General features: G+C 41.3%; 4 protein-coding genes across 5 annotated transcripts; 2 read left to right on the top strand and 2 right to left on the bottom strand.

The window, feature by feature from the left end:
- Positions 1–3,467: 3,467 nt before the first annotated feature.
- LOC308104817 (mitoregulin-like) lies at positions 3,468–8,214 on the bottom strand. The gene is made up of 2 exons (XM_080455346.1): positions 8,031–8,214; positions 3,468–4,010 (listed from the first exon to the last, which is right to left on the bottom strand). The coding sequence occupies exon 1, from the start codon at positions 8,202–8,204 to the stop codon at positions 8,034–8,036; it is 171 nt and encodes a 56-aa protein (XP_080311472.1). The 5' UTR covers positions 8,205–8,214; the 3' UTR covers positions 3,468–4,010; positions 8,031–8,033.
- A 6,824-nt stretch (positions 8,215–15,038) lies between these two features.
- nrap (nebulin-related anchoring protein) lies at positions 15,039–72,181 on the bottom strand. Of its 2 annotated transcripts, XM_080455337.1 has the most exons (43): positions 71,908–72,181; positions 69,746–69,840; positions 69,145–69,232; positions 63,963–64,067; positions 61,865–61,972; positions 60,239–60,346; positions 58,767–58,871; positions 57,085–57,192; positions 56,386–56,493; positions 54,930–55,037; positions 53,892–54,008; positions 50,701–50,796; positions 50,434–50,538; positions 50,100–50,213; positions 49,836–49,934; positions 49,548–49,649; positions 48,016–48,123; positions 47,533–47,640; positions 46,963–47,160; positions 46,739–46,843; positions 46,173–46,271; positions 44,418–44,522; positions 42,564–42,677; positions 41,475–41,632; positions 40,656–40,809; positions 40,221–40,325; positions 37,043–37,141; positions 36,230–36,334; positions 35,294–35,401; positions 33,917–34,030; positions 33,440–33,637; positions 24,856–24,960; positions 24,127–24,225; positions 23,864–23,971; positions 21,934–22,041; positions 20,623–20,934; positions 19,707–19,811; positions 18,669–18,767; positions 18,242–18,346; positions 17,556–17,663; positions 16,931–17,245; positions 16,494–16,649; positions 15,039–15,506 (listed from the first exon to the last, which is right to left on the bottom strand). In XM_080455337.1, exons 1-43 carry the CDS (start codon positions 71,971–71,973, stop codon positions 15,138–15,140), a joined length of 5,499 nt encoding a protein of 1,832 aa, XP_080311463.1. In that variant the 5' UTR covers positions 71,974–72,181; the 3' UTR covers positions 15,039–15,137. The 2 variants fall into 2 exon arrangements, with proteins under 2 accessions (XP_080311463.1, XP_080311464.1); XM_080455338.1 differs by lacking the exon at positions 63,963–64,067 and having other exon boundaries at positions 15,040–15,506.
- LOC308104325 (transcription activator BRG1-like) lies at positions 26,279–30,673 on the top strand (the record flags this gene model as incomplete). Its single annotated transcript, XM_080454734.1, has 1 exon — positions 26,279–30,673. The coding sequence occupies one exon, from the start codon at positions 26,279–26,281 to the stop codon at positions 30,671–30,673; it is 4,395 nt and encodes a 1,464-aa protein (XP_080310860.1).
- Positions 72,182–81,667: 9,486 nt separating the features above from the next.
- On the top strand, positions 81,668–99,179 carry LOC308104812 (kelch-like protein 21). Its single transcript, XM_080455341.1, has 11 exons — positions 81,668–81,774; positions 81,979–82,173; positions 82,300–82,434; positions 82,522–82,713; positions 83,953–84,096; positions 86,437–86,596; positions 87,184–87,318; positions 88,321–88,452; positions 90,609–90,797; positions 94,358–94,498; positions 98,627–99,179. The coding sequence occupies exons 1-10, from the start codon at positions 81,703–81,705 to the stop codon at positions 94,393–94,395; spliced, it is 1,392 nt and encodes a 463-aa protein (XP_080311467.1). The 5' UTR covers positions 81,668–81,702; the 3' UTR covers positions 94,396–94,498; positions 98,627–99,179.
- Positions 99,180–101,430: the final 2,251 nt, after the last annotated feature.

Here is a 101,430-nt window from a genome sequence, read left to right as displayed (position 1 = left end):
GCAGTTATAGCTAAAAACGTGAATCGGCCTGTTATAGCGCCACCATGAGGCTGATTTGAAAGTTTTCAAGTGGCATTTCTTCCTGGGCCAAGTGGTAATCTACGTGAAAAACAAACACGGAAAGCGCATGCTGCGTTCATGATTCGAGGCATTTTGTTGAAAATGAACCAATCCTGCAAAATTTGGAAGCCAATCTTAGCCAATCAGGATTTAATATGGAAAATCGGACAGATCCGTGTTGATCACATGACTATAGACATATTGTGTACCGATTTGCATGTTGTTTGGACAAAATCTGTAGGAGTAATATCAAAAAAATTGTTTTGCAAAAGTCGGCCTCATGGTGGCGCTATGACAGGCTGATCTAAAAAATGTGGGGCAGAGGTTCTGCTGTGGCATCCAGGGAGTGTGTGTGCGCAGTTTCACAGCGACCGGGCCAACGGTGGCGTAGATTAGCTGCTCGCAGACAGAAGGACGGACACACACGGACGGACAGTGGGCAAAACATACTCTCTCGCCATGCCTTTCGGCCTGGTGGAGACAATTATCAATATAATTTAACATCAGTCAGTTTCACAGCTGTTTGAATTTGAATTGATGAGAGAAACTATACATATAGTTTAATGTGTCTTAGCTGACCAGGTCAAAGCAATTAAGTTTGGCCAATCATGTTACTGATGGGGTGAGAGGGACTGCAAGCCAATCAAGGCCTGTGTGGTTTATACAGCCATGTGACATTAGCAAGGGAATATGCTGGCTGACTTCGAAGAGTGAAGATGTTATCTGTTGTCCACAAATGTTTTCTTCTTACTCCTTCAGATTCTGTCCAAAAAACACGCAAATCGGTACAAAGTATCTCTATAGTCATGTGATCAAGATGGATGTGTCCGATATTTCATATTCCATCCTACTTGCCTAACATTGCCTTACTAAGTTTGCAGGATAGGTCCGTTTTGAACACAATTCCTCAAATCATGAACGCAGAGTGCGATTTCCGTGAAATTTTGTACGCACATTCCCACTAGGCTGAGGAAGAAATACCCCCCTTTTCACATTGGCCTGTTGTAGCGCCACCAGCAGGTCTAATTTAGCAAACCACATTTTTGGAACAAAATCATGAATGCAGTGTCCGATTGCTGTGAAAAGCCTAAGAAGAAATGGAACCCTTTTCACATTGGCCTATTATAGCGCCACCAGGAGGCCACAATAACCTACCTGACCTGGCAGAGACTTGTGCTCCGAGGAGCACTTTTTCTAGTTTTGAATCAGTTCTAACCAAAACTTATATTCCCTCAAGTTTTCCTCGTGACATAATGTACACATATACGTACCCCCAGAACATATGCTTTCAACACGTACAATTTAATGTTGTGGTCACCATCATCATCGGTGTAAAGAAGAGTGTGTGTGTGTGTGTGTGTGTGTGTGTGTGTGTGTGTGTGTGTGTGGTGGGGGGAGACAGGTCTCACGGCCCAGAATGCCATACCAGGAAAAAAGGAGGGTAAGACTATATATTAAGGTCGGGTCTATAATGCATTATAATCACATTTATATTGCATAATAATGCACTTATAAGGCCTTATACCACTTTTCATAATCATGCATAACAACTTATAACAAAGTTTATGAAGTCTTATAACTTATAATAATATATCTATATATAGTCTTATACCTTTATACCTTTGGGGGATACCTTGGGGAGCCCGAGGGAACATAGGGTCTAATTTGGGATGAGGGAACATAGGGCTGAGGGAACATAGGGTCTAATTTGGGATGAGGGAACATAGGGTTGAGGGAACATAGGGCTGAGGGAACATAGGGACTAATTTGGATAAAATAAAATTGTTAGGGATTGAGGGAACATAGGGCTGAGGGAACATAGGGCTGAGGGAACATAGGCATGACCCCAATGAAACCTCTGCAGACTCTACTAGAAAAGTGTGCTCCTCACGTGAACAGATTTGTGTGAGTTTTGGACCATATCTAGTAGCAAAAAGTGTGTTTTGGGCCCAGATCGTTGGCTTTGCGGTCCGGGCACCTAGTCTGACAGCGTGTCGCGGGTTCGAATCCCGATCCCGACGACATTTGCTGCACTGTCACTCCCCATCTCCTGTCAGTCTACCATCAATGAAAGCAGGAAAAGCCAAACAAGATATCTTTAAAAGTGCGTTGAAGACAACACAATATAATCTGCAAAGAAATCTACTCTGGCACAAATGGCCGGGGCTTAAAGTAGTATTGGAAGTTTCGTCACGAAAGAACAGGAGAACTGTTGCGCCTTTTTTTGTCCTTTTGGTGAAGATTAACTGCAGGTGCGGTGGTCCTCCAGGACCTTATAGCACTGACGAAGGTCCTGGGAGGACTGAAACGTTTGCTTTTTAATCCACTGAGCACCGAGCACATTATGGGCATCTAAAAATAACATTTTTTTTTTTCTTTAAGTCTTGTCTAAGGAGTTTTTCCTTAACCTCCATGCAGTGAGCGAGTCTCCGTCTGTCAGTTTACCCTTAAGTTTCGTCACGAACCATGATCGCAGACATGAAAAATAAATTAAGACTTAGATTGTACGACCTACGGTTCAAGAGTTATAGGCCAAAACGTGAAACCCTAACCCGATTTGAAAGATTCGGGGCAGAGGTTATAATTAATTATACTGTTTGATAAACACCAGTGGTGGGAAAAAGTAAAAGTCCGGGTAATTAAAATATACTTGAGTAAAAGTACAAAAGTATTGGTATCAAATTGTACTTAAAGTATTTCTGTTCTGCAGAAAGTCCCATTTCAGGTTTGAAAATGTATAAAAATCTTTTGAAAATGGCAGATCTACAAGCTCACAACGCATCACACTGCGACGCATTGTGAGCTTGTAGATCTGCCATTTTCAAATGGCCGAAATTATATAGGGCTGAAGTGGTTAATGTATGTTCTCTACAGAGAAACTAGTAACTAAAGTCAAATAATTGTAGTGGAGTAAAAGTACAATATTTGCCTCTGAGATGTAGTGGAGTAAAAGTATAAAAGTATTGAAAATTGGAAATACTCCAATGAAGTAAAAATTCCTCAAAAGTGTACAAGTACAGTACTTAAAAGTAAAGTAAATGTACTTAGTTACTTTACAACACTGATAAACACAAATTCAATCAGACATACATACTGCATACATATTATTGGAGTGGTTCTCAAAGTGAGGTCCAGGGACCCTCTGGCTCTGGGTTACTTGAGGGGGGTTAGGGTTAGGCCTACAGTTCTGTAACTCTGAGAGTGTTGTACACTCTCAGAGTTATGGTGGATCTGGTTGGATCTGGTTCCTCCGGTTTCGGATCCCAACCCTAAATATTACTGTCTCCAAAATCCCAGACAAATATCTATTCCCATATCACACTATTGATATGTCAATATACGTCCTACATGAAATGTAGTTTTAATGATATTAAAGTAGATGCAACATTTGAAGAAAAACAAAAGCATGAAAACAAATCATTTATTTCTTTAGAAATATTCTGACATAGAAGAGTTGTACCAGTGAATAATATCCAACATGTTTGCCACCATTCCTTTGGATCTTGATGGAGAAATTCGGGCCATGAAAAAAATATATAAAACTTTTGTCCCTAAAAGCAAAGTCCCACCAGTTTCAACTTTATAGAGTTCAGAGGCAGGGGAGATGTTCACTTTGGCCTTGTGCCCTTTCCATTTCAGAAGATAGACATTAGACCCTTTTCCATTTCAGAAGATAGACGTTATACCCTTTTCCATTTCAGAAGATAAATACAAGACCTTTTCCATTCAGAAGGTAGGTATAGAAAGTATGGTAGGTAGGTAGGCAGGCACTAGGTAGGTAGGTAGGTAGGTGTCAGAACTAATGGACGGATTGCAGAAACAGTGAAACCCTCAGTCCACTGTGGGAAGAAGGGCAGAAGCAGGAACACCACAGAAAGCTAGGCTGCAACACCTCCAACGGCCAGCAGAAGGCAGCACCTCCTCATTCCACTGACATCCTGCACTCATTCCTGGATATGGGAGATACAAAGAAATCATGATGGAGTCAAACCAATAATAATAACAACAACACTAGTAATGTATTATTAAATATCATGCTGACGTTCTAAATATCATGTATACAATCCGTTTTCACATATGCTATCTGTATATGCTATATGCTATTGTGAATTTGTACTTCCATGTACTGTTATTCTCATGTCTTACTAAATAAAGTACATCAATCAATCAATCAATATATATGTACTGTCTATATCTTTATTTGTTCTATTTAACCTGTCCCCCCCCCCCCCCCCCCCCCCCCCATCTCTTTCGCTTTGCTCTCACGCCACCTCTATGCTCGCTGTTCACACAGAATACTACAAAATGATGAATTTCTCGCACCTCTGCCTTACACATGTAAACCTCTGATGTGACAAATGTAGCACTTGACCCTAGCCTTGACGACCATGCAGTCTTATGCAAAGAAGGTTAAAATAAAGTTGCATGTTATTTAGACCAGTGGTTCTCAACCTTTTCAGGCCGCGAACCCCCAAAATAAATCACCCCACCCTGACAAGCACTTGGAATTGTAGGAGTTGAGGCATTACATTTAGTTTGACTCGGTTCCACAGATAAATATTGGGAAAATAGCCGAACTGTAGATCGGCTATTTTCGAAATTGTTACCTCTTTCTTAAATTATTTGACAATTTGGCCAATGTTTGAACAGTTATAGTATAGTTTGTTGATTACTTTTGATGCAGTAATAGTATTTTTCCATTTTCTTCCCTAGATGCTAGGTTTTTGTTTACCTGACATCCTATAGTTTATATAATTTCAATATACAGATTATTTATTTTTTATATTATATTGTTTAGACTGATACTAGCCGGTTCTTGGTTTACCTATGATCCTAGATTACTGAGGCACTACACGGTCTCTCTGCATTTGATGTATGTGTTTACCTTGCTTACTGTAAGTTGCTCTGGATAAAGAGCATCTGCTAAATGCCTAAATTGTAAATTAAACTGATTCAAATTAATATTAATATTCTTTAACAACAGATGTGTGATTAATTCAACTGTGAGCACTGGGATTCAGAATGATATACATGTTTAACGTTAAGGATAAGGATAATTCCTTTTAACAGGTCGTTCATGAAAGTCCTTGCGGTCTTGTTTCCAATGAGAACCTGTGAGCAATTGGGGTTAAGAGTCTTGCTCAGGGACAAATTTCATATCATCGGCACATATGCTGGGATAGCCTGGAATCGAACCTGGGGCAACCAGGGCCAGCTGGTTCCCTAGGCGGGCTCACTAACCACTCAGCTATGGCCGCCCCTATTTGGGACTATCACAGTACATTGTGTACAATATGTTATCAAAGTGGCAGGTTATACATTGCATAGGCTGTGTGGGTTAGGGCGGGGTTACAGTCTGTTATGAAATCAGCCACCACCACCCCCCGTCTGTCTGTCTCTCTCTCTCTCTCAAAACAATAACAAAAATGTAACAATAAAAACATCACGTCCCCAAGTGTGATATAAAGGTGCAGCCAAGTTCATTAATTCAATGTTGAAAGTGTTATGTGACGTTATTTGATTTGACTGACTGTCCCCATATGCAATGTAATAATTACTGCTAATTATGTTACTGTTAATGTCCAGTAGACAGACAGAGACTAACTATCTAATTTATATTATAGAGGACAGACAGACAGATAGATATCACACACACACACACACACACACACACACACACACACACACACACACACACACACACACACACACACACACACACACACACACACACACACACACACACACACACACACACACACACACACACACACACACACACACACTTATTAGGGGAAGGATTACTTCTGAAATCTGAAATAAGTTTTGTGTTTTAGTAGGCAATGACTATAAACCATGTAATGTTACCCAATGTAACATTAACACATCTTTCACAAGCTACAGGCTCAACTCCAGTTGGTTACAGTCTACAGATAATTATAGCAATTAGTTGAGTTGCAGCTTCCATATTGTGTTTGCTATTGTTTAGTAGTAATGTATGTCTGTTTCACAACACATTGGTACTCAGTCACACACACAATAATAGGCCTCAAGCTGTGTTTCACCCTTTTGACAGATTGATATGTATGTCACATGCATTTTTTTGAGAAAATGTTAATCAAATCCACACACACACACACACACACACACACACACACACACACACACACACACACACACACACACACACACACACACACACACACACACACACACACACACACACACACACACACACACACACACACACACACACACACACACACACACGACTAGTTGAATTATACTTTGGTTGCGAGCCTGTCCAGCCTGGTAACAGGATAGGTGGACACTATAGGGACATCTGGGCACCTCGATGTAAAATTGGCTATTTTGTCCAAAATTTTTAAAAAAATAGAATATTTGAAAAATGGTCTTAACTCTTAAGTAAAGTAAATTATACATGAGCAGAACATGCTTAAACATTCAACAAAGGTCTAATATGTCTGCAATTGCTACAAATTGCTACAAAACCTGTCATCATTACACATGTGCCCAGATATCCCTATATAGTCCATGAGCCAGACAAGATTTCATTATCAAAAGAGTGGGCAAAACCAAACCTATATTAGATTGTTCATAGGGTCAATACGAGTAAATAAATATATGATAACCTCTCCACAGGAGTAGCTTTTTCATGGTTATCACACATTTTGTTATTTTCCCCATACGTACATGACAGGTGAAAAAATAACATTTAAAAAAGAGTTATCATAATGAAACTTCCTGAGTTGATTACTTACATGAAGACAATGATTTATCGTATAACAAGTTTTCTGAAATTGTATATTTAAATATGCAAATTAGGAAAATATGCCTGAATTTGCATAACTTTCCAGAATCAACTTTGGAACATTGGACAAAGTCAGAGGTCAACATTCTTATTTCATTTTGTTAAGATGTTGGAGTCAAAGGTTTTTAACAAGGGAATATTCAATATCTGGCTCAATTTTGGGGCTCTGGCTCATGAACTAAATGCCTAATTTGCATATCTAAATATACAATGTCAGAAAACTTGTAATACGATAAATCATTGTCTTCTTGTAAGTAATCAACTGGGGAAGTTTCATTATGATAACTCTTTTTTAAATGTTGTCATTTTTTCACCTGTCATGTACGTATGGGGAAAATTACAAAATGTGTGATAACCATGAAAAAGCTACTCCTGTGGAGAGGTTATCATATATGTATTTACTCGTATTGACCCTATGAACAATTTAGGTTTGGTTTTTCCCACTCTTTCGATAATCATTGCTCAATTTTGGGGCTCTGGCTCATGGACTAATAGCGCCTATTCTGATTCCACGAGCCTGACCTTGTCGCGCGGCCAAAAACAAAAGTAGCCGATCCGCTATTTTTTTGGCCGCTTCAAACTCTTCAAACTCTCTTGTAAGCGTGTGAATGGCGCAACTACTATAACAGCTATGGCTCACACGACGCTCGTCCCTCACGAGCGTCATGGCTGAACTTCAACCTGGTGTTTGCATTTCTCCATTTACAGTCCGTACTACAGAAACGTTCAGATTTCAAATACAAAGTGCTTACCCCATGGCCACGGGTTCTCAGAAGTATCGTATTGTTCAATAAAAAGCATTTTAATCCGACCGGTGGACATTTCTTTGAATTCTCTCCATCTGCTTTCAAATACGCGGCCCTATCGGTTGGGAGGTGTATTGCTTTCTGATACATTATGAGAAAATGGCCGCCAATCGGATTAAAATGTTCTTTATTGAACAACAACGGAAGATACGGGTACATACACCTACCCGAAGTGAATTGTAACATCCGTGGCCATGGGGTAAGCACTTTATATTTAAGATCTGAACGTTTATGTAGATGTACGGGCTGTAAATGAAGAAAGTGCAAAAAAACAGGTTGAAGTTTCGTCATGACTGTCATCATATGACAGTCATATTTCAGGGCTACTATACCATTCAAGCCAGGTCCAGTTTCTTTTGCGTCTCTGCCAGCTTGTCCTGCAGCCTCTTCTTCCTCCAGTCTAAGAACTGTCTCCTCATGCGGTTGGCCTGCCAGCCGGACAAGAACCCCACACCGAACGTTAAAAGCACCGCCACTGTCAGTGTCCTCTCCGAGACGTCCGCCATGTTCACCTCTCTCTCTCTCAGCTGTGTTCCGTGAGCAACGATAACGGAGCAACAATAAGACTTCCGGTGGACGATCTCTTCAGAATAAGAGTACCCTCTAGAGCAAAAAGGAGCCATTGAAAAAACGGTTAATTTGCACATTAAAACTATAAATTAAGCATTTAAACGACATATTATGTTTCTATACAACACATATAATGTTTCTGTGTAACAAAAACGGTTTTTAAAACATTAATAATTTATCTAAATGGATAAATGGTCAGAAAAGGTCAGAAAAGTGCAGTTTTCAGACAACAGTGGACACTGGACAGGCGCCGGCGGACACTGCCAACACTTCTGACATACGCACGCGTGCGGGGACACCTCCCCTACAACGCCACACTCTCGGATAAGCCCGAGAGGTGTAAAAAAAAGTGTGGCGGACCGTCCAGTGAGGTCAGAGGTCAGAAAAGTGCCGTTTTCAGACAACAGTGGACACTGGACAGGCGCCGGCGGACACTGCCGACACTTCTGACATACGCACGCGTGCGGGGACACCTCCCCTACAACGCCAAACTCTCGGATAAGCCCGAGAGGTGTAAAAAAAAGTGTGGCGGACCGTCCAGTGAGGTCAGAGGTCAGAAAAGTGCCGTTTTCAGACAACAGTGGACACTGGACAGGCGCCGGCGGACACTGCCGACACTTCTGACATACGCACGCGTGCGGGGACACCTCCCCTACAACGCCACACTCTCGGATGAGCCCGAGAGGTGTAAAAAAAAGTGTGGCGGACCGTCCAGTGAGGTTGACCAGTTATTGATGGATATGTGTTGATACTTCCACACAACAGACATGGCTATGGACAAGCCTTGCTTCTATTTCAGTTTCCCAGTTTGACATCAGTATACATTTTCAAGACCATTAATAAAGGCTCACACCAACATCTCGTTCTGTGTCTCTCTCCGTTCCTGAGATAAGACTGATGTAACATTGACTGTGACGATGATTGTGCCATTTATCTAGGGCCACTCTCTTCTGGAGTTATTTTCTACTCAACAGACTTGCACACAGGAGTATTATTTTGTGTTATTGTGCTTGTCATAATTAGAAACAATTGCTGGCTGTAGGCTATTAAACGCTGACTCAAGTAACAGTCTCGCTCACTAAGAGTCAAATAAAGTCAAAGGACGGAGATAGGTATTAGGCCTACTATATAAACTAATGCGAGAACTGCAGCATATTTGACACAAACCCAGTTTGACTCCAGTAAACAACACTATCATTTACGTTGAAATAGTGTATACGTTTTGTAAGTGACTATAGCAGAACCCCACAATTTTTAACATTCACAATTATAAAGAATGAAAATAAACTTTTAAGTGCATACTTTTAGTGGCATGTCTATTACATCATGTGTACCTACATTACATTACATTACATTACAGTCATTTAGCAGACGCTTTTATCCAAAGCGACTTACAATAAGTGTATTCAACATAGGTAGGGAACGAAAACTACTAATCACCAGAAGTCTTTAGTGCATTTTCTGCAAAAACAAGCAACCAAGAGTATACCTAGCGCTAAGGTAAAAGTGCAATATATCAGCTACCTATTTCCTTAAACAGATGAGACAAAATAGCTAAATCAAATGAGCATGAGCTAAAACAAATAAGTGTATCGACTAAACAAGATCCAATAAATAATCCAATAAACAATACAGCAATAGAAAACAAGCGTTCGTACAACTAGTTAACAACAAGTAGGTCAGGCAGAGAGGAAGGGTAGTGTTTCCTGAAGAGGTGAGTTTTCAGCCTGCGGCGAAATATGGGCAGTGACTCTGCTGTCCTAACATCAGTGGGAAGTTCATTCCACCACTGTGGGGCCAGAACAGAAAAGAGTCGTGACCGTGTCGTGACCTACCAGCTTAATATCAATCAGGCAATGGATGTGGAGCCATTTCAAAATGTGTGACATTTTCAAAGAGAACTCTGGAACTAATCTGAACAAGAATCAAGAGGGATTTATTTGTCACTTACTCAATACAGGTACAAGCAGTGAAAAGTTGAGACCTGTTTCTACAGAGACTGTGCTAACACAACCAAACAAAATATGTCAGTAACAAGTAACAATACTGATGTAATGAAGTAGAAAAAAAATCCGAGAGTGTGGCGTTGTCCAGTGTCCACTGTTGTCTGAAAACGGCACTTTTCTGACCTCTGACCTCACTGGACGGTCCGCCACACTTTTTTTTACACCTCTCGGGCTTATCCGAGAGTGTGGCGTTGTAGGGGAGATGTCCCCGCACGCGTGCGTATGTCAGAAGTGTCGGCAGTGTCCGCCGGCGCCTGTCCAGTGTCCACTGTTGTCTGAAAACGGCACTTTTCTGACCTCTGACCTCACTGGACGGTCCGCCACACTTTTTTTTACACCTCTCGGGCTTATCCGAGAGTGTGGCGTTGTAGGGGAGGTGTCCCCGCACGCGTGCGTATGTCAGAAGTGTCGGCAGTGTCCGCCGGCGCCTGTCCAGTGTCCACTGTTGTCTGAAAACGGCACTTTTCTGACCTCTGACCTCACTGGACGGTCTGCCACTTTTTTTTATTTTTATTTTTTACAAATTATCTCTCAATGTTCACCAACATTCTGTACTACTGGTCTGTATCAATTTTCTATCAAGTTCAGGGGCGCTCAGTTATGGAACAGTTCTCACACACACACACACACACACACACACACACACACACACACACACACACACACACACACACACACACACACACACATTTTTTGTAAATGTTTCTGAATACATTCTTATTTGTATTGTATTTTAGTTTTTCAATAGGTGAGATCAACTTTATAACCCCCCCCCATGATAATTTTCCAAGAGTGACCTGGCCTAGAGGCAGCATCATTACAATAATGGACAAACAATACAAAAACAATACATATGTAACAAACACAAATGAATATCCAGTTAAAGTGCAAAACAGGATCAGAAACTGTGATAAGTGCACATTTAATGGGGATCAATAGCCAGTTTAAATCAGGAACAACCTAGCACTTGGAAGTGATCTAGTATAAGCCATTTAAAAAGACATACATCATAAATATATTTTTAAAAATACATTTGTGTCTTTAAAAAGAAAATTGGCACTTAGAAGTGTTCTAGTATGTGCCATTTAAAAGACATACATCATAAATGTATTTTTAAAATAGATTTGTGTCTTTTAAAAAACATTACAAATTCGTTATCTTATTTTGAAGGCAACCGGAAACCGTATTGTTGCTAGCTCAAAAACCGGATGTCTTATCGTTGCTCCCGGAACGGAGCTCTCTCTCTCTCAAGGATCTGGAAGAGAACTACAGGAAGCTATCCTCCGCTACCATAGAACTACAGGAAGAGAACTACAACAGGAAGCTATCCTCCTCTACGATAGAACTACAGGAAGAGAACTAGAGGAAGCAGTGTTGCCAGGTTTTGCGAGAGAAACAAGCAACCAGGTCTATGAAAACAAGTTACAAGGAGTCCCCTGGCCTAATTAATCAATGTGCTGCAGTTGGCACCTGGCACCTGTCTCCCCCACATGCAGATGGCATCTAGATCCTTCCACAATGCACATTAATGTGGTTTTATTTAGTTTTACTTATTATTTTCTGCTCCCACATCATTTATTGATTGATTGATTGGTTGCAGACAAGAAAAAACACACATCTATAACATGTAGCCTAGAATGGACCGAAGTGGATTGAGATGCACTCAGCGTTGATCTGAAATCACATTAATCTGCAAAAAAAAATAACTTTTAGAGTTGGGGAAATATGCATAAAAGAAGTGAATTTGAGGTTAAATGTAAACACTAGGGCAAGGGTCTTCAACCTTTTCAGGCCAAAGACCCCCTAGCTGAGAGATGAAGCAGGGACCCCCGCCACATATTGTATAAAATTGTGTTGCAGATTAAGCCTTTTCATAGATTTCATCAGTGTTGTGTGAACTAATGTTTTTTGTTTATTTCACTTAAACCCTCAATACTTGGTAATCTTGATCGTTGGCTCTGTACTTGGCTCTGTGCTCTTTATTCCCTCAACACCAACTCGCTTTGCCGAACATAGCTGATCTACAAGCTCACAACGCCTGTTGTGCCCTGTTGAAGACCCCTGCACAAGGGGGTGCCAATAGCCATTCCCATTCACATAGACCCCAAATGACGCTCCTGAGTGAGTCCTCTGTAGAAAATAATACCAACCCAGATTGTGTGTTTGTGTCTGTGCAGGGGGATTCAGGCGGTCCCCTGGTGTGTGAAGAGAATGGAACCTACTTTGTCACTGGAGTGGTGAGCTGGGGGGAAGGCTGTGGACAACCCAACAAGCCTGGTGTCTACGTCAATGTCTACAGGTTTATCGACTGGATCAATGGCTGGATTAAAAGGTAGGGTAAGTGATATTTTTGGTTAAAACAAAACGTTTTTTTTTTGTTAAAAGGTTAAAGCACTATATTCTGATCATAGTAATCATTGCTATAGAGTGTTTCTTCAGTAATCGGAGTCTCCCTGTCTCTCCAGCTCTTTATTAAACAGATAATACATTTTCAGGTAGGTGACAAAATGTCTTTGTGCCATCACTTCCAATTTCACTGGTTTAATCTGTATCCTGACTGAGTTCTCTATCCTGATTGGATAAAATTGGTATCCTGACCTGAAAATGCATTTTCTGTTTAATAAAGAGCTGGACAGACATGGTTACTGAACAAACATTCTATAGCAACGAGTAAAATCTAAATATAGAGCTATTTAACACGTATTTAAACTAAAGAAAATCACGTACCCTACCTTTCACTGAAAACATTCCCCTGCCTCTTGTGTGTGCCTGTACTTATGTCTGCAAGCCAATACCGGTGTTGTTTTATATATTTTGATTTATTTAAATCTTAATTGAACAGACATAAATGCAATCAAATACAGATACACAATATAAAGTGTGTGTGTGTGTGTGTGTGTGTGTGTGTGTGTGTGTGTGTGTGTGTGTGTGTGTGTGTGTGTGTGTGCGTGAGTGTGGTTTGAAAAGAAAAACAACTTAAAGGATGTGGTTTACTTTGACAAAACCATTTATTGTTATTTTTCATCCAATATTTTATTCAAACATGTACTCCCAGTCCAGCCTTGAGTTCTTACTAGAGCCACCATTGCATTTCTTATAAAACTGAACCTGCCAGACATACGTACATCACAGATCAAACTAAGTTCTTACTCAGATAAACATCACTTTTTACCACATAACAAAAACAGCCGTCGTAATGCAATGCTGAGTGGTATGGCTAAAGTTACTCACTTTAGCTTGCAGCATTTTATTCACTTATAAAGATATAAAACAAATGATTAATAAATACTTTGGTTATTGCAGCAAGAGCTTGGGAGACATTACCGGTGCAGCCCTTTTTCCCCCCTCCTTTCTCATCAACACACCAAACACATAACAGCAAAACGCTCAACTTTCTTTAAACTCTCTACATGACCTATGCTCTCTCTGACGTGGAAAGCCCTGTGACTGCATCATGACTTTATATGGTTCATGAAACCCATTCATTTTATGCACAAAACTCCACCCATCAAACTTTCTACAAACATGGCAAAAGTCCATCTCTCCATTGACATGCGTAAAACTGCAATCTGTAACTCTTATGTCCGACCTGGGATTTGAATCTGAGGTCTCCTGCATGAGACCACATTTCTACCGCTCATCGTTTTATGAGCTTCAGGCAGTAATAAGTGTCAATATTATAACTAATACTCGTTATATTGTATTAACATACTACAGAATGCTTAAAATGATGTTTCACTCATTGAAAAAGTTCCGGATTGCAGCTTTAGTTCCCTTCAAAGTCTCTCATGTCGCACCTGGTTTACTGTCCAGAAACGAGCAACCAAGCAAAGTACAGTACCTGCCATAATGCTGCCTGTAAACTGCAAATTAAAGCTCTACTCAACAATCTAGAAGGCTCATTTATGCTTCGCCGCTCGCCACTTTTCGCTCAACAAAAAGTGACGTATTTTAAACGGACAAAAGTGGGCGTGTGATGAAGTATATATGAGCCTAAAATACCCGTTCTCAACGCCAGGTCCGGGGACAACCAAGGGGTTCAAATGGACCCTTAAGGGTCTGTAACTCTGAGAGTGTACAAATGGAACCAAATGGACCCTTAAGGGTCTGTAACTCTGAGAGTGTACAAATGGAACCAAATGGACCCTTAAGGGTCTGTAACTCTGAGAGTGTACAAATGGAACCTTACAGGTCTGTAACTCTGAGAGTGTACTAATGGAACCAAATGGACCCTTACAGGTCTGTAACTCTGAGAGTACGAATGGAACCTACAGGTCTGTAACTCTGAGAGTGTACGAATGGAACCAAATGGACCCTTACGGGTCTGTAACTCTGAGAGTGCACAAATGGAACCAAATGGACCCTTACAGGTCTGTAACTCTGAGAGTGTACACTCTCAGAGTTAAATGAGCACTGAGGATTTTACAGTGTAGATTGGGGTTCTAGTATGGTTTAGTGTTCAGTGATTCTCTTAATTTCAAGGGACCCCCAGGTTGATATGCATTTAACTCATTTTGGGTGGGAACCCCTATTTGTAACTATACCTTTCAGGACGGGAACCCCTTTTGGGGTTGTTGTTGCTATGTACAGTATATAACAACATAATTATTTTTTCATTTTTGAGTTACGGGTAAGTTTTTCTGAAAACTTATGTCAGGATTTAGAAGGCGTTTTTAGGATCGGCCTAAATGAGTCAACAGACCACAAACCACCATTTGATTCACATTTTCTATCTCTGAGATAAAAGAAAACCTCAATTTGTGCACTCTCTGAGTTACAGATCCCAAAAAGGGCCAATTTGGACCTCTTGGTGGTTCCCCGGAAACCGACTTTTAGAACCAGGCGCACTAAAAAGGTTTTCATCTACGCCTCCTCGATGGCCGCCATGTTCCTGGACGAGGACGTCTTGACGGAGTCCTCCAAGGCAGAGGACGAGGACATGGAGGACGAGGCGGCCATGGAGGAGGTCTGTTTGGAGGAGGAGGACGAGACGCTCTTCTTCTCCATGGACCTGAAAGAGGAGGAGGAGGTGGAGGTGGAGGTGGAGGAGGAGGTGGTCTTCTTCTGCTGCTGCACCGTCTGGATGGTCTTCTTCCTCTTGACGTGGAGGACCTCCATGGCGTCCATGTTGACGCCGGGCTGCATCATCTCCCCCGTGGTGGTCTCCTCCGTCTGCTCTGAGGAGCACTGGTCCTCCTGCTGCTGCTGCTCCATCATCTGCTGGTGCTGGAGCTGCATGGAGGGATGAGTGGGTGAGTGGATGGATGGGTGGGTGAGTGAGTGAGTGAGTGAGTGAGTGAGTGAATGGATGAATGAATGAATGAATGATTGAATGAGTGAGTGAGTGAGTGAGTGAGTGAGTGAGTGAGTGAGTGAGTGAGTGAGTGAGTGAGTGAATGTCGTCATCATGTTTTGGTACTGTGATCATAGAACTACAGTTAAAGGGATAGTTCACCCAAAAACATATATTTTTTTCTATCGATTAGCCAATAATTTGATGACCGGCAGCGGTCATCTCCTTTGGCTATTGGCTTAGGAATGCGACAAAAAAAAAAAATATCGATGAATTCAAGTCTCCATGGGGTGACTAATCGATAGAAACATTTTTATTTTTGGGGGTGAACTATGCCTTTAAAGGTCTGAATCCACAGAAAGTGTTTTCTGAGCGGAGGAGCGCTCTGGATATCATGTCCAGAGTGTATTGGCGCCTGCAGCAGCGTTCGACCCTATGAACCGTTGCATGTGCTCGAAAGTCGTGTCATCTGCGTTACTGGCACAAATGGCCTCGCTGAAACAACAGTAAACATGGACTTCTCAGGGTTGTGGTAACCATTCGAAGTCAACTGGTAAATGACCAGGTTGTCCGACACAGCCAAGAGGATTAAACATGGCATTGATGAGCAGCGCAACTATGTTCTGCTTGAAGCACCCAGGGCGTTCCGCCAAAGAACACCGGATGGTGCATGAGAGCAATGAAACTCGAAGCTCGGGCGCTCCAGCGCGTCTTAACCATAGAAATGCATGGCAGAAAGGCCCTGGCAGCCAAAAAAAAAAACGTTCTGTGGATCCGGCGACTTACAGAGCATAACTAATCTGTTCCCTCACCATCATCATATGTTGGCATTGTGATCATAGAACTAGAGTTGTGTCATTCTCACCATCATTATATGTTGGTACTGTGATCATAAAACAGTTACAGTATATAACTATCATTCTCACCATCATTAAATGTTGGTACTGTGCAATGGCCTCATCGGTGGTCACTCCCTCAGCCAGGCCCAGCTCTGCGGCCCGGCGGGCCAGCTCAGCCTTGTGGGAACCAGGAGGGGTCCAGCCCGCTCCCCTGATCCAGTTCAAGTCCGCCTTGTAGTTCACCTGCAACAGGTAGGATTTAATTTTTTACAACAATCACAGCATGTGCTATATGTCTTCACAACATCATATTTATTCAGGGTTAGTATATATATGTATATAAGGGGAACCGCTCAGTAGGAGTGTAGGCTGCCATGGGGAGAGGTTGACAGTGACACTTTGCCTCTCCATCAACTTCAGTTGTTTGAAGTGTCTGTGGCCTCATGCATATGAAACTGGGGGGGGGGGGTCCTTGAAATGAAAAATAAAAAAGTTGTCCTATATAAACCAAGCCCCACACTCACGTCGCTCTGCAGCTTGTAGGCCTGCTTGGCGTGCTTCACGTCGAGCTGCTGGGCGTCACAGGTGTAGCTGTGGAGCCTCTGGCGGTAGGTCAGGTCGCTGGCCTGCGCCTGGCTCTTCTTGGCCTGCAGGAACTCGGGCCGGTCGCTGCTGACGTTCTGGTAGTGCGAGCGCTCCTCCTTGGACTGCCGCTTGTACTCCAGGCTGCTCTGCAGCTTGCTGGCGGCCATGTTGTGCACCATCTTGGGGTCGTCCTGCACGCACTGCAGCCCCACCTGCTGGCCCTTGTCCTTCACGTGGGACTCTTTGTAGCGGAACTGTTTTGATTGAATTGATTGAATACTTTAGTAACAGTGGTGGAAAAAGTACTCAATTTTTTTTTAAACAAGTCCGGAATTAAAAATGTACTTGAGTAAAAGTACAAAAGTATTGGTATCAAAATGTACAACGCGTCGCATCGCGAAGCGTTGTGAGCTTGGTAGATCTGCTATTTTCAAATAGCCTAAGTATATGTAGGGCTGAAGTGGTTAATATATGTTTTATAATAATAATCAATAGCTAAAGAACTACAGTACATTAGAATTTAGTCAGTATACATGTACTGTCAGCGGTTGTGCTTAAACTCACATCACTGGCGATTTCTCTGGACGCCTTGGCGGTCTGGAAGGGAATGGCGTCCAACCTCAGGTCAAAGCCTGCTGATCGACCCTGATCCGCCGAAGCCTTGTAAACTTTCTACATAACATAAGATAACAAAAGTTAAAGCTGCACTTTGTAACTTTCCTCTTCTAACCCAGATTTGAACCCGGTGCTGAACTTTTTACCATTGAGCTAATAGAGCCATGCTTGCTTGCTCAGGGGATAAATTGAATCTTGACCATCAGGTCAACATTCGTGTCAGATGATGATCCTGTGTCAGGTGAGACATGACCTTTGACACAATCTAAATGTCTCAATAAAAGAGCAGGGAGACAAAATACAACCACCCCAATTGTATATGTTATATTGTATTAACATACTCCACCATACAGATTGGACAAAATGACATTTCATTCATAAAACAAAAGTTACTATACTAAGTTAATATATATATTAAAATGTTTGCACAAAATTTGTGCAAACATTTTAACATTTTAATGTTCAAGATTGTTTTTTAAATAGCAGATCTACAAGCTCATAGCACGGCACTCGTTGCCGCGCTATGAGCTTGTATATCTGCTATTTTTGAACAGCCAATGAAATCTTAAAATGACACAGATTCTTTCCCGGTCTAAATGGGTTAAGAGAAACTAACATTTCCCGAAATGTCTTACATTGCTGATTTGCTGGGCGTTGAGCTTTGCTCGGAGGAAGTCTGGGTCATCAAAGTGCAAGGTGTACTTATGCATATCCTCGTTCTTCCCAGATTTGTACAGCCTCTGTGAGATGGAGACATGAAAACGAGTGTTAACATTACTTGAATGTTCCATCCCGTACATTTCTGGCGGCAACATTATTTTGGTGTACTTTTTTTTGTTGCTTAATAGTGTTTAGAGAACTAGTCAAAAACACATTTTATGTGGAGAGGTTATTGTGAAAAATATACCAGTGAACAACATACTTCTTAATTTTAAAAGTCAAACAGTATGACTTTAACATTATTATGGTTTTAAATTAGCCAATGGTGTTAAACAGCTGACAGGATGTTTGACAAAGGTTTTCACGGGTCTCCTTGCAACACCAGGATGTTGAGCAGCTTACCTCGCTGTTCTGCTGGTAGCTGTGTTTAGCATGAACCATGTCAGGAGAGTCTGCTACGGCCGTGAACTTCAGACTGTCTGGAAGCTGACGATACTTCTTCTGTAGAGAGTACGCGCACACGCACACGCACACGCACACACGCACACGCACACGCACACACACACGTTAATATCTCTGTTTACATACGGCACTTTGGCTACATTTATATGTATTCCTGTTAATAGCTCAACACACAATTCCAGTCTAAGTACAGAGGAACAAGCAAGAGTTCTGTAGTATACTTTAATCTGGATGCCTGAATGGATGTCTGACCGCACTTTGTAGCACAGTCTCGCTATTGAAGTCACTGTGTCTGTGTGTGCGTGCGTGGGATTCTAACAGCAATAGCTCCTACAGTTCTGATCCGAGTCAACAGTCAACCAAGGAGGACCACTATTCTGAAATATTTTTTTCAAATGGGATCAACAAGCATTTCATTTGTGTTCATTTCCATCCATCTCTAATGAAAGCAGTGTGGATGGTGTAGACGTTACAACTTTTGGACACAAGAGGGCGATATAAGACAAATACATGTAGCCACACAGCAGGGAATGCAGGCTTTCCCTACTGGGACTCCCTCTTTCTTTGGTGTTTCGCCTTGATTGCGTCTAAACCCTAACATTTAACATCACTAAAACTATGCCTAAACCTAACCCTGACCCTAACCCTAACCTCACAAACACTATGCCTAAGCCTAACCTTAACCCTAACTCTCACAGAAATGATGCCTAAACCTAACCTCAAAACCCTGTCCGTCTAGGCGAAACACCAAAGAAAGAGACTCTCCCTTTCCCTGCTCATGCACATGTTAATGGAGGTATCTCAGCAAGTTATTGGCTACATTTAAAAATAAATGGTTTACTTTAGATCATGTATATCTTTATTATCTTATTGACCATTCACATGGTGGACATTTGGCTCTTACTTCATATACTCTTGTATTAAAGTGTACTCACATTACTCATCATACAGTATACTCTTGTATTAAAGTGTACTCACATTACTGATCAGCTCCCCGGCCTTCTTGGCTGATTCCATCTGAGGAGCTCCAACACCGTCCCAGGCCACACCCTTCATGAAGTTCAAGTCGGACTTGTAGAGTTTCTAGCAAAGCAAAACAAAACAACATGCAGCAACACAACAGTGTGTTATAACAGCATCACAGCATGGAGAGAACAAACAAGTGATAGTACAGCACTATCTCCTAGGTTCGGTGTTTATAGTGCACCGCCCCATCCATTTATTACACTGGCCTGGGGCGCAGCCCCAGGAAAGAGAAAAAGAAAACATCGGAGAAAACAAAGAAAGCTGCAGTAATGGTGTATCTACCTCGCTCTGCAGTAATGGTGTTGGTGGAAAAAGTACTCCCATTTTTGACTTGTGTAAAAGTATCAATACTGCAATGTAGAAATACTCTGTTACAAGTAAAAGTCTGTAATTAAAAATGTACTTGAGTAAAAGTACAAAAGTATTGGTATCAAAATGTACTTAAAGTTCCAAAAGTACAAAGTACTCATTATGCAGAGGGTCCCATTTCACAAGTTTTCAAATGTATCAAATATTTTGAAAATAGCAGATCTACAAGCTCACAATGCGTCGCATCGGGACGCGTTGTGAGCTTATAGATCGGCTATTTTCAAATCCCCGAATTGCATAGGGCTGAAGTGGTTAATGTATGCTTTGTAATAATAATCAAAATCTACACACTAAAGTTTTCAAATAATTGTAGTGGAGTAAAAGTATAGTATATGCCTCTGATATGTAGTGGAGTAGAGGTGAAAGTACAGAAAATTGGAAATACTCCAGCAAAGTAAAAAATACCTCAAAATTGTACTTAAGTACAGTAGTTGAGTAAATGTACTTAGTTACTTTCCACCACTGTCTAGCTCACTCTGCAGTAACGGTGTATATCTACCTCGCTCTGCAGGTTGTAGGCCTTCTTGGCCCACTGGACCTTCATGTCGTCGGGCAGCACGGTGTAGGCGTGCAGCCTGGTCTTGTAGTCCTGGTCGCTGGCCAGCGCCTGGGCGTTCTTGGCCATCACCAGGCCCATCATGTCCTTATTGAGGTGGTACTGGCCGCTGGTGCTCAGCGCGTCCTTGCGGTAGCCCTGGTCGCTGCACAGGCGGCCGGCCTGGAGGCAGTGGAGGAGACGCGGGTCGTCCAGCACGCTCTTGGAGCCGATGTGCTTGCCCTTGTTCAGCACGTGGGTGTGTTTGTACTGGTACTGTAGGGAGGGAGGAGAGTACACCGTTACACACTTTGAAAAGCAGTGTTTCTCAAACCTTTCAAATGAATGTGTATTTGGCCACGGAACCCCCATTTTTCTCAAACGTTCCACATTTTACAAACGTTTTCAAGATTCTTTTGAAAATAGCAAATCTACAAGCTCATGCGACGCGTCGCTATTTTCAAATAACCAATGTATATAGGGTTAAAGTGGTTAAACAGATTTTAGCTGGGGACCCCGTGGAACCACCTCAAGGACCCCTGGGGGTCCCCGGACCCCACTATCCGATCCGGTTGTCCAGAGCCACAGATCCGGCCACTATGCACATATATATGGTCGTGTGCATATGTGGGACCAACTTCAAACTCGGCTAGGACTCGATGGAGTGCGCTGCTTGCCCCCGAGCAGTGGTGTAATGGTGATTTTATTCCGGCGGTATGGTACGGCGTTACTGCGGTGGCGTGCACCGTACCGTGCCGTACATGCATGTGTGAGTGAAAAAAATACTGGCCACACGCCACACGCCACTCTTTTACTTCTACTCCACTACATCTCAGAGGCAAATATTGTACTTTTACTCCACTACAATTATTTGGAAACCTTAGTTACTAGTTACTTTGCAGATATAAATGATTATATTATAAAACATACATTAACCACTTCAGCCCTATTTTATACATAGGCTATTTGAAAATAGCCGATCTACAAGCTCACAACACGTCGCATCGTGACGCGTTGTGAGCTTGTAGATCTGCTATTTTCAAACATTTTAGTACTCTTACTTTTGATTCTTTAAGTATATTTTGATGCCAATACTTTTGTACTTTTACTCAAGTAATATTTTGAACACAGGCCTTTCACTTGTAACAGAGTGTTTTTATATTGTGGTATTGCTACTTTTACTTAAGTCAAATATCTGAGTACTTCCACCACTCACGGCTGTATCACATGATTGTGTGAGCTCAATTACATGTCACCAGCAGCAGGGTCACTTACGTCACTAGCGATACCCGTGGAGGTCTTGGCAGCCTGGAAGGGGATGTCCTGCATGCAGAGCTTGTAGCCCTGGGCCCTCAGAGTGTGCCAGGACTCTTTGTACTTGATCTGCAATGTACAGCGTTAGCACAACATCACACATGAATTAAAAAAATATATAATATATACGGTGAGGTCCCTGGCTTAAAAACAAAACTAAAAACATTAGAGCACTAGAGCTTGCATTGCAAATGTGTGTCTCTTCAAATTTAGAGGTCAAGGGGTGAAGTGTTCTTTTATGTACATAAACCCAATGGAACAGCCTGGAAACTTCAGTCAAATTGACTTCTAATATGAGGTCTTTTAAGCACCTTAAAGGTAGGGTAAGTGATATTTTGGGGTATTTTTTTGTTTTTTGTTAAAGTAGGTGACAACATTTAAGCCAGTCAGGAGAGAGCACTGAAAATGCATTTTCTGTTCGTATGACTGTGTCACCCTGTGATCGGACATGTTTTTGTTAAGTGTAAGAGGACCACAATGAAAATAAGACTCAGACTTTATCTCATCCTCGGATTATTATTATAATTGTAATGTTTTGCTTTTAAAATAAAATAAACTAAAATAAACTAAAATGAAATGGTGGTCATAGGAGTGAATCCTAGCCTGGTATCCAGCCGGCTTCGCTACGTTCGGCGGACTTTTTTTTCTCTCTTCGCTTCTCAGTCTGGAGAGCACCCTATTGACTCGTTTTGCAGAACTACACTGGAACTACATGTTACGTTGGGCAACGTCGTTGCTGATTGGATGTTGTTCAAACGAATGACGAATCACAACGATCACACTGTTTTTTTTTGTCCCGCCCCGCACCACAGACCAATCAGAAGCCACGGTAGGTTTCGAAGCTTTTGGCATGTCCCGCCTCCTTTGGAGATAGGAGGATTTCCAGACTGAGAAGCGAAGAGAGAAAAAAAAGTCCGCCGAACGTAGCGAAGCAGGCTGGATACCAGGCTAAGTGAATCCCACTGTACCACAACTGTTTGAATCTGCTGTCTCCCTCTCACCTTTCTAAGAAATCCATCTTAATAATTAACCGTAATTAACTCTATTTTATAGTACTATATGTCATACTTTTCAGAAAGAAATAGTGAAATCATCCTAACTACAAGCTAGCAACAGATCTTATAATTGCCCTATTTTTCCCAAACAGTATGTTTTTCAAGTATCAAGAAAAACTATTATTGTTTTCCGGAAACCATATGGTGTGAGCTTATAGATCTGAACTTTTTTGAAAAATTCTGAAAATATTCACCCATAATTACATGCTCATAATAGAGATGCCAGCTTGAAAGTGTTAAGAAAATACTTAATACAGCCGACTGTCCACTCTCCTTTCAAGGAGAAAGGAGAGTGGTCAGGAGTGTTGCCATGTCTGCTCATTATAAGCAACTTGTTTTTCTGTAAAGTCGCTTGTATTGGTAGTTGCGGGTTGCAGGTTTTTTGGGCTTCTTTCTAAAGTGTATATTTGACCTTGCTTTCTAATAGTGTTTAAACCAGTGATTCTTTTTTTTCATGTCAAGGACCCCCCAAATTAATATGTATTTGGCCGTGGACCCCCATCTGAAAATATTTTGTGCAGGTACCTCCCACACAACATTTGAGTTGTTAAAATGTTCCACAAATATTCAAAATATTTAAAAAAAGATTTTTAGAAAATCGCCGATCTACAAGCTCACAACGCGTCGATAGCCCATGTATATAGTCATAAAGTGTAGTTGCTGGGGACCCCCTATAGTGGTGTGATCATGTGGCCTAGTCACTTCATTTGGGCTTGTTTTCACAGACCTGGCCGCTTGTTTCTCTTGCAAAATCTGGAAACGCTGGTGTTCAGTCTATCGATTAGATCAAATATACATATTGTTGTAGGAGATAATAATAAATGTTGTTTACTTACGTCACTGAAGTTGGCAGCGTTTATCTTGGATTGTGTGAACTCAGGCAGTCCCTGGGCAGTAAGCGTGTAGTTGTGTCTGTCACTCGCTCCTTTCTCCTTGTACAAACGCTAGAAGAAAGACAGGAGGAAAGACGACAAAAAACACTTTAAACATTTAACTGCAAAATAAGAAAATCAATGACACTATTATTTCTTTTTACAAGCTATGAGGTTTCAACATGACAGAGTCATTATTTGAAACTCAAACATGTGAAGAGTCTTACGTCACTGTTTAGCTGTCCACTCATCTTGGCGTGGACGATGTCCGGAGAATCAGCCACGGATGTATGCTTGAAGCTGTACGGCTGCTGGCGATACTTTTTCTGTTCATAGTACAGGAACGTTCAAAATCAGGGCAAACATATAACTTTTGTCACACAACCGTGGAGCTCAACTTAAAGGGATAGGGGGGGACTAAAAAATTAAATGAAAAATGAATTCAAGTCTTCATGGGGTGACTTATCGATAGAGAAAAAGTATTTTTTGGGGTGAACTATCCCTTTAAATAACATACTATAACATTTGACTATAATTTTGATTAATAAATCAATAACATTTCGGACAAAATATTTGCATTTTTTGTCCGGTCAAAATAAATGGGTGAAATTAAGGCACTGTCCTTTTTTTAACACATTGATTGCCAAGAACGAGTTAACTAGTTTTTACTCGTTTTTAAAATCCATCACTTGATTGCCAATATCGAGTTAACTCGTTTTTTTATTTTTTTTATTTGACCCAAAGACCAAGGAGATATGATTAGTCGAAGATCTAGACTCCTATCCACTTCCTTGTTAACTTAAAACTTTAAAACTTTGTATCTCAGCTCCTGAGTACTTTTTTTTTTTTTCAATGAAAAATCTCTGGCAATAAACTGCAAAAAATCTGAAATAACTCTGGCAATCAATGTGTTAAGTGGGTGAGTGTGACTTTTTTTTATAGAAAGTAACAATCACATCACTGATGAGGTCGGAGGCCTTCTTGGAGCCTTCGATCTGCAGAGCTCCAGTGCCGATCCAGGCAGCTCCTCTGAGATAGTTCAGGTCTGAACGATACACTTTCTATGGAGTGAACAGACACGCACACATATGCACGCACACACACGCACACGCACACGCACACGCACACGGAGCAAAAGAAAACAACACCAGATCATTAACCACTTGGGCCCTATTTCATACTTCAGCTATTACGAAATAATAACAGCACGTATAATTGCCCATAATAGGGATGCCAGCATGTGTTAAGAAAATACTTATAACAGACTGTCCGCTCTCCTTTCCAGGAGAAAGGAGAGCTTATCATAATGTTCATTTGATTGAAACTCCAGATGTCTGTTTAGTGTTTTTGTATAACTAGAAGTTCGGGCCGATCCGACCGATACGCCCATATATGGAGATTGTACCCATCTGTCTGTGCCCCTTTTATGCCCAATTGCCCATATATGGAGATCTCTGTATTTGTCAGTCCTTGTCCCTTTTATGCCCATATATGGAGATCCCTCATGTCATCAGTGTATGCTCATATATGGGCAATTGTCCCCTTTTGTGCCCATATATGGAGCTGACTGATTCGTCAACACACTCCATATTTGGGCATAGCTGCATTGGGAACTCCTTATGGTTATGGCTGTGACATGAGCGTGACGTCCCTAAGCCAATTTTAACATAGGATATGGAAATCCCTGATGTCATCAGTATATGCCCATATATGGGCATGTGATAGGGTTATGTCTGAGTCATAGTAACGGGCAATAAATGTCTGTGTGTGTCCCCTCCATACATCTATAAATGTCTGTGTGTGTCCCCTCCATACATCTATAAATGTCTGTGTGTGTCCCCTCCATACATCTATAAATGTCTGTGTCCTCCATATATCTCGAGACCCGTTCAACCGATCAATTTCAATCTTTCCGTACGTATCGCCGAGGACCCGAGGGAGTGCAATGCCAAGTGGGAAGTCGGTCGGTTCACCGGTTGTCCAGAAATATATCTATAAATCCACACATTCATGTCTGCCTGTCTGTGTCCCTTTTATGCCCATATTTGGAGATCCCTGACGTCATCAATGTGACATCACAGAGCATTCCTCTATGCACCACAGCCATCATCAATGTGCATGCGGGAACAGAGACACACTGAAGACTGTAGCCGAGAGGAGAGGTGGATGCAAAAACCAGGATAGGTCGCTCTTTGTTGCTGGGTAGAAGGAATACCAAGAGACACGCCATACTTGCTGCTGTCGCACATTCCCGGACTCCGCTGAGAGATGTCCATCCCAGACCCCCCGATGGTGGGGACACCTTGGCCAGAGCCTTCCTCTCCAGGAGCTATGATGGGCCCAAACTCTGGTCCTTCTCCGGGATATGCACACAATATGATGGAAGGCAGCGGGGACCCTGGCTTGGGCATGGGCCAGCAGAACCACAATTCTCCCCAGGGTTCAGGTGGGCCTGGCGGTACGGGATGGGGACCAGCTGGGTCAGGCGGACCCCCTCCTTTCAACCAGAACCAACTGCCCCAACTCCGGGCCCAGACTGCCCCAACTCCATGGCTGGCACGCTTTCAGCCTCTACCGGAGCACCTGCAGATGGCTGTGCAAGGCAAGATGCCCATGCCAAGCATGCAGCATCAACCCATATTCTTCATGCCAGCTTCCACTGGGTATGGAGCTGTGCCCGGGGCTGGTCCAGGACCAGCTCAAGCCAACTTTGCTCAACCCGTTTATCTTATACCATATGGCATGGTAGGTCCCAATATGCCTATTGGACCTACATGTGTTCCTCCAGGCATGCAAGGACCCCTCAAACCATGGCCAAATTGGCCCATGGAGAATGCCGCTGCCCGATCCAGTGCCCCCCACAGGCTGATTCTTCCTCATCCCACCGGAGGACCCTCTCTGGCTCCCTTCTTGGTGCTTCCCGCTGCCTCCACATTCATGCCTCCTCCTCAGACACAGTCTACAGGGCCTGGCCAGCCTCTGCCAATGATGAACCGGATCACCTCCATCCAGAAACCCCGCGGGCTGGACCCGGTAGAGATCCTCCAGGAGAGAGAGTACAGGCTTCAGGCTTGTATTGCGCAGCGCATCAAAGAGCTGGAGCATCTTCCAGGCTCCCTGGCCGATGACCTACGTACAAAGGCCAACAGCGAGCTCAAGGCCCTAAGGCTGCATAACTTCCAGAGACAACTGGGCCAGGAGGTGGTGGCATGCATGCATCGTGACACAGTTCTGCAAACTGCTCTCAATGCTGAGGCCTACATGCACAGCAAGCCACAGTCACTACATGAAAATCGCAAACTGGAGAAACTGGAGAAACAGAAGATGATCGAACAGGATCTAAAAATTCGCCAGAAACACCGGGAATACCTCAACAGCATCTTGCAGCACGCCAAGCAGTTCAAGGAGTACCATCGCTCCATCAAAGCAAAGATCCACAAGGCCACCAAAGCCATCGTCACATATCACGCCAACCTTGAGCGTGAGCAGAAGAAAGAGAATGAGCGCATTGAAAAGGAGAGAATGCGGAGGCTGATGGCTGAGGATGAGGAAGGCTACCGCAGACTCATTGACCAGAAGAAAGACAAGCGTCTAGCCTACCTCCTACAGCAGACAGACGAGTTTGTGGCCAACCTCACTGAGCTGGTGCGGACGCACAAGGCCACACATGCTCTCAAAGAGAACAAAACGAAGAAGTCAGAAAATGCAGAGGGTGGGTCTTCTGCAATGGGCCCCGATGAAGAGTCGTTGGATGAAACCAGTCACATGAGTGACCTGCCGGTAAAGGTCATCCACATTGACACCGGGAACATCCTGAGCGGGATGGACGCACCCAGGGCCAGTCAGCTGGATGCCTGGCTTGAAATGAATCCTGAGTACAAAGTAGCTCCACGTTCAGACGGTGAAGACAGCCGTTCAGAAGAGGAGGAAGAGGGGGAGGAGCTGGCCCAGTCGTCCACAGCCATAGTAGATGAAACAAATATCAAGATTACAGACCCTGACAGCAAGGACGTGTCTGAAGTGGACGTCAAGCACATCATTGAACATGCCAAACAGGATGTGGATGACGAGTACAGCACTGCAGCCTTCGCAACAGGCCTGCAGTCCTACTATGCTGTGGCTCATGCTGTCACTGAGAAGGTGGAGAAACAGCCGTCACTGCTGGTCAACGGGCAGCTCAAACATTACCAGATCAAAGGTCTGGAGTGGCTGGTCTCTCTGTACAATAATAACCTAAATGGCATTTTGGCCGATGAAATGGGCCTAGGGAAAACCATCCAAACCATCAGCCTCATCACATACCTCATGGAGTACAAACGCATCAACGGACCCTTCCTCGTCATTGTGCCGCTCTCAACTCTGTCCAACTGGGTGTACGAGTTTGATAAGTGGGCGCCATCTGTAGTCAAACTCTCCTACAAGGGCTCCCCAGCGGCTCGTCGTGCATTTCTCCCCATCATCCGCAGTGGTAAGTTCAACGTGCTGCTCACCACATACGAGTACGTCATCAAGGACAAGCAAGTGCTGGCCAAGCTCCGTTGGGAGTACATGATCATGGACGAGGGCCATCGCATGAAGAACCACCACTGTAAACTGACCCAGGTCTTGAACACACACTACCTGGCGCGACAACGTGTCCTGCTGACGGGCACGCCACTGCAGAACAAACTGCCAGAGCTGTGGGCGCTGCTCAACTTCCTCCTGCCCACCATCTTCAAGAGCTGCAACACCTTTGAACAGTGGTTCAACGCCCCCTTTGCCATGACCGGAGAGAAGGTGGACCTAAATGAAGAAGAGACCATCCTGATCATCCGTCGCTTACACAAAGTACTCCGCCCTTTCCTGCTGCGTCGACTCAAGAAGGAAGTCGAGTCACAGCTGCCCGAGAAGGTGGAGTATGTGATCAAATGTGACATGTCAGCCTTACAAAGGGTGTTGTACAGACACATGCAGGCCAAGGGCGTGCTGCTCACCGACGGCTCAGAGAAAGACAAGAAGGGTAAAGGTGGCACGAAGACACTGATGAACACTATAATGCAACTGAGAAAGATCTGCAACCACCCGTACATGTTCCAACACATCGAGGAGTCTTTCTCGGAGCACCTTGGTTATTCTGGTGGAATAGTGTCAGGCCCTGATCTGTACCGCTCCTCTGGGAAGTTTGAGCTGCTGGATCGTATTCTGCCCAAGCTGAGAGCCACCAACCACAAGGTGCTTATCTTCTGTCAGATGACATCGCTCATGACTATCATGGAGGACTACTTTGCCTACTGCAACTTCAAGTACCTGCGTCTGGACGGAACCACCAAGGCGGAGGACCGTGGCATGATGTTGAAGGCGTTCAACGACCCGGCCTCCGACTACTTTGCGTTCCTGCTCAGCACCAGGGCCGGAGGCTTGGGCCTCAACCTGCAGTCTGCCGACACCGTCATCATCTTCGACAGTGACTGGAACCCTCACCAGGACCTGCAGGCCCAGGACCGAGCCCATCGCATCGGCCAGAAGAATGAGGTGCGCGTGCTACGTCTCTGCACCGTCAACAGCGTGGAGGAGAAGATCCTGGCCGCGGCCAAGTACAAGCTGAATGTAGACCAGAAGGTCATCCAGGCCGGCATGTTCGACCAGAAGTCGTCAGGCTGCGAGCGCCAGGCCTTCCTGCAGGCCATCCTGGAACACGAGGAACAGGACGAGGAGGAAGAAGAGGTGCCTGACGATGAGTCTGTAAACCAGATGATCGCCAGGAGCGAAGAAGAGTTTGAGCAGTTCACGCGCATGGATCTGGACAGACAACGCGAGGAAGCCAGCAATTCCGAGAGGAAGCCTCGTTTGATGGAGGAGAAAGACATGCCGGCATGGATCCTGAAGGACGACGCAGAGGTAGAGAGGCTGAAGGAGAAGATGTTCGGCCAAGGCCCCCGGCAGCGCAAGAAGGTGGACTACAGTATTGACTTGCTCACCGAGAAACAATGGCTCATGGCCATTGAGGGGGGCAACCTGGAGAAGATAAAGGAGGAAGGGTGTCACAAAAATACAACCAGGAAGCGGAAAAGAGACTGCGAACGCGATGGAGGCCCCTCCACTGTCGTCTTGAGCCGTGGCCAGGAGAAGGATGAAGAGGTGAAGAAAGCAAAGAAGCACAAGCGTCCGGCCACCGAGAAACTCTCCCCCAACCTCGCTTCCCTCACCAAGAAGATGATGAAGATCGTCGACGCCGTCATCAAGCACAAGGACGGTAAGGGGCGAGAGCTGAGCGAAATCTTCATCCAGCTACCGTCTCGCGAGGAGATGCCAGAATACTATGAAGTCATCCACAAACCTGTGGACTTCAGGAAGGTCAAGGAAAGGATCCACAGCCACAAGTACTGCAGTCTGAATGACCTGGAGAAAGACATCACGCTGCTCTGTCAGAACGCCCAGACCTTCAACATGGAGGGCTCTCTGATCTACGAGGACTCCATCGTACTGCAGTCGGTCTTCGCCGGCGCAAGGCAGAAGATCGAGAAGAAGGAGAATGAGGGAGAGGAAAATGAGGAAGAGGAGGAGGAAGGCGACAAAGGCTGCAAGTCTGAATCTCGTTCAGTGAAGGTGAAGGTCAAGTTGAGTCGGAAAGAGAAGGGTGAGCGGGGGCGGGAAGGCCAGCGTCACAGCTCCCGGGCCAAACCTATGGTGAGTAATGACGGCGACAACGTAGAGGAACAGGGAGAGGAGTGCTCGGCCAGCGGGCAGAAGAGGCATAAAGACAAAACACTCAAGACACCACCAACGGCCTACTGAAATCCCTCGACTTGAACCCATACATTTGACTTTAGATAACACAGTATGCAGACAGAGAAGCCAGAGAAGGAGCACTAGTTTTACCTGAACTGAATGTCTGGTGGAACAAAGGTGTTTTCATTAAAGTTAAACAATTAATTAAAAACTAAATGGGGGAAAAGTTAGAGGAAAGTTAAAGGTGAGGTGAATGATGTGTTTTTGTTCAAATAAGTGTTACATATCTCTATATTCGATTAGAATCATTGCTATAGAGTGTTCAGTAACAAGGGTTTCCCTGTCTCTCCAGCTCTTTAGTAAACAGAACATACATTTTCAGGTCAGGACACCAATTTTATCCAATCAGGAGAGAGAACTCATAAATCATACAGGTTAACAAGAGAAAATGGAAGTGATGACACAAATAAATGAGAAGACATATTTTTTTTTACTGGAACGCTATCCACAAGTTTCCAGTGTTCCATGAGGCCTAGTGTGATTATGGGCATCACTTCCTGTTGTCAGTCATTCAATTCATTTGAGTGATCCGTGTAATAACAACGTGGGAACACAACCCAACCGACAGGAATAAAAAAGGGTCACATTATTCTGCCTACATTACCCTACAAGATCTCCCTCCACACAGCAGATACAAATTAATGAGCAATGGCTATTGACACTTGCTCTACTAGTAGCCTAACTCCATGTCCTGTGTTTCATTCTTACTGGCTGCTGTTGTGGCTGTGACACCTGAATCTCTGCATGGGTATTAAAGAGGTGGTGCCATGGTTTTGCACTTTTTCTGTTTTTCATGTGTCTATGAGGTTGATAGAACTTCATTAAGCCCCCTGGTGGTGTTTTTATGGTGTTTTATGTCTTCTCTGACTGTTTTGAGTTTCTTCCTGGAGGCTGAAACCTTGAGGGTCAAACTTGAGAACCAGGTATACTGGAGGCGTGTCCACATAAAAACATGATTTTAATTCTCTACACTTTTTTGATTTTAGGGGGGGGAAATCACTGAAAATCACAGCACCCCGTCTTTAAATAGTGCTTGGTAAGTGACTTCAGCGTTTGATAATAAGTATTGATCATTAATTTGAATCAGCTGTGTGGAGGGAGATCTTGAAGGGTAAGTAGGCAGACTAATGTGACCCTTTCTGATTTCTGTAAGGTTGTGTTCCTACATTAATGTTGACTGATTTGATTCCTCAAATGAATTGAATTGAGCTCCCTAGCAAATTTTTTGATACAATTTCAGCTGATAAATGGCTACTCCCTCCTAATTGGCTGAAATTCCAACGCACTTGAAAATGTATTTTCTGTTAACTCTTTGACTGCGGACGACGCGATAACGCGTCAAGTGCTACTTTGTCCAGTTGGCCGTCGACGCGCTCGACGCGCTGGACGCGCGTTCATTGTTTAATCTCTGATTGCGCTATGCTGCTTAATATTCAATGTTATTCTCGAGTTCCACTTACTTCACGGACATCTGCATCCGGTTTCATGACCTGGATTCCGTTTCCGGTTTTTGATTCTTTTCCCCAGTCATTTTCGTCCAAAATAGGTAAATAAACGGTCTTTCACACGGTATGACGGACAAACGGACAGTTTCTCTTCTATAATCTATGGTCTGGGTGACGATCAGTCATCGCCGTCGTATATCACAACGTAATTTTCGCCGATCAAAACAATGGGGGGGACGTCACATCCGTTTTCATGTTTTTCCTTGTCTAATCTATGAAGAAGGGTGAGAGAGACCCAACGACATGATCAAAGCTGTCATGTGCTGCGCTCTAGTGGCGGAATTGTGCTGGGTCTTTACATTATGTGTCCTTAAATTATTTTCATGAGAAAAATTCAAAATATAAAAATAAAAAAACACGAAAATTGCTGGCACTGGGGGAGTACTTTATGAAAATACTCTGGCAGTCAAAGAGTTAATTAAAGAACTGGAGAGACAGGCGAGCCCTGTTACTGAACAAACACTCTATAGCAATGATTTCTATCAGAATATAGAGCTTTAGCTTTGTAAGAAAACATATTTTTGTTTTAACCAGACAATATCACTTACTCTACCTTTAAACAAACAAACAAAAAACAGTTAAACAATGGAGGCTTTACACACCAAGTACAAGTTTGAATACAGGACAAGTATTGGTACTGCTACTTTACTTAACCCATTCAATCTGGGAACACATCTCTGTCATCTTAAATTTCTTTGGCTATTCAAAAATAGCAGATCTACAAGCTCATAGTGCGGCACCGAGTGCCAGAATCTATGAGCTTGTAGATCTGCTATTTTTGGATTTAAAAAAAATCTTTGAATATACTGTATACTGTTTATATACACATTTTTAACTCAAATCTTTGCTCCCTGGAACAAAATATTTTGAGTTGGGGGAGTCCGCGGACAAATACATATCATTTTTGGGGTCCTTGACATGAAAAAAGTTTGAGAACCACTGATATTATAGCAACTTAAGTTGCTATAAGAAAAGAAGAAAAACATTTGCAGAATCCCCAGAAGCAAAGATTTGAGTTAAAAATGTAAAAAAAAAAAAATATATTCAAAGATTTACAAAAATGTTCACAATTAAAAAAAAATCTACAAGCTCGTAGCTAGATCTGCTATTTTTGAACTGCCAAAAGTATAAAATAATAGTTATAGCTCAAATCTAAAATGACACAGACGCTGTCGTAATGTCTTGTCTTAATGGGTTAAACAATGGAGGCTTTACAAACCAAGTACAAGTTTGAAGTCCGCCACTAACTCCTATCTCTGGGTCTCACCTCGCTCTGCAGCGCGTAGGCCTTCTTGGCGGCCTGCACCTTCATGTCGTCATACAGCGAGGTGTACTGGTGCAGGGTGTGCCTGTAGTCCTGCTCGCTCGCCAGGGCCTGGGCCTTCTTAGCCTGGGTCACCTCCAGCATGTCCATGGGCAGATGGTGGTGGGCCATGTCCATGGCTGATTTCTTCTTGTATTTGATCTGGGAAGGAGATGTGCACATTATAGCCACTTTTCTCAATGCACTTTACTGTACTTCTATTCTCTGTCTATCTTTTAACTGCGTTGATGGGCCTGCACAATTAAGAAGAGAGAGAGAGAGAGAGAGAGAGAGAGAGAGAGAGAGAGAGAGAGAGAGAGAGAGAGAGAGAGAGAGAGAGAGAGAGAGAGAGAGAGAGAGAGAGAGAGAGAGAGAGAGAGAGAGAGAGAGAGAGAGAGAGAGAGAGAGAATAGTATTTAATTTGGAGTTAAAGCCACTCACATTGCTCTGCAGCTTGCTGGCGTTGACGGAGTGAGACATGTTCAGATCATCCTGCAGTCCCTTCAGACAGATCATCTTCCCTTTGCTCCTCTCAAACTCCCCTTTGTACTTTTGCTGCACAGAGAAAACATTCACTATTAGTCAAAGAATCACATAGCAGTTACAATCGGCCAAAACAATCGGAAGGTTCCGGGTTCGATCCCCAGCTCGCCCTTAGTGTCGAGGTGTCCTTGAGCAAGACACTGAACTCCTTATTTCGGGGTCATCCCTATGTTCCCCAGGTTCTATGTTCCCCCACTAAGGTTAGGGTTAGGGTTAGGTTTAGGTTGGAGAATACACAAAAAAAATGCACCATTTGCCAAAGCTGGTTGTTGGCAAGGTGTTGCTATTGAGAAAAGCCATTATAAGATAAAACATTATTTCAATGGCTATTTCGTTGTAGAAATGTCCAAAACAATGCATTTTTAACATTTCTACAATGAAATAGCCATTCAAATAAATGCTTTTTACCTTTCTAGTCAGAAACGTGCTTTTGATGAACCTTTGGGTTCTCTACCCCAAAGATTTTTTATTTCATTTATTTAATTGCTTTCAGCAATCATACAAAGAGAGTTAAAAAGACAATGGAGGATAATAAAACACCAGGCTGTAAAGTCATCGACTTGTTTCCACTGTGGTCCCCTTACACAACTCAACAGATACTGACAAACGTGAATCACACAGAATACTATCAATACAAAGAACACCTTCAACATTTTGGACTTTTGGACTGGACGTCTTTTTCAGACCACTCTGATAATACAGTTACATGCAATGGTGGAAAAAGTATTCAAATGTTTTAGTTAAGTAAAAGTATCAATACTGCAATGTGGAAATGCTCTGTTACAAGTAAAATAATTCAAAATGTACTTGAGTAAAAGTACAAAAGTATTGGTATCAAAATGTACTTATAGTACCAAAAGTAAAAGTATGCACATTGTCCCATTTCACAAGTTTTCAAATGTGTAAAATGTATAAAAAATCTTTTGAAAATAGCAGATCTACAAGCTCACAATGCGTCGCATCGCGACGCATTGTGAGCTTGTAGATCTGCTATTTTCAAATGGCCAAAATGTATATAGGGCTGAAGTGGTAAATGTACGTTTTATAATAATAATCAAAATCTACAAAGTAACTAGTACCTCATGTTTTCAAATAATTGTAGTGGAGTAAAAGTATAATATTTGCCTCTGAAATGTAGTGAAGTAGAAGTAAAAGTATTGAAAATTGGAAATACTCCAGTATTTTTTTTAACTTAAGTACAGTACTTGCGTAAATGTACTTAGTTACTTTACACCACTGGTTACATGTTTGGTAGTGAGATAAGAGATGACTTACATCACTGAGGATATCTGCAGACGCTTTGGCCGACTGGAACGGAATGGCGTCCAGACGCAGCTTGTATCCGCCGTCACGAATCTTAGACCAAGACTCCTTGTAGCGGCTCTACAAACACACAGCAACACGTGCATAGACTCAGGTCAACTTTAAAGGCTGCTGTACTACCATTCAGAGAATAGTGTTGTGATGGCTTCACAACACACACATACACATACAGTACACATACACATACAAACACACACACACACACACACACACACACACACACACACACACACACACACACACACACACACACACACGCACGCACGCACACACGCACACGCACACACACACAGATGCAGGTATACTGTATGACTGTGGTCAAAGTTAAAATCTCAAGGCACGCCTGTATTCATATAGGTGCAAAAAATTGAGGAAAAAGCTTAAGTCCTATTTCATACTTTCACAAATCTTAAAAAAAAATAATAGCAAGACAATGTACAATGCACAATGCATCACATCCACTGTTCTGGGTACGCAAATATGCTTTACAAAACTCAGTCAAAATAATTAAAAGTACTACTGTTTTGTAGTCCCTGTTTTGTAGGGACTACAAAACAGAATTAAAACAGTGAAAAAATAGAGAGGTGAAAAGGGATATTATGCATGGAAGGCAAGTCTGAGGCCACGGGGCAGACCAAGGACCAGAAGGGGGGATTATATCTCCACGCTGGCCTTGGAACGCCTCTGGATCCCCCTGTTAGAGTTAGCTAATCTGGCTCGGGAAAGGGAAGTCTGGGATTTCTCTGCTGGAAGTGCTACCTCCGCGACCCGTCCGGTTAAGCAGTATAAAATGGATGAATGGAGAAAGTGAGTGCTGCTTTGCTGATGTTTGGGAGTGAGTTCCAGTGTATGAATGTGAAGGTGTGTGTGGAGGTGAGTCCTCCTCACCTCGCTCAGGTTCATGGCGTTGAGCTTGGCCTGGACGTGTTCTGGCAGGTCAACACCCAGGGTGTACTTGTGTTTCATGGACTGTCCCTTCTCCTTGTACAGCCTCTGTCAGGAACAACACACACCACCACAAACGTTCTGTTATGACACAGAGACACACCGAGACCTGACTTCTCTCTTCTGCTGAAAAAACACCTAACCTTTGTTGACCGGAGTCCCCCAGGGGTTTATAAGAGACCCCCCTTCCTTTTCCGCTGTACACTAAATCCCTACACCAAAACTATCCAATCTGTAAGCTCACTACGCGTTGTGTGGTTAAACTTTGAGACTTTTGATTTTGGCGTAGTCAATTGTAGCAATCAAATCCTCACATCAATCCTCAATATTGATTCATTCAAGCAACTTAAAAACTGTCTGGGGTGCACACAAAAGCCAAAGTAGATGTTCAAATGACGTTCAAGTAAAATACCCCTTTAAAGCGGTTGTTTTATCGGCCATTGACATATACAGTGCGTATACAGTGCGATAGAAATCTAGGGTTCTACAGCTCCTACAGCTAGAGGTAGTAGAGGTGGTACAGAAAGCAATATTATGGACATTAAAGTGTTTCTGTGTTCACAACTTAGCGAGATTATGTTTCCTTTAGTCTGTCTTTTCTATTTGATTAATTTACATTATAAAATTACGGTAAAAATCATCACAATTCATCTGACCCCCCCCGCCCAAAAAAATGGAATCCTCACGGGTCCATTTGATTCCATTTGCTTCACTCTCAGAGTTAAATTAACACTCAGGATTTCATAACGAACTTACATCAAGGATCAGTTTGTTGCTGAGCTTGGCCTGCACCATCTCAGGAGTGTTCTCCACACTGGTGAACTTCAGACCGCTCACATTCTGTCTGTATTTTTTCTAGAAAAAAGAAAATACAATATCAGCACCAAATTGGTTAAGTTACAATACCCGCTGCACATGCATCTAACTGACTGTAGAGGGCACAACAACATCACAGACCACTAGAGTAGCAGTGAACACAAGAAATCATTTAGTTAGAATATACAGTAAGACAATAAAGACTAAAGAGTAAAGACTAGTTATATTATGGAAGCTTCCATATTATATTGCCAAAAACAACAATTTAAGTTTGTAGCCTTTTCATATAAACAACTGACAGAAAGTTTTAGATATTGACAGACTGGAACAGTTTAATATCAACCATTGTTTTGCTGTCCTATGGCTGAGTAGGAGAAACCAAAGCCACAGCATAATGTAGATTAGACTTCAAATCCATCTACAGTTAGGGGGGTGTGCGCGCCGCATTACCCTTAATATGCCTATTTTTTTTTGCCATTTGTACTATTTTAAAAAATACATAAACATGAAATGGTGAAAATAGCCTATCAACGCGTTGTGATCTTGTATATCGTCTATTTGAACGATTTCATGATGTTTTTCAAAATAGTGAAACATGCCTAAAAAGTGTATGGATAAGGGGTAAGGCTTATCCATACAGATAGGGCCCACAGTCTCTCCACCGCCTACACTCCTGCAGTGCCTCCCTGTGGCCACACACTGTAGTGTAAATTTTGTTACAAGGGCAGTACTTTTGTTGTAGGGGCTTTAGAAGCAGCAGTGAGCCCCAGAGACAAGGCGCGCAGGCCCACCGGTGTACTGTGGACATGCCCTGGCACCTGTCAACCCCTGTCCCAGCTAAGTGTGTAGCATGTTCAGATGAGGCTCAACCCATCTAGGAGAAGCTCACTGGCCCTCACTGGATTTAGAACAGTGGTTCTCAAAAATAGCAGCTAATAAACTATTTTTCAATTCTTTTGAAAAATCTTGCGAGCTTGTATCAGGTTTTTCTGAACGTTTTTTTGTATTTCTAATTTTGTAACATACTTCTCTTCTGGGGGTCCTTGGCACAAAACCTTTTCAGATGGGGGTCCGTGGCCAGATATATATATCATTTTGGGTGTCCTTGGCATGAAAACTTTTGAGAACTACTGATTTAGATGGCATTTGTAGAATCGGCCTCAGGTCTTAATGAGTTAAGTTAATCATGACCCACTTTTGGGTCATAACCCGCTGGCTGAGAGAGCTTGAAAAAGGGGTTTACGACGAGCTTCACATAAACTCAACATATCTTGAGCAACATACAGTATCTTGAGCAGTGGTGTAAAGTAACTAAGTACATTTACTCAAGTACTGTACTTAAGTACAATTTTGAGGTACCTTTACTTTGCCGGAGTATTTTGTCTATACTTTTACTCCAAATGGTGCATTTATATAGCGCTTTTATCTAAAGCGCTTTACATAGATTGTGCATTACATTCACCCATTCACACATACATTCATACACAACCTGTTGCAATTAGGGGTTCAGCGTCTTGCTCAAGGACACTTCAACACTAACTCTGGGGGAGCCCCCCAGCCCGGGATCGAACTGGGAACCATACGGTTTCCAGTTCACTCTACCCGGCTACTCTACCCCTGAGCCACTGCCGCCCCACTCCAATACATCTCAGAGGCAAATATTGTACTTTTACTCCACTACAATTATTTGAACACTTCAGTTACTAGTTAGTTTGCAGATATAATATTACATAATAAAACATACATTAACCACTTTTGCCCTATTTTATACCTAGGCTATTTGAAAATAGCCAATCTACAAGCTCACAACGCGTTGCATCGCGACGCATTGTGAGCTTGTAGATCTGCTATTTTCAAACATTTTAGTACTTTTACTTTTGGAATTGGTATTTTAAGTACATTTTGATACCCATACTTTTGTACTTTTACTCAAGTACATTTTGAATTCCGGACTTTTACTCTGTAACAGAGTACTCAGTATTGATACTTTTACTTAAGTAAAACATTTGAGTACTTTTTCCACCACTGATCTTGAGTTGCTATAAGCGGCCTGGATCGTGGTAGCTTCTAGTAGCCAGGACTCAGTCCACGACGTGCCTAAAATACTTTGGTGAGGATAGGAATAGCACATAGCTCCTTAAATACCATCTGAGCTAAGCTGTAAACCTAGATATGAACATAGGCCTACAGGCACACACGTTACGTGATCTCACCCGTATCGTTCCCACTCATGTCCCTTTGTAGGACAAGTTCACAGGGGCTGGCTAGCTAGATTCCTAGAAGATTATGTATATATTTAAATGACTAAATAAATGTTCTTATGCGGTGCATATACTGTAGGCTATCTGGGTCTAAAAAAAAAGTAATCAAAAAACGAATCCATCAGGTTACATTATTTTGATGAAATGAAAATATTACTTTTCTTTCAATTGTAAAGAGAGAAATCAGGGGTACAACATTTCAAAATGGATTTACATTGGCGTGTGAACTACAGTATACCTTTATAGGCTTAATGTATCTGTATGTTTAAGTGTGTATGTGTGCATTTAAATATTGGTTAATGTGTTCATTTCACTTCACATTTGTGGTGTGCTACTGTATCTGTATGTAATGTTACTCACAGATAAATATTCATAAAGTGGCTGATGTCAACATGACCAACCCGATCTCACACAACACGGTGAAATAGCACGGACATTCCGTACATAGACGACTAGAAAACCTGAAAAGCCGTGCATATGAGCCGCGAATCCTCTCCATTGACTTTGTTACGTTTTGGACCATGTCGGAGGCGCGCAGTCTCAAGCGAACTGGAGCCACGGGAGGGACCACCGAGCGAGCTGAAGCGAGCGAGTTGCCGTCCCGAACGTTGCGGTGCTCGCTTGAGCCTATTCAGCGCCGTCCGAGTTATGTACCGATAGGCACAGAATCGTAAATCATGTTGTGGGGACTGCTCTGCTTCCGGGTTGCAACCCATGTTATTTCACTGTGGGATTCGCGGCTCATATCCACGGCTTTTCAGGTTTTGTAGTCGTCTATTTACGGAATCGTCAATCCGTGCTATTTCACCGTGTTCCTTGAGATCAGGCGGACAGGACGGAGGGATCATGCACGTTACCTCACTGAGCATATCTCCTGCTTTCTTGGCCTGCTGGACATCCAGAGAACCCGAGGCCTCCCAGCCGACGCCCTTCATCCACATCAGATCTGAACGGTACTGTTTCTATAGATGGAAACACACATGCAGGTGGGTAATAATACAGTAATACATGTGTATGTCGTATGTTATGTAAAATCAATTCACTCAGTCAACTGAAGTCTGCTACTCAAGTCACTCATAAAAAAAAGAAAAATAAATGATAGTAAATGCTCATCAGAGGTTATGCTATTTTCACAATTCTTGACAATTTGCCAGCATTTTATCCTATAACGCCCAAAATAGGGATTCCAGGTTGAAAGCACCTAAATAGCCTAAATTAAAAAATATATACATTATTGTCATTATTACACCTCATTACATTACTTAGTTACTTTACACCACTGAAGTACTCACATCGCTCTGCAGGCCGTATGCCTTCTTCGCCCAGCTGACGCTCATGTCAGTGGGCAGGGTGGTGTAGTCATGAAGCATTGTTCTGTAGTTGGTCTCTGTCGCCAGGTCCTGAGCCTTCTTAGCATGACTGATGTTCAACATGTCCAGAGAAGTCCTACAGGGCAACAATTACATGAGTGATGATCAGGTTGATACTACAAATGTCTTCTAAATCCCAACAGTTTTCTGAAAAACGTTTTCCATATCAAGGACCCCCAAAATGATATATATTTGGGCACGGACACCTAGCTCAAAATATTTGACAAACAAGCAAAGATTCGAGTTACACATTTTTGCTTAAAAAATATATTATATTCAAAGATTTGCACCCATTTTAAAGATTTAAAAAACATCTTATAGTGCCGCGCGCTATGAGCTTGTAGATCTGCTATTTTAGAAAAATCGTGACATTTGTAACTCAAATCTTTGCTTCTGGGGGGGTCCCTGGATTACAATGTTTTGAGATGGGGGTCCGCGACCAAATACATATAATTTTGGGTGGTCCTTGACATGAAAAAGTCTGAGAACCACTGATGTAGCCACATACTTTGGATTTAGAAGACATTTTGTAGAATCCCCAGAAGCAAAGATTTGAGTTACAAATGTTCGTTTTAAAAATATATATATTCAAAGATTTGCGCAAATGTTCAAGATTTTTCAAAAATAGCAGATCTACAAGCTCATAGCGCGGCATGAGTGCCGCGCTATAGCCAAAGAAATCTTAAAATGACACAGATGCTTTCCTGGTCTTGGATGGATTAATGAGCTGCTGCAACTCACTTGTATTTACACTTGTTGTCCTCGTAGTCTTTCCTGTAGTTGCGGTCACTCTGCAGCTTGGTGGCCAGAGAGGAGTGATTCATCTGGGAGTCGCCAGTGGACGTTTTCACACCGATCATCTTGCCTTTGGTTTTCTCATACTCCTCCTTGTATTTCACCTGGACAAGAGGACAACACATCATCATTAAAACATCACTTATTATAATGAAGCCTGACAGCGCATCGCGGGTTTGACTTGAGTCCCGTTCCCGACGATCTTTGCTGCATGTCTCTCCCCATCTCTCTCTCCCTGTTTCCTGTCCATCTTCACAACACATTATACAAAAATAAAGGCAGAAAGGCCCAAAAACATATCTTAAGAGAAAACATATTGCATTAAAACTACACTGCAGAAGTACTGTGATGTATGTGTTTACCTTGCTTATTGTAAGTCGCTCTGGATAAGAGTGTTTGCTAAATGCCTAAATTGTAAATTGTATATTGTACTGTACTAGCTTGGTTCTCTTCCCAACTTAAAGCCGTGTTCTCAAAAAATTTTACGCCTAGGACCCCTTTGGGCCAAGGACCCCCGTAAGAAAAGATTTGGCAAGATTTAGAAAATAGCCGCACTACAACTCACAACGCGTCACAATTATACTAAACTAGAGGTTCAGTTATTGTGGTCTTCCAGCCGGCAGACCACGACCAGTGGTAGTGATTGTTCTAGAGCTCCACCATATATGGAGCTGACTGATTTGTTTGCACCTGATGCCATGACGACTCCATATTTGCACCTAGCTTCATTGGGAACTCATTATGGTTATGGCTGAGTCATAGTGACATGACGTGGTCCGCCAGCCGGAGCTCCCATTAGTTAATTTTAATATAAGGATATAAAACTCACAAGAGTACTTAAGTAAATGTAAAAATGTGTAAATATACTTGTTGACTCTTAATCCCAGTTCAAAGGAGACAGGGACATTTCAAGCGGGACACAGGGACATTTCACAGGGGTCAGGGACATTTCAAAGAACACAGGAACATTTCAACGAGGACACAGGGACAGTTCAAAGGACAAAAGGACAGTACAGCGTCATCAGATTGACATACATTGCTGGCCAGGTCTCTCTTGGCCTTGGCAGTGAGGATGGCCAGTGAATCCATGGTGAGCTCAAAGCCTTTGTCTCTCTGTTGTTCGTGTTCCCAGCTGCTCTTGTACACTTTCTGCAACGGACAGACAGTCATATACAATCACATTACAGTCTTTATTCCAGGGAGGCACCGATATCGGCCAATATTTGCCTCGTTGACCGCCATCGGCATAGCGGCAAATAATTTGACATTCACCGATGGCAGTAGCCGATATTTATCTATAAAGAAAGCATACATATTGTGCCGTCTATGTAGCCTGGGACCTGACAAATCTGCCAGTGCAAAAAAAAATTGCCCTCTGCGATTTGGGTCTGGCCCGCTCCGTTGTGAATCCATTTCCTGCTCCCGAAGTCTCGGGTGACCAATCAGGGCCCAGTATTCAAATGGGAGACTGTAATTGGTAGTTGGTTGTAGGTCTAACCAATTGCGTCCAGAGCCATTGCTTTTGGAAAAGACTCAGATCCACGCGGTGATATAGTCTGGCAACGCGAGGCTACCGGCTATGATGCCGGATATCTGCAGCCTACTTAGCTGCAGATTTGGAACAGTTATGTTTTAGAATGAAGACTTATTTGTTTCCCTGGCACAAAAAGGGGGAAGTAATAACAATAAACAAATATCAGTATCGGCTATCGGCCAAATTGTTATTTTAAACATGGGTATCTGTATCGGCCCAGCATCCCTACTTCATTCAAAACATCAGATCATCAAAATCACATCATTTACAGCAGCAGTTCTCAAAGTGGGGTCCAGGGACCCCCAAGGAGTCCTTGAGGGGAGTCCTTGAGGGGTCCCCAGCCAAATTAGTTATATATAGCTTATTACACGGCTTGGTTGAATGCTCGATTCTGATTGGTCAGTCATCGGTCATTATTTCTTGATAATGACCGATGAGCTCTATAACGGACCGCTCTGTAATCAGAGACTCAGAACACCTGCCTGTGCCAACCTGCGGTGCTTGGTTTTATGCTTTATCCAACATGACAGCCATGTAAACAAACAACCAATGTCATTTACAACTAAACGTTGCTCTCAAGAATGTTTTTGAAAACATTTGAAGTGAGAAATAGACGATGCAATAACCGAAAAGTGATTCTATTTGATCCACTGCACTTCCTTGTTTATCGTGGCGCATCGACGGGGGAATACCAAAACGCTCGCCCCAAAACACAGTCGCCCCGGGGCAAATCCGGCGGTATTACAGGCAAATCGGCAGTATATAGAATGGGGGGCGAGTGTGTTTTGGGGCGAGTCTTTTTTTTTTTTTTTTTTTCGAGGTGAACTTGTCCGCCCAGCCCAATACTTATGGAATACTTTCATTGCCGTAAGCAAGGAAATACTTCGTTTTGTTGTTACTTTTGAGTCCATTTATTTATTTATGTATTTAAGTAGCCGTGTAATAAGCGGGATAATGCATGGGGAGGTAGTCATTATTGAAATTTAAAGCCCTTCAGGGTGATAATGCACCTCGGCTCCGCCTCGGTGCATTATCACCCTGTCGGGCTTTACATTTCAATAATGACTACCTCCCCATGCATTATCCCTTGCATAACCACTTTAACCCTATTTTATGCTAATGCTATTCGAAAATAGCCAATACAAGCTCTTCTATTTTCAAAGTTTTTTGACAAATCTTCAAAGATTGATTCAATTTAAATATTGAACCAATGAAAAGTATTAAAAAGAGCTCGTAACTAAATAATAACTACATTGGATCCATTGGAACACATGGTTCTTTTTTCCATTACCTAAAAATAAACCGTTTTGGACATAAAAGGTTTCAGACGAACAGTGGTGATATCAGGTTCTTACCATGCTGAGCAGGTCAGCGTTGGCCTTGGCCTGTTTGAACATGGGCTCCTCATTGGACATGGTGTACTGGTGCATGGTCTGCTCCGTGTCCGCCTTGTATGCCAGCTGAAAGCACAAGCACACAACCACCACAACCAAGGGTTAACCTGACAGTGTTCATTTCGTCGACTGAAACTATGACGGAAAAAAATTGACGACTACCTTTTTTCACTGACGAAAACTAAATAAAAACAAATCTAAGCTATGATGACTAAAACTAAGACTAAATATCCTGTCAATTTCGTCAACAAGTAAAAACTAAAATGTTAGTGAAGGACGAGTGGAGAGGAGCTCACAACGTGTCGCGCAGCTTATAGATCGGCTATTTTCAGCATCCAACCAGGTGTAAAATCAGCCATTACGGCGTCAAAATTGACAAAATCAACTGTAGATTTAGTCGACGAAAATCTTATGATATTTAGTCGACTAAAACTAAAACATTTCAGATGACTAAAATGTGACTAAAATTAAACTGAATGAAATTTTATTCAAAAGACTATGACTAAAACTAAATACATTTTTTTAAACTGGCTAACAACGTAACCCTGTATCAGCCATTCTCAACCTGTGGGGAGAAAAGTTTGGGCACACTGCACTACTTAGTTTACTGGAGACTCCCAGGGCTCTATTATAGGCCTGCTGCTTTTTTCCCTCTGCACAAAGCTGTCGTCAACGTGTCTCAGACTCACGTTGAGAGATCTGAGACGACATAGCTTGGAAGTATTCCACAGGTTTGTCTTTTAAGTGACTATTATATGAGTTGTCATGCTGCAGCTTTGATAGCTACTGATTTGACAGCACTATCAGCATTGTTGTGTAAATTTCATTTTTATATTATTTTACTTGTTTGTTTGTTTACAAATTACTCTAGCTAATAATATGGTGTCATGTTAATGTTGTATTATCAGTCGTTTGTATTGCTTGGGAGAAAGATAAAGAAAACAAAGTTTTTTTTCCTATCACAAAAACCTGGCAGCCCTCCTGTAGTAACTCTGAGGAACCCCTGTTCAAAACCCATCCGCTACGGCAAATCTCTACGCCGGGAAATAGCTGATTTTCAACGTGTCGCAACGCGTCACAAGCTTGTAGATCAGCTATTTTTGCCGAGTCTTCAACCCAGACTATAGGGACGCTAGGTTCCATAGGCTACAGAGGGTCTAAAATATGGAATTCTCATTCTCAATACATCTATGGGAGTTGTCTTCTCAGCAATTCAAGAAAGTTCTGAAATTGCTTGCTCTTAACCACCAAATACTTTCCATGTGGTCTGCCTAATTAACCTGGGTCCATTCAATATTTTCCCCAGGTTTACTTTTTGTGACTTTTATTGTTGCAATATGCTTCTGTTGTTTCTTTTCTTTGTTATTATTGTCCATATTGTTTTTGGTTTTGTTTTGTTCATCTGTAGGACATGTCTATTAATGTCTTATTTGTAATAAAAAATGTGTATATTCCACATTTAATTGATGTAATTTTATCCTACAAATAATGTACAAACATTCCTGGAGAATGCCACTTCTCAAGCCCCTGGAGGGTTTTTAGGCATTCTCCTTCACATTTTTACTGATTCTTTGTGTATCATCTTTAAATTCTCTTGTAAGTGAAAATAAACAAACAAACAAACAAACAAACAAACAAACAAACATGTAGTTAACAGCCAATAGGATGAAGACAGGAAGTGATTACGGCCAATCACGGAGGTGAGTGAGTCCTTACGTTGCTCTGCAGTTCCTGGCTCTTCTTGGCGTGTTTGATGGAGAGGTCGTCGGCCACTTGGGTGAACTTCACGCTGTCGGCCTTCTGACGGTACTTTGTCTGTGAGGCAAACGTACATGAGCATGAGTTCATTCATGCTGCTGGGCATGTCAGCGTTGTTATCGTTAAAGGGAGGGTAAGTGATATTTCTATGGCTAAAATAAGACAGTGTTAAATAGCTCTATATTCTGATAGTAATCATTGCTGTATATTGAGTGTTTGTTCAGTAACAACAGGAGTCTCCATGTGACAACAATGCTCTACAAATAATTATGAATAACTGAAACGGTGGGTTTGCAAAACTAAAACAAAAGTCATAGAGAAAATATCCTTAGTTTTGTTCTTTGTCAATTTATTTCATACAGAAGCCTAATATTTTGGGTGGATATTTTGTTTGCTATGCCAATTTAAACTATTATGTCTTTTTTTGTATCTCATCCCTAACTAAGCCTTTTCAACAAAACAAAAAATAAATAATACTATTAACCTGCTTAAAACTAAACAGAAATTAAAAAAAAAACACTGACATCACTGAGCATATCTCCAGCCTTCTTGGCCTGGGTGATGTTCATACAGCCCTCAGCCTCCCAGCCGACGCCCTTCATCCAGTTCAGGTCTGAGCGGTACTGGTTCTGAAACATGGAACACACAGGTAGGCAGGTGAACGTCACACGATCCCACCTTTACATTTAAGTGGTTAAAGGTCTGAAGTCTATGAGGATGAATAAAATAACTTTCCAGTCCCTCTCACCTCGCTCTGCTGGGCGTACGCTTTCTTGGCGTGCAGGACCTTGATGTCGTCGTTGTCGACGGTGTAGTCGTGGAGTTTCTTGCGGTAGTCCAGGTCGCTGGCCAGAGCCTGGGCCTTCTTGGCGTGGCTCAGATTGACCATGTCCAGAGGCAGACTGAACTGGGCCTGGCCCTCCTTAGAACCCTTCTTGTATTCAATCTGAAGAGGTGAGGGGAGGGAGGTCATGTTCTGTTTTTCGGTGTTTAAATCTCACTTTCTATGAGTTTGAGGGAACGTTTTCAGTTCAGGGTGGAATTGAGGTCAGGTCAAGGTTAGTGTACTGCACTGGTGGGAGTTAATTACTTAAGATCGTTTTAAAATAATACTGTAAAACATTCTATAAAGCTACAAATATAATATTTTTAAAAACATTTTTTTAAAATAAAATGAAAAGCCAATAAGCTTACAACTTGTTGACTCATATTGTAATGTATTGAACAATATTGTTGTAATGTATTGACTCATATTGTAATGTATTGAATCATATTGTAGCAATGTATTGACTCATATTGTAATGAAGTGAATCCTTACATCGCTGCTCATCTTGTGCAGTGCCAGACAGTGCAGTGTCTTGGAGTCGCTCACGTTGGCGCACACAGCAGAAGCTTTGTCCTTCCTGAACGACTCTTTGTACTTAATCTGAAACACACACCAGAAATCACATGACATTGTACGAGACTTTACCTCATAGATCTGAAATAAAAATCGGTCCGAGAAACACAAATGGGTCCCGAGCCACTGTTTGGGAAACAGTAAGTTAGGCTTACTATGTGAATAACATGATTTTAAATATGACAATGTTTCCCTGTTTATTGTGCTGCTTTCTGCAAGCGACAAAAAAAAGTCGCTCTTGACTAAATGAAAAAGCTGTCTCGGTGCGTCAGTGATCCTTTTCAAAACGGGTAAAACATAGCAAACACAGTCAATTGTGTTGGATCTGCAGGAATGTTACCCCTGCACCACCCGAGTGCCACCAAGCACCCTTATAATAAGAGGTTGTAAAGGGCAGCTTACGTCACTGGCGAGGTCTCGAGATGCTTTGGCTGCCTTGACTGTGAGCGTGTCCGCACCGATGTCACACGCCCTGGACTTGGTCTTCTCCCATTCCTCCTTGTATTTGATCTGCAGAGAACGACACCACAGACCTGTGACGCTCAACACCACTCTATGTACTGTACTGTACTGTGTAGCAGTGGTTCTCAACCTTTTCAGGCAGAGACCCCCAAAATAATCTTATTTGAACTGGGGACCCCCCAAAATAGTAATCATATTTGAACCTGGGACCCCCCAAAATAATCATATTTGAACTGGGGAACCCCCACAATAATCATATTTAAGAACTTAGGAGTTGAGGCATTACATTTAGTTTTGTTCCACAGATAAATATCGTGAAAATTTAGAGGATCTACAAGTTCACAACGCCTTGCATTGCGAGGCGTTGTGAGCTTGTGGATCAGCAATTTGTTTTGCCTCTTTCTTATATTATTTGACAATTTGGCAAATGTTTGACCAGTTTTAATAGTATAGTTTGTTGATTATAATTGATGCAGTAATGGTCTTATTTCTTTTCTTTCTTTTCTTTCTTTTAAAAGGTATTAAATGGTCTTAAAAGTCCTTAAAATGGTCATTTGTGGACCCCCCCAAAATCATGTGGGGGTCCCGACCCACAGGTTGAGAACAACTGCTGTATAGTGCTGTACAGTCCTGTACTGAAATAGTGTCGCTGTTGGATAGAAACCTTGTCCAAAACCGTTACTTTTCAGGTAATGGAAAAAAGAGCCTGTGTTCCAATGGATCCAGTGTAATTATTTAGACACAAGCTCTTGTTACTACTTTGAATTTTGTTAAATATTTACAAAACCCACGGACAGATCACTATCGAAAACATCGAAAACAGCTGATGCAAAGCGTTGTAAGCTTGTAGATCGGCTATATCCGTTACTGTTGTGCGACAAAGTAGGGCATTCATTTACGAAAAAAAAACATTAAAATGAAGATATCTAGATACAAGGTTTTTGCATGACAGCGTCGATATACTGTACTGTATGGTGCTGTATGTACTGTAGGTGTTTTTTTTTTTGTTTTTTTTTACCCATTAAGACCTGAGATATGATTCTACAAATGTCTTCTAAATACAGTTTTCTGAAACACTTATGTTGCTTTAATATCAGTGGTGCTCAAACTTTTTCATGTCAAGGAACACCCAAAATTGTATGTATTTGGCCGCGGACCCCCATCTCAAAATATTTTGTTCCAGAGACCCCCAGAAGGAAAGATTTGAGTAAAAAATGTTTTCTTTAAAATATATATATTCAAAGATATTTTCAAGATTTTTCCAAAATAGCAGATCTACAAGCTCATAGCCGCGCTTTGAGCTTGTATATCTGCTATTTTTTAACAGCCAAAGAATAAAATAATGGCTTAAGTGGCTACACAGATGCGTTCCTGTTTATAATTTTTTCCCCCGGTTTCAATGGGTTAATAAACGTGCATAAAAACTTGAAACACGACCATGCATGTGTGTGTGTGGTCGTGCGCGGACTTACATCGCTGCACAGAGCGGCGTTGGCCTTGGCATTTTTTATCTGGGACCGGTCCTGAAAGGTGTACTGATGTTTGGTCTTCTCATAGTCTGCTTTGTAATTTAGCTGAGGGGGAAAACACAACTACATCAGTCCCTTGCTCTTTAAATTTCACTGAGGACTCGAGGGAGTGTGGTACCCAGCGAGAAGTCGACGGTTCTGGACAACCACTTCACGCGATCAGCTACCATCCTATTTAAAATGTGTTGTATTGTACTGTACTGTACTTACAATGGGTTGTAGTGTACTTACATTGCTGACCAGGGCAGCGTTCTTCTTGGCCTGGATGATATCAGGTGTATCTGTAACTACGTTGTACTTGACCTGGTCAACGTGTTGTCTGTAGTTCTTCTGCAGTGACAAAACACAACGAAAGAATCAACGATTTAGGAGACATCAATAACACTGATAGACACCACAAGGGCTCATCTGACAGCGAGTCCCCGGTTCGAATCCCAGCTGGACGTTTTTTTTTTAAGAAATCAAAAAAGGTTGAACTGATGGGTGAAGACTTACGTCTTTCAGCTGGTCCAGTTTCCTCTGGCTCTTGTAGCCTTGGGTCATGGTTGCTGGGTAGCTGTATTCACTGTGCTCCGTCTTCTCCTGCTCGTAGCCCTGCTTGTAAGAAATCTGAAAAAGCCACACGGCATGAGCGCAAAGTTGATTTACGGAATTAGTGTCTTAGTGTCACAATGATCGTGAAGGATAATCAATACAAAATGTCACTGTATGCTTTTAAGAAGAATGCTGAGAGTTTTGGGAAGCCCATTGCTCAGCTGTTGGATGGGTAGTTGTTCAAATACAAATTCCGTATTTCTTTAATATCACGCTATTTGGAGGTGTGGCTTACATCACTTGCAAGCTTCCTAACTTTCATGGCGTGCACCGTCTTCTTGTCCAGGCCTGAGTCTTCATAGTGGGTTTTCATCTGGTTCGCCTTCTCCTTGTACTTGTTCTATAACAATGAATTAATATACAATACAGAATTGATGAGAATTACTAGAACTAGTGTGTGTGTGTGTGTGTGTGTGTGTGTGTGTGTGTGTGTGTGTGTGTGTGTGTGTGTGTGTGTGTGTGTGTGTGTGTGTGTGTGTGTGTGCACACGTGCATTTCTCACATCACTGGTGAACTTCTTAGAGTTCATGAACTGAGGCGTCTCACAGAAATTGATGCTGTGACCCTTAGTGTTCTCCATGTCCTTCTTATACTCCACCTGATGAAAAAAAAAACACAACATACATTCAAGGAAATCAGTTTTAAACTGCCAAAAATGTTACTTTTTTTGTTGTTGTACCAAGAGGCTGAATAGATGTGATATGATCCACCATTTTTGGTTTTTGGTTGAGGACATAAATTGGTTAGACATTTACAAAAGTTGATAAGAAAGCTATTTTATGTGTAAAAAAGTAGGAAGTGTTATTCGTGTTTTTTACTTGTATTATTTTCCAGTATATGCAGGATGTTTCGGCACATATAACTATATTATGACAATGCAGTGGCTCTAATAACGTGTTATACCATAATCAGTGGTGTAAAGCAGTGGTTCCCAAATCATTTTGGGGGGTCCCCAGATGATTAGCTTAATGTGCAGAAAAATTTGCCAAACTGTCAAATATTACATAAGAAAGAAGCAAAAAAAATAAAAATAGACGATCCACAAGCTTCGCACAGTGCGAGGCTCACAGCCTGAAAAGTTTGGGAACCCTTGGTGTAAAGTAGTAACTAAGCACATTTACTGGTATAATAACAAGCTAATAAGAATGCACAGTTTTAGAACCTTACTGGAAACGTGTATAGCAATATTGGTCAATTTGACCATGCAAATAACGTTGATCGGATATCAGACAAAATGTCAATATCGTGCATCCCTAAATGAAAAGGTAATGCTTTCAACACAGTGGTTGCTCGGATGAGACCTTCATGGTCATATGATGCAAGAGAGAGCAGAGGGTTCAAGGCTGGATGGAGGCCAAGGTGAAGGTCTAAATATGACCGTCCTGTCTGGAGCTCCTGGCTGTATCACTTACAGTACATCATCCATGATGATGTTGACTCAAACTAGAGTATGTGCAAACACACTTAAAAATGTCACAAACGCATCTGTGGGCTTAAAGCTTAATCTATACTCCATCGCACAATAGCGTTGCTTTGCTGACAAGATCACGTCGTAGATCACTTCGTACATCGGGTGGTGAATAAATGTTCTAAGTTTTTTTCCCTGTGCGATTGAATCAAAATATATATTTTTTCAAATTGCTCTTTGTGCCATGACTTGAGTACATCCACACAGAACGTAGTAATAAAGCGACACAACAGTTTTCAGAACGAGGTCGATTTTTTCACCCCGAATAAAACCATAAACCTTGTATGAGGCATCAACTGATACGATAACATTCAACTTTTATCTTGGTGATGCCTCACTCATACAGGTTGATGCTTTTATCGTTTCGGAGAAATAATTAAGTCGGTTAATCACCTTTTAAATTATAAGTGCATGTTGTGTGCATATTCTCATAACAAAAACAGCAGTTTAAATGTGAATTAACCGCAGGGAATAAACTCTCCTGATGTGTACGGACTTTCTTTAACCCTGACTTCCTTTGGGTGGATTTTGTCTTCTTTCAGTCTCTCTGCCTTTGTAAAGCATCACACACAGGGAGACGTGCGTCACCCTTTGAACAATGAGGAGCATTAACAACAACAAGAATTATTTTCAGCGTGACTTCTAGTCTGAGAAACGACTAAAATATACATGTTTACATCTCGGTAATTGAGCTCCTTATGCTGCAGAGTTGACTCATTGCCTTGCTCAAGGACACACAGACACAGGCTCTGATGATGGATGCACACAGTGGCTCTTGAGAGGATTGAACCCATGACCTTTCTGTCATGTAACAGGCAGACGGTGCGTCTGTGTGTTTCAGAATAGATGCTGAAGAGTGTGTGCATTGTATTACTCTGTGTCACTTTTCTTTCCTGAAGTGACACCTCTAGAGGCGTCACTTCAGAAAAAAATAAATGTTTGAGGGTGGAGAAAAATTTACCACCCTATTTCAAAAATAGCAAAAGTAGCCGATCTGCAAGCCCACGACACATCGCTTTGTGAGTTTGTAGATAGGCTATTTTAGCTGTTTTTGAAATTGTTTGCCTATAATGACATGCCCATGTGGCTAATAATGGTTGCAGACTAGAAAACACATCTGTGTCACATGTCACACGTAGATGAACGGGCGTGGATTAAGTTGCACTCAAAGCCAATCTAAAATCAGATTAATCTGCATAAGGGATAAAGAAGAAATTGTTAAGAGGTGGAGAAAATAACCGAATTTGAGGTTAAATGCAACTGCCCCAAATGACGCCCCTGTCTGTGGTCGCATGACGTTAGCATGATGGGATGTCCTGTGACCTTAAGTGAAGCTCCACACTCACCACACAGGCATGTCATACATGCAGCCTGTCTGAAAACCATACCACATCTCTGTGTTTCTTACAGTTAATCACCAAGACACACACACACACACACACACACACACACACACACACACACACACACACACACACACACACACACACACACACACACACACACACACACACACACACACACACACACACACACACACACACACACACACACACACACACACACACGCACGCACATAGGCACACACACGCAACGCATGCACATATTTTGGGACAGGGTCATGGAAGTGCTGTTGTTTTTTTAACGTAATGTATATATATATATAGCGCATGACAAATGTGAAATGACTCAGAACGGTGACATGAAGGATGACAAAGGTGTCTATTTGTCTATTTCAGAGTACAGTTGTTCTGCTTTGTGTTTTAAATCCTTGGAATTGAATGTGTCTTTGAGTATAATTAAAAGCACTAAAATGTAATATTATTATTATTATTATTATTATTATTGTTATGTAGCACACAAGGCACAATCACGTCATTTAGGAGGATGTTTGCTTTGGGTCAGGCGGCCCCTGTTTAAATAAGGTTGGAATGGAAAAAATAAATACTACTAAAAAAAACATACTACATAGCCTACTCTGCCTTTATCTTATGCTATTGTATTTTTACTTTATACGTTTTTGGAGTACACACCTGTACTATGTTGTTTTGATATATATATATTTTTTTTTTCTTTACTGTTATTGTTATCGATGTCACTGCGATTCGTGGGCAGCCGGAACGGAAAAGATAACGTGCGTTCTTATGGCCAATGGCTCGTGGCCTTGACACCCCCCCCCCCCCCCCTGTCACAGTGTCCTGGAATGATGCCCGCACATCACTCACCCCGCTGACCATCTTGTTGACTTTGCGGGCGTTCATCAGGGCCAGGTTGTCCTCCGCGGTCATGCTGTGGAAGTGTGACGTCCCCTTCATCTTCGTCAGGTCCTTTTTATATGTCAGCTGGTAGTAGGGGTTAAGGGGTCAGGAAAGAAAGAGGTCTGAGACAAAGGTTCATGTCGAGTGGGGAGTGCAAGGCTTCCAAAATGACCATACACAATAGAACAGTAACAAAGACCGAAAGATACTAAAATCATTACAATTTATTATGTGCCTATATGTAGGCGCTTCCTTGCAAAAAAAACAACACCACAAAGAGACTCCTTATAAGGCATAGCCGTGGCGGCCATTTTCTGGTTCCATTGTTCCAGACCCCATTCATTTTTCCCATAGAGTTTTCCAAAAATATTTCTATCAATTATTTTAAGCCTAGAATCAAGCCATCCACGATCCTGGTGATTCATGACTATAAAACATTTGATTCTATGAAAAAACTATTGAAACCGCAAAACAATCGGTATGTATTAGTATATCATATAATTAAATATTCAAACGTTTTTTTTTCACAGAATTAAATGTTTTATGGTTATGATTCACCAGGATCCTGGATGGCTTGATTCTAGGCTTAAATTAATTGATAGAAATATTTTTGGAAATCTCTATGGGACTTATCCACATGTATGTAGGTTACTTGATCACAAAAGTACGTACATTAACTAACTTGTTAAGTAACTTTTTTCTTGTTTGGGCTATATGAGGCAATGCAATGTTATATGTTGTTGATATGTATGCAAGAAATGCAACTGTCAAAATCCAATAAACAAATGATTAAAACTATTTATAAAACATTACGTACATTATGTAGATGCTGTCTGTTTGTCCTTAGATTACGTTATTTAGATAGTATCTTAGTTAGAAGTAGTACGTTTGATGTCTACCTATGCGCCAATAAATTCTGATCATTTGCATCTTGGTTCTTCCAATCTCTTTTATTGTCAGAAACAAAGTGTTTGACAAAAGGTCAAAAGTCATGCTGATACTCACACCACTGGCGTGGGCCTGGGCCTTCTTGGCCAGCAGGTATCCAGGGGTGATCATGGCAGGGAAACTGCCCTTGCCTCTCTGCTGCTCGTACCCTTCTGTGTAGGCGATCTGTAAAACACCAGGACACTTTCAACTAATATAATAACACATTGTCACCTTGCTAAACTAATGGCTAAGTAATTGATATTTTTGCCTAAGTCAGCTCCTCATGACATGGCCACCTCTGGTAAAATCGCCTATCTCCTATTTGAAAAGGATCATGCTGTTCCCTCCCCTTTTAGTATAATGGCCTATCTCCCTCCCTAGTGTGACTTAGGCCAAAGTAGGCTTTTTTTGGGGCCTAAGTCAGGTTTAATCCTATTTAAACCTATTTAAATCTCTTATGTTACATAACTGACAGACAGTGTTATTTTTATTTTAATAGTCATAATTTGTTATAAACGTTTTGAGTGAAATGATTAAGAAATATCATATAGTTTTGTTTTGGATCAGTTTTTAAATTTTCCTGAAAAACTTTTAAAAATTTACTAAAACCATTAGTTTAGGAAGGTGATGACATTTAACCACATTAGTCTTCTTCGGTTTTAGTTGTAGGGTGAGCTTGCACTTCCAACATCTCCGTCATTTAACCCATTAAGAGCGGGAATGCATCTGTGTGTCATTTTTAGATTTCTTTGGCTATTATAAAACCAGTTTGAGAACCACTGATATTAAAAACTGTTAGGATTTAGAAGACATTTGTAGAATCCCCCAGAATCCCCCAGAATCCCCCAAATCTAAAATGACGCAGATGCGTTCCTTGTCTTAATGGGTTAATATGTGGTGTATTTTTAACCCTAGCGTCCCTATTCTCGGGGGCAAACATTCAGCGAAAATTGCAGATCTACAAGCTCACAACACGTTGTGAGCTTGTAGATTTACTACTTTTGTCAGAGAGATTAGAGGGAAAAAAGGAGAGGACCAATTATAGAGCTCTGGGGGGCCCCCGTTACAAGGGGTTTAAGTGGTTCTGTAGGCCTATTCTATTTCAGTGGAAGATTAAAGGAGCATATATACCGGACAGACAACAATCATACCAACCATATCACGTCATCCATAGAGGGTTAGTAGTATACAGCTGTAATATATTGATTTTCTTAACAGATCGGTACTCAGTAGTGACCAACACACAAATTCAAGAATCGGGAGGGAAAACAATACAATCGGAACATCTGTACTGGCAGTCTGGCGTGTTTAGTCCATTGATTATGAATCATGGTATACCGTACTTGACATTACCGCTGACCTTTATCCAAAAGCACGATTGTTTTATATTTTAAGAAGCAATTACACAAAAATCAAGAATCAAATCTCTGGTTTCACAGTGGTTGAAAAATAGGCTGAGCTGACAATGAGCTTCAAGTGCTTCATGGTTTATCAAACAGATACTGTATGCTCTCTGGGTTTAACAGCTTACCTGGCTGTACAGCTCTGCATTCCCTTTGGCCTGAGCTGCCTCGGCCACACCCGCCTCAGCACAGACCTTTCCCTTCATCTCCTGTTCATACATCTGGCGGTACTTCACCTGATGGGATGAGAAACAAAGTACTCAATCCCAGTACTCCTGGTCAAAATATGTGAAAGTTATATATTCAGCTATACTGTACGTGAAAGTTGCTTTTTATTTCTACTTGCTTTTAAAAGATAGTTAGGTATTAAAAAGTAAAATTACAAAGTACATTTTATTTTGAATATCAATGCATCGATGTACTGAAATAAAAACAATTCCACACACACAAAAATCGAACCATTTTCAGAAAATGTCTAAATAGTTCTAAAATAGTGAAAATAGCTGATCTGCAAGCTCAAAACACACTACGATGCGACACACATGCGTGTGAGTGTTTGAGTATGTGTGTGTGTGTGTGTGTGTGTGTGTGTGTGTGTGTGTGTGTGTGTGTGTGTGTGTGTGTGTGTGTGTCTGTACTCATATCACTAGCCAGCACGGTGGCCTAGTGATGATGCCTTCATTCATTGTGTGTGTGTGTGTGTGTGTGTGTGTGTGTGTGTGTGTGTGTGTGTGTGTGTGTGTGTGTGTGTGTGTGTCTGTCTGCGTGTATGTGCGTGTGCACAAGCACAAGCGCAAGAGCGTGCGTGCGTACGTGCGTGCACTCACATCACTAGCCAGCTCGGTGGCCTTCTTGTTCACTTTGTATCCAGGTGTGATATGAGCAGGGAAGCTTCCTTTGCCTCTGTGCTGCTCGTACTCCTCTGTGTACGCATACTGGGAAGAAAAGGAAGGGGTTAAATACTATGACACAGACATATTTTTTGTGATTCTTCTTATACATATATTTATATATGTACTAATGCATTATGCATTGATTACTTCAACTGTGCATTAAATACTGTATTCCTCAAAGTTCTGAGTGTAACAGGGACTGTACTGTCTAAACACTATTCCAGTGTTTCTCAACAAAAACTATTCTCTAAACCCTAACCCTGTAAATCAGTTTTTTAAAATCAACTTTTCAGGCTGCGACCCCCAAAAATAATCATATTTGAACTGGGGACCCCCCAACATAATCATATTTGAACTGGGGACCCCCCACCCAGACAAGCACTTGGAATTGTAGGCGTTGAGGCATTACATTTAGTTTGACTTATGTTCCACAGATAAATATTGTGAAAATAGCTGATCTACAAGATCAGCTATTTTCACAATGTTTGCCTCTTTCTGGTCTTTTTCTTTTTTTTAGGTACGCTTTTTTTTTTTTTTTTACTTACACTGTCATCTGGGGACCCCCCCAAAATCATGTGGCGACCCCCCTGGGGGTCCCGACCCACAGGTTGAGAACCACTGCTGTAAATAACGTATTCATCCACAGTACCCCTGAATTAAATTGTTATTACTTTATAGCACCTTACATTTATGTCATATTACGGAAGTTCATATGAAAATCTTAAAATGTCCCCCTATAAGATACAGCATGTGACAAGGAAAACTTGAGAGAACATCGGTTTCCATTAGGACAGATTGAAGATAACGTTATGTTTAAGCACTTGAACCCCAGGATCACTATTCTGGGCGAACATTTGCCAAAAATAGCCATTCTACAAGCTCACAACACATCGCAAAGATTGTAGATCAACTAGTTTTGGCAAGGAGATTTGGTGTACTGTAGATCGAAAAAGAACGCACAAAGTACAGTGCAACTCAGGTCCGTTTTACTAAGTATAGAAGGTTTAAGTGGTTAAACTGAAGTGATATTGATAAATTCCAAATATTATATCTAAGTATTCTGCGGCACCCCTGGACTTTGAGAAACCCTGGTCTATTCCATAACACACTGAATTACTCTAGGGCTTTGATGATGCATGAACCTTTTTTCTTAGCATGAACATGAGAACTACATACTATATATAGATTTACGTGTGAGAAAGGCTAAAATAGGATTGTGATAGCTCAACGCAAGTTACTGACTGACTCATTTGAAAAAAGGTTGCTGCTTAAAGGGATAGTTCACCCCCAAAACTTTTCTTCTCTTGATTAGTCACCCCATGGAGACTTGAATATGTGGATATCTTTTAGTTTATCTTTCGCATTCCTAAGCCAATAATTTGATGACCAGTGGACCGGTAGGCAGCTGTTCCGGTAGGAGACACATAGAGTCTCCTTTGTGCCTCCTACCGGAACCGCTGCCGGTCATCAAATTATTAGCTTAGGAAAGTCTCCATGGGGTGACTAATCCATAGAAAATCATTTTGGGGCTGAACTATCCCTTTAATCTTCAATACAATCTTTATATTAATATGTCAGCGTCATCTGGGATGGTGTGAGTAAAAAAACAAACTTACGTCACTGCTGATCTGTGCTTGGTTTCTTGCCTGGATCACCTCCGGTGGGTCTGCCACCACGGTGTACGTAGACACACGCTCGTCATGGCCCTTCTTATACTCCAACTACCATGAGAGACCAAAGAGAGAAACATGTTAGCCCATTAAGCCCGGGAAAGCATCTGTGTCATTTTAGATTTGAGCTAAAAAGCTATATTTTATACTTTGGCTATAAAAAAATTGCAAATATACAAGCTCATAGCACGTCACTTCGTGCCGCGCTACGAGCTCGTACATCTGCAATTTTTTGAAAATCGTGAACATTTTAGCAAATCTTTGAATATATATTATTTTAAAGCGAACATTTTTAACTCAAATCTTTGCTTCTGGGGGTCCCTGGAACAAAATATTTTGAGATGGGGGTCGGCTGCCAAATACATATCATTTTGGGGGTCCTTGACATGAAGAAGTTTGAGCACCACTGATATAATAACATAGGTTTTTCAGGAAACTGATTTAGAAGACATTTGTAAGAATCGTACATGAAGATAGGTTGACAATGGGTGAGGTTGTCCTATAAGTAAACAGAAGGTGATACACATGCTGTTTATCTCTACTGGAATTTCTCCCCCAAGGATCCATGCACATTTCTAGACAGCCCAAAGTCTAATAACAGCATGGTTCCCTGTGCAGCAGTCAATACGTGGAGCCATGTGGAACCACATATTTGGGATGTCTGACCTCTTCGGTGCCACACCGTAAAAAGAGAATAGGGGGGAGGGGGATGTCCCTGCACTGCAGTACTGCTAACAATCTATGACGTCATCTATATTATGACGTCATCAATGTTACGTATCGACGTCCACAAAAAGAGTTCCACACGACTCCGTATTTGGGCAAGACTGATCAGTGGTTTGGCGCATGTGTGCGTGCGTGTGTTATTGTGTAGGCAGTCGCTCTATTTGGAGGAGAAGGTGCTTTCCTGTATCCATAATTTTCCTGGGGTTAATACGGCAGATGGAAGTGTATGACCTATGTTGACCGTGAATATGTTTTACATTCTGTAAACTTGTTTGGAGCCACACACTGACACACATTTTGAGTACGTACTGTATGTATGGCATCGGAAGCAAATGAAGAATATTTCATAAATGTAAAAAAAAAAAAAAAAAAAAAAAAGTGTGTGTGTTCGTGTGTGTGTGTGTGTGTGTGTGTGTGTGTGTGTGTGTGTGTGTGTGTGTGTGTGTGTGTGTGTGTGTGTGTGTGTGTGTGGGTGTGTGTGTGTGTGTGTGTGTGTGTGTGTGTGTGTGTGCATGTCGTCTGTCTGTCTGTCTGTCTGTCTGTCTGTCTGTCTGTCTGTCTGTCTGTCTGTCTGTCTGTCTGTGTGTGTGTGTGCGTGTGCGTGTGTGTGTGTGTGTGTGTGTGTTTGTGTGTTTGTGTGTGTGTTAAACTATTGTCAAATTAACTGAATTAATAATAATGTTTCCACTTACATTACTGGCCAGGGTGTTTGCGTTCTTAGCAGACTGGTATCCTGGTGTGATCATTGCAGGAAAGCTTCCTTTCCCTTTGCTCTCTTCATACTGTTCTGTGTACTTGACCTGTTATTAAAGTACAACATAATATTCACCGGTCATTCAAGCACAAATGCATCTTCAACTGAAAAAAGGCGTTACCTGAGATTCTGTGACAAAAAACGTTAAAAAAGTTAAGACTTGAGCCTAATTTATACTCCATAGTACAACGGTGTCGCCTGCAGACGAGAACAGATGTTCAAGCTAACAGCGCCTTGCACACCAACACTTTAGAATGTATTTACTTGTATATAGATTTTATCTATCCTGTCACACTAAGACACACATGCAATACCTTGCAGGCTTAAAAGGGCTAAAATGTAACTTAGATAGCATGTAGACAGATGCCAGGTCATTGTTGACCTGGCATCCTAGAGTATAGTGTGTATAGTTTCAATGTAGGCTGATGATAGGTTCTTGGTTTACGTATGTATTATTAGATTATTGGTTTTCTTATGTATTACTTTATTATTAGATTACTATGTCTATGCATTTGATGTATTATTGATGTATTATCTTGCGTCCTTGCTTACTGTAAATTGCTCTGGATTAAGAGTGTCTGGTAAATGCCTAAATTGTAATTGTAATTGTAATACTGGTTGGACAACAACATCAGTTCTGCTAGCTTTTGCCCATAGCACCTATAATTAGAGTGATGCCTTGCTATTATTCAGTAATTCGTAAATCTTCAGTTGCTGCAACCCATGGTTGCAGAGACCAGTGACTCCTGCAGAGAAAGAGCCTTCTGGCTCTTGTGACTGAAGTATTTCAGGTTGAATAAAAACGTTGACAGTGCTGAGACTCCGCTGTGACCCTTTGCTGTATATGGAGGGGCTGCTCCTGTAACAGGGAAATAACTGTAACTGGGCTATATGTACTGTAACTGTGCTAGATGTTTTGACGTGTGCTAAGAATAAACATATCCATGTCTTCCACTGAATTTATTATTTAAAATGTCTATTTAGTTTAAACTCTCCAAAGTTCGCTCCACACTTCACTGCATCCACGCCCTAATAATGTACTGTAATACTCCACCCGGTGCTATGAGTTTAACCCATTAAAAAATAGCACATATACAAGCTCATAGCGCGGCACAGAGTGCCGCGCTATGAGCTTGTAGATCTGCTATTTTTGAAAAATCGTGAAAATCTGTTAACATTTTTAACTAAAATCTTTGCTTCTGGGGGGTCGCTGGAACAACATACTTTGAGATGGGGGTCCACGGCCAAATACATATCATTTTGGGGGTCCTTGACATGAAAAGAGTTTGAGAACCACTGATATAGCAACATGTGTTTTTTCAAAAAACTGTTAGGATTTAGAAGACATTTGCAGAATCCCCAGAAGCAAAGATGTGACTTAAAATGTAAAATAAAATATATAATCAAAGATTTGCAAAAATGCACTATGAGCTTGCCATTTTTTAATAGCCAAAGAAATCTTAAAATGACACAGATATGTTCCCGGTCTTAATGGGTTAAGTGCACACAAACAATCAATAAGCAAGAGGATGTCTCCAGGAAGCACCTGGTTCTTCATACTCACATCACTGAAGTTGTGCTGAGCCTGGGACACCCTCACCATCTCCTGGCTGCTCACCGTGCCCGAGTACCACGTCTGCTGCTCCGAATATTGCGTCTGAGACTGGTACGCCTGTTGGAACGGGTCACACAAATCAGCGGATCCCCTCACATTCTCTGAACAGAAAACATACATAATAGTTCCGTACTCGTTGAGTAATCTGATTCCTTCTGCTGTCTCTCTGGGTTACTTCACTCCGAGGGCAAAAGTAAACCCCCTTTCATACAGGAATGAAAGTGTTTTTTGTTTTTTTTACACTTTCAAACATTTCCTTAATTGAACAGAAGAGAGAAGGTAAGGTTTGGTGAACAAAATGATGTTCAAGGTGGAGTTTCCCACCCAGCCTATTGCCTTTTTAAGGGCCGCTATTTTCACTATCTTTGCATGACACCATTGTGCGACAAAGTATAACATAATGCTATGTATGATAAATAAAAAACGTAAGAAAATATATTCATTTTAAACCATGCTTCTCGATTATTTGATTAATCGGAAATGTAATCGACAGAATAATCGCTAGGAAAATAACCGATACTTTCAGCCCTATTTATGTTCCCAAACAAACCAACGCTTGTCCTAAACCTGTTGCACCCGGTTCCCATCTAACACACAATGGACTAATTCCAGGATGTTTAGTTCTGTTATCATCACAAGCGAAGAGGTAGTTTGAATAACTCAGTTATTACTTCTCGCAAGGAAGACGTCTAATTAGTTCTGTTATCATCACAAGTGAAGAGGTAGGTAGTTTAAATGAATCAGCTATTACTTTCTTCACGAAGGATGTTTAGTTCTGTTATCATCACAACAAGTGAAGAGGTATATTTAGGTAGTTTTAATAAATCGGTTATTACTTCCTGCACGGATGCAGATCGTTGTGACGGCTGTTCGGCCGAAGTGCAGCTGGAAGTCAACTTCCACTGGAAATGTCCACCATAACGTGGTAGTAGGACAAGAGAAGTACGGGTACGTACGTGGGGGTGAGTAGATTTTAAAGAGAGAGGGAGGGCTCAGGGTGTTGGCTCAGAGCAAGGCGCAGCTCAGGGAGGGGAGCTCGAAGCCTGATGCTGCGTTCACACTAGCGGTGACAAAGCTACAAAACGTCCAAGCATGGTCAGCTACATTGTTGCCGATTTGACGTTGAAGAGTTGCTCAAGCTACACTGTAAATATGGAACAGAGCAGGAATTATGGAAAGAGAGAAGGGGAGTGGATTGTTTGATGCGCTGAAAAACATTTAGGCCGGATCAACTGTGAGCGTGTCGCGCCCGTCACCCAGCGTCAGTTTCATGTCACTGGCTTCCAGTGAAAATGACATGTAGCCTGTTCCTTTGACGTCACTAGTGTGGAACACAGCATTAGGAGGAGCTGAGACAAGAGTCTATAGCCGGATTTGGACCACATGCTTAGAAAGGAGAGGAAATGACAACATGGACAGCCAGCACATTCACATACAGAACCAGCAAGCGTTACATCGCAATGAAACACATTATCACACAGATCGCACAATGCTGCTTCAAAGAATTTCCTCCCAGATGACACAAGAGCCTCCTGTGTCCTGAATGGCCACCCCACCCCAAAATTCATATTTAATGCATTTATAAATATTACAATAATAATAATAATTAAGAGTATAAATATTTAACATTAATGATCTTAAAGTAAGACTCATACTTAGTTGAGAGACGGTGTTCCGCACCAATAGCCGATCTACAAGCTCCCAATGCATCACACTGTGATGCATTGGGAGCTTGTAGATCTGCTATTTTTGCCGCACGACAAATATAAAGCCCTTACCAGTCATTACTTTATTTCAAGCTTTTATCCCGCAGTACGCCTATTAGTTCAAAGCATTTCTTACATTTGATGATGATAATGATTATGAAATATAATTTAAACATTATTTATTATTTACTTTATTTACAATATATTTTAAAACATTTAAAAACATTTTCCCATGGACCACCTCCTGTAATCAGTGGTCCGTGGACCGCTGGTTGAGAGACAGTGTTTATGACCAATGGCTTTCCTTGCCTCAAGTCTCTAAAGGGCTCTATGGAGCTCACCTGGCTAGCCATCAGCTTGGCTAGGCGAGCCTTCTCCAGCTCCATGGACCTCATGTCAACGTGGAAGGTAGACATGAAGCGCTCGCCATCCTCGCGGTACTTCAGCTACACGGGTGCACATATAGATGACAAGACATTAAGCAGTAAGCCAAAAAAGCCAGCGCACGTATACTGTAGCGCTCGTATACAGCTGCACAGGTACAGTATCATACACAAATGATGCATACATGCACACTCGCACATAAACATAAACACATGAATGACACTCACAAAAAAAACATCCATTTTGCGTTGACATGGACAGAAAGTGTTGCATTGCACATACAGCCAACTCTGCTAGCTTGATTTTGAAAATACATAGATCAATTTCACAGCCCAAATACCAAATAGCACTATAATTCCTGCAATGGAGGAGTTGGTCGCACCTTCCCAGAAATAAACTATTTTGTGGTGCTGAACCCAAAACACATGAACTTAAAAAGACTCAACATCCAAGGATGTAATATTTTAGCACTCATTCACGCTTTTGTTTGTTTAGCTTTTTAACCCCTTTTTCTCCCCAATATATGTTGTTATGCAAATTGATTCCTCCAGACACACATTTGTATGTTGTCACTGCTGTTGTATCCTACTGGCTTACCTGCCAGTGAGGAGCCCCCACCGAAGAGGAGAGCCTTTGTCCGACTCCTACTCCTCCTGCACAACACACTGACAGGTCGCAACTATAACTATAAGGACAGGGACAGTGCCTCAAATTCACCAGTTTAATTTGGCCAGACACAAATATTAACATTTCGGCCTTTATCAGAGCATCAGGCCGACTAGACAGAAATGTTTTTTGTCTACCCAAAATGTATTTTTGAAATTGAGAAACTGTCCTTGTCCTTTTTTTTTTGTTTTAAGTTGATGAGTGCTACGTACAATACATCCTTGGATGTTGAGTCTTTTTTTGTTCTTTCTCTATGATCAATGAACCAGACAACCTGAACAGATGACAGAGATTAGAGGCTAACATGTTGAGCACAGATATTAATATCTTTGCATAGCCAGAGATTTCCCCATCCAGTCAACCTGCACGGAGCAGTGGCAGAGCGGAGCGGAAAGCCATGATACGGAACTGAACCACAAGATCTAAATGTGTTCAAACCTAATATTAGTAGAGTGGCATTAGAAGAAATGGCCGACTATCGTGGTACATGAGTTCTGTGCGAGAGAGAGAGAGAGAGAGAGAGAGAGGGGGGGGGGGGGGGGGTAACAGCTACTTCTTCAGCTACTGGGTCCATGGTGACTGCAGGGTCTCGGAACGAAGTGTGTCTTAGCTTATTTCATATCGATTCATGTATAGTTTTTTTAAATAAAATAATCAATGTTCAAAAATAATAGCAAAGATAGTGTTCTATTTGTTTTGCAACGATTTTAATCTCACCAGATATTTTGCTCCCGTCTTCCCTACACTCTGTCCCACTCAGTGTTCCCACCATGGGTATTTGTTTCATCATCAGTGTGTCCTAAACTCATACAATCCAAGACCAAAAAGTGTAGCCACTTTCAACCTGTTGTCCCTGTTATGGGCGGGTCATTATAGGCACACTTTTTAATCATTTAAAGGTAGTGTAAGTGATATTTTTTGGTAATCTTTTGTGAAAAAGGTTAAAGTACTATATTCTGATAGTAATCATTGCTACAGAGTGTTTGTTCGGTCACAGGGGTCTCTCCAGCTCTTTAGTAAACAGAATATAGTACATTTTCAGGTAGGTGACACATTTTAGGCCAATCAGGAGAGAGCACTGAAAATGCATATTCTGTTTATTAAAGAGCTGGAGAGACATGGGAGACTCCTTTTACTGAACAAACACTCTACAGCAATGAGTACTATCAGAATATAGAGCTATTTAACACCATTTAACCAAAGTAAATCACTTACCCTACCTTTAAGAAAAGTTCACATGTTTTCAACATTTTCTAGTTCTACATTTGAGCTAGTAGATTGCCTATTTTCACAATTTGACGCACAGTTACAGGGATAGTATTTTTTTCTATCGATTAGTCACCCCATGGAGACTTGAATTCATGGATATTTTTGTCACATTCCTAAGCCAATAATTTGATGACCGGCAGCTGTTCCGGTAGGACACACAAAGAGTCTCCTTTGTGTCTCCTACAGGAACCGCTGCCTACCAGTGCGCTGGTCATCAAATATTTGGCTTAGGAATGCGATAAAAACAAACAAGAAATCCATTAATTCAAGTCTCCATGGGGTGACTAATCGATAGAAAAAAAGTCATTTTGGGGGTGAACTATCCCTTTAAGTATATGGGGCTTAAGTGGATTTGTGAAACATGGTCTTGTTGCAGGACCCAGTGGAACCAACCATAGTAGGTTAGTAGTAGGTCCTCTTTTTATGGGTGATCTATATTAGATACACATGGTTCACACACTGTAACAGCCAGGCTGGCAGGGTGGCAGAGTCCCATACCATGCTCAGTTCAGTGTAATATTACACCGCTTCCCCAGTCCTTTTGACTGTATGTTCTGTCTAGTAAAGCAGTGTAAACACCAGTGGTGGAAAAAGTACTCAAATGTTTTACTAAATACTCTGTAAAAGTCTGGAATTAAAAATGTACTTGAGTAAAAGTACAAAAGTATTGGCATCAAAATGTACTTAAAGTACCAAAAGTAGAAAGTATACTCATTATGCAGAATGTCCCGTTTTCCAAGTTTTCAAATGTATCAAAATCTTTTGAAAATAGCAGATCTACAAGCTGACAATGTGACACATTGTGAGCTTGATCGGCTATTTTCAAATGGCCGAAATGCTAAGTACAGTACAAGTAAATCTACTTAGTTACTTTACACCACTGGTAAACACTAAAACACCATAAGAAAATAAGACTTTCAAATCTATGTGCCCATTAATCACTCACTTGCTACACTTACATAGGACTAATGACATCAACTTGCAACGGGCATTGCCCCATTGAGTGAAAGATGAACTATTTCTAAAATAAATAAAATATTTAAGGTGTTTTTCATTTTTTCATTTTAGTTATAGAGGACAATTATAACGTATTAAGGCATATTTGGCTTATTAGCCATGGATCCTTTTAAAAACACGCAGCCATCCGTTTGAGGTATGGGAACAATGTCACTTGTAAACACAGCTCCTTGCAAGCTGCTTTGACTGGTGACACGCGGCAAAATGCTCCAAAACACTTAGAACACAATGAACTCGATAAAAGCGCATTATTGGTGAGCTTCATATACAGAGTCAGATACAGAGTCTATTACTCTGGTATCTCTGGCCTGTTCTCCTGTATATCTCAAGGCTCTGAATCATTCCGGGTTTTCTGTCCCTCATGGCGCCCCTGACCACGTGGCTGGACTCAGAAATACACGCACGCACGCGCGCACGCACACACGCACACACACACACACACACACACACACACACACACACACACACACACACACACACACACACACTCTCAGACACAGACAGAGAGACAGACAGAGAGACAGACAGGAACAGGTGGGAGGGCAGGGGAGAGGAAGGGGTATCATTTTAACCCACAGGAGCATATAAAGTGTGGGGGGGGGGTGTCACGCCACTGTCAGGCACTGAAATAAACTAAGACCCTCTCCATTCCAAAGCCCTGCAGTCACCATTGACCCAGTAGCTGTAGGAGCTGCCTGTACCTCTCTCTCTCTCTCTGTCTCCTCTCTCTCTCCTCTCTCTCTCTCTCTCTCTCTCTCTCTCTCTCTCTCTCTCTCTCTCTCTCTCTCTCTCTCTCTCTCTCTCTCTCTCTCTCTCTCTCTCTCTCTCTCTCTCTCTCTCTCTCTCTCTCTCTCTCTCTCTCTCTCTCTCTCTCTCTCTCTCTCTCTCTCTCTCTCTCTCTCTCTCTCTCTGTCTCCTCTCTCTTTCTTCCTCCCTCCCGCCCTCTTTTTCTGTGTGTGTGTGTGTGTGTGTGTGTGTGTGTGTGTGTGTGTGTGTGTGTGTGTGTGTGTGTGTGTGTGTGTGTGTGTGTGTGTGTGTGTGTGTGTGTGTGTGTGTGTGTGTACCATGCTGTAGGTCAACTAAATTTTAGAATGACCCCAACTGATCCTAAATGATGAACTGAAAGACATTAATAAACAACTTAAAGCTGCTAATCGTACACCAACACATCAGTTACAAGTACAACATACGACAGGTCAAAGGTCATGTCTACGCTTTCGTACAGTCTTGTGTCTTGAAAAAATGTAAGTCCCCACTTAAGCACTTAAGCCCTAAATCCTTCGCCCTGCGATGAATAGCAAAAATAGCCAATCTACAAGCTCACAATATCGATATTGTGACACGAGACTACATATTGTCGGGGATATTGAAATATTGTGATAAGGTTTTCAGCTCACAAAGTGTCACATCGCAACACGTTGTGAGCTTGTAAGTCGGATATTTTCAGAAATGTTGACCATTTTAGAACAATTTAAAAGAAAACTTTTATTTTAACTTTTATTATCGTCACAATATTGATAGAGGCATTTGTTAGACAATATTGTGATATAGGATCTTATCAACATCGCCCAGCCCTGTTGTAAACCCAGCCTGGCATGTCCCGATGCGGTCATGGAGATAAGGGCGCCGTGCTTCCGTCACTGAGCGGACAGTGACATGACTCACAGACAACGTCCTTGACTCATGGGACTCAATGCTCTTCTCTCATGCTGTCAGTGAGGTGGTGTTGTGTTTTATCATGTGACATCATGTGTAGAGGTATCCCAGAGAATTCAACATGCTACCAGGCGAGGGTCGGGTGTCCCGACTCGTACATTCCAAAAACTAACAGAGCTTGTGGCAGAGGACTTATACTCAAACAAAATATTTTTTATAATAACAATGAAACAAAAATAGTATTAATGAAACAGAAGTAGTCAACAAATTATTTAGGGCGGGAACCCCTATTTGTAACTATACCTTTCAAGACAGGAACCCCTTTTGGGGTTCTTATTGCTATGTACAGTATATAGCAACACACATTTTTTGTAATTTTTTAATAAATATTTGAAGTTTTTCAGAAAAGAAGGACTCTAAGAAGTCTTAGAAGGCCTTACTAGAATCGGCCTCTATAAGATTTCCCCCCATTGTCCTCAATATCAATGTAAAGTCAGCTTCAACGAGTTCTATCACTTGTGATTGTCTTACCTCACTGCTGGCCTTGCTTTGCTTCTTTGCGTTGATGTTAATAGGCGTCTCGTACACACTTGTGAAGGTGTTGTTCCTTGGGTTGTGCCTGTAGGGGTTTTAAAGCCTGCTGTCAGGATATGAAAATAACATATACCTATACACTGTATAGGTATGTATTATTTTAAATGATGATCGTTTTTGTTCAGTCGTCATGCTTTTCTGAGGTCACCAGAGAAAGCCATAAAACATGTACGGTATGAAATGCTGGGTAAAATCTATACACATGAATCATCTGAACAGTCAGCTTGGAGGGGCTGTTGCGATGTGTCATCATCATGATCATTTATCCATTTGTAACTCTCAATGTGTACTTATATAGCTCAGAGTTAAAGGTGCATTTAGTTATGTAAAGTTATATTCTGATTGTTCAGTAACAGGTCTCTACAGCTCTTTAGTAAACAGAAACATTTTCAGGTAATCACTAGAGCCCATTTTTATAGTGTTCCAGTTCCAATTTTGTACTGCATGCTCTTTTCAGTTTTTTTAGTATTTAGTTTCATCGCTTTCAATTTCAGAGACGGGGGGAGACCCCTGTTACTGGGGGGGAAATAATACTCACACAGAACAGTATGGTCTCTTCTTGTGGCTGACAAAGTTGTTTGCGGTCAGCACCATCTTACAGACATCGCAATGAAAACATGCTTTGTGCCAGTTCTGAAAGAAGCAAAAAAATTATAATAATAATAATCAAGACGGATATATGGGACATATATGACATCTGTTCAAATGTCAGCTCTCTAATTCAGGAGATACGACTCCAATCTAGTCACCGTGTGAAGATGCATTCAAGAGACTGGAGCATGGAACAGAGAGTTTCTTCTTTTTTTTTGTCAAACATGCTGTCAGATAGTCAGGTTGGTACTCTGGGGTTATGTGTGGAATACGGTGTAAATCGCAGTAGATGTCAAGAACTTGATCTTAAAGGGATAGTTCTATGGATTAGTCACCCCATGGAGACTTGAATTCATGGATATTTTTTTGTTTTTGTCGCATTCCTAAGCCTATAATTTGATGACCAGCGGACTGGTAGGCAGCGGTTCCGGTAGGAGATCAAAAAGAGACTTTGTGCCTCCTACCGGAACCGCTGCTGGTCATCAAATTATTGGCTTAGGAATGAGCCAATCATTTTGGGGGTGAACTATCCCTTTAACTACTGTAAAATATAATGGATTTCTTTGACTAACAATTGAACTGTACCGCTTATCACCTGCCAACATTTGTATTCAATCTGTGGCTATACATATTCCTCATGTCGCGCTTTATACAGATGCAGCTTAATAACATTTTTATAAACTTCAGTGCATTAAATTGTGTTTTCTGACATTGTCGCATCATGCTATAAACTGCTTCTTTAATACAACCACCTAGCATTTAGTCAGCACCTATAGCATTTGGTAGCAGTCATTGCTGAGACAGTCTTATGGTTACGTAACGGAGGCCTTTGAATAGCTCCACTGTCATCATATTAGCATCAGCATTTTGATCGTTTATTTTTGTTTTATTTTGTTCTTTAATATAGAGTTTACTAAGATGAAATAAGAAGTCTTTAAGACCAGATTTTGTGTCTTACTTAATCTATAATTTCATTTCATCTACACATATCTACTCTAACAAAGTAAAACCCATAATATACTGTATCAATTATAGTTATTATAGCTTTTTTTTGTGGCTGTTATCTGTGTTGTTGGGCTTTTGAGTAATAATTTACATAATCTCAACATACATTTTGAATTAAATAGTTAAATAGTGATATTATCAAACATACATTTCAAACCTATATCAGACTTGTATATCCCAAAAGGAAATACATGTATTTAATTCAGTCTGATCATAAGCAGGCTTAAGTTAAAACTTAATAATTTAAATATCCCCACCGGCCATTAAAAAAAACTATGACGAGAAGGGGGATATCAAAAGCAGAGGCATGGATTTACACCCCATCCCCTCCTAGCAAATCCAACCCTGTCTTCATTACATTCTGGAATGAAACCAGCCTAATCACAATTATTTGAGATAATCGCAATTATTTAATTAAATTTTGCGTCATAATCGTTTCATGTTGAAGAATGTTCATACATTTCCATTATTTTCCAGAAATAGCAGATTTTACAACACTTTGTGACGCGTTGTAAGCTTGTAGATCAGCAATTTCCGCTATTTTTACTTTTAAAATATAAAATTATTAATTGTGTCAGTAATTTCTTTGTATATTTAGCTTGTCATATCCGCCCTGTGCAATGTCTGATTACGAAGCCTAAAAACATATGTCCCGATACCAAAAACACGATTAAATAATTCATCGCAATTATTTGTGTGACTATTAATCATCAACTTAAGGTAGGGTAAGTGATTTATATATATATATATATATATATATATATATATATATATATATATATATATAAATATATTATTTTTAAAGGTTAAAGTACTATATTCTGATAGTAATCATTGCTACAGAGCGTTTGTTCGGTCACAGGGGTCTCTACAGCTCTTTAGTAAACAGAATATAAATACATTTTCAGGTAGGTGAAAACATTTAAGCCAATCAGGAGAGAGTTTAATAAAGAGCTGGAGAGACATGGGAGACTTTACTGAACAAACACTCTATAGCAATGAGTACTATCAGAATATAGAGCTATTTAACACCTATTTTAACCAAAGTAAATCTTTGTGTTACCTTTAAACATGTAAATCGTGACAGCCCCACTCGGGTCTCACCTGGTCGATGCAGTTGATCTTCTCGGCCGGGTAGACCACGAACCCACAGCGTGCACACGACTGCATGCTGACTCTCTGGTTCCCAAACAGCCCTTTTTGGGGGGGGAAAGGAAAATCAAAGAAACAGGGAAAGGAAATGGAACGGAAAGTGAACGGGAAGCTGGCTGAAAGGTTGCCCCTCGAAAGTTCAACAAGTCTGACAGGCCGGTATATATATAGTAGACGACGAGGTGGCAGCGAGCGACTCCCAGACCATATGAACTGTGTGTGTCCTATGTGTGTGTTTCTCTCTCTGTGTGTCCTGGTGACAAACTGAACTCTGCTCTGTGACTGGAACCTGTTTCATACTTGACACCGGGGGTCTCTGGGACCCCCCCCCCCCCCCTTTTCTTTTTTTTTTTGCGTGTCACATCAGATGACTGGCAGAGAGAGAGAGCAGTGGTGGAAAAAGTACTCAAATGTTTTACTCAAGTAAAAGTAATTAAAACAAATGCACTTGAGTAAAAAGTACAAAAGTATTGGTATCCAAATGTACTTAAAAGTACAAAAAATAAAAGTACTTATTGTTTGAAAATAGCAGATCTACAAGCTCACAACGCGATGCGACGCGTTGTGAGCTTGTAGATCGGCTATTTTCAAATAGCCCATGTATAAAATAGGGCTAAAGTGGTTAATGTGTGTTTTATAATATAGTAATTTATATCTGAAAAGTAACTAGTAACTAAAGTTTTCAAATAATTGTAGTGGAGTAAAAAAACAATATTTGCCTCTGAGATGTAGTGGAGTAGAAGTAAAAGTATAGACAATTGGAAATACTCCAGTAAAGTAAAAGTACCTCAAAATATTACTTAAGTACAGTATTTGAGTAAATGTACTTAGTTACTTTACACCACTGAGAGAGAGAGAGAGAGAGAGAAAGAGAGAGAGAGAGAGAGAGAGAGAGAGAGAGAGAGAGAGAGAGAGAGAGAGAGAGAGAGAGAGAGAGAGAGAGAGAGAGAGAGAGAGAGAGAGAGAAGAGAGAGAGAGAGTGTGAGAGCTGAGATGTCAGGGCATATGAGTAATGATCCAGGGATGTGTGGAGCTAGTTTAAGTTTGGGTACTTTAGTCAGTCTGGTCTCGGACTCTTAAAATAGAGGAATGAGCGGAGAGTGTTGTAAACACGGCAGTGCGCGCCTGCGCGGTGCAATGATCCCATTCATTTCAATGGGGAAATTCATACTTTTAGCTAGAAACTCTGTTCCAACTCTATAACGTTCGGCCTACTTAGGACATATCGGCTACCATTTGATTTTTTTTAAACAATTTTACTTTTAGAGATATTTCACTTTTAATTGCTTATAAAATCCTATTCATTTCAATGGGGAAATGCCATTTAGCTACAGTGGAGCCTAGCAACTGCTTATTAGACCATATCAACACCATATTAAAGCCTAGCAACCACCTATTATACCCTAGCAACAGCCTATTAGACCCTAGCAACCACCGTTTTACCCTAGCAACCACCTTTTGTACCCTAGCAACCGAATATTAGACCATATAAACTGCATATTAGACCTTAGCAACCCCCTATTAGACCCTAGCAACCACCTGTTTACCATAGCAACCACCTGTTTTAACCTAGCAACCACCTGTTTTACCCTAGCAACCACCACTTAGACCCTAGCAACCGCCTATTAGACCCTAGAAACTGCTTATTAGACCATATCAACCACCTGTTTTAACCTAGCAACCACCTGTTTTACCCTAGCAACCACCACTTAGACCCTAGCCATCACTGTTTTACCCTAAAAAACTACAAACCTTTAACACTTTTAAAACCTTTAGAACCGCAAACCTTTAGAACCTTTAGAACCTTTAAAACCTTTAGAACCTTTCAAACCTTTAGAACCTTTCAAACATTTCAAACCTTTCAAACCTTTCAAACCTTTAGAACATTTCACATCTTTCAAACCTTAGAACCTTTAGAACCTTTCAAACCTTTAGAACCTTTCACATCTTTCAAACCTTTCAAACCTTTCAAACCTTTCAAACCTTTAGAACCTTTCAAACCTTTAGAACATTTCACATCTTTCAAACCTTTAGAACCTTTCAAACCTTTAGAACCTTTAAAAACTTTCACATCTTTCAAACCTTTAGAACCTTTAGAACCTTTCAAACCTTTCAAACCTTTCAAACCTTTCAAACCTTTCAAACCTTTCAAACCTTTCAACCCTTTCAACACTTTCAAACCTTAAAAATGTCAAACCTTTAACACTACTAACACTATCAATACTCAATACCAGCAACAGTCTTAGCGATCCCACACCGTTTCTTCAGGAACAGTACTTTCTAGTTACATTTTTTTTTTTTTTTTTTTTTTTTTTTAACAAATTAATAAAAAAAGAAATGTGGAAAAAACACGGCCCCTTCTCACATTAGAAGGACAATATCAGTCACCAGAACTAGGGACGTGTGTTTTCAATGTGTCCAACATGGTTAAAATAGAGTTTGAAGTTCAATGGGTTTGTATGAGGGGAGCGTGATCTAATGAATATCAAATATCTAAATATTGAATCAAGCAACTTAAAACACAATGGCTTACGTGGTTAAAGTTGGGTCGTAGTGCTTGGGCGATACTTCCATTTGGCCAAATGGCGCGTAGAGTCAACCTTCACCACACTATAGACATGAAAAGAAGCAGTCAGTCTGTAGCCTACTGTACACGAAATACTGTAAGTTAATATCAATAGTTCAATTATTACCTATACTGCAAAATTGTCTGAAGGAAGCCGTCAAAAATACGCTTTACTCTCTTATGTACCATATATGCACATGATGTAACGATAAAGAACCACATTGAACCTCGAATATTTAATAGATATATAAGGAGATATATTTATAGGAGACACATGAATTAAAGCAGCACTATGTAGTTTGGGGTATCAGTGGCCAATTTTGACACAATTAACATGGCAGCCAACGTCTTTGACTTCATTACCCAAGAAAAGAGCTTCTGCAAGCATGTCCGGCGAGGACACGCTATGTGATTGGCCAGTCTTCGCTTTGACTGGCATTTCTTGGTGCCTTGGCAAATGCCAGGATGAAACTCATTGTCTCCCCTATATATAGTAATACAGTCAAGCACCTAGCAGGGACTCCCCTGAGTCTATAAATGTATGGAAGATTGTTCACACACACACACACACACACACACACACACACACACACACACACACACACACACACACACACACACACACACACACACACACACACACACACACACACACACACACACACACACACACACACACACACACAGTAGATGTGAGCTATGGTTTAAAGCTTGACCCATACGTTGTGACCTGCCATGTGCCATCAACAACCAGTATACAGAGGTGCATGGGCAACCAGAAATGACAGCAAAACTAAATACCTTCTGTTAGCTAATCAATTCTTTGGACTATTCGACCCTGGGCAAAAATAAGTCAGATGGGGCCCTTCTGACTGACTTGAACACTGACTGTAAAGGTAGGGTGAGTGAGTGATTTTCTTAGGTTAAAATAGTTGTTAAATAGCTCTATATTCTGATAGTACTCATTGCTATAGAGTGTTTGTTCAGTAACAGGAGTCTCCATGTCTCTCCAGCTCTTTAATAAACAGAAAATGCATTTTCAGGTCAGGATACCAATTTTATCCAATCAGGATAGAGAACTCAGACAGGATACAGATTAAACAAGTGAAATTGGAAGTGAGGACACAAAGAAATGAGCAGACAATATTGGAACTGGAACACTATAAAAATGAAGCTGATAAATGGGCACTCTCTCCTGATTGGCTGAAATGTTGTCACCTACCTGAAAATGTATATTCTGTTTATCAAAGAGCTTGAGAGACCTCTGTTACGGAACAAACACTCTATAGCAATGATTACTATAAGAATATTGTGCTTCAACCTTTTAACAAGCTCAGTGCTTTATGAGTCTTCCAGTTTAGTAGACCTTGTATTGTGAATGTGTCCTTCCATGTACTGTTGTTCTCATGTCTTAGTCTTACTAAATATAGTACATCAATCAATCAACAAAAAACTTTTTTTTAAACCATAAATACTTACCAGAACAATGACAAATTACTTACACCCTAAAGTCTGGAGATTCATTCCAGTTGACGTTGGATGCCACTTTCAGTTGACACATCAGTGTAAAGTGATTCAGTCTGTGCTGCTGATGCAGGATCTCTATTTTTCACCATGGAAGGTTTAGAAAAAGTCGTTGGTCAGTCAGTGCAGTGGTCACCAGTCACCACTAGTCTGCATAAAAAGTTGCCAATAATGAAGTTACGAAGACCTTTTTTCTGACCAATAGCTGATCCTTATTGGCGTGACGAGACTGTGACACCAGCCAACTGACCAATGGTGGGTGTTGCCTGGGGGGGGGGTCGATTCACGTTGCAGGATAAAGATCCGGTCTGGAGCAGACACGGAAACGGAAACGTTGCTTGTGTGGGCTTGCTTGCAACATGACTTGCAAGCCACCGGATACAGAAGGCGGGCTCTTGACCAGATCCTACTGGCGTGGGCGTGGCCTGCTGGACAACTCGCGCAGTACCAAAACCAGTGTTGCCATGTCCGCTTATTATAAGCAACCTTGTTTTTCCTGTTAAGTAAGGGGCATGTTTCTTAAGTGTACTTGCTTGTTTAGGCTTACGTTGCAATGTTTGAATAGTTTTTTAAACCAGTGGTTCTCAAATATTTTCATGAAAGTGTTTTGTGCCAGGAAGCATTTGTGTTGTGTTGTGTTATATGCTAGGTCTGGCTCCTTTAAGGGGGTGGGGCTGCGCAGTGAAACGTGATGAGGTTGACGCAATGTTGTTGTGCCCACTGCCCAGTGCGGTAGTGATACAGTGAGTAGCGGGAGAAAAAATATATAAGTAAGAACAGAAAAAGATAACAAAGAGAGAAGCATTCGTTCGAAAAGTATTGCTGTATGTTCCTGCTGATCGTCTACCAAAACGTTATATGGACTATAATTCTATAAAGCTTACCACGTTAAACGAGACACGTTTCCACACGCTCCCAACCAGTGATGAGCTGTGGATTTTTGAACTAGGGGGGCTATATTTTCTGACGTCACGTGCACGCGCACATGCACGCATGTGCACATAGCCAATCAGCTCAGTGCTAGTTGAAATACTGTATTCAACATGTGATTTTTTATGTAATTATATCGTATTATTTAGTTGCATTGTTAAATTGTTGTTTTTAATCTACAAGCTCACAACGTGTTGCGAGCTTGTAGATTGGCTATTTTCAAATAGCCGCGCTCATCTGACCTAACATAAGTTGCTTCTTTTGTAGCCTGGTTCCAGACGAATCTGCTTTTGCAAAATTGCATCGCACTTTAGCCCTCGGCAGATTGTGTCGTGTGATATTGTCTGGCCACGCGAGGCTACTTATTTTGGGCTTGCCTTCCTAGAGACCCATGGTTGCTTGTTTCTCTCAATATATGGCAACATTGACCAAAAAAACGTGTTGCAGAAGCTAGTGTTTAGAGTGTTTACATTCGGCTGTAAACCACCACAACTTCTTTTATTATAGTATATACCAACATACAGTCTTCATTCGTTGTAGTATGTGACCTACTGTCTTTATTCATCAACAATATTATAGTCTTAATTTTCCGTTCCGGTTTTGAGGAGCCGCTTTGTTTTGGTGGCTCTAAAATTTGGGTCCAGGGACCCTCATGGTCCCTTAACTGATTCACTGCCAATCACGTAGATCTACGCGAACCGCTTTAAAGCCGCCACGTGCCAATCGCGTAGATCTACGTGAAGTGAAAAAATATATATATATTCATTTTTTTTTATGTTTATTTTTTCCAATTTCACCCAAAGACCAAGGAGATATGATTAGTTGAAGATCTAGACTCCTATCCACTTCCTTGTTAACTTAAAACTTTAAAATGCTGTATTTCGGCTCCTGAGTACTTTTTTTTTTCCAATGAAAAACTCTGGCACTGGCTAAAAAAATATGAAAATACCTCTGGCAGTTAATATTAAGGGGTTTCCAAATGGCCCCTTACGAGTGTGTAACTCTGAGAGTGTACAAATGGAACGGGTCCATAATCCATTTGGTTCCATTTGTACACTCTCAGAGTTATGGGGGTTGTGGAAATTGAAAAATCTGAGAACCACTCAACAATGCAGTTTTGTGTTGTTGAAAGACTACTCTCCATGGTGGGAAACGTCTCAGGACCACCTTCTCTGTATAATACACTTTTTGGCAGTGGTGGAACAAGTACTGAAATGTTTTACTTAAGTAAAAGTATCAATACTGCACTGCAGAAATTCTCTGTTACAAGTAAAAGTCCAAAATTTACTTGATAAAAGTACAAAAGTATTGGCATCAAAATGTACCTAAAGTACTAAAATGTTTGAAAAAAGCAGATCTACAAGCTCACAACGCGTCGCGATGCAACGTGTTGTGAGCTTGTAGATCTGCTATTTTCAAATAGCCTCGGTGTAAAATAGGGCTAAAGTGGTTAATGTATGTTTTATAATGTAATAATTAATATCTGCAAAGTAACTAGTAACTAAAGTTTTCAAATAATCGTAGTGGAGTAAAAGTACAATATTTGCCTCTGAGATGTATAGTGGAGTAAAAGTAATGAGTATAGACAATTGGAAATACCTAAAAATTGTACTTAAGTACAGTACTTAGTAAATGCACTTAGTTACTTTACACCACTGAAAATAAACACAATTATTTCACTACTCATCGTAACAAATGCAGTTTTGTGTTGTTGAAAGACTACTCTCCACGGTGGGAAACATCTCAGGAGGACCACCTTTTCTGTATAATACACTTTTTGGGCAGTAAATATGAAAGAATATGACTGCCAGACGGAAATTACAGATCTGGTCAATCAATGGTTATTTATATTTACCAGATCTGTAGAGGGCGCAGTGGAGTAAATACAATAATTTCCATCTGGCGGACGTATTTTATGTTATGCTCAAATCTGAAAACTGGGCACTAGGAAGAGTGGACACTTATAGGTGCACTCACTGCCTGTGAGATTGAATACTTTTATTAGCAATGATGCTAGAAGAAAGAAATGTTTCAGTGGTTGCTCCATTCATGCTCATTCTTTCAATGTATTTGCATGCACGAATGCTGCGATCAAACCTACCTGCTAATGGCCACCTATTACCTGGCATTGAATAACTATATCTCTTGTGAATGATTGTCATCATTATAAAGGTGTGCTTTCTATTGTTTTGTGTGGAAGGAACAATCCGTACAACGAAGGTGGCTCATTTGCTATTGCTTGGTCTATTGTTCACCCTACATACAGTAATGGCTCTAGTACTGTCTGCTTAAGAAATCCACTCCATAACATTTGTGGGAGGGAAAATATCAAATCTTCAAGCTCACAACAATCTACAAGCTCACAACGCCTGCATAAAGACAGCATTTCCACTGTTTTGTCTACTTCTATCAGACTGTCAGCTATCAATATGTCTGTGTGACCACATGACCTCATTGTTGTGTTGTGTTTGGGGCTTTAAACAACAGTGGGTTAAATATAACTTACCAACAACAAAACGGCATGCTCTGTGAAGTTAACACAATCCTAATTCAGGCACCCAGTCCTAATTCAGGTGCCCAGTGTTCCTGGTGCCCATATTTCCCCAGTTCCCACTCTTCTCCACCCCAAAGTGCCTTCTCTTCCAGGTGCCCACATTTCCCTAGTGCCCTCTCTTCCTAGTTCCCAGTTATCCCGGTGCCCACCTTTCCTGGTGCCCAGTCTTCCCCAAACTAAGAAACAGAGACTTTTGTTTTGAATAACGGTAATTAACACCTTGCAGATTATGAAAAGTATAATTTGCTACCTACAATTTGCCAGGGCCGGACTGGGACCAAAATTCAGCCCTGGCATTTTGGTCCGGACCGGCCCACCACCCCCCGGACCGTTTTGTCAACGGGGGGGGGGGGGGGGGGGGGGGGGGGGTTGGTTCAGCCCAGCCCTGCACATGAACTCTGCAGCCGCACTGAGGCCCCTGCTGGAAAGCATCCCAGCCCAAACATTAACGTAACTAATAATTGGGCCACACGACCCTGAAATGACCGTAATAATCCTAAAACGGGAAATATTTTTGCCCACCGGGCATTTGCCCGGTACGCCAAATGGCCAGTCCACCCCTGCAATTTGCCCAGAGTCCGGAGATAGTTGTGCTGCTCTAGGATCACAAGTAAGTCGGGAGGGGGAGGGGGGGGGGGGGGGTTGGGTCAGCCTTCATCAGGGGGGCTTTAACTCTGGTCCATAGCGTTAGGAGTTCCTATCGACCAGAGTTAGGGGGGCTTGAGACCCTGCTAGCCCTCGGCCTTCCTGGCACCGCCCATAGGTTTACATTGTTTCTATCATTTATATGTGTGTTGTGAGCGCTATAGTTTATTGGATTGAGGCTGATATAAGAATGGTGTAAGAGAAGCTAAATAAATTAGGTAAAGTAAAGGATTAAAGGAAGAACAAGTGAGTTGTGTTTTGCCTGGAGGGAGCGATAGATATGATGTGGAAGGAAGGAACGGTGGACCAAAGACAAATAGGGATGTTAACAATTAATCTATAATCGATTACAATCAGGCTTTTGGAGATAAATGAGACAGACTCCATAGAGTACTGCAGAGGGGAGGTGTGTGTGTCTGTGTCCAGCTGATGCTCGTTGACGCTCGTTAATGTTATATACATCAAGGCAATTATGTTTCTGCACTCATTTTCGGTTTCGGACAAGAATTTTCCTTTTTGTCCTATTCACCTGTTTCCTAGGCTGTGTGGGCATCACTTCCTGTCGATTTGATCCAATGAAATCCAATGAAACTGGTCAGATGACGAATGATATCCAATGAAATCGACAGGAAGTGATGGCCCACACAGCCTAGGAAACAGGTGAATAAAACTCAGCTTATCAATTAATCGATCAATAAGGTTATCAACTATCAATTAATGAATTAATCGATCATTTGCATCTCTAAAGACAAAGGAAGGCCAGAGTTTGATATTAGACCAACACTCAACCTCTGATTGAATCCATTTCCTCCTCATTCATTATTTGATGCTGCTTAGATACCAGCACATTTATATAGCACTTTGAGATTAGTTTCAAATGTAAAGTGAATATAAATAAAACTAATAATAATAATTATTATTATTATTGAATTCATAATAATAATAATAATTATTATATACAATTACATAGGAAGCATAACAGTGCCTACTAGTCATTCACACAAAGGGGGAAATATTCCTAATACTCAAACTGCTCCAGTGGCAGTAGAGACTGGCTGTACTGGGAAGCTCTCTGTTACAAATGCCTGACAACTGGGCAGCTCCCAGTTGTGAATGCTTGTTAACTGAACGGTGTGTAGCCAGGAGTCAGACATTGCTGAAAAAAAATACTTGATATGCTCATCAAATCTCCCCTGATTAAATAAAGCTTCAGTGCAACATAATAAGCTAACAAGTCAAGAAGCTGTTTCTTTGCATTTTAAACGTGATGAGAGTAACCTCGTACCTTCATCACATCTGACCACAATAAGTCATTTCACTATGCTCAGCCTGAAGTGAATTAAATGACTAATCGACAGGCAAAAAAAAAGACGTGAACAGGTGAATTATGTTAATTCCATCAAGGTTCCAGTTCTACCCTCTCAGAATTAAATAAACAGTGAGGATTTGACTGTGTAACCACATGTAACAGTAATGTTGTGTGTTATCTCTGCAGACGTGACCCACTCCACCACACCTCACCTCAGCCATGGCTGACAACATCCTGGATGCTGCCTGCCAGAGAGAATCACCACAGGCTGCCAAGAGAACGAGACTGGATGTGAGTGTGTGTGTGTGTGTGTGTGTGTGTGTGTGTGTGTGTGTGTGTGCGCGTGTGCGTTCAAACAGCTGTTGGTGAACTGCATTGTTGTTTGCAAACTAACTGTTGTGTGACACATGAAGCACAGCAACATTATTCACAGATGAATAGTTGTTTATCTGTCTGATTATAAATCTCCCTCTGGATGTTGTCGTTGCACTTCAGGAGGACAGCACCAGTGTACCTCTATCCTCACTGAAGACTGCAACGTTTGAGAAAAGCGACCATCCCTACAAGGTGTTAGAGGGCCTTAACAGGCTGCGGCTCAACAGTGTCTTGTGTGATGTGATACTGTGCTCTGAGGGACAGGAGTTCCCCTGCCATCGTTCTGTACTGGCCTCCTTTAGCTCTAACTTTGAGGTAAATACACACATGTATTGACCTGCTGTTGTTAACAGAATTACTTTTCAATTTTGCCTTGGCTTTCATGTCAACCGATCATCATACTGTATCCAATTAGTTAATTATGTTTTCCAACCTGCACAGGCCATGTTTACATCTGGTATGAAGGAGTCCACACAGGAAAGGGTGACCATGAGTGGAGTGGAACCTCAGATTATTGGTTTGTTGGTGAACTATGCCTACACTTCAAAGGTGTCCATCTCCACTGCAAATATGCAGGTAATGTATTATCATCATAAACCTTATTCATTGTTTATCCTACATAACAGCAGTACTTAATAAAGACATTTTGTTCATCTGGTATAGGCCCTGCTAGCAGCATCAGACTTGTTGGATGTCACGTTTGTTCGAGTAGCCTGCTGTGACTACATGATGCGTCACATTGATGTAAATAACTGTGTAGAGATTTACTGCTGTGCTGACGACCACTCCTGTGAAATGCTGAAGAAACGCAGCATGGATCACATTCTGGAAAACTTCAGTGTTATCTATCGGCAGGTCAGTGATTGAGAGATCATACATTAACCAAGTTTTTTGTCTGTTGTTGGCTTTTTCTCCTATTACTTTTTAAAAAAATACATTATTACTATTACTCAACCTGTCACTGACCCAGGCGTATTTTGAAACATTTAATCATTAAATGTACTGTATATTAATAAGCTACAGTTACATGTCCATTTCACTAAACAAACTAGAAAATGTGCTCCTCGGAGCACAGGTCTCCGCCAGGTCAGATAGGTTATTGTGGCCTCCTGGTGGCACTATAATAGGCCAATGTGAAAAGGGTGCTATTTCTTCTTAGGCCTTTCAATTGGACACTGCATTCATGATTTGAGGCATTTTGTTCCAAAAATGTGTTTTGATAAGTTAGACCTGCTGGTGGCGCTATAACAGGCCAATGTGAAAAGGGTGGAATTTCTTCCTCTGCCTAGTGGGAATGTGCGTGCAAAATTTCACGGAAATTGCACGCTGTGTTCATGTTTTGAGGCATTTTGTTTAAAACGGACCTCTACTGCAAATTAGGATGGAATATGAAAAATCGGCCTTCTGGTGGCGCTCTAAAAGGCAGATGTGAAAAATGCAGGGCAAAGGCTTTTCCTTGACCTCTAGGGAGTGTGCGTGCAAAGTTTCACGCAGATCGGTGCAGTTATAGATAAAAACGCGAAACGGCCTGTCATAGCACCACTATGAGCCTGATTTAAAAATGTTCGAGTGTCATTTCTTTCTCGGCCTAGTGGGAATGTGCGTGCAAAAATTTCACGGAAATCCAATCCAATCCTGCAAACTTTGGAAGCCAATTTTATTTTATTTTAGCAATTTTATCAAGATGGAATATGGAAAATCGGACAGATCCGTGTTGATCACATGACTGGAGATGTACCGATTTGCGTGAGGTTTGGACAAAATCTCTAGGAGTGATATCCAAAAATGTGTTTCGCACAATTCGGCCTCCTGGTGGCGCTATAACAGGCCAATCTGAAAAAACTGGGGTAGAGGTTCGGCTTTGGCATCCAGGGAGTCAGTGTGTGTGCACAGTTTCACAGCGGCCAGGCCAACAGTGCCGGAGATTAGCTGTTGACAGACACACGGACGGACAGGGTGCAAATACTCTCGCCAGGCCGAAACAATAATCTATCACCAGTGATCACTTCAGAGGAGAAAACATTACTTAATTAGGAAGTATGGGAACAGTCTACATCTATCATCTAATGTACTGTATTTCTTTCCTACCAATAGGAAGAATTCCTCTCTCTCTCTGTGGAAAGAGTGACGGAGATTCTTGCCAGTGACCATCTCAATGTGCCCAAGGAGAACATGGTGTTTGATGCTGCCATGTTGTGGTTAGACAAGTGTCCTACCCACAGGCAGAGCTTTGAAAAGGTCAGTCCTTTCTTGTCTCTCATGTCTCTTCCTATAGATGTCTCCTATACATGCTTGGCATCTATATATCGTTGCTGTCGGGCAGAAACCAGCTAACTCCATTTCGACGTGTTTGCATTTTTTTCCACAAATCAGTGCTATTGAACACCCTTTACGTCTGTGTGTTGTTAAAACAAAATTGAACCAATGAAAAGTATTAAAAAGCGCTGACAAAACCAGCTAAGGGACCAGTCGAAATTTACATAAGGGGGGGCATGGAGGAAAATAGGGGAGGGTCATGCCTTTCTAATTTTGGTCCAAGGGAGGGTCAGCTAATTTTACTTTGAATCCAAGGGAGGGTCATGCAATTTTGAATTGATAAAATAGTCCGTTTTTTATATACCTTTTTAGTACAGCAGAACAGTGGTCAATGACCCCTCTCCATTTCAAAGGATACAAAGAATTCAAATCAAGTAACACCTTGTCTATTTAGAATCAATGACGGTCGTTAACAAGCCATCAACGCACAGCGAGTGTGAACGACCCAGTCAAATCTATTCAGCGTCTTAACGATGGTGGTTGAACAATTAAGCAAAACTTCAACAGGCGTTATTGGAGAGATGCATTATAAATAGGCCTACTATAACTGGATATTCATAATCATTTGAAGTAATTCTGTGCATGTGATTAATGTGGATCTATATGGACAGTTGTGTATAGATGCCTAGCTCCACAAGTAAAACCAGAAGCATCAGGCCATAATTGATAGCCTAATTTGTTTTATGTAGGCAACAGTGTAGTTGTAGTCACTGTAGTTGATAATTAAAAGGGCAGAGTGACAAAAGTTTTAAACTACTGGTTACCAAATATTCAACTTTCTTCTATCTGACCAGGATTCAATGGGTTTCCCACATGTAAGATGAGAACACTATCCATTCTGCTACCACTACTACAGATACACTGTGCATTTAGCAAGACTGACTACACTACAGCAATGAATGTTCTAATCAATGTGGAAAGCAAAACATTGGACATATCAGTTTTAAATGTCATGTTGTATTTGATGGGGAGGGTTAGGGGTGTCAAGAATTTCACAATACGATACATGATGTTGGGCATGATATCGATATGATATATCATTAATGTTCTTTTCTCATGTATCATCAACATTGGCCATCATCTTATAAATAACGTTATAAAGCAAGTTAGAAACAATTACAAAGTGCTTTGTACACACAAATAAATACATTTGTGCAAGCTTAATGGAGAAGTGAAGTTCTCACTAACTATAAACCCATTGTTTCAGAGGACAGATAGACACTAATATAACAAATATAATATAATATAAGACTGCATAACTATAAATTCCACAAACCTCATATTTTTGTCATCTGGACTTTACCAACCAAGTGCAGCCTAGTTATTTCCAACAGCTAAAAAAAATCTATAATACCAGATACAGTATAATACAATCTTAGATTAGATGTAGGCCTATTTGAGAGTGCAGATGCATGTCACATTAACGAGCGTCAACGAGCATCAGCTGACACACAACACCTCCCCTCTGCAGTGCTTTAAACTGAAAGTGACTGACTGGAGTCTGTTTCATTTCTCTCCAAAATACCTTGAATATGATGGAGGACATGATTAATAATTACTATGATTATGATAAGCTTTACATTTCATATCATACAGTAAAAACTCCTAACTTTCACCGGCAAAAAAAAAGAAAGTGTTTTTTTTTTATTAAAAAAACAATTAAAAAAATATTACGATACAGTATGACATCATGACAATACCTATCATCACATTTTAATACCACGATAGGCTATATCGTGACACAATATATCGTGACACTTCTAGGCGGGGAGGGTTACTCTTTTTTTTGTAATCACTTGGGGAGGGTCATTGATTTATTTTTTTTGTCAAAGGGAGGGTCATGGCATTTTAGATCAGGGCACATACATTTCCTCCATGCCCCCCCTTATGTAAATTTCGACTGGTCCCTAACTCCATTGGATCCTCAAACTGTCTGCTAAACCAGCTAACTCCATCAAAGGGGGGTGGAGTTAGCTGTTTTTGCTGACTCCAGGCACCACCCCCTTTTGACCTTCAACCTCATTGTGAGCTTTGAGGTCCATTCAGCTGTTCTTAAACTTCTTATCAATGATGAACAAAACCTCCTAACTCCACTTTTTGTTTTGTTTTTGTCATTTCCTGAAAAATGCACATTTTGGAGTTAGCTGGTTTCTGCCCGACAGCAGAGATATGATGCTTGATGGTAATATGCATGATAAATATGTTGTTCGCCCAATATCCAGTTGGACCAGTAAATAATGAGTGTTCTGTGTGTTCTTCAAGGTGTTGGAGCAAATCCGTCTGCCTCTCATCAGTCCCTCCTACCTCCACACTGTGGTTGAGTGTCTGGATGTGGTGAAAGAACACCAGGGCTGCCAGAGGTTCATCTCTGAGGCCAAGGAGCGTCCCTCCAGTAACACAGCACGCCCACGCAGGACAGCAGGTACCCTGCTGAACACATGTTGACACTGATGATGGTGCATTCCTCCATATCTGCCAATAAAAATCTGACTTTGGTTTGCTATTATTTCCCCTTGGGGATGAATTAAGTACCTACCTACCTATTCAGGGTTCATAATGGTTATTATTTCATTATTAACATTTTACAATTCAAATTTAATAACATTTTTGTACTTTTATAGATGTCAAAATGCACACCAATTTATCTTGGATTAATTCAGTGACTGATAATTTAGGTTATAACATTTCACTATTATATAGACTACTGTGACTACCAGGGCTCATGTATGTGCCTGGTGCTGCGTTTATCTTCTATTTCTTTGTTTTAAGCCCTATATATGTTGTCGTATGACTAATAGCAAAGATAGCAGATCTACAAGCTCACAATGCGTTGCGTTGTGAGCTTGTAGATTTGCTACTTTTTCTATTTTGGATTTTCTTATTTTTATGTTGGTAGTTAAAAGGTGACACGCAGACACTCAACATCGATCCAAAAGTCAGAAGCATGCCTGAATGAATTAAATAATGTGTTTGAACTTTTAAATCTACTGTCTCACCTGCTTGTTGAAGTGATCGTGACGGTGGGAAGAGATACCTGTATGAATTTTTTCGCCAAAGTTGAGAGCTTTGATCTCCTGACCAATCAGTGGAGGACTCTGGGACAACTGCCCGGCAGAGTAGACTGTCAGGCTGTGGTTGCGTCAGGTGAGGATTACCATCACAGTCAATCAATTTATGACGTTTAATCGATCCTACTCTTTTTGGCCTCTAAAACTATCTGTAGCAACGTTGAGCTGGAAAGGCATTTGGAATTCTTGAAGGGCACAATAGGCTCTATGCACAGCAGCCATATTACTTCCTTCTTTTAATTTCAAGGGCCCCCATAACTCTAAAAACTAAAACAAAACAAAAAAACTAAAAAGAGTGTACAAATGGAACCAAATGGACCATTTGGTTCCATTTGTACACTCTCAGAGTTACACACCCGTAAGGGGCCATTTGGAACCCCCTCAAGGAACCATGAGGGTACCTGGTCCACACTTTAAGAACCACTGGTCTAGCAGAGTGTTTCCAGTGAGCCAACATGCACAATATCAGCACCCTGACTCTGTTTGACCAGAATGGAACAGAGCCTTCATTAGTATCATTGGTAACACCTGTGAAGGAAGTAAGCAGAGGCCCAATTTCTTTCTAATATGGCTGCTGTGCATAGAGCCTATTTAAGCATTTAGCAGGTGTTTTTATCCAGAGCTATTTGCAACGGTGAAATCAGAGTAAATGTCATGAAGTCAAGTCAACAAAAGTAATTAAAAGCAACTTGGATACCAGGTAAACATCAAATATAAAACACAAGCTATCTAAATCATATTCTTAAAAATTTTGGCATGGGCCACCAGGAACAGTGATATTTGACCATTTTAATTACTGATGGCTGACAGGCAGGGTGTTGTCTAAATGTGACTACAAGAATGTTACCTACTGCAGCCAGTGGTGAGGCTGGTATATAGCCCACCAGGCAGCTTATGTCACAACTATTTTGGTGAATTTCTTTTAATTTCTTGGCTTGATAAGTGAATCATCACACTAATAAAGAGATGAAGAAAATAGAAGACTACTCAAGTTGTGTATGTATATTACAATCTTTATTATTTATGTTACAATCAAGGCATAACTCATTGTTTTAATTCTGCTCTTCTTCCACCATAGGCTCTATTCTGTATTTGGCTGATTGTGATTGTTCACGTGCTCCATATCCACCTATGAAGATGTGGCGCTATGATGTTCACCAGAACTCCTGGTCGAAAATGGCTCCCATGAATGTGGCACGCCATCGCTTCAGTAAGATTGTCAAACTGTGACATTTAATTTTACCACATTAACCCTGCTGTCCCTGTTTTGAGCATATATATATATATATATATATATATATATATATATATATATATATATATATATATATATATATATATATATATATATCAGCATATCACAGGCAAAATGTGAAAATAAAATAGAAATACAAAACTTTAACAGATCTAGTAGATCTGTTAAAGTTTTTTGAAAAAGATGGTCATAAGTGATTAAAGGACAACTTTGTTTTTTTGCAACAACTGTATTAGTTTTTCATGATAATTACAAGACTAGCGTTAAAATGTATTCATTTATTGCTTTCTATTGTTTCCACGATTTTTCACTGGGGGGCGGGCACATTTGGGTAATTGGTAAAAAACATCCATTTTTTTTTACACAATAAGCCGGCTATTTTTGTCTCTGCGAAGCCGAAGACATGGTCAGGGCAGAACCTCTGCCCCAAATGTTTTACATCGGCCTATTATAGCGCCACCAGGAGGCCTATTTTTGCAAAACAAGTTTTTTAATATTACTCAGATTTTGTACAAACATCATGCAAATTGGTACACATTATCTCTATAGTGTGATCAAGACAGACCTGTCAGATCTTTCATATTGTGTCCTTATTGGCTAAGATTGGCTTCCAAAGTTTGCAGGAATGGCCCGTTTTGTACAAAATGCCTCAAATCATGAACGCAGCATCCGATTGCCGTGAAACTTTGCACGCACATTCCCACTAGGCCAAGGAAGAAATGCCACAGAATCCATGGAAAAAAATATGTTGATTGTATGACCTACAACAGTTCAAGAGTTATAGGCCAAAATGTGAATCTGCCTGTTATAGCGCCACCATGAGGCTCATTTGAAAAATGTAGGGTGGCATGTCTTCCTTGGCCTAGTGGGGATGTGCGTCTAAAGTTCACGGCAATCGGACACTGCGTTCATGAAACTTTGGAAGCCAATCTTAGCCAATCAGGACAATGTATGAAAAATCCGACAGATCTGTCTTGATCACATTGACTATATGAGATACTGAGATAGTACCAATTTGCGTTATGTTTGGACAAAATCTGGAGTAATATAAAAAAAATGTTTTGCAAAAATCGGCCCCCTGGTGGCACTATAACAGTCCAATGTGAAGAATTTGGGCCAGAGGATCTGCCCTAACCTTCATGCCTTCGGCCTCGCGGAGACAAAAATAACCGACTTATTGTGTAAAAAAAAATGCATTTTTACCAATTACCCGAATGCGCCCCCCAGTTAAATATCGCGGAAACGATAGAAAGCAATAAATGAATACATTTTAACACTCATCTTTTCATAATTATCATTACAAACTATTAAAAGAATCGTTGTTGAAAAAAGACTGAGTTGGGGGTCCAGGCGCATACCACATACGCATACGGTAATCCAGCTTGACAGCGTGTCGCGGGTTCGACTCCCGATCCCGACGATCTTTGCTGTGTGTCACCCCCCCATCTCTCTCCCCGTTTCCTGTCAGCCTACTTTCCTATCAATAAAGGCAGAAAAAGCCCCCAAAAATATCTTTAAAAAATATATAAATACAAATTGGCCTTTAAGGCATTAGATGTTTTTTTCCCCATAATAATATGGGAATAATTTAGTAATTAAATTAGAAAGTTTCTGAAATGGTGGCTGTACAGGTATCATAATGGATCAGTTCCAGCTGCAAAGTAATGACATCACAAGCGTAGCAAGTTGTTGGCTGTACATAATATACTGTAACTATATATGACAGTACTTGGTACAAATATTGGCCTATACATGTAGCATTCAAAACTAGCTCTATTCACTATGCTCTGGAAGGCTTTCTATTGTTAATTGATTATATAAATGTCCTTGCATTGGTGGAGTGGTGTGGTCAAGCAGCAGTAAAGTAATACTACTTCCACTCCTGACATCACGGCATGAGTATAGGAAATGTTGTGGTCTCTTCCAACATGATTTCCAAAATATATAACATTTATTGTTTGAGAATGTGTAATTATTGCACAGCATCATATTAGTTGAACTACAATTTGAAATTCAAGTTGAATGAGAGGCTGCATAGTACATGGCCAAGTTATTCACTTCTAAAAGTCAGGTTTATTTAAAAAAAATAATCCCTGCACAACCCAACATAGGCCTGCTGATGCTGGATGGATATGTGTTTGCAGTAGGTGGCCGGGGGAGTGAGGAGAGTGAAGACTCAATGGAACGCTACGACCCCAACACCAACACCTGGCAGCTCATGGAGTCTGTCGGCGTGGCAGCCTATCGTGATCCTTACAACTGTAATGTGGTGGCACTAGATGGACTGCTCTATTTTATTGGTATGAAACAGGTTTATGCGCCTGCAGGTTCAGCCTGCTGGGTTTCATGAGCTTGTGTTGTTTTGTTTTTTTTGTAATGCATGTCAAGCATAATGGTTAACTGAAAATGTCCAAAGACTGTCCAAAGAAAACAGTTGACATTACATGTTTTGCTGTGTATGTGTGTGTGTCCTCCTGGAACCTAGGCAGAGATGGGAAAAGTACTGACTTTCTGTACTCGAGTAGAAGTACAATTACTTGTGTAAAAAACTACTTTGGTAAAAGTAGAAGTACTCATTCAAATAATTACTCGAGTAAAAGTAAAAAAGTACAGGCTCTAAAATGTACTTTATGAGTAAAAGTAAAAGTATTTTTACCGGATGTTTCTGTGCAAAGCCAATTGTACCCCACGGCTATTAAACTTAAAAGATCCCCACTAAACACACGTCTTAAAAGCCCAGGATAAGTTTCCAGTGGTTCTCAACCTTTTTACACTGAGTACCACCTGAGAAAATATTTGCTTCTCCAAGTAGGCTACCACCATTATGACTGATGTTAAAATACAGTACAATATTCAATACAATACTCAGCTGTACTACAGGATACAGATAGGTGGGCACTAGGGACATCTGGGCACCTCGATGTAAAATTTGCTATTTTGTCCAAAATGTTAAAAAATTTAATATTTGAAAATTAAAGTAAAGTATACATGATGTGAACATGCACGGTATATCATTATCAGACTTAATTTATCCTTCAACTTCTAGTTTATGCCCCAAAATGACTGGATATACAGGTTTTGTAGCAACCTTAATTGTCGAATGTTTAAGCATGTTCTAATCATATAGACTTTACTTTAGACCAGTGGTCTTCAACAGGGGGTCCGGGACCCCTAGGGGATCCTCAGAGCTACTATAGGCCCGGCAAATCTTTGTGTGATAGGATGTTTTTTTTTACATTAACCACTTGAACCCTATAGCATCCCTATTATCAGGGGAACATTAGCCGAAAATAGCCGATCTACAACGCCTCACGCTGCAAGGCGTTGTGAGCTTGTAGATCGGCTATTTTCGGCAAAGCGGTTGGGGGGAAAAGGAGCAAATCAAGTACTAAGTAGCCTATTGAAGGTTTAAGTGGTTAAATGTCTGAAATAAATAAAAAACATTAATTTACACAACACTGATGACAGCCTAAACTATATGAAATCTATGAAAAAGTTTCATCTGCAACACAATTTTATACAATATGTAGTGGAGGTCTCTGCTTCATCTCTCTCTCAGCTAAAGGGGTCCCTGCTTCATCTCTCTCTCAGCTAAGGGGTCCCTGCTTCATCTCTCTCTCAGCTAAGGGGTCCCTGCTTCATCTCTCAGCTAAAGGGGTCCCTGCTTCATCTTTCTCTCAGCTAAGGGGTCCCTGCTTCATCTCTCTCTCAGCTAAGGGGTCCCTGCTTCATCTCTCTCTCAGCTAAAGGGGTCCCTGCTTCATCTTTCTCTCAGCTAAGGGGTCCCTGCTTCATCTCTCTCTCTCAGCTAAGGGGTCCCTGCTTCATCTCTCTCTCAGCTAAAGGGGTCCCTGCTTCATCTCTCTCTCTCTCAGCTAAGGGGTCCTTGGCCTGAAAAAACGTTGAAGACCCCTGCTTTAGACCATCTCCCCCATTATTATTATTATTATTATTATTATTATTATTATTATTACAGTTTGAACAAAATAGCCAATTTTACATCGAGGTGCCCACCTATCCTGTTACCAGATTACAGACAGAGCAAGAGATAACTACTGTACTTCATTCAAACGCAGCAAGTGCACGCAGGCGCGCACACACACACACACACACACACACACACACACACACACACACACACACACACACACACACACAGCTAATGACCTTAAAGGGTCTTTTTTTTTAAATTCAGTCATTCCTTCTCATTTCATGGATTTCCAGAATGGGCGTGTCTGAACAGGCGATCTCAGAATGGAAATGTTTCTGATGTCACAAACATTAATGATGGCAAACCCACTGTTAAATGAAAAGTGCCCGAATCGCTCCGAAACTTTTTCTACCCCCCCTAAGTGGGGGTCTACGAACAAATACTTCGGGCTCGGATTTTGGCTCCGCCCCCCGGAAGTGGGTGAAACAGGCACCTCAAACACTTGGTTTTTTTTTTTTTTTTAAATAGTTTTTTTAAATAGTTTTTTTAAATAGTTTTTTTAATTAACAGACAGAATTGCTCAGTAGCCCCCCCCCCTGCCCAAGAGGACGTTTTGGTATTGCAGCTGAAAGTGCTGTATAAGCCAGAGACAATTGACTTGGGATGAGTATATCTGAGTGATGATTTAGGCTCAAACCTTTTGAAAAAGGTTTGAGGGACATACACCATATGATATTAAATATTTAAAAAAATAAATAAATTCATGGTGTAGATCCTTTAAAGTTGTTAAATCAAAGCTACAGTTTTGCGGACTTCTGTCTTTACACACACACAGTAGGAGTAGCACTTTAGCCAGCATAATGAGATCATTAATAACCACTACTCACCTAATGCTTCGTAGTTTAAAAAAGAACACACTCCCAACGTGTATACTGTGCATTGGTTAAGTCACAGGAGCATGGTTTCATATCGTACTTTGGCCCGAATCTCGCGTTTATAATCCACGTGAGAGTTGTTTACATTTCATCTGAGATGACCAGCGTCATCTGGCAGCATTAACACCATAGAGGTATAATATAACTAGAGGGCGGATTGCCCCGCCCCCAGCTATCATTTCAATGAATGTGCTCAGTGGCGTTTTGAAGCACCCGGAAACCTGCCGGAAGTAGAATTATTGGTTTGATTTTGTACCCCCATAGAGTTATGAGCATGCGCACTAGTGTCCTTTTTGCGTTCTACGGCAGCCCGTGTGTCAAGGATTGAACGCGATATATTTATTAAATACACTCGAGATGCCTATGTATAACTAAATGCATATGTGTTTATGTATAATATGTTTACATATTTATATCTATATATATAAATATCTCTCAGCATGTTTTGCGCGTGCATGTATTTCTCCCCGCCTGCAGTTCCAGCTTTGGCCACTGGGGTGGCAGCTTCAATGTTTCTCAGCAACTCTGGGGGCTTGATTAACACACACAATCAACACACTTCCTCTAAAAACTAGCGGAAACAATTTCAAAATAAGAGCCTATTGTAATATATGTATATGATTAGTCAACACTACTTTTATTTTTTAGTCTAGTTACAGGAAGTAGATACATTTGCAGCTATGATTTGCAGTCACACACCGGTGGCCAGAGCTAGTAACTGACGTAACGGCGACTGCATGCATCATGAGCACTTCTTTTCGTCTGATCTGCCGACTGCCGCGCAACATTAATATTTAGCATTAAAACTAAAGTAACGAGCCTGTTTTGAAAATGTACTCAGTAGAAAGTACAGATACTTGTGTTAAAATGTAACGGATAAAAGTAAAAAGTAGTCAGAAAAATAAGTACTCAGTAAAGTACAGATACTCGAAAAAAGTACTTCGTTACAGTAACGAAGTACTTGTACTTCGTTACTTCCCATCTCTGAACCTAGGTGGCTCAACAACAAATGGGAAGCCAAACCCAACCTAGAAGTACAACCCTGAAACATCTGTATGGACAGAAGTGGCTTCTATGCAGATTCCACGTGAGCGACCGGCTTTCTGTACTCTGAATGGAAAGATCTACGTTACAGGTATCACATCTGTTGTTAAAGGCTCTTGTCAGTGGTGGGAGAAGTACTCAACTTTTACACTTGAGTAAATGTAGCAATACAGAATATAGATATGTTTTTAACAGATACCAAATTTTACTCGAGTAAAAGTACTGGCAAAATAATTAGCTTGCAGTACCAAACATAAATCAAATGTGCAGACTGGCCCACTTCACAGTTGTATTATTGGATTGTAATAAGTTAATGTGTTAATCACATTAATGTTGCGTCTGGTAAAGTTTTTTGTGTGCTGCTGAATAGATTAACCAATACATAATTTGAAAGCTGAACTATGTTTTGTATTAATAATCTGTATTCATCGGCCACTTTATCAGGCACGCTTATCCAACTGCATGTTAACACAAATTGCTAATCAGCCAATTACAAGGCAGCAACTCAATGCCTTTTAGGCATGCACACATGGTCAAGACGATTTGCTGCAGTTCAAACAGAGCATCAGAATGTGGAAGAAAGCTCATTTAAGTGACTTATAACATGGTTGATGGTGCAAAACTGTCTAGTCTCTGTATTTCAGAAACTGCTGATCTACTAGTATTTCGGTGCACAACCATCTCTAAGGTTTACAGAGAATAATGCCTTGTTGATGCCAGAGGTCAGATAAGAATGGCCGGACTGGTTTGAGCTGATAGAAAGGCAACAGTAACTCGACCACTTGTTACAACTTACAACCAAGGTATACAGAAGAGCATATCTGATGAGCATATACCTCAAACCTTGAGGCAGATGGGCTACAGCAGCTGAAAACCACACAGCGTGCCACTCCTGTCAGCTAAGAACAGGAAACTGAGGCTACAATAGGCTCTATGCACAGCAGCCATATTAGAAAGAAATTGGGCCTCTTCTTACTTCCTTCACAGGTGTTACCAATGATACTAATGAAGGCTTTGTTCCATTCTGGTCAAACAGTCAGGTTGCTGATATTATGCATGTTGACTAACTGGAAACACTCTACTACACCAGTGTACTACACCAGTGGTTCTTAAAGTGTGGACCAGGTACCCTCATGGTTCTTTGAGGTGGTTCCAGATGGCCCCTTACGGGTGTGTAACTCTGAGAGTCTCAGAGTTGAAATTAAAAAGTTTGAGAACCAAGTGGTCAGGGATTCATCTGATCGTTGAGCATTACACACTGCAGGAGTTTATTTCTTGAAATCGGCTGTCATATATCGTTGTGGTTTTCACACTATAGATTGATCCCCGACCAGGGATTACACACTGTAGGATAGTTCACTAGGATGCTATCCAGGGTCAGACCCAATACATACATTTGTTTTTATTCCAAGTCATTTTAATCGACGTCTCCCGTGATGCGTCTCGCTCTTTCTCTCTCTCTCTCTCGTCAAGTAGGCTACGCAGCACGCAGTGTTGCCATGTCCGCTTATTATAAGCGACGTTGGTATTGTTTTTCTCTAAAGTTGCTTGAAAGTGTAGTTGCTTATTTGGCCTTGTTTCATAATGTTGTTTGAACCAGTTGTTCTCAAACATTTTCATGGCAAGGACCCCCAAATTAATATTTGCCCGCAGACCTCCCCCTTCTGAAAATAATGTGTTGTGCCATAGACCCCCATACAAGATCTGTGGATTTGGAAAATATTCGACAAATTCTTTTTTTTCAAGATGTTCTAATTTGAAAATAGCCTATCTACAACGTGACCTGGTAGATCGGCTATTTTCAAAAAAGTGCTCATGTGGCCTGTCGCTTTTGTTGGGCTTGTTTTCATAGATCTGGTTGCTTATTTCTCTGGCAAAATCTGGCAACAACAACAAAAATAGGCACGGGTTCCCTAGTGTCAGACACGCTGCTCACGCACACACATATTACACACACACACACACACACACACACACACACACACACACACACTACACACAGCTCACGCTCTCTCTCTCATTCAGTTTTATAATGTTTAACTTAAAACAGGACTGGATGGTAATATTGCGGGGGAGGGTCTGTTTGTTGCTGTTTGGTCAGGTCCATTGATCCTCTCCTTGCCACGGTGGCTGCTGTAATGTGCTCTCATTGGCTGTGGCGCTGATATGCTCGCAGACTTATCTCAGACCCTTTCACATTGTATGATTTTCAGTCTGGGACACTGAATATCTAACGAGGTAGATATTTGAAAACGGTCGGAAAGCCATCGCAGAGCGGATGATCGCGGCTATATCGTCTCGCAGAGCCTTTCACACACAGCGAGCATTATCTCGCCGATCAAAGGCCGATCTGCGTCAGATCGGGAGGTTTTGTCGGCGAGTGCCAAAAAAAGTCGCGGACAGCATAATCGGATCAAATATCCTGCAGTGTGTACCTGCCTTAACTGGAACAGAGCCTTCATTAGAATCATTGGTAACACCTGTGATGGAAGTAATATGGCTGCTGTGCATAGAGCCTATTCACACTGTCTCACCAAATTTGAATTGAAGAATAGAAGATTGGAAAAATGTTGCCTGGTCTGGTGAGTCTCGATCTCTGCTGTGATATTCGGATGGTAGGGTCAGAATTTGGCATTTGCAACATGAGAGACTGGATACATCCTGCCTTGAGTCAACGGTTCAGGCCACGTGCAAAGTCACTTTAATCCCTTGGTTTGAACTGCAGCAGATCATCTTGACCGTGTGTGCATGCCTAAATGTATTTCATTGCTGCCATAGATTGGCTGATTAGAAATCTGCATTAACGTGCAGCTGGACATGTGTGCCTAATAAAGAGGCCCGGTGAGTGGAAAACTGCAAAGTAACTAGGACCCCCCGTTTAGCAGTCAAATCCGATTGATTTCTCAAATCCGATGTTTTGGCCCGACTGTTCACACTGCATTTGCAAGCGACTAGATCGGATCTGTCACAGATCTGTGTGTTCAGTCCGATTTTAAACGACGTCAACCTAAAGCCGCCCTGCGTCGACATATCTGCTTTGGTTGCCGTGGTAACGACGTATGCGTCATGACTTTTAGGACCTTGTGAACCCATTTTCTGCCATACCATGAAATATGTCTTCATATATTGCCTTGTTCCTGTACATTCCTACAAGTTTCGCTTGTAATGAGGCATCCCCCCAATGTGCTAGGAGACATTGAATTTCTCCATCTGTACACTGAATGCTGCTCGCCATTTCTTCTGTAAAACTTAAGCTGCACTATTGTTTTGTTTTCATTACACCCCTTGCGCTCTTGTAAATCAAAATGATGTATTTCATTTTCAATTCTCGCGCTCTGTAATGATGTTCTCGGGTCTTGCTTCAAGTGACGTTTTGGACAGTTTGATATGCGATTTGGGTGGTTAGAGCAGGTTACTGCGTTCAGACTGAGACGCATCTTTAGAAATCAGATTTGAAACCACCTCTGAATGTGGCTCAAGTCTAACCAGGCTAAGCAGGCTGATACTTTAAATCGGATTCCATGTGACCTGTCTCTGTTCAGACTTTGTAAAACAAATCGGATTCCAATCTGGATATGGCACAGATCTGATTCAGGCTAGATTCAGACTGGATTTGGCTGCCAGTGTAAACGGGGCCTAGTAAACAGTCAAATAATTGTAAAGGGTAGGTACCCTCACAAAAACATGCAGTAATCCTGGTCTCTATACTGCCTCCCCCTGATCAGCCGGGGCGCCTGATGGAGGGGAAAGGAACTGGTTGGAACAACGTGTTCCTTCCACGCACTACGTCTAACCAGAGAAACTCCCCCCTGTCAGGTGAAAAGAAGCGGCCTGCTAGCTCTCATGCATTGAAGGAGGCATGAGCTCGGCTCTAGGCTCTCCCTATAGCTGGCAGAGGGAGTGTAGCTTCCAGGATTACTTAAGACAATTGGCACTGGGTGAAAAAATGGGTTACATAATCTTGGGATAAAAATAAATAATTCATAATATTTATAATTGTAATGGAGTAAAACGTAAAATATTTGCCTCTGCATTTTTTTTTATGGAAACACTCAAGTAAAGTACATCCAAATTGTACTAAAGCACTGAATTTGAGTAAATGTATTTAGTTACTTTCAACCAATGATATTAGTTTAAAAATGGGCTCACTTCAACTTCACTTGTTTAGGCACATAATAGTCCTATAACAGTTACTATCCTGTTAATTCTTTATCTATAGGTGGTCGGCATGGTCGCATGGTCCTTGACACGGTGCAGTGCTTCAATCCCAAAACCAACCTGTGGACCATGTGTGCCCCCATGCAAGAGCGAGGCCCTGTACTCTGCAAGCAGTCCCTACATCAGTTCATGTGTCACCTGCAATATCTCTCATAGCTGTACAAAATATTCCAATCCAGCATCCCCACTTAGTTCTGGCTCAGGCGGTGGTCCGAACACAAGGACCACTGGGGTTCACAGCTATCCACCAAGCATAATAGCCACTGGGAGTTACTGTGTTGTCTGTTGTTCTTCTTGGTTCATTTGTCTCTCACTCATACAAATAGGCCTACAAGCAGTGAAATGTTGTCTCCACAGACTGCCAACAATAATAATATTTAACAGGATAATACTTTTATACTGCAGTCCAGTCCAATGTGACCACAGCACCAGGGGCAGGTGGAGGTCCCAGTCCTGCCAGCAGACAGTGAGGATGGTGAGTTGGGTAGCCAGGGTGAGGTTGACGCACTGGACCAGCCTGACTGTCACTCTGGGGATGTAGGGGAGCGGTCCTTGTTTCCAGGCATTTAACCACTTAAACCGTCAATACGTAGTAAACTTGACCTTTCACTCTGTACTTGGTCTGCTCTTTTTTTCCCCTCCCCACCAAACCACTTTGCTGAAAATAGCCGATCTACAAGCTCACAACGCCTCGCAGCGTGAGCTTGTAGATCTTCTATTTTTGGCTAATGTTCCCCTCCCCAGAATAGGAATGCTAAGGTTCAAGTGGTTAATGTAAAAAAACAAATCCCACAAAGATTTGGCGGCCCCCCTGTAGTAACTCTAAGGACCCCCTGTTGATTTATCCCTTTAACAATCCTTGTAACCCGTACCTCTATACAATCTGCAAACTGTTAATAAAGTATTCAATCCACCTAGCATAATGGCTGAGAATGGGCCCCAGGATGTGGACCCTCACACGCTCCAGGGAAACCCTCGCCTGGTATAGTTGTAGCGGGGCGTGTGAGTGTCGGGTGGGGGTCTCTCTGGGCGGTGAACAGGTCACACAGGTGGACTCACAGCTCCACATCCAGCCAGCAGTTTGGCCAGTAGAACCGGGCCTGAAGCCGTTTTGGAGACCCTGAAGTGGGCCACTCCCACTGAGTCATGGACCAGCTGTAACCTTTTCTGTCCCTATAGTTACCAATGGACTTGGAGAGACAGTAGAGATCCTTCTATGGCCTACTGGCAGCGTGCACATCAGTCAAGCAGTATGCGAGATTATCTCTGGACACCCAGACAGACAGACAGACAGAACCAGACCTTCTTATAGACTGCAGAGCCACAAGGGATTTTAACCAGTCACGCCCCATGTTATACTTTTGCTGTAGCCAAATCTATATTTATATATCTATCTTTCGGGGAAAAAATAATACATCTTGACTAATTGTGAAACATTTTGAAACATACCCAAAATGGGGAGGCCAGAGTTAAAAAAAAGTGATCATTTTCTAACATTGAGACATCAAATGAGTTTTTAAATGAATAGAATCACCATCTTTATAATAAATTACTAATCAAGGTCCTTTGTATATGTGCCTTATTGAAACCATAAGTGTGAACCATGATGTTTGAATTATCCTCTGTAATGAGAAGGAAAATGAAGGAAATTACAAAAATGTTTGAAAGCCATCCCAAAATGTTATAGATTTGTAGATATATAGATATAGATTTATAGTGTGCGTTGTTTTCTAATGAGGAACTAAAGCAACGTGTGCAATTAAACACATTATTTATTTCTACATTCTACATCTATCTGTTAACATAGGCTATTTTATCATTCTATGACATAGGCCTAATAGTCAATTCATTGTTTCTTCCAGCTACATGATCGGTGGGATTAACATATCTTCCTGCATGACTAGATGCAAAAATGTAGTTCTCATTGGAAACGATTGCTCTGACAATAGGAATAAAAACAGGTCACAGAGGATAAACATGTTCTCAAACAGATTAACCTTTAAAGTCCATCTTGACGAGCTGTTTTTAAAGTATCAATCAGTATTGGAATGTATTGTGATACAGGGATGTTATTTTGGTTATGGTCGGGTAGACAGTTCCACTCTCAAACCTTTGTATAACCATACTACTTCACAAGAGCTTATATCTGCTATTTTCGCCAAATGTTCGCCAATTTTTGCAGAATGTTCCATCTATTTTCGCCTTTTATGACATGGCCTGAATAAGAATGCTATATTATGAATCATTCATCACTGGAGATGGTTAGTGGACATTTGGACAAGTCCAGTGGTAGAAGAAGTATATAGCCTATATTAGGCTACTTAAGTAAAAGTAGCAATATCACAATATAAGAATACTCTGTTACAAGTAAAAGGCCTGTGTTCAAAATGTTACTTGGGTAAAAGTATTGGTATCAAAATGCACTTAAAGTACTAAAATATTTGAAAATAGCAAGTCTACAAGCTCACAACGCGTCGCGATGCAACACGTTGTGAGCTTGTAGATCTGCTATTTTCAAATAGCCTAGGTATAAAATAGGGCTAAAGTGGTTAAAGTATATTTTGTCTGCAAAGTAACTAGTAACTAAAGTTTTCAAATAATTGTAGTGGAGTAAACGTACAATATTTGCCTCTGGGATGTAGTGGCGTAGAAGTAAAAGTAGAGAGAATTGGAAATACTCAAGTAAAGTAAAAAAAAATACCTCAAATTGTACTTAAGTACAGTACTTGAGTAAATATACTTAGTTACTTTACACCACTGAACAAGTCCACTACTGTCCTGCAGCTCAGTCAGTTCACTGTTTTA

Source organism: Gymnoscopelus braueri (assembly GCF_963280865.1).
Source record: "Gymnoscopelus braueri genome assembly, chromosome: 17".
In the NCBI taxonomy this organism is placed as follows: Eukaryota; Metazoa; Chordata; class Actinopteri; order Myctophiformes; family Myctophidae; genus Gymnoscopelus; species Gymnoscopelus braueri.
The sequence above is the reverse complement of the archived record's forward strand: the minus strand, read 5'-3'. Positions and strand labels throughout refer to the sequence as shown.

Bases quoted from the DNA above. Each gene is read 5' to 3' on its own strand.
- LOC308104812 (XM_080455341.1), top strand. From the start codon at position 81,703: ATGGCTGACAACATCCTGGATGCTGCCTGCCAGAGAGAATCACCACAG. The intron at 81,775-81,978 runs GTGAGTGTGTGT...GTTGCACTTCAG, and splicing joins CCAAGAGAACGAGACTGGAT to GAGGACAGCACCAGTGTACC. The intron at 88,453-90,608 runs GTAAGATTGTCA...AACCCAACATAG, and splicing joins TGTGGCACGCCATCGCTTCA to GCCTGCTGATGCTGGATGGA.
- nrap (XM_080455337.1), bottom strand. From the start codon at position 71,973: ATGCAGTCGTGTGCACGCTGTGGGTTCGTGGTCTACCCGGCCGAGAAG. The intron at 50,797-53,891 runs GTGAGTGATGTG...TTTTTTCATCAG, and splicing joins TCAACAAGATGGTCAGCGGG to GTGGAGTATAAGAAGGACAT. The intron at 47,161-47,532 runs GTAAGGATTCAC...TCACCTCTTCAG, and splicing joins TGCACAAGATGAGCAGCGAT to ATTGAATACAAGAAGGGTTC.
- LOC308104817 (XM_080455346.1), bottom strand. From the start codon at position 8,204: ATGGCGGACGTCTCGGAGAGGACACTGACAGTGGCGGTGCTTTTAACG.